This window comes from Leptodactylus fuscus, chromosome 4, assembly GCF_031893055.1.
Source record: "Leptodactylus fuscus isolate aLepFus1 chromosome 4, aLepFus1.hap2, whole genome shotgun sequence".
In the NCBI taxonomy this organism is placed as follows: domain Eukaryota; kingdom Metazoa; phylum Chordata; class Amphibia; order Anura; family Leptodactylidae; genus Leptodactylus; species Leptodactylus fuscus.
Window position 1 is genome coordinate 217213886 of NC_134268.1, and position 144179 is coordinate 217358064.

Genomic DNA, 144179 nt, shown 5'->3' on the forward strand with positions numbered 1-144179 from the left:
TGATGGATGGAGTAGCGATGATGACTTTGAGAAGCCTCATGAATCCCGGCCCCTCCATCATGTGCCCATCAACGTGGACCCCTGATGGATAATGTGTTGAGACCTTCTCTCTATTTCTTACACATTCCAGGCTGGATCTTTGTGGAACGTTCCCTCAACCATATGAAAGAACAGGAAATGTCAATCAGAAGATAATAATAGGGTCTTCAAGGAGGCGCGAGGTGTCTGCGGTAACCTCATATCTCTGATATCTACTCCCACCAGTAATAGTCATATACTACATGATTTATGGCTTGTCCCCAGGAGCTTACAATCTAATCGCATACTGTCCAAATCTATATCAAGCCAATGAGGAGGTTTCCTATCTTTGGGTCGCCCTGGCCTTTGGATTTCCAGAAGTTGGACCTTCTGGTTGGCCCAGCGTAAGGAAATATTTTTAGACCTAGAACTTGTAAATGTTGCTCCTGATTTCAACTCTTGACCCCAAGCTCTGCTCTACTGAAGGAGATTCATCTCACCAGGCTTTGGGTTTCCAGACCTTGGACCTTCATTGACCACACGTTGGCTACCATTCATACAGGAGATATTTTGACCAGCACATGTTATCTTTGAGTTCAATTCATGACCCCCCGGCCTTTTGGGTTTCCAGAGGTTGGACCTTCATTGATCCCATAGTGTTGGCTGTTCATAAGTAAAAAATTTTGACCTCAAACTTGTAAATGTCATTGATTTTAACTCTTGACCTCAAGAATTACTCTAGTGAAGGAGCTTCATCTTACCAGGCTTTGGGTTTTCAGATGTTGGACCTTCATTGACCACACATTGGTCACCATTCATGTGGGATATATTTTGACCAGTATATGTTGACCCTGATTCCAAAATTGGTAAGGGAATATGTCCACAGAGAACATTGAAGGGCTGCTACATGACCCTTGAACAGAGCTTTGGTTGACTCCATCCCCTGGTCTATTGGGTGGCAAGTTTTAGCACCCAACGTCCAAGGAGAGGGTAAACAGGGTAGTAAACACCAGACCCATCTGTACTTGGGGCAAAGCCTTGTACCATTGTGAGTGACCCAGTTTGAGCTGTTGGGTTACCTGTCTTCTTCATATGCTATAGAGCGGTGGTTTCGGTACCAGTGTCCTCCTCCCCATTGCTCAGAGGTGGCCTCCCATACATTAGAGGGGTCTTCAGGTGCCAAGGATAAAGGTCTAGCTGGTGGTGACCCATCTTACTCTAGAATTTTTTGAATCTGTTCACCAAGCACAGATCTTGTAGGGCTTCCTAAAGCCCAGAGTCCCTCTTGATCATTTTTCCTTTGCCTTGTTCCTACTTCTTGCAGTAGCATAGTCTATGGTGGGAACATTGCAGCCTTCATCTATTCCCAAAATCTGATGCAGAGACTGCAGGCCAGGTGTTGTGGGGCCTCCAGTCCATTTATGATAGTCTGTGGAGACCTATAATTAGTCTGGAGTCACTGCGGGGAGGTTTATAGCCTGGTGTCTGCAGGTATGTAGTCAGAGGAGGAGGGGTCCGGCTTCATGGGATCAATCACCTTGGGTTTTCCATAAAGTTGTCTCGTGTCCTTCTCTATTACAAAAAAAATCCCATGAGCGGATAAAGGATTGTGTGTAAGATAAGAGACCAGTGATGGTAATGGGGCAGTCCAGGGTCACCATGTCCCTTCTTCAGGCCCAGGATAAAGGGAAACCAGATGTCTCCAGGAAAGTAACATCCCAAACGAGCGGCCGTGACAGTCAATGAGACGCCTGAAGAAGGGTCAGAGAGACCGTGAGACGTGCAGGGCACAAGGTGGAGGATAAGTCTTATTGTACGGAGTCCAGAGGTTACATCTGCACCTGGTTCTGAGGTCTCCAGAGATCTGACCCCTGGGCCATGTTAGAAGATGGCAGGATCTTAAAGGGGTGGTCTGGGATTAAAAAATTACCTGCAGTTGATGTTTGGTGGCCTTGGTCCACAGGATGGAGGAGGAGGGTGGAGGTGATGAGTGAATATTTATTTTATAGCCCCCCTCCCCATTTTTTAATCCTGGACAACCCCTTTAAATGTCACATGTAGGATCGGCCCCCATTACACATTTTATTTTTGGGGTCCTGGAGCGTCACCTTTGCACCCTTCATTGCACTAGTTATTCCTTACACTGCATCTTATGTAAGGGGCAGGGGCTGCACCAAAGACCTCAGAGCATCGGACCTGGACTTTATCAGGCTGTTCCCTGCTCATTCTGATGGATTTCTCTCTGCACAGCACATTCAACTCTGCTACATCACTACTACCAATCCTGGGGGTCCTTGACTCTACTCTTCTGACCACTGCTTCTGTACTGCATAGTCAGCTCGGCTACATTGTCTGCATCATACAGGACTGCTTAGCTGCACATATATCACATATCCCACTCTGCTATATTACTAATACTACACCCAGCATTATCACACTGCCTCGTCTCTGCTGTGCGCTCAGCTCTGCTACATCTATATTAGGACCTCTTTCCCACACACCCGGCTCTGCTTCTTCCCCATGACTTCCTGACCATACGAATCTCTCTCCTCTGTGGTTCCTGCATCGTCCTGAGGCCTCCATGTGAGTCAGGTCATGTGACAGGGGGCGCTATAGGTGAAATTGTGTCCACTAGTTGGCCCTGTCTGGGACCAGATCAATAGACTGTGACCCCCCCCCAACCTCCAGCTACAACCCCTACCATGCCATGAAAGGCAGGACCCCGACACCCTGACATTGGGGGTTGTTCTACAGATTTTTGTCTTCCCCCGATTTCCTTGTTGTCCACTTGGGAGTTCCGGGAGTCGATGAATTTCCGATAAACCGCAGGATATTTCCTCCATGTCTCCACTTCTTAAAAAAAAAGGAGTGAAATGAATATTGTGCGGGGTCCCCGGAGACCCCCAGAGACCCCCATGTCACAGACTCAGGAGCTGCAGTCAATTAAAGGGGTTTCCAGCTCTATCCAAACAAAGCTTAAAGGGAACATCGTGCTTTATAAAATCTAGATGGAAAATGTAAATTTATATAAATGAAATTCTAAAAATTTGTTTAACATAAAAACTTGATTTAAAAAAAAATTGTTATTTTTATTCTATGATAAAATTCTGGACACCTGCAATGACCACTAGAGGGAGTAATCTGTGGATGGAATTTAATGAGAGCTGTAAAACTCTGTATGCTGTGAGCGCCCCCTAGTGGCACGGCAGGGAAAGGACCTGACACTATCTCTGGGGGGGTCTCCCTCTATGACATGTATGTGATTGTTCCCGGAGCCCCCCGAATTATTCGACTAGTTACAGAGCAGTCCCATACGATGTCTGCACCCCCTGCCTGCTCGGCCTCATCTGCACCCCAGTAATCCCCCATAGGGACCCCAATAGATGAGGTGCAGCGGATTAGCACATCTATAAGGCGGGAGGAGATCAGAAGACGCCTCAGATCTGACGGATATCTCTGACCAGAGACAGATGTGACTTCAAAGAGCGAACCGCACCGGCCCCGAAATAACAGGAGGGGGAACATAAGGAGGAGAATGACAGCTGGAGGTATCACACAGGATAGGATTAGATACCGCTCAGTATACAGTATCACACAGGATAGGATTAGATACAGCTCAGTATACAGTATCACACAGGATAGGATTAGATACAGCTCAGTATACAGTATCACACAGGATAGGATTAGATACAGCTCAGTATACAGTATCACACAGGATAGGATTAGATACAGCTCAGTATACAGTATCACACGGGATAGGATTAGATACACAGCTCAGTATACAGTATCACACGGGATAGGATTAGATACACAGCTCAGTATACAGTATCACACAGGATAGGATTAGATACACAGCTCAGTATACAGTATCACACGGGATAGGATTAGATACACAGCTCAGTATACAGTATCACACGGGATAGGATTAGATACACAGCTCAGTATACAGTATCACACAGGATAGGATTAGATACAGCTCAGTATACAGTATCACACAGGATAGGATTAGATACAGCTCAGTATACAGTATCACACAGGATAGGATTAGATACAGCTCAGTATACAGTATCACACAGGATAGGATTAGATACACAGCTCAGTATACAGTATCACACGGGATAGGATTAGATACACAGCTCAGTATACAGTATCACACAGGATAGGATTAGATACAGCTCAGTATACAGTATCACACAGGGTAGGATTAGATACACAGCTCAGTATACAGTATCACACAGGATAGGATTAGATACACAGCTCAGTATACAGTATCACAGGATAGGATTAGATACACAGCTCAGTATACAGTATCACACAGGATAGGATTAGATACACAGCTCAGTATACAGTATCACACAGGATAGGATTAGATACACAGCTCGGTATACAGTATCACACAGGATAGGATTAGATACACAGCTCAGTATACAGTATCACACAGGATAGGATTAGATACACAGCTCAGTATACAGTATCACACAGGATAGGATTAGATACAGCTCAGTATACAGTATCACACAGGATAGGATTAGATACACAGCTCAGTATACAGTATCACACAGGATAGGATTAGATACAGCTCAGTATACAGTATCACACAGGATAGGATTAGATACACAGCTCAGTATACAGTATCACACAGGATAGGATTAGATACAGCTCAGTATACAGTATCACACAGGATAGGATGAGATACACAGCTCAGTATACAGTATCACACAGGATAGGATTAGATACACAGCTCAGTATACAGTATCACACAGGATAGGATTAGATACACAGCTCGGTATACAGTATCACACAGGATAGGATTAGATACACAGCTCGGTATACAGTATCACACAGGATAGGATTAGATACACAGCTCGGTATACAGTATCACACAGGATAGGATTAGATACACAGCTCGGTATACAGTATCACACAGGATAGGATTAGATACACAGCTCGGTATACAGTATCACACAGGATAGGATTAGATACACAGCTCAGTATACAGTATCACACAGGATAGGATTAGATACACAGCTCAGTATACAGTATCACAGGATAGGATTAGATACACAGCTGATTATACAGTATCACACAGGATAGGATTAGATACACAGCTCAGTATACAGTATCACACAGGATAGGATTAGATACACAGCTCAGTATACAGTATCACACAGGATAGGATTAGATACACAGCTCAGTATACAGTATCACACAGGATAGGATTAGATACACAGCTGATTATACAGTATCACACAGGATAGGATTAGATACACAGCTCAGTATACAGTATCACACAGGATAGGATTAGATACAGCTCAGTATACAGTATCACACAGGATAGGATTAGATACAGCTCAGTATACAGTATCACACAGGATAGGATTAGATACACAGCTCAGTATACAGTATCACACAGGATAGGATTAGATACACAGCTCGGTATACAGTATCACACAGGATAGGATTAGATACACAGCTCAGTATACAGTATCACACAGGATAGGATTAGATACACAGCTGATTATACAGTATCACACAGGATAGGATTAGATACACAGCTCGGTATACAGTATCACACAGGATAGGATTAGATACACAGCTCAGTATACAGTATCACACAGGATAGGATTAGATACACAGCTCAGTATACAGTATCACACAGGATAGGATTAGATACACAGCTCGGTATACAGTATCACACAGGATAGGATTAGATACACAGCTCAGTATACAGTATCACACGGGATAGGATTAGATACACAGCTCAGTATGCAGTATCACACAGGGTAGGATTAGATACACAGCTCAGCAGACTGTATCACACAGGATAGGATTAGATACAGCTCAGTATACAGTATCACACAGGATAGGATTAGATACACAGCTCAGTATACAGTATCACACAGGATAGGATTAGATACACAGCTCAGTATACAGTATCACACAGGATAGGATTAGATACACAGCTCAGTATACAGTATCACACAGGATAGGATTAGATACAGCTCAGTATACAGTATCACACAGGATAGGATTAGATACAGCTCAGTATACAATATCACACAGGATAGGATTAGATACACAGCTCAGTATACAGTATCACACATGATAGGATTAGATACACAGCTCAGTATACAGTATCACACAGGATAGGATTAGATACAGCTCAGTATACAGTATCACACAGGATAGGATTAGATACACAGCTCAGTATACAGTATCACACATGATAGGATTAGATACACAGCTCAGTATACAGTATCACACAGGATAGGATTAGATACAGCTCAGTATACAGTATCACACAGGATAGGATTAGATACACAGCTCAGTATACAGTATCACACATGATAGGATTAGATACACAGCTCAGTATACAGTATCACACAGGATAGGATTAGATACACAGCTCAGTATACAGTATCACACAAGATAGGATTAGATACACAGCTCAGTGTACAGTATCACACAGGATAGGATTAGATACACAGCTCAGTATACAGTATCACACAGGATAGGATTAGATACACAGCTCAGTATACAGTATCACACAGGATAGGATTAGATACACAGCTCAGTATACAGTATCACACGGGATAGGATTAGATACACAGCTCAGTATACAGTATCACACGGGATAGGATTAGATACACAGCTCAGTATACAGTATCACACAGGATAGGATTAGATACACAGCTCAGTATACAGTATCACACAGGATAGGATTAGATACACAGCTGATTATACAGTATCACACAGGATAGGATTAGATACACAGCTCAGTATACAGTATCACACAGGATAGGATTAGATACACAGCTCAGTATACAGTATCACACAGGATAGGATTAGATACACAGCTCAGTGTACAGTATCACACAGGATAGGATTAGATACACAGCTCAGTATACAGTATCACACAGGATAGGATTAGATACACAGCTCAGTATACAGTATCACACAGGATAGGATTAGATACACAGCTCAGTATACAGTATCACACAGGATAGGATTAGATACACAGCTCGGTATACAGTATCACACAGGATAGGATTAGATACACAGCTCAGTATACAGTATCACACGGGATAGGATTAGATACACAGCTCAGTATGCAGTATCACACAGGGTAGGATTAGATACACAGCTCAGCAGACTGTATCACACAGGATAGGATTAGATACACAGCTCAGTATACAGTATTACACAGGATAGGATTAGATACACAGCTCAGTATACAGTATCACACAGGATAGGATTAGATACACAGCTGATTATACAGTATCACACAGGATAGGATTAGATACACAGCTCAGTATACTGTATCACACAGGATAGGATTAGATACACAGCTCAGTATACAGTATCACACAGGATAGGGTTAGATACACAGCTCAGTATACAGTATCACACAGGATAGTATTAGATACACAGCTCAGTATACTGTATCACACAGGATAGGATTAGATACACAGCTCAGTATACAGTATCACACAGGATAGGATTAGATACAGCTCGGTATACAGTATCACACAGGATAGGATTAGATACACAGCTCAGTATACAGTATCACACAGGATAGGATTAGATACACAGCTCAGTATACAGTATCACACAGGATAGGATTAGATACACAGCTCAGTATACTGTATCACACAGGATAGGATTAGATACACAGCTCAGTATACTGTATCACACAGGATAGGATTAGATACACAGCTCAGTATACAGTATCACACAGGATAGGATTAGATACACAGCTCAGTATACAGTATCACACAGTATAGGATTAGATACAGCACAGTATACAGTATCACACAGGATAGGATTAGATACACAGCTCAGTATACAGTATCACACAGGATAGGATTAGATACATGGCTCAGTATACAGTATCACACAGGATAGGATTAGATACACAGCTCAGTATACAGTATCACACAGGATAGGATTAGATACATGGCTCAGTATACAGTATCACACAGGATATGATTAGATACACAGCTGATTATACAGTATCACACAGGATAGGATTAGATACACGGCTCAGTATACAGTATCACACAGGATAGGATTAGATACACGGCTCAGTATACAGTATCACACAGGATAGGATTAGATATATGGCTCAGTATACAGTATCACACAGGATAGGATTAGATACACAGCTCAGTATACTGTATCACACAGGATAGGATTAGATACACAGCTCAGTATACTGTATCACACAGGATAGGATTAGATACACAGCTCAGTATACAGTATCACACAGGATAGGATTAGATACACAGCTCAGTATACAGTATCACACAGGATAGGATTAGATACAGCTCAGTATACAGTATCACACAGGATAGGATTAGATACAGCTCAGTATACGGTATCACACAGGGTAGGATTAGATACAGCTCAGTATACAGTATCACACAGGATAGGATTAGATACACAGCTCAGTATACGGTATCACACAGGGTAGGATTAGATACATAGCTCAGTATACAGTATCACACAGGATAGGATTAGATACACAGCTCAGTATACAGTATCACACAGGATAGGATTAGATACAGCTCAGTATACAGTATCACACATGATAGGATTAGATACACAGCTCAGTATACAGTATCACACAGGATAGGATTAGATACACAGCTCAGCAGACTGTATCACACAGGATAGGATTAGATACACAGCTCAGCAGACTGTATCACACATTGAGATTAGATACTCTGGCTCATGCTGTAGTTGGTTCCACCATGACTCCTCTCATCAGATCTCTCCTCACTCCCCTCACTCCCCTTACTACACTTATTATTCCATTCTGGTAGCGCCATCTCGTGGTCATCCCAGTAAGTGCACCTCTCTAGTCTAGTGCTGTACAGGGGTCATTGTCACCAGGGGGCGCTGATGGTGGACAGGACAATGACACTTCACAACACCTGAGCCCCTAGAGACAGATACCATGGGTATCCCGGTTATTATTACATATCAGATACTGCGGCCCCATTACATACATTTCACATGGATTCTGTAACATCCGTGTCTTATACTACAGTGTAGGAAATAAGTATGTGACCCCTCTGGCAAACAGGACTTAATACTTGGTGGTAAATCCCTTGTTGGCCGCGCAGCAGTCAGAGCTTTGTAGCTGATGATGAGGTCTCGCACATGTCAGGAAGGATTTCGGTCGGCTCCTCTCTGCAGATCATCTCTAAACCATTAAGATTTTGGGGCTGTCGCAACTCGGAGCTTCAGCTCCCTCCATACGTTTTCTATGGGATTAAGGTCTGGACACCGGCTGGGCCCTCCAATACCGTAAGGGGCCTCTTTGGCAAAATACAAATACATTTATACAATGTGATTTTCTGGATTTTACTTTTGATATTCTCTCTCACAGATAAAATTAACCGACAATTAAAATTATAGACGAGTCATGTCTTTGTCAGTGGGCAAACTACAAAATCAGCGAGGGGTCACATACTTATTTCCTTCATTGTATATGGTGACATATCCGGGTGTCAGAGCGGGGTCATGCGGAGCTGCAGACTGTACCTAAAAATCTTCTAAATTTTTAACTTTTAATGGGAAAAACTGGTGTATTGTGGGAGGAAAACTTCAATATTATACTAGTGGAAATCTAGAAGATCTGGATGATCAGATTCAAATTGTACCAGAAATAACCACAAGGAGGAGCTGCAGCCAACAGCTATATCAGTATGAGAGCAGAGCACTGTGGGAAGTCTGTGCAACTACTGCAGTATACAGTGTTGGCCAAAAGTATTGGCACCCCTGTAATTCTGTCAGATAATACTCATGTTCTTCCAGAAAATGATTGCAATCACAAATTCTTTGGTATTATTATCTTCATTTATTTTGTCTTCAATGGAAAACCACAAAAAGAATTGTCAAAAAGCCAAATTGGATATAATTCCACAGCAAACATAAAAAGGGGGTGGACAAAAGTATTGGCACTGTTTGAAAAATCATGTGATGCTTCTCTAATTTGTGTAATTACCAGCACCTGTTACTTACCTGAGGCACCTAACAGGTGGTGGCAATAACTAAATCACACTTGCAGCCAGATGAAATGGATTAAAGTTGACTCCACCTCTGTCCTGTGTCCTTGTGTGACCACATTGAGCATGGAGAAAAGAAAGAAGACCAAAGAACTGTCTGAGGACTTGAGAAGCAAAATTGTGAGGAAGCCTGAGCAATCTCAAGGCTACAAGTCCATCTCCAAAGACCTGAATGTTCCTGTGTCTACCGTGCGCAGTGTCATCCAGAAGTGTAAAGCCCATGGCACTGTGGCTAACCTCCCGAGATGTGGACGCAAAAGAAACATTGATGAGAGATTTCACCGCAAGATTGTGCGGATGGCGGATAAAGAACCTCGACTAACATCCAAACAAGTCCAAGCTGCCCTGCAGTCCGAGGGGACAACAGTGTCACCCCGTACTATCCAGCGTCAGCGTCTGAATGAGAAGGGACTGTATGGTAGGAGACCCAGGAAGACCCCACTTCTTACCCACAGACAGAAGCCAGGCTGGAGTTTGCCAAAACTTACCTGAGAAAGCCAAAACCGTTCTGGAAGAATGTTCTCTGGTCAGAGGAGACAAAAGTAGGAGAAGGCCTCAACATAGAGATTACAGGAAAAAATAGAAGAAGACGCCCCCTACAGTCAGACATGGCGGAGGGCCCTGATGGTTTGGGGTTGCTTTGCTGCCTCTGGCACTGGACTGCTTGACCGTGTGCATGGCATTATGAAGTCTGAAGACGACCAACACATTGTGCAGCATCATGTAGGGCCCAGTGTGAGAAAGCGGGGTCTCCCTCAGAGGTCAGGGCTCTTCCAGCAGGACAAGGACCCAAAACACACTTCAGGTCAGCACTAGAAAATGGTGGTGAGAGAAAGCCCTGGAGACTTGTAAAGTGGCAGCAATGAGTCCAGCCCTGAATCCCATAGAACACCTGTGGGGGAGGGGGAGGAGAGATCTCTTGGTGGCAGTTTGGAGAAGGCCCCCTTCACATCAAAGAGTTTGTGCTTGCAATTATTTTCTGGAAGAAACTGAGTATTATCTGACAGAACTGCAGGGGTGCCAATACTTTTGGCCAACACTGTATACTGCAATGTCAGCTCAGTTGTACTCTGTGTAGGTAGAGATAGATAGATAGATAGATAGATAGATAGATAGATAGATAGATAGATAGATAGATAGATAGGAGATAGATAGATAGATAGGAGATAGATAGATAGATAGATAGATAGATAGATAGATAGATAGATAGATAGGAGATAGATAGATAGATAGATAGATAGATAGATAGATAGGAGATAGATAGATAGGAGATAGATAGATAGATAGATAGATAGATAGGAGATAGATAGATAGGAGATAGATAGATAGATAGATAGATAGATAGATAGATAGATAGATAGATAGGAGATAGATAGATAGATAGATAGATAGGAGATAGATAGATAGGAGATAGATAGATAGATAGATAGATAGATAGATAGATAGATGATAGATAGATAGATAGATAGATAGATAGATAGATAGATAGGAGATAGATAGATAGGAGATAGATAGATAGATAGATAGATAGATAGATAGATAGGAGATAGATAGATAGGAGATAGATAGATAGATAGATAGATAGGAGATAGATAGATAGATAGATAGATAGATAGATAGGAGATAGATAGATAGATAGATAGATAGATAGATAGATAGGAGATAGATAGATAGATAGATAGATAGATAGATAGAAGATAGATAGATAGATAGATAGATAGATAGGAGATAGATTATATATGTTAATGGTATAATACACAAGTATTAATGAATTCCCCATTGATTCCACTATACAGACTAGCGCCCCCTGTGACTGTCCCTGGGTCATGGCCTCGCCCGGCTCTTTGTGTCCCGGGTATATTCAGGACCTGTCACTTCCCTGGGCTCCTGCTCAGACTTGTCCTCCCCCTTGCTGAGCACTTACAGGCAGGACAATAGGCCGCACGGTGTTGCTAAGTTCCCCTGAATGTTCCTTTACAGACAAGAGATTTCCTCTGGTATTGTCAATGGCCAATAACTTAGTAACCAGGCAACTCCGAGTCCTGTACAGATAGACAGGTCCGAGACTTCTACAAGGTGTCGCCATCTCCCCGACCACCATCACTGTGTACCCGACTACACAACCCCACAACCTACAGACAGCCCAAGACATCACCTGGAGTCTTCCAGGTAAGAGACATCACCGAGCCCTCATATCAGACATTACAGATCATCAGATGGTCACAGAAGGTACAGACAGCAGAGAAACTTCTAGATGGTGGACAGAGATACAACACTGCAACATTCTCTAAGAACAATTGTTAGTGTTCACTGCTGGATTATACGATTTTCTGGAGTGTTGGATGGATACAAGAAAGGAAATACATTGTATTCAGTCTTCATATAAGCTATATAGATACAAGAGATAAGAGATAGATAGATAGATAGATAGATAGATAGATAGATAGATAGGAGATAGATAGATAGGAGAAAGATAGATAGATAGATAGATAGATAGATAGATAGATAGATAGATAGATAGGAGATAGATAGGAGATAGATAGATAGATAGGAGATAGATAGATAGATAGATAGATAGATAGATAGATAGATAGGAGATAGATAGATAGGAGAAAGATAGATAGATAGATAGATAGATAGATAGATAGATAGATAGATAGATAGGAGATAGATAGATAGATAGATAGATAGGAGATAGATAGGAGATAGATAGATAGATAGGAGATAGATAGATAGATAGATAGATAGATAGATAGATAGATAGGAGATAGATAGATAGATAGATAGGAGATAGATAGATAGATAGATAGATAGATAGATAGATAGATAGGAGATAGATAGATAGATAGATAGATAGATGGGAGATAGATAGATAGATAGATAATAGATAGGAGATAGATAGATAGATAGATAGATAGATAGATAGGTGATAGATAGGAGATAGATAGATAGATAGATAGATAGGAGATAGATAGATAGATAGATAGATAGATAGATAGATAGATAGGTGATAGATAGGAGATAGATAGATAGATAGATAGATAGATAGGTGATAGATAGGAGATAGATAGATAGATAGATAGATAGGAGATAGATAGATAGATAGGAGATAGATAGATAGATAGATAGATAGATAGATAGATAGATAGATAGATAGATAGGAGATGGATAGATAGTAGATAGATAGATAGATAGATAGATAGATAGATAGATTCAGTTGTCTTTAGCGGCAGCTTCTTGGCATTGAGTCTTTGTATTAATGGTTGTGTCTTATTAGATAATGTCGCTCCCTCTCAGACCTCCGGAGGATTCCTCGCACTGTTACTTGTTTACCAGACAAATGAAATTCAGCGCGAATGAGAATCTGGCCGTGGAAAGAAGCGACAATTTTATCCTCCCAAAGCCATTCCCAGAACGTAACATCTGGAAGAAGAAGCCTCCAGACTTCAGCCTCAGACTGTACACATCTCTGACATCTCTGACTCTACCAAGGAGGGAAGAAGGTAAAAATTTAAAGAAGCTGAAGAACATGAATCAGACTCAAAGAAAAAACGTACTGGAGGTGATAACACAGGCCCCGCCCCCCGCGCCACGGACATCAAAGGAACCCCAGAGATTTATTACACGGTTTAAGCCAATGGGGCCATTTGAGGCCGACCTATTGTATGTTAAAAATGGCGTCTACCCAAAGGATAAATACAAGGATCTGAAGCCGCACGACTTCAGGCAGGTAAGAAAATACTAACACCAACATACTCAAATACTCTGTGCTGCAGGGAACCCTGCCCTCAGTCCCTGACCTCTCTTTTATTTTCATTTTTCTCCTCACATCATGGCACTGATTTGACTCAGGTCGTGGTCGCTGCCCCCTACCAGGCAAACACACTCATGTACTGAAACACTCTGTGCTGCTGGTGCCCTGGTCTTTGCACATTATAGTTCTCTGTGACTTTACATCGGTCACCCGCAGTATTGTCCTCACTATCACATAAGTGGACAGGTCACTGTTCCCCACACAGTCATCACAGTCATCCCCTTGTGCTGCTGTAGGACCCGTCTCCTTCCATGATCTCATGAGCTGTAACCATTTGTATCCATTCACATTCTCTCTTGGATTGGACTCTTAGCATAATGAAATGAATGGACCAATCGCTGAGTCCTACAAAGTCAACACAGTCATTCCCTTGTGCTGCTGTAGGACCCGTCTCCTTCCATGATCTCACAGGTTGTCCTCATTTACTGTACCTACATTCCCTTTCTCTTACCATTTGTCTGGTCTCTTAACATAAATAAATGCAGTGGTCACTGCTAGAGATGAGCGAACAGTGTTCTATCGAACTCATGTTCGATCGGATATTAGGCTGTTCGGCATGTTCGAATCGAATCGAACACCGCGTGGTAAAGTGCGCCATTACTCGATTCCCCTCCCACCTTCCCTGGCGCCTTTTTTGCTCCAATAACAGCGCAGGGTAGGTGGGACAGGAACTACGACACCGGTGACGTTGAAAAAAGTAGGCAAAACCCATTGGCTGCCGAAAACATGTGACCTCTAATTTAAAAGAACAGCGCCGCCCAGGTTCGCGTCATTCTGAGCTTGCAATTCACCGAGGACGGAGGTTTCCGTCCAGCTAGCTAGGGCTTAGATTCTGGGTAGGCAGGGACAGGCTAGGATAGGAAGGAGAAGACAACCACAACAGCTCTTATAAGAGCTAAATTCCAGGGAGAAGCTTGTCAGTGTAACGTGGCACTGACGGGCTCAATCGCCGCAACCCAGCTTTCCCAGGATCCTGAATGGAATACACTGTCAGTGTATTCCCGTATACCCGATATATACCCCCGATACCCGTTCCAACGGTGTGCCCCCCCACCTTCACCCCAGAAATACCCTGCAAGTCCCCTAGCAATAGAATTGGGGCTATATACACCCACTATTTTTACTACTGGTATACAGTGCCATTGTCTGACTGGGAATTCAAAGAATATATTGGGGTTATAAATACCCTCATTTCTTGCTACTGCCATATAGTGCCAGTTTCTGACTGGTAATTCAAAGAATATATTGGGGTTACGTGCACCCACAATTTTTACTACTGGTATACAGTGCCATTGTCTGACTGGGAATTCAAAGAGTATATTGGGAATACAAATACCCTCATTTCTTGCTACTGCCATATAGTGCCAGTGTCTGACTGGGAATTCAAAGAATATATTGGGGTTACGTGCACCCACAATTTTTACTACTGGTATACAGTGCCATTGTCTGACTGGGAATTCAAAGAATATATTGGGAATACAAATACCCTCATTTCTTGCTACTGCCATATAGTGCCAGTGTCTGACTGGGAATTCAAAGAATATATTGGGGTTACGTGCACCCACAATTTTTACTACTGGTATACAGTGCCATTGTCTGACTGGGAATTCAAAGAATATATTGGGGTTATAAATACCCTCATTTCTTGCTACTGCCATATAGTGCCAGTTTCTGACTGGTAATTCAAAGAATATATTGGGGTTACGTGCACCCACAATTTTTACTACTGGTATACAGTGCCAATTTCTAACTAGGAATTCAAAATGCGCAAGGCTCCCGGAAAGGGACGTGGACGAGGCCGTGGGCGAGGTCGGGGGAATGGTTCTGGGGAGCAAGGTAGCAGTGAAGCCACAGGGCGTCCCGTGCCTACTCCTGTGGGGCAGCAAGCATTGCGCCACTCCACAGTGCCAGGGTTGCTTGCCACATTAACTAAACTGCAGGGTACAAACCTTAGTAGGCCCGAGAACCAGGAACAGGTCTTGCAATGGCTGTCAGAGAACGCTTACAGCACATTGTCCAGCAGCCAGTCAGACTCTGCCTCCTCTCCTCCTATTACCCAACAGTCTTGTCTTCCTTCCTCCCAAAATTCCGAAGCTTTACAGAACAATAACCCAAACTGTCCCTGCTCCCCAGAGCTGTTCTCCGCTCCTTTCATTGTCCCTCAACCTGCCTCTCCACGTCACGATTCCACGAACCTAACAGAGGAGCATCTGTGTCCAGATGCTCAAACACTAGAGTCTCCTCCATCTCCGTTCGATTTGGTGGTGGATGACCAGCAACCCACCCTCATCGACGATGATGTGACGCAGTTGCCGTCAGGGCATCCAGTTGACCGGCGCATTGTGCGGGAGGAGGAGATGAGACAGGAGTTGGAAGAGGAAGTGGTGGATGATGAGGACACTGACCCGACCTGGACAGGGGGGATGTCAAGCGGGGAAAGTAGTGTGGATGTTGAGGCAGGTGCAGCACCAAAAAGGGTAGCTAGAGGCAGAGGCAGAGGTCAGCAGCTTAGGCGAAGCCAGGCCACACCCGGAATCTCCCAAGATGTTCCAGTTCGTACCCAGCCCCGAAAAACTCCCACCTCGAGGGCACGTTTCTCGAAGGTGTGGAGTTTTTTCAAGGAATGCGCCGAGGACAGATATAGTGTTGTCTGCACAATTTGCCTCTCGAAATTGATTAGGGGCTCTGAGAAGAGCAACCTGTCCACCACTTCAATGCGCCGTCATTTGGAATCCAAGCACTGGAATCAGTGGCAGGCAGCAACGGCAGGACAAAGGCCGCCTGCCGTTCACGCCACTGCCACTGCCTCTGCCACTGCCTCTGCCTCTGCCACTGCCACTGCTGACTGTGCTGGCGATGCACTCCAGAGGACGAGCCAGGACACCACTTCATCTGCCTCCGCCACTTTGTTGACTTCTACCTCATCCTCCCCTGGTCCTGTCTTATCTCCTTCTCCTGCACCATCAAAGGCACCATCAGGCGTTTCTTTACAACAACCCACCATCTCTCAGACATTGGAGCGGCGGCAGAAATACACTGCTAACCACCCACACGCGCAAGCCTTGAACGCCAACATCGCTAAACTGCTGGCCCAGGAGATGTTGGCGTTCCGGCTTGTTGAAACTCCCGCCTTCCTGGACCTGATGGCAACTGCGGCACCTCGCTATGCCGTCCCTAGCCGTCACTACTTCTCCCGGTGTGCCGTCCCCGCCTTGCACCAGCACGTGTCACTCAACATCAGGCGGGCCCTTAGTTCCGCGCTTTGCACAAAGGTCCACTTGACCACCGACGCGTGGACAAGTGCATGCGGACAGGGACGCTACATTTCACTGACGGCACACTGGGTGAATGTAGTTGAGGCTGGGACTGCTTCCCAAACTGGCCCGGTGTACCTCGTCTCCCCGCCTAACATTCCTGGCAGGGACACGAGAAGAACACCCCCCTCCTCCTCCTCCTCTACCGCCTCCTCCTCCGCCACCGCCTCCTCCTCTGCCACCGCCTCCTCCTCCGCTGTTAGATTGACCCCAGCTACGAGTTGGAAACGTTGCAGCACTGGCGTTGGTAGACGTCAGCAGGCTGTGCTGAAGCTGATCAGCTTGGGGGACAGACAGCACACTGCCTCCGAGGTGAGGGATGCCCTCCTCGATGAGACGGCAATATGGTTTGAGCCGCTGCACCTGGGCCCAGGCATGGTCGTTTGTGATAACGGCCGGAACCTGGTAGCAGCTCTGGAGCTTGCCGGACTCCAACATGTTCCATGCCTGGCCCACGTCTTCAACCTAGTGGTGCAACGTTTCCTAAAGAGCTACCCCAATGTTCCAGAGCTACTGGTGAAAGTGCGGCGCATGTGCGCCCACTTTCGCAAGTCGACAGTAGCCGCTGCTAGCTTAAAATCTCTCCAGCAACGCCTGCATGTGCCACAACACCGGCTTTTGTGCGACGTCCCCACACGCTGGAACTCAACGTTTCAGATGTTGAATAGAGTGGTTGAGCAGCAGAGACCTTTGATGGAATACCAGCTACAAAACCCTAGGGTGCCACAAAGTCAGCTGCCTCAGTTTCACATCCATGAGTGGCCATGGATGAGAGACCTTTGTGACATCCTACGGGTCTTTGAGGAGTCCACAAGGAGGGTGAGCTCTGAGGATGCGATGGTGAGCCTTACAATCCCGCTCTTGTGTGTTCTGAGAGAATCCCTGATTGACATCAGGGATAACTCAGATCACACAGAGGAGTTAGGGATAGCATCCGATCCGTCACAGCTGGAGAGTAGGTCCACACATCTGTCCGCTTCACTGCGTTTAATGGAGGAGGAGGAGGAGGAGGAGGAGGAAGAAGAGTTGTCCGATGATGACAGGGCTGTGGACAGGAAATACAGGAGGCTTCCGGGCAACTTCGAATCGTCCCATTGTTGCAGCGCGGATGGGTAGACATGGACGATGAGGAGGAAATGGAGATTGAACTTTCCGGTGGGGCCAGAGGAGTCATGCCAACTAACACTGTGGCAGACATGGCTGAGTTCATGTTGGGGTGCTTTACAACCGACAAGCGTATTGTCAAAATCATGGAGGACAACCAGTACTGGATCTTTGCTATCCTTGACCCCCGGTATAAAAACAACATCTCGTCTTTTATTCCGGTAGAGGGGAGGGCCAATCGCATCAATGCTTGCCACAGGCAATTGGTGCAGAATATGATGGAGATGTTTCCAGCATGTGACGTTGGCGGCAGGGAGGGCAGTTCCTCCAGTAGGCAACCAAGTTCTCACCGGTCCACACAAACGAGGAGCACACTGTCTAAGGTCTGGGACACCTTGATGGCACCCCCTCGCCAAAGTGCCGCCACGGAGGGTCCTAGTGTCACCAGGCGTGAGAAGTATAGGCGCATGTTGCGGGAATACCTTTCCGACCACAGCCCTGTCCTCTCCGACCCCTCTGCGCCCTACACGTATTGGGTGTCGAAGTTGGACCTGTGGCTTGAACTTGCCCTATATGCCTTGGAGGTGCTGTCCTGTCCTGCCGCCAGCGTCCTATCTGAGAGGGTGTTCAGTGCAGCCGGTGGCATCATCACTGACAAGCGCACCCGTCTGTCAGCTGAGAGTGCCGACCGGCTCACTTTGATAAAAATGAACCACCACTGGATAGAGCCTTCATTTTTGTGCCCACCTGTGTAAAGCACCCCAACATGAAACTCCATGTCTGTACTCAACCTCTCCAATTCCTCCGCATCCTCATACTCATCCACCATAAGCGTTGCACAATTCTGCTAATACTAGGCTCCCTCCAACATGATTTCCCCCAACTCTGCTGGTTAGAGGCTCCCTCCACCCTGATTTCCACCAACTCTGCTGGTTAGAGGCTCCCTCCACCCTGCTTTCCCACAACTCTGCTGGTTAGAGGCTCCCTCCACCATGAATTTGCCCAAACTGGGCTGGTTAGAGGCTCCCTCCACCATGAATTGGTCCAAACTGGGTTTTTTAGAGGCTCCCTCCACCATGAATTGGTCCAAACTGGGGTTTTTAGAGGCTCCCTCCACCATGAATTGGTCCAAACTGGGCTGTTTAGCGGCTCCCTCCACCATTAATTGGTCCAAACTGGGCTGGTTAGAGGCTCCCTCCACCATGAATTTGCCCAAACTGGGCTGTTTAGAGGCTCCCTCCACCATGAATTTGCCCAAACTGGGCTGGTTAGAGGCTCCCTCCACCATGAATTGGTCCAAACTGGGCTGTTTAGAGGCTCCCTCCACCATTAATTGGTCCAAACTGGGCTGGCTAGAGGCTCCCTCCACCATGAATTTCCCAAAACTTGGCTGTTTAGAGGCTCCCTCCACCATTAATTGGTCCAAACTGGGCTGGTTAGAGGCTCCCTCCACCATGAATTTGCCCAAACTGGGCTGTTTAGAGGCTCAATCCACCATGAATTGGTCCAAACTGGGTTTTTTAGAGGCTCCCTCCACCATGAATTTGCCCAAACTGGGCTGTTTAGCGGCTCCCTCCACCATTAATTGGTCCAAACTGGGCTGGTTAGAGGCTCCCTCCACCATGAATTTGCCCAAACTGGGCTGTTTAGAGGCTCCCTCCACCATGAATTTGCCCAAACTGGGCTGGTTAGAGGCTCCCTCCACCATGAATTGGTCCAAACTGGGTTTTTTAGAGGCTCCCTCCACCATGAATTTGCCCAAACTGGGCTGTTTAGAGGCTCCCTCCACCATGAATTTGCCCAAACTGGGCTGGTTAGAGGCTCCCTCCACCATGAATTGGTCCAAACTGGGGTTTTTAGAGGCTCCCTCCACCATGAATTGGTCCAAACTTGGCTGTTTAGAGGCTCCCTCCACCATGAATTGGTCCAAACTGGGGTGGTTAGAGGCTCCCTCCACCATTAATTTGCCCAAACTGGGCTGTTTAGAGGCTCCCTCCACCATGAATTTGCCCAAACTGGGCTGGTTAGAGGCTCCCTCCACCATGAATTGGTCCAAACTGGGGTTTTTAGAGGCTCCCTCCACCATGAATTGGTCCAAACTTGGCTGTTTAGAGGCTCCCTCCACCATGAATTGGTCCAAACTGGGGTGGTTAGAGGCTCCCTCCACCATTAATTGGTCCAAACTGGGCTGGTTAGAGGCTCCCTCCACCATTAATTGGTCCAAACTGGGCTGGTTAGAGGCTCCCTCCACCATTAATTGGTCCAAACTGGGCTGGTTAGAGGCTCCCTCCACCATGAATTTGCCCAAACTGGGCTGTTTAGAGGCTCCCTCCACCATGAATTGGTCCAAACTGGGTTTTTTAGAGGCTCCCTCCACCATGAATTGGTCCAAACTGGGCTGTTTAGAGGCTCCCTCCACCATGAATTTGCCCAAACTGGGCTGTTTAGCGGCTCCCTCCACCATTAATTGGTCCAAACTGGGCTGGTTAGAGGCTCCCTCCACCATGAATTTGCCCAAACTGGGCTGTTTAGAGGCTCCCTCCACCATGAATTTGCCCAAACTGGGCTGGTTAGAGGCTCCCTCCACCATGAATTGGTCCAAACTGGGGTTTTTAGAGGCTCCCTCCACCATGAATTGGTCCAAACTTGGCTGTTTAGAGGCTCCCTCCACCATGAATTGGTCCAAACTGGGGTGGTTAGAGGCTCCCTCCACCATTAATTGGTCCAAACTGGGCTGGTTAGAGGCTCCCTCCACCATTAATTGGTCCAAACTGGGCTGGTTAGAGGCTCCCTCCACCATTAATTGGTCCAAACTGGGCTGGTTAGAGGCTCCCTACACCATTAATTGGTCCAAACTGGGCTGGTTAGAGGCTCCCTCCACCATGAATTTGCCCAAACTGGGCTGTTTAGAGGCTCCCTCCACCATGAATTGGTCCAAACTGGGTTTTTTAGAGGCTCCCTCCACCATGAATTGGTCCAAACTGGGCTGTTTAGAGGCTCCCTCCACCATGAATTTGCCCAAACTGGGCTGTTTAGCGGCTCCCTCCACCATTAATTGGTCCAAACTGGGGTGGTTAGAGGCTCCCTCCACCATGAATTTGCCCAAACTGGGCTGTTTAGAGGCTCCCTCCACCATGAATTTGCCCAAACTGGGCTGGTTAGAGGCTCCCTCCACCATGAATTGGTCCAAACTGGGGTTTTTAGAGGCTCCCTCCACCATGAATTGGTCCAAACTTGGCTGTTTAGAGGCTCCCTCCACCATGAATTGGTCCAAACTGGGGTGGTTAGAGGCTCCCTCCACCATTAATTGGTCCAAACTGGGCTGGTTAGAGGCTCCCTCCACCATTAATTGGTCCAAACTGGGCTGGTTAGAGGCTCCCTCCACCATTAATTGGTCCAAACTGGGCTGGTTAGAGGCTCCCTCCACCATGAATTTGCCCAAACTGGGCTGTTTAGAGGCTCCCTCCACCATGAATTGGTCCAAACTGGGTTTTTTAGAGGCTCCCTCCACCATGAATTGGTCCAAACTGGGCTGTTTAGAGGCTCCCTCCACCATGAATTTGCCCAAACTGGGCTGTTTAGCGGCTCCCTCCACCATTAATTGGTCCAAACTGGGCTGGTTAGAGGCTCCCTCCACCATGAATTTGCCCAAACTGGGCTGTTTAGAGGCTCCCTCCAACATGAATTTGCCCAAACTGGGCTGGTTAGAGGCTCCCTCCACCATGAATTGGTCCAAACTGGGGTTTTTAGAGGCTCCCTCCACCATGAATTGGTCCAAACTTGGCTGTTTAGAGGCTCCCTCCACCATGAATTGGTCCAAACTGGGGTGGTTAGAGGCTCCCTCCACCATTAATTGGTCCAAACTGGGCTGGTTAGAGGCTCCCTCCACCATTAATTGGTCCAAACTGGGCTGGTTAGAGGCTCCCTCCACCATGAATTTGCCCAAACTGGGCTGGTTAGAGGCTCCCTCCACCATGAATTTGCCCAAACTGGGCTGGTTAGAGGCTCCCTCCACCATGAATTGGTCCAAACTGGGCTGGTTAGAGGCTCCCTCCACCATGAATTGGTCCAAACTGGGGTTTTTAGAGGCTCCCTCCACCATGAATTTGCCGAAACTGGGGTGTTTAGAGGCTCCCTCCACCATGAATTTGCCCAAACTCTGCTGGTTAGAGGCTCAATCCACCCTGATTTTCAAAACAAATGTTGGTGCCAACCTCAACTTACTACAAGGGCCAAATTCACTGCTGGTGACAAGCTCTCCTCACTGCAAGTGCCAAATACACATGTTTCAAGGTGTTTTCCTACTGTCAGAGAGGTGGTATTGAGTGTGTAAAGTGTGTAGTTGTTAGGCTGTGATGTTGGGGTAATAGAGGGTCTTTGGTGTGTTAGATGCCCCCAGACATGCTTCCCCTGCTGTCCCAGTGTCATTCCAGGGTGTTGGCATCATTTCCTGGGGTGTCATAGTGGACTTGGTGACCCTCCAGACACGGATTTGGGTTTCCCCCTTAACGAGTATCTGTTCCCCATAGACTATAATGGGGTTCGAAACCCATTCGAACACACGAACATTGAGCGGCTGTTCGAATCGAATTTCGAACCTCGAACATTTTAGTGTTCGCTCATCTCTAGTCACTGCCTCCTACAAAGTCAGCATAGTCATCCCCTTGTGCTGCTTTAGGACCCGTTCCCTTCCATTATGTCACAGGTTTTCATCATTTGCCTCCATTCCCTTTCTCTTACCATTTATCTGGTCACTGCCTCCTACAAAGCCAACACAGTCACAAACTAAGACACTACCGAAACCAGTAAGAACAGAAGTGGTCGCCCTTCTAGCCCCTCCCCAACCCATTATTTAAGGGTAGATGCACTACATAGGGTTAAAGCTTCTCAGATGAACAGTAAGTGATGGTGTGATCTTCTAGTCTATATGATCTGACCCTTGAAGCTGCCAGGGTTTCCTCCTTGTAGTTCCTTATTGCTGTTTACGCCTCAAGGTCAGATCTTCGGTTTCGCCCCCAGATTTCCTGCCACTTTCCCCTGTATAGTACCGCCCTCTGTTGTGACATGGCTGACATTACAATGTGTCTCATAATCAGCACAGTGTTACATGTTAGCTAGTTTCGGTCGTGAAACCTTTTTCTTAACCACTTCAGTACCGGGACAATTTGTGGTCCAGGACCAGACACATTTTCAGGTTGTGGGGGGCGGGGCTAGATCCTGTAATATCCTTGTTATATTGACATATTTTTTAAATAATTCTATTACTTTTTTTTTTTTTTTTTTTTAATTTAAAATTTTTATTTATTTATTTATATTATTCCTCACCTCTCCCCGTTCCCGCTCACTCCTCTCTGGTCCCAGAGTCTCTAAGGAGTAACAGGCGCTATGTAAGTGACGTCACTACATCGCACCTCCTGCTCCCAGGACACCGGATACAAAGATGGCTCCAGAGGAGTAGAAGTAGCTCGAACCCACTGCCCTGATATAGGGGTACTATAGCTGTCACTAACATGGGGGTACTATAGCTGTCACTTATATATGGGGGTACTATAGCTGTCACTAACATGGGGGTACTATAGCTGTCACTCATATATGGGGGTACTATAGCTGTCACTTATATATGGGGGTACTATAGCTGTCACTCATATATGGGGGTACTATAGCTGTCACTAACATGGGGGTACTATAGCTGTCACTTATATATGGGGGTACTATAGCTGTCACTCACATATGGGGGTACTATAGCTGTCACTCATATATGGGGGGTACTATAGCTGTCACTAACATGGGGGTACTATAGCTGTCACTTATATATGGGGGTACTATAGCTGTCACTAACATGGGGGTACTATAGCTGTCACTTATATATGGGGGTACTATAGCTGTCACTCACATATGGGGGTACTATAGCTGTCACTCATATATGGGGGGTACAATAGCTGTCACTAACATGGGGGTACTATAGCTGTCACTTATATATGGGGGTACTATAGCTGTCACTCACATATGGGGGTACTATAGCTGTCACTCATATATGGGGGTACTATAGCTGTCACTTATATATGGGGGTACTATAGCTGTCACTCATATATGGGGGGTACTATAGCTGTCACTCATATATGGGGGGTACTATAGCTGTCACATATGGGGGTACTATAGCTGTCACTCATACATGGGGGTATTATAGCTGTCACTGATATGGGGGTACTATAGCTGTCACATATGGGGGTACTATAGCTGTCACTCATACATGGGGGTATTATAGCTGTCACTGATATGGGGGTACTATAGCTGTCACATATGGGGGTACTATAGCTGTCACTGATATGGGGGGTACTATAGCTGTCACTCATACATGGGGGTACTATAGCTGTCACTGATATATTGGGGGTACTATAGCTGTCACATATGGGGGTACTATAGCTGTCACTGATATGGGGGGTACTATAGCTGTCACTCATACATGGAGGTACTATAGCTGTCACTCATATATAGGGGTACTATAGCTGTCACTAACATGGGGGTACTATAGCTGTCACTTATATATGGGGGTACTATAGCTGTCATTAATATGGGGGTACTATAGCTGTCACTATCATGGGCGTATTATAGCTGTCACTAATATGGGGGCACTGGGTTGTTTTCTTATGTTACTGAGGCCTTGTGGTTGTCACTGATATCGGGGACCTACGATGAGGGAACTCCTTTTATTCTTTGTGCTCTTGGACAATCCGCTCCCTATACTGACAGCCGCCATTTTCCCCTATAGTATGAGGCTGACATACCGGATTTTATTACAAGTTACCCCCGGGATCCGTTCAACCTTAAGTTTAAAGCTCAAGGCCTGAGTTCCTGTAAGTATTAACACTTATACCTTATATATACATGCACATATTCTATATATATGTATACTATAGATACTCATATATACCGCACATATACTATAGTTACTCATATATACCGCACATATACTATAGATACTCATATATACCGCACATATACTATAGATACTCATATATACCGCACATACACTATATATATATATATATATATATATATATATATATATATACCGCACATATACTATAGATACTCATATATACCGCACATATACTATAGTTACTCATATATACCGCACATATACTATAGTTACTCATATATACCGCACATATACTATAGTTACTCATATATACCGCACATATACTATAGATACTCATATATACCGCACATACACTATATATATATATATATATACCGCACATATACTATAGATACTCATATATACCGCACATATACTATAGATACTCATATATACCGCACATATACTATAGATACTCATATATACCGCACATATACTATAGTTACTCATATATACCGCACATATACTATAGATACTCATATATACCGCACATATACTATAGATACTCATATATACCGCACATATACTATAGATACTCATATATACCGCACATATACTATAGTTACTCATATATACCGCACATATACTATAGATACTCATATATACCGCACATATACTATAGATACTCATATATACCGCACATACACTATATATATATATATATATATATATATACCGCACATATACTATAGATACTCATATATACCGCACATATACTATAGTTACTCATATATACCGCACATATACTATAGATACTCATATATACCGCACATATACTATAGATGCTCATATATACCATACATATACTATATATATACACACCGTTATATACATAACTCCACCATTAAACTGAAACTCTATCTCCAAACCAGCTTTGCCTCTGACATAAGAAAATTTTAAAAAAATCTACAATCTTTGCAAACTTTCACCAATTCTTCATCTTAATCGGAGCAATATGAAAACAATTCCTGTTGTAACATGGAATCCATCAACAAGCAGGTTGTGTACCAGCAGAATAGTGAGCGCAGCTCTGGGGTATAATACAGGATAAGTTATGTAATGTATGTATACAGTGACTGTACCAGCAGAATAGTGAGCGCAGCTCTGGAGTATAATACAGGATAAGTAATGTAATGTATGTACACAGTGACTGTACCAGCAGAATAGTGAGCGCAGCTCTGGAGTATAATACAGGATAAGTAATGTAATGTATGTACACAGTGATTGCACCAGCAGAATAGTGAGTGCAGCTCTGGAGTATAATACAGGATAAGTAATGTAATGTATGTACACAGTGACTGCACCAGCAGAATAGTGAGCGCAGCTCTGGAGTATAATACAGGATAAGTAATGTAATGTATGTACACAGTGACTGTACCAGCAGAATAGTGAGTGCAGCTCTGGAGTATAATACAAGATAAGTAATGTAATGTATGTACACAGTGACTGTACCAGCAGAATAGTGAGCGCAGCTCTGGAGTATAATACAGGATAAGTAATGTAATGTATGTACACAGTGACTGCACCAGCAGAATAGTGAGTGCAGCTCTGGAGTATAATACAGGATAAGTAATGTAATGTATGTACACAGTGACTGTACCAGCAGAATAGTGAGTGCAGCTCTGGAGTATAATACAGGATAAGTAATGTATGTACACAGTGACTGTACCAGCAGAATAGTGAGCGCAGCTCTGGAGTATAATACAGGATAAGTAATGTAATGTATGTACACAGTGACTGTACCAGCAGAATAGTGAGTGCAGCTCTGGAGTATAATACAGGATAAGTAATGTAATGTATGTACACAGTGACTGTACCAGCAGAATAGTGAGTGCAGCTCTGGAGTATAATACAGGATAAGTAATGTATGTACACAGTGACTGTACCAGCAGAATAGTGAGCGCAGCTCTGGAGTATAATACAGGATAAGTAATGTAATGTATGTACACAGTGACTGTACCAGCAGAATAGTGAGCGCAGCTCTGGAGTATAATACAGGATAAGTAATGTAATGTATGTACACAGTGACTGTACCAGCAGAATAGTGAGTGCAGCTCTGGAGTATAATAAAAGTAATGTAATGTATGTACACAGTGACTGCACCAGCAGAATAGTGAGTGCAGCTCTGGAGTATAATACAGGATAAGTAATGTAATGTATGTACACAGTGACTGTACCAGCAGAATAGTGAGTGCAGCTCTGGAGTATAATACAGGATAAGTAATGTATGTACACAGTGACTGTACCAGCAGAATAGTGAGCGCAGCTCTGGAGTATAATACAGGATAAGTAATGTAATGTATGTACACAGTGACTGTACCAGCAGAATAGTGAGCGCAGCTCTGGAGTATAATACAGAATAAGTAATGTAATGTATATACACAGTGACTGTACCAGCAGAATAGTGAGCGCAGCTCTGGAGTATAATACAGGATAAGTAATGTAATGTATGTACACAGTGACTGCACCAGCAGAATAGTGAGTGCAGCTCTGGAGTATAATACAGGATAAGTAATGTATGTACACAGTGACTGTACCAGCAGAATAGTGAGCGCAGCTCTGGAGTATAATACAGGATAAGTAATGTATGTACACAGTGACTGTACCAGCAGAATAGTGAGTGCAGCTCTGGAGTATAATACAGGATAAGTAATGTAATGTATGTACACAGTGACTGCACCAGCAGAATAGTGAGTGCAGCTCTGGAGTATAATACAGGATAAGTAATGTAATGTATGTACACAGTGACTGTACCAGCAGAATAGTGAGCGCAGCTCTGGAGTATAATACAGGATAAGTAATGTAATGTATGTACACAGTGACTGTACCAGCAGAATAGTGAGCGCAGCTCTGGAGTATAATACAGGATAAGTAATGTAATGTATGTACACAGTGACTGTACCAGCAGCAGTGGCGTAACTACCACCATAGCAGCGGTAGCAGCTGCCACAGGGCCCGGGACATTAGGGGCCCGGTGACAGCTGCTACCGCTGCTATCATTATTCTCGGAGGTCTTTTCGGACCCCCGAGTATAATGATCGGGGCCCCCTGTTGGTGGAATACTTTCCACCAACAGGGGGCCCCGAAGCTGCAGCAACGGCTGAGACACAGGAGCTGCAGGTCTGGCTCCTCTCAGCGCTTCAGGACGCTCCCCCTCTCTCCCCCCTCCCTTTCTCTGCTGTCCTCTGCCCACCAATGAGAGGAGGAGGCGGGGCTTATCCCTGCCGAGCTCCTGCCGTCCGTCCTGCACTGAAGAGGAAGAAAGGAAGAAGGAAAGTGAAACTAAAGCTACACAGGTACGTACTGGGGTTACTTATTAATGTCAGGCATATGGGGGGATTACTTGTGTTTTAGTAACTCCATGTGCCTCATAGTAATAGCAGTTAACCCCATCATCTCCCTCACATTAACCCCTGTATGCCTCACCATAAGAGTTACTGATATGTGAGACATATGGGGGTAATAGTAATGAAGATACTTTATTATTACCTCCATGTCTCTCACATATCAGTAACTCTTATGGTGAGGCACACAGGGTTAATGTGAGGGAGATGATGGGGTTAACTGCTATTAATATGAGGCACATGGAGTTACTAAATTGTAATGCACAGGGCCAGATTTTTTATCCACAATTTGTCCTGGTATACATGAGTCCCCCTTTGACAACAATAACAAAGGATTAAGTCCCGCCCTTCCTATTTCCGGTCGAAGATCTCTTTCCGGTTTTGAGAGTTTGCCATGTCTAGCAGGGGTATAGGCATACTGTTTCGTGGTTACGACGAGCCTGCTGCAGAACCTCATTTGCTAAATGCTATACAGTATATATATTCATTTGCCGAATGCTATATATATGTATAGCATTCGGCAAATGAACACTGATTCTGCAGCAGGCACGTCCTTGCTACAGGCAGGCAAGAGTTTTTCTCATTGGAATGAATAGTCCGATGTTAGACTCCGCCTCCTCAGACGAGCCTCTGGCAGAACCAGCGTTGATTGGCCAAATCACTGGCAACTGGCCAATCAACACTGGTCTATTCATTTCAATGAGAAAAAGTCAACTGGTAACAGCATACTTACCTGCTTGTAGCAAGGACGAGCCTGCTACACAATCAGCCTTCATTTGCCGAATGCTATACACTGTATAGCATTCAGAAAATGAGGTTCTGCAGCAGGCTCGTCGTAACCCAAGGACCATACCCTGAAGTACATACCCAGCCCTAGTTAATTCACTAAGGAACAGGAAGTCTTCTTGCCGCCCTTTCCATTGCGCATGTGCCAACCGGAAGTTCGCAGGGGGACTCATGTATAGCGGTCAGCGGGTGACGTGACAGTATTTAGTCCTGTAGGGGCCACTATTGGGTATAATACTGTGTGCAGGGGCCACTATTGGGTATAATACTGTGTGCAGGGGCCACTATGGGACATAATACTGTGTGCAGGGGCCACTATGGGACATAATACTGTGTGCAGGGGGCCACTATTGGGTATAATACTGTGTGCAGGGGCCACTATTGGGTATAATACTGTGTGCAGGGGCCACTATTGGGTATAATACTGTGTGCAGGGGCCACTATTGGGTATAATACTGTGTGCAGGGGCCACTATGGGACATAATAGAGCGCGCAGGAATGCGTAGGAGGGACTCGGTCGAGATCTTCGGTGTCCGGGGGGGGCCCCATGTCAAAAGTTCGCCACGGGGGCCCCGCCATTCCTAGTTACGCCACTGACCAGCAGAATAGTGAGCGCAGCTCTGGAGTATAATACAGGATAAGTAATGTAATGTATGTACACAGTGACTGCACCAGCAGAATAGTGAGCGCAGCTCTGGAGTATAATACAGGATAAGTAATGTATGTACACAGTGACTGCACCAGCAGAATAGTGAGTGCAGCTCTGGAGTATAATACAGGATAAGTAATGTAATGTATGTACACAGTGACTGTACCAGCAGAATAGTGAGCGCAGCTCTGGAGTATAATACAGGATAAGTAATGTAATGTATGTACACAGTGACTGTACCAGCAGAATAGTGAGCGCAGCTTTGGAGTATAATACAGGATAAGTAATGTCATGTATGTACACAGTGACTCCACCAGCAGAATAGTGAGCACAGCTCTGGAGTATAATACAGGATAAGTAATGTAATGTATGTACACAGTGACTGTACCAGCAGAATAGTGAGCGCAGCTCTGGAGTATAATACAGGATAAGTAATGTCATGTATGTACACAGTGACTGCACCAGCAGAATAGTGAGCGCAGCTCTGGAGTATAATACAGGATAAGTAATGTAATGTATGTACACAGTGACTGCACCAGCAGAATAGTGAGTGCGGCTCTGGAGTATAATACAGGATAAGTAATGTAATGTATGTACACAGTGACTGCACCAGCAGAATAGTGAGCGCAGCTCTGGAGTATAATACAGGATAAGTAATGTAATGTATGTACACAGTGACTGTACCAGCAGAATAGTGAGTGCAGCTCTGGAGTATAATACAGGATAAGTAATGTAATGTATGTACACAGTGACTGCACCAGCAGAATAGTGAGTGCAGCTCTGGAGTATAATACAGGATAAGTAATGTAATGTATGTACACAGTGACTGCACCAGCAGAATAGTGAGCGCAGCTATGGAGTATAATACAGGATAAGTAATGTAATGTATGTACACAGTGACTGCACCAGCAGAATAGTGAGCGCAGCTCTGGAGTATAATACAGGATAAGTAATGTAATGTATGTACACAGTGACTGCACCAGCAGAATAGTGAGCGCAGCTCTGGAGTATAATACAGGATAAGTAATGTAATGTATGTACACAGTGACTGCACCAGCAGAATAGTGAGCGCAGCTCTGGAGTATAATACAGGATAAGTAATGTAATGTATGTACACAGTGACTGCACCAGCAGAATAGTGAGTGCAGCTCTGGAGTATAATACAGGATAAGTAATGTAATGTATGTACACAGTGACTGCACCAGCAGAATAGTGAGTGCAGCTCTGGAGTATAATACAGGATAAGTAATGTAATGTATGTACACAGTGACTGCACCAGCAGAATAGTGAGCGCAGCTCTGGAGTATAATACAGGATAAGTAATGTAATGTATGTACACAGTGACTGTACCAGCAGAATAGTGAGCGCAGCTCTGGAGTATAATACAGGATAAGTAATGTAATGTATGTACACAGTGACTGCACTGCTGCCGCTTCTGGCTTTATGCAGGGCAGGAGCATAGCGATGTTGCAGGCATCTGGGCATCTGTGCCGGCGTCTACACTCCCCGGCATCCGCCTCTCTATTACAGCGGATGCCGGGTCTGTATTCACATATGCAAGTATTCACATGTGCCCTGCGTGCACGCTCATAGATGGTGAGACCAGTCTAGCCTTCACAATGCCAATACAGACCCGGCATCCGCTGTAGTAGAAAGAGGCAGATGCCGGTCTGTATTCGCATTGTGAAGGCTAGACTGGTCTATGAGCGTGCACGCAGGGCCAGCGGCATCTCGCCGCTGGCTTTGCATATGTAGACCCCGCCCACTAATGACACAACAAAGCCGGAAGAAAGAAGATTTTACAGCAACGAAGACTGGTATGCGACGTGGGAATACCCATTAAAGAGTAACAAGTGTATAAAGTCCACTTTGGTACTTGTGAATATAAAACATTAATGTAATAAATTCTTGTAATTCTTGACATGAACCAGTTTTATTACCAGTTATTCATTTTCACGCTCCCTTTCTGACCCCTGTGTGCTGTATATACAGTATCATCCTGTGACATAGTATCACTGCTGTATATGTTCTGTATTACCTTTAGCTTATTATTAGATTATGATCATTAGATTAATAAATGGTTGTTATTTTTGCTTTCATATACCACGTGTTTGCTATGGGGCTCTTTTTGCCACCAAAACCAGAGTAAAATACGGTAGGCAGTGACATGAATCAATATGAAAGAGAAAAGACGTCAGTTCGGCTATACTGCCCCCTACTGCACCTTCTCTGCTCCTTCCTTGCAATCCGGTCACAAAGCTATTTCTATTGGCAGCCCTGCAGTGAGCAGAGGATCCATCTATAGGAAGACCAACTGAGCATGTGTGTCCACATTCAGCTCATTAGATGGACATGCACATTGCTATACACTCTGAACACCAGATGGCGCCATACTGTACAACCTCTGACACACTTTTGTGTGGTATTACCGTAAGTCTCCCGTCTTCTCCATATTCCAGCTTGTGAACTTCCACCGATAGAAGCCAAGAAGAACAGGGTGAAGGTAAAACGCTTCATCTTACATAAGCCCACCGATCCTCAGTGGGATTCCAGACTTATCCTACCCAAGAGCCCGTGGCCCCCCAAGTCTGCGTCCTATACTGTGAGTGCACCTCGTGTTGTATTACATGCACCATTTGATTGTATAGCGGAATGTTCTGTAACTTTCTGCTACACTTTATGTATCAATTTTACTCCTGGTTGTCATATAATATCTGTCCCTGCTCTCACACCGTCTACTACTACCCTCATCATTGTCTTTATTCCAGAGGCACAGACGGCGGCGCGGTGTATACAGCGCATTCATGGACCGGGTGGAAGAAAAATTCACTGCCAGAAATCAAGTGAGTGTTACTTAAAGGAACACTCCAGCTAAACTGATATCCAACGCAGGAGCTGGGAGGGGGAAGGGCGGAGTATAATGCAGGGAACCTTTCCTGCGATGCATTGTGGGAAAATTATTTAGATTGATTAATATACAGGTTTTGATTAATTTACTAATTAATATCATCCCAGAATTCTGTTCTTCCGATCTAAAATAGACACCAGTAGGATTTTGGATGCAGCTCTGAAGGTGACTAGAGTACAGGACACAATATAATCAAGTTCTGTGCATGTAATTCTACTCTATGCAGAGGATCCGCCCTGTCCTGTTTTATACAGACAACCTATTGATTCAGATAGACAATGTGTAATACTTCAATTCCCCTGTGGGGGAGCTGCAGGAATCGTCAACACTTACTGCTTGTTCTGCCAAAGGTTCCCGGTGATTACTGAAAGTCTGTTTAGCTTATATTCAGGGGCTCCTAAAGGTATATATCAAAATGGACAATCCCTTTAAATGGGACCTTTCACAACTTCATTTCTTTGAACTGTCCAATAGATGCCGCTCCACTGACTCTGGCACAGTTGGAATTTTTTCTCTAGCCCCTTGCCATTTCCGAGCAATCATTTCTGATATTTTCAGCACATTGATGCTTTCTACCATCAGGTGGGCGGTCCCCAGACTACCTGCTCCTGCCCAGGGTCCGCCCACCTGATAGTAGAGAGCATAATTATGATGAAACTAACAGGACGGATATCTCGGGAATGGTAAGGCCTAGAGAAAAAATTCCAACGGCCCTGGAATCAGTAAAACGGCCCCTATTGAAGAGTCTGAGTTGTTAGAGGGGGTGAAAGTTTCTCTTTAAGCGGAGGATGCTTCAGTTCTCCCAGGGGTCTGCCTAATCTTATTAGAATGATAACTTCCGAGCCTTAAAGGAGAATACGTTAAAGGACCTGTCAATTATCTTGCCTCTATTGTAAGACGAGTCTCCTTGCATGGGACAGATGGACCCTTCTCAGTCACTAGGGTCTGATGTGTCTGTAAATTTTGCCTTATTGAAAACAAATATATGATATTATTGTATATCTTTTTTTAGGAATTTAACTAAAATACTGAGTAAAGGGTTAAAGTCTGAAGAAAGGGTTAAAATGCCATTGAAGAAAAACATACACCAGACCCGGTGGATATCTCCAGGACGGCAATATTCCTCTGCTTATTTCCGAAATAATATGAAACATTATTGTACTTAGAACAATTTACAATTTGCCAAAATTTGCGTTTCCTCCTCTTGTCCTGATCCCATCTGAAATCATAGTCTCTTCTCTATTACCTAGCATTGTATTGGTTTCCTCAGTGAGAAGTGCATTGTGGAAGCTCAAATACAGGATAAGTAATGTAATGTATGTACACAGTGACTGTACCAGCAGAATAGTGAGCGCAGCTCTGGAGTATAATACAGGATAAGTAATGTAATGTATGTACACAGTGACTGCACCAGCAGAAGAGTGAGTGCAGCTCTGGAGTATAATACAGGATAAGTAATGTAATGTATGTACACAGTGACTGCACCAGCAGAATAGTGAGTGCAGCTCTGGAGTATAATACAAGATAAGTAATGTAATGTATGTACACAGTGACTGCACCAGCAGAAGAGTGAGTGCAGCTCTGGAGTATAATACAGGATAAGTAATGTAATGTATGTACACAGTGACTGCACCAGCAGAATAGTGAGGGCAGCTCTGGGGTATAATACAGGATAAGTAATGTAATGTATGTACACAGTGACTGCACCAGCAGAATAGTGAGCGCAGCTCTGGAGTATAATACAGGATAAGTAATGTAATGTATGTACACAGTGACTGCACCAGCAGAATAGTGAGCGCAGCTCTGGAGTATAATACAGGATAAGTAATGTAATGTATGTACACAGTGACTGCACCAGCAGAATAGTGAGCGCAGCTCTGGAGTATAATGCAGGATAAGTAATGTATTGTATGTACACAGTGACTCCACCAGCAGAATAGTGAGCGCAGCTCTGGAGTATAATACAGGATAAGTAATGTAATGTATGTACACAGTGACTGCACCAGCAGAATAGTGAGCGCAGCTCTGGAGTATAATACAGGATAAGTAATGTAATGTATGTACACAGTGACTGCACCAGCAGAATAGTGAGCACAGCTCTGGAGTATAATACAGGATAAGTAATGTAATGTATGTGCACAGTGACTGTACCAGCAGAATAGTGAGTGCAGCTCTGGGGTATAATACAGGATAAGTAATGTAATGTATGTACACAGTGACTGCACCAGCAGAATAGTGAGCGCAGCTCTGGAGTATAATACAGGATAAGTAATGTAATGTATGTACACAGTGACTGCACCAGCAGAATAGTGAGCGCAGCTCTGGAGTATAATACAGGATAAGTAATGTAATGTATGTACACAGTGACTGTACCAGCAGAATAGTGAGCGCAGCTCTGGAGTATAATACAGGATAAGTAATGTAATGTATGTACACAGTGACTGTACCAGCAGAATAGTGAGCGCAGCTCTGGAGTATAATACAGGATAAGTAATGTAATGTATGTACACAGTGACTGCACCAGCAGAATAGTGAGCGCAGCTCTGGAGTATAATACAGGATAAGTAATGTGATGTATGTACACAGTGACTGTACCAGCAGAATAGTGAGCGCAGCTCTGGAGTATAATACAGGATAAGTAATGTAATGTATCTACACAGTGACTGTACCAGCAGAATAGTGAGTGCAGCTCTGGAGTATAATACAGGATAAGTAATGTAATGTATGTACACAGTGACTGCACCAGCAGAATAGTGAGCGCAGCTCTGGAGTATAATACAGGATAAGTAATGTAATGTATGTACACAGTGACTGCACCAGCAGAATAGTGAGCGCAGCTCTGGAGTATAATACAGGATAAGTAATGTAATGTATGTACACAGTGACTGTACCAGCAGAATAGTGAGCGCAGCTCTGGAGTATAATACAGGATAAGTCATGTAATGTATGTACACAGTGACTGCACCAGCAGAATAGTGAGCGCAGCTCTGGAGTATAATAGAGGATGAGTAATGTAATGTATGTACACAGTGACTGCACCAGCAGAATAGTGAGCGCAGCTCTGGAGTATAATACAGGATAAGTAATGTAATGTATGTACACAGTGACTGCACCAGCAGAGTAGTGAGCGCAGCTCTGGAGTATAATACAGGATAAGTAATGTAATGTATGTACACAGTGACTGTACCAGCAGAATAGTGAGCGCAGCTCTGGAGTATAATACAGGATAAGTAATGTAATGTATGTACACAGTGACTGTACCAGCAGAATAGTGAGTGCAGCTCTGGAGTATATTTCAGGTTTTATATCCATTGTATCGTATTTATTAAAGAGTAACAAGTGTATAAAGTCCAGTTTGGTACTTGTGAATGTAAAAAATTTATGTAATAAATTCTTGTAATAATTGACATGAATCAGTTTTATTACCAGTTATTCATTTTCGTGCTCCCTTTCTGACCTCTGTGTGTGCTGTATATACAGTATTATGCTTTGACATAATATCACTGCTGTATATATTATGTATTACCTTTAGCTTGGGTAGTAGATTATGATTAGAGATGAGCGAACAGTAAAATACTCAATGCTCGTTATTCGTTCCGAATAGCATCTCAATATTGGACTGTTCGATCGAATATGGAACCCCATTATAGTCTATGGGAGAAAATGCTTCGTTTCAGGGGATCCCACCATTCACCTCAGGAGGGTCACCAAGTCCACTATGACACCCCAGGAAATGATGCCAACACCCTGGAATGACACTGGGACAGCAGGGGAAGCATGTCTGGGGGCATCTAACACACCAAAGACCCTCTATTACCCCAACATCACAGCCTAACAACTACACACTTTACACATTCCAGAAAACCTCTATCAAAGTGGGAAAATACCTGGAAACCTTCTTTACTCCCCAAATGGATGGACACAAACCCCAATTTAAGCTCAACAAACAGTAACAACCACCCCTTTAAACCACGTTCCTCATGACAACCACAGATGGAATAGACAATGGGAAATCCAACAGTCCTCACCCTTAACTGTCATTGTGTATGTGTGTGTGTGTGTGTGTATGTGTGTGTGTGTGTGTGTATGTGTGTGTGTGTATGTGTGTGATGTGGTAAGACCTTCCAAAATTCACTTTTCTAGCCCTTAACATGAGCCCTTCCAAACAAAGTTCCAGGCCCTTAAGCTGAGCTCCCAGCAGAGATTGAGGCCCTTTAACTTAGTTCAGCCTTCACCAGCAGAGATTTGTTGGTTCTTTGGGTGAGTTGAGCCTTTAGAAAGCAGTGTTTTATTTTTTGGCCCTTGGGGGGAGGGAGGGGATACGAATTTTTACTGCGTTTGCGGCCTGGTATTCGATTGGAATCAAATACCTCGAACGGCCTGATGTTCGATCGAATAGCTACTCAATCGAACGGTGTTCGCTCATCTCTAGTCTGTAAATTTTGCCTTATTGAAAACAAATATTTGATTTTTTTTTTTGTTTGTTTTAGGAATTTAACTTAAATACTGAGTAAAGGGTTAAAGTCTGAAGAAAGGGTTAAAATGCCATTGAAGAAAAACATACACCAGACCCGGTGGATATCTCCAGGACGGCAATATTCCTCTGCTTAGTTCCGAAATAATATGAAACATTATTGTACTTAGAACAATTTACAATTTGCCAAAAATTGAGTTTCCTCCTCTTGTCCTGATCCCGTCTCACATCATAGTCTCTTCTCTATTACCTAGCATTGTATTGGTTTCTTCAGTGAGAAGTGCATTGTGGGAGCTCAGATGACCTGTGCATGGTTAGAGCGAGGCTGTGAGGTCAGTTGTCTGACAACTGGGTGGAGCTAAGCCGCTGTCTGTTTCCAAGGACAACTGGAAGAATTTTGCTAAAAGTCAATTGATTTATACATTTAAAGAGCCAAAGTCTTTGTAGATTGTAGTAATGTGGATTGATACAATAAATATGTGTTGTATTATATGGGATTATCTTTACTTCTCAATTATAATGAATATTTATTAGGAAGCCCCGCCCCTGCTTAACCTAAGCTGAAATAGGATTGAACAAATACAGCAGCACTGCTGGCTGTTCCTGGTACTGCAGCCTATCCCAGATCCTGTATAGTGTTGATCAGTGAGAATCTAGGGGTTAGAACTCATATACTTATATATACAAATACATATAAACATGCATATCTATGGCGTACATGTCATGTAAGCAGACCACCAAGCTGCTATGGGCCCGTGAGTGGAGGGGGGCCCAGTACTAATCTTTTCTCTGCATGTTCTTGCAGCAACCACTAGTGGGAGCACAGTGTAAGGAGATTATTACAACCTCCATTGAGTTTGAGGTTAGCTGTACTCTTTCCTGTACACTGAGCTCCACCTAGTGGTGAGCGGAGTCTCCACATTTTATCACTCAGATCTGTATAGAGGATATTCATCAATGTATTTATACCATTTGTCTGAACATCACCAATACTTACCCACCCACCTCAACCCCATCATACTTACCTATCCCCTACCTATCTTCTGATACGGATGTTTTGGGAATGAAACATAACTTATTCTGGGCAAAGGACGGTACTCCGTACAACAACAGAACAGGTGAAGTCCCTTCCCGAGAAGATCCTACCCAGAAGACAGGGAAGTATGATGGGGGGGTGAGTTAGTGGGTGGGTTAGCTAGAGAAACAGGGGGAGGGGGTGTGAATGCGAAAGGGAGAGAGAGAGGGAAGGGGTGGGAGTGAAAGAAGGAGTGCAAGGGAGTCAGTTCTGGGTGAAGTTCAAGGCATCATGGTAGTTGTAGGAAAACAGACAGGAAGCTACACCAAGTAAACCAATGCAGAGGATACCAGGAGCTCCCAGGGATCCCCAGAAATCAATTAAAACACTGCTAAAGGTATATGAGTGCACTTATTAACCCATTAATAGCACTAGCAGACCGATTTGAAAAATACATTTTTCCCCAGAAAACCCCTTTAAGGAAATCTAGAAAAGATCCAACAACAGCAGCCGGCCTCCACACTGACGGTTTCCAGTGAAAACAACCCAATATTATGTCACCAATAACTCCAACAAACGTCTCATGTGAGGTTTTACAATGTTTTATTAATGTAATATAAGTCACATCAGATCAAGCGGTTTACATAGAGATATACAGATATAGAAATAGCGGCAACCTATTCAGCAGCGCTGTACAGAGATGATCACATTGTACATTGGGGTTTATAATCTAATTCTATATAGTAGAGACAAACTTCATGTGAGAAGAAAGTGACGCGGAGGAAGGGAAGTGACAACTGTTCTAGGCACATTTCTGGATCACTCGTGGTTGTCAAGGCAAAATACGTATATAAATATACTTTACCGTCTTGACGGACCATGGAGAAGATCTCTTGTCTGGATCAATGGTGAAGAAGCATTGGGATAAGATGTCCATACAGTGCAGATAGCCCTTGTGAGAGCAGCTCCATGACAGGTCACTGAAAGGTCTCAGTCAGAGAATTGCTCCCTCAAGTCCCATCAGCTTGGTCATTACCTGGTCATCCACCCCGGTCATACTGAGCTCCAGAGGTTCTCCTTCCACCTTATATGTTCTCCTTATAGACTGTTAGCGTTCCTGGTTGCCATTAGTGCTGTTACCAGGACGTGCTCCATATACGCTACATGATGCTGCGCGGACAATACCTGTCATTGCTCCGTGTCATCAATCATGGAGGTTGTGTGGTGGACACATCAAGACTGGTGGCTACTTCATTGTCCTCTTTGACTTTGCATTCTGTTTCTGTTTCTACCTCTATTGTCTCTTCTATGTTTGCAGAAATCTCAGGTCTGATGTGACTTCAGGGCAGGTAGTGGATCGGTTACCTTGGGGTTAGATGGAAAGTATTCCCACCATTGTCTACCTTGACAGTTCTCCATATTGTCCTTACACTATGAATACAAAGGGGGTTTACCCTTCAGTAATTCTCATTCCTTATGTACAGCATAGGTAATAAGCGCCTGATATCTGGGGGTGAGATGTGTAAGAAACCCAGAAATCATAAGAACAGGTCTACAGGTGCCCCATGTGAATAGACCAGTAGTGGGCATGCTCAGCAACCCCTCAGGTTACTACTACAGTGATCCACGGCAGTTCAATAGACGTACATAGGGTGGAGGCCGACCATATGCTCCATTGGCTTGGGGTACTTATGGATCCCTGTTTTCATGCCCATTACTGGACATATCCCAATCATCAGTTATCCCATAGCCTATGGATGATAGAGGACCGATTTTGCACAAAACTGCTAGAGAAAACATAGGCCTCTGTGTCTCCTGGCTCTGACTGTCTCTGTGTCTCATGGCTCTGACTGTCTCTGTGTCTCCTGGCTCTGACTGTCTCTGTGTCTCATGGCTCTGACTGTCTCTGTGTCTCCTGGCTCTGACTGTCTCTGTGTCTCATGGCTCTGACTGTCTCTGTGTCTCATGGCTCTGACTGTCTCTGTGTCTCCTGGCTCTGACTGTCTCTGTGTCTCCTGGCTCTGACTGTCTCTGTGTCTCCTGGCTCTGACTGTCTCTGTGTCTCCTGGCTCTGACTGTCTCTATGTCTCCTGGCTCTGACTGTCTCTGTGTCTCCTGGCTCTGACTGTCTCTGTGTCTCATGGCTCTGACTGTCTCTGTGTCTCATGGCTCTGACTGTCTCTATGTCTCATAGCTCTGACTGCCTCTATGTCTCATGGCTCTGACTGTCTCTGTGTCTCCTGGCTCTGACTGTCTCTGTGTCTCATGGCTCTGACTGTCTCTGTGTCTCATGGCTCTGACTGTCTCTATGTCTCATAGCTCTGACTGCCTCTATGTCTCATGGCTCTGACTGTCTCTATGTCTCATAGCTCTGACTGTCTCTGTGTCTCCTAGCTCTGACTGTCTCTGTGTCTCATGGCTCTGACTGTCTCTGTGTCTCCTGGCTCTGACTGTCTCTATGTCTCATAGCTCTGACTGTCTCTGTGTCTCCTGGCTCTGACTGTCTCTGTGTCTCCTGGCTCTGACTGCCTCTATGTCTCATGGCTCTGACTGCCTCTATGTCTCATGGCTCTGACTGTCTCTATGTCTCATGGCTCTGACTGCCTCTATGTCTCATGGCTCTGACTGTCTCTGGGTCTCATGGCTCTGACTGTCTCTGGGTCTCATGGCTCTGACTGCCTCTATGTCTCATGGCTCTGACTGTCTCTATGTCTCCTGGCTCTGACTGTCTCTATGTCTCATGGCTCTGACTGTCTCTATGTCTCATGGCTCTGACTGCCTCTATGTCTCATAGCTCTGACTGTCTCTGTGTCTCATAGCTCTGACTGCCTCTATGTCTCATGGCTCTGACTGCCTCTATGTCTCATGGCTCTGACTGTCTCTATGTCTCCTGGCTCTGACTGTCTCTATGTTTCATGGCTCTGACTGTCTCTATGTCTCATGGCTCTGACTGCCTCTATGTCTCATAGCTCTGACTGTCTCTGTGTCTCATAGCTCTGACTGCCTCTATGTCTCATAGCTCTGACTGTCTCTGGGTCTCATGGCTCTGACTGTCTCTATGTCTCATGGCTCTGACTGTCTCTATGTCTCATAGCTCTGACTGCCTCTGTGTCTCATGGCTCTGACTGTCTCTATGTCTCATGGCTCTGACTGTCTCTATGTCTCATGGCTCTGACTGTCTCTATGTCTCATGGCTCTGACTGTCTCTGGGTCTCATGGCTCTGACTGTCTCTATGTCTCATGGCTCTGACTGCCTCTATGTCTCATGGCTCTGACTGCCTCTATGTCTCATAGCTCTGACTGTCTCTATGTCTCCTGGCTCTGACTGTCTCTATGTCTCATGGCTCTGACTGTCTCTATGTCTCATGGCTCTGACTGCCTCTATGTCTCATAGCTCTGACTGTCTCTGTGTCTCATGGCTCTGACTGTCTCTGTGTCTCATGGCTCTGACTGCCTCTATGTCTCCTGGCTCTGACTGCCTCTGTGTCTCATGGCTCTGACTGTCTCTGTGTCTCATAGCTCTGACTGTCTCTGTGTCTCATGGCTCTGACTGTCTCTGTGTCTCATTACTCTGACTGTCTCTATGTCTCATAGCTCTGACTGTCTCTGTGTCTCATAGCTCTGACTGCCTCTATGTCTCATGGCTCTGACTGCCTCTATGTCTCATAGCTCTGACTGCCTCTATGTCTCATGGCTCTGACTGCCTCTATGTCTCATGGCTCTGACTGCCTCTATGTCTCATGGCTCTGACTGTCTCTATGTCTCCTGGCTCTGACTGTCTCTATGTCTCATGGCTCTGACTGTCTCTATGTCTCATGGCTCTGACTGCCTCTATGTCTCATAGCTCTGACTGTCTCTGTGTCTCATAGCTCTGACTGCCTCTATGTCTCATGGCTCTGACTGCCTCTATGTCTCATGGCTCTGACTGTCTCTATGTCTCCTGGCTCTGACTGTCTCTATGTTTCATGGCTCTGACTGCCTCTATGTCTCATAGCTCTGACTGTCTCTGGGTCTCATGGCTCTGACTGTCTCTATGTCTCATGGCTCTGACTGCCTCTATGTCTCATAGCTCTGACTGTCTCTGGGTCTCATGGCTCTGACTGTCTCTATGTCTCATGGCTCTGACTGTCTCTATGTCTCATAGCTCTGACTGCCTCTATGTCTCATGGCTCTGACTGCCTCTATGTCTCATAGCTCTGACTGTCTCTATGTCTCCTGGCTCTGACTGTCTCTATGTCTCATGGCTCTGACTGCCTCTATGTCTCATAGCTCTGACTGTCTCTATGTCTCATGGCTCTGACTGTCTCTATGTCTCATGGCTCTGACTGCCTCTATGTCTCATAGCTCTGACTGTCTCTGTGTCTCATGGCTCTGACTGCCTCTATGTCTCATGGCTCTGACTGCCTCTGTGTCTCATGGCTCTGACTGCCTCTATGTCTCCTGGCTCTGACTGCCTCTGTGTCTCATGGCTCTGACTGTCTCTGTGTCTCATAGCTCTGACTGTCTCTGTGTCTCATGGCTCTGACTGTCTCTATGTCTCATGGCTCTGACTGCCTCTATGTCTCATGGCTCTGACTGTCTCTGTGTCTCATGGCTCTGACTGTCTCTGTGTCTCATGGCTCTGACTGCCTCTATGTCTCCTGGCTCTGACTGCCTCTGTGTCTCATGGCTCTGACTGTCTCTGTGTCTCATAGCTCTGACTGTCTCTGTGTCTCATGGCTCTGACTGTCTCTGTGTCTCATTACTCTGACTGTCTCTATGTCTCATAGCTCTGACTGTCTCTGTGTCTCATAGCTCTGACTGCCTCTATGTCTCATGGCTCTGACTGCCTCTATGTCTCATAACTCTGACTGTCTCTATGTCTCCTGGCTCTGACTGTCTCTATGTCTCATGGCTCTGACTGTCTCTATGTCTCATGGCTCTGACTGCCTCTATGTCTCATAGCTCTGACTGTCTCTGTGTCTCATGGCTCTGACTGTCTCTGTGTCTCATGGCTCTGACTGCCTCTATGTCTCCTGGCTCTGACTGTCTCTGTGTCTCCTGGCTCTGACTGCCTCTATGTCTCATAGCTCTGACTGTCTCTGTGTCTCATGGCTCTGACTGTCTCTATGTCTCATGGCTCTGACTGCCTCTATGTCTCATGGCTCTGACTGCCTCTATGTCTCATAGCTCTGACTGTCTCTATGTCTCATGGCTCTGACTGTCTCTATGTCTCATGGCTCTGACTGTCTCTGGGTCTCATGGCTCTGACTGTCTCTGGGTCTCATGGCTCTGACTGCCTCTATGTCTCATGGCTCTGACTGTCTCTATGTCTCATAGCTCTGACTGTCTCTATGTCTCATGGCTCTGACTGTCTCTGGGTCTCATGGCTCTGACTGTCTCTGGGTCTCCTGGCTCTGACTGCCTCTATGTCTCATGGCTCTGACTGCCTCTATGTCTCATGGCTCTGACTGTCTCTGTGTCTCATGGCTCTGACTGTCTCTGTGTCTCATGGCTCTGACTGCCTCTATGTCTCATGGCTCTGACTGCCTCTATGTCTCATGGCTCTGACTGTCTCTATGTCTCCTGGCTCTGACTGTCTCTATGTTTCATGGCTCTGACTGTCTCTATGTCTCATGGCTCTGACTGCCTCTATGTCTCATAGCTCTGACTGTCTCTGGGTCTCATGGCTCTGACTGTCTCTATGTCTCATGGCTCTGACTGTCTCTATGTCTCATAGCTCTGACTGCCTCTATGTCTCATGGCTCTGACTGCCTCTATGTCTCATAGCTCTGACTGTCTCTATGTCTCCTGGCTCTGACTGTCTCTATGTCTCATGGCTCTGACTGTCTCTATGTCTCATGGCTCTGACTGCCTCTATGTCTCATAGCTCTGACTGTCTCTGTGTCTCATGGCTCTGACTGCCTCTATGTCTCATGGCTCTGACTGCCTCTGTGTCTCATGGCTCTGACTGCCTCTATGTCTCCTGGCTCTGACTGCCTCTGTGTCTCATGGCTCTGACTGTCTCTGTGTCTCATAGCTCTGACTGTCTCTGTGTCTCATGGCTCTGACTGTCTCTATGTCTCATGGCTCTGACTGCCTCTATGTCTCATGGCTCTGACTGTCTCTGTGTCTCATGGCTCTGACTGTCTCTGTGTCTCATGGCTCTGACTGCCTCTATGTCTCCTGGCTCTGACTGCCTCTGTGTCTCATGGCTCTGACTGTCTCTGTGTCTCATAGCTCTGACTGTCTCTGTGTCTCATGGCTCTGACTGTCTCTGTGTCTCATTACTCTGACTGTCTCTATGTCTCATAGCTCTGACTGTCTCTGTGTCTCATAGCTCTGACTGCCTCTATGTCTCATGGCTCTGACTGCCTCTATGTCTCATAGCTCTGACTGTCTCTATGTCTCCTGGCTCTGACTGTCTCTATGTCTCATGGCTCTGACTGTCTCTATGTCTCATGGCTCTGACTGCCTCTATGTCTCATAGCTCTGACTGTCTCTGTGTCTCATGGCTCTGACTGTCTCTGTGTCTCATGGCTCTGACTGCCTCTATGTCTCCTGGCTCTGACTGTCTCTGTGTCTCCTGGCTCTGACTGCCTCTATGTCTCATAGCTCTGACTGTCTCTGTGTCTCATGGCTCTGACTGTCTCTATGTCTCATGGCTCTGACTGCCTCTATGTCTCATGGCTCTGACTGCCTCTATGTCTCATAGCTCTGACTGTCTCTATGTCTCATGGCTCTGACTGTCTCTATGTCTCATGGCTCTGACTGTCTCTGGGTCTCATGGCTCTGACTGTCTCTGGGTCTCATGGCTCTGACTGCCTCTATGTCTCATGGCTCTGACTGTCTCTATGTCTCATAGCTCTGACTGTCTCTATGTCTCATGGCTCTGACTGTCTCTGGGTCTCATGGCTCTGACTGTCTCTGGGTCTCCTGGCTCTGACTGCCTCTATGTCTCATGGCTCTGACTGCCTCTATGTCTCATGGCTCTGACTGTCTCTGTGTCTCATGGCTCTGACTGTCTCTGTGTCTCATGGCTCTGACTGCCTCTATGTCTCATGGCTCTGACTGTCTCTGTGTCTCCTGGCTCTGACTGTCTCTGGGTCTCATGGCTCTGACTGTCTCTATGTCTCATGGCTCTGACTGTCTCTATGTCTCATAGCTCTGACTGCCTCTATGTCTCATGGCTCTGACTGTCTCTATGTCTCATGGCTCTGACTGTCTCTGGGTCTCATGGCTCTGACTGTCTCTGGGTCTCATGGCTCTGACTGCCTCTATGTCTCATGGCTCTGACTGCCTCTATGTCTCCTGGCTCTGACTGTCTCTATGTCTCCTGGCTCTGACTGTCTCTATGTCTCATAGCTCTGACTGTCTCTATGTCTCATGGCTCTGACTGTCTCTGGGTCTCATAGCTCTGACTGCCTCTATGTCTCATGGCTCTGACTGTCTCTGTGTCTCCTGGCTCTGACTGTCTCTATGTCTCATAGCTCTGACTGTCTCTGTGTCTCATTACTCTGACTGTCTCTGTGTCTCATTACTCTGACTGTCTCTGTGTCTCATAGCTCTGACTGCCTCTATGTCTCCTGGCTCTGACTGTCTCTGTGTCTCATAGCTCTGACTGCCTCTATGTCTCCTGGCTCTGACTGTCTCTATGTCTCATGGCTGTGACTGTCTCTGTGTCTCATGGCTCTGACTGCCTCTATGTCTCATAGCTCTGACTGTCTCTGTGTCTCATGGCTCTGACTGTCTCTATGTCTCATAGCTCTGACTGTCTCTATGTCTCCTGGCTCTGACTGCCTCTATGTCTCATGGCTCTGACTGCCTCTATGTCTCATGGCTCTGACTGCCTCTATGTCTCATGGCTCTGACTGTCTCTGTGTCTCATGGCTCTGACTGTCTCTGTGTCTCATGGCTCTGACTGTCTCTGTGTCTCATGGCTCTGACTCCCTCTGGATCTCATGGCTCTGACTGTCTCTGTGTCTCATGGCTCTGACTGCCTCTGTGTCTCCTGGCTCTGACTGTCTCTGTGTCTCCTGGCTCTGACTGTCTCTGTGTCTCCTGGCTCTGACTGTCTCTATGTCTCATAGCTCTGACTGTCTCTATGTCTCATGGCTCTGACTGTCTCTGTGTCTCCTGGCTCTGACTGTCTCTGGGTCTCATAGCTCTGACTGCCTCTATGTCTCATAGCTCTGACTGTCTCTGGGTCTCATAGCTCTGACTGTCTCTATGTCTCATAGCTCTGACTGTCTCTATGTCTCATAGCTCTGACTGCCTCTATGTCTCATGGCTCTGACTGCCTCTATGTCTCATGGCTCTGACTGTCTCTGTGTCTCATGGCTCTGACTGTCTCTGTGTCTCATGGCTCTGACTGCCTCTATGTCTCATGGCTCTGACTGCCTCTGGATCTCATGGCTCTGACTGTCTCTGTGTCTCCTTGCTCTGACTGCCTCTATGTCTCATAGCTCTGATTGCCTCTTTGTCTCATAGCTCTGACTGTCTCTGTGTCTCATGGCTGTGACTGTCTCTGTGTCTCATGGCTGTAACTGTCTCTGTGTCTCATGGCTGTGACTGTCTCTATGTCTCATGGCTCTGACTGTCTCTGTGTCTCATGGCTCTGACTGTCTCTGTGTCTCATGGCTCTGACTGCCTCTGTGTCTCATAGCTCTGACTGCCTCTGTGTCTCATAGCTCTGACTGTCTCTGTGTCTCCTGGCTCTGACTGTCTCTATGTCTCATAGCTCTGACTGCCTCTATGTCTCATGGCTCTGACTGTCTCTGTGTCTCATGGCTGTGACTGTCTCTGTGTCTCATGGCTCTGACTGCCTCTGTGTCTCATGGCTCTGACTGCCTCTATGTCTCATAGCTCTGACTGCCTCTATGTCTCATGGCTCTGACTGTCTCTGTGTCTCATGGCTGTGACTGTCTCTGTGTCTCATGGCTCTGACTGCCTCTATGTCTCATGGCTCTGACTGTCTCTGTGTCTCATGGCTGTGACTGTCTCTGTGTCTCATGGCTCTGACTGCCTCTATGTCTCATGGCTCTGACTGTCTCTGTGTCTCATGGCTGTGACTGTCTCTGTGTCTCATGGCTCTGACTGCCTCTGTGTCTCATAGCTCTGACTGCCTCTATGTCTCATAGCTCTGACTGCCTCTATGTCTCATAGCTGTGACTGCCTCTATGTCTCATGGCTCTGACTGTCTCTCAGTCTCAAAGGTTAGACTGTCTGAGCAGACCCAGCCATAGTTTGACTGGTAGACATGGCATTGATGGAGGAAGCCCTGAGGCCAGTAGCAGAGGCCGGAGCGCCGATATGAGATTCCTAACAGTAACTCTGCCCTCATACTACAAAGCTTCCTAAATACAGACATGTCTGACCCTTGCACTATATGGAGGCCAGTATGGGGACACCCATATATTACACTACACGAGACAGTGACTTCGATTACAGGACCAGGCTGGGATTCGGTGACCTCAGAGAACCGGCCATTATGTCACTAATGTGTGTCTATAGGTGAGTGCAGAGTGATGGGCTAGAGATTATAGACGGGGGGCAATAGGGCTGAAAGAAACCCCAGAACTCAATGGTGAAGAGCTGGGGAACACGACTGAACTCCATATAGTGCAGACAGATAAGTGATGGCGGTATTGTCTGCCCTCTGCTTGCACTTATTGTTTGCCATGTTGTTACATACTGTTACATATTGTTACTTTGTGTATAATATTATCTTTTGTGTTTATCTAATGGGAACTCAGGACAATGACTTGTAACATGGAGTGACACAGAGGACGTGTAGCAGAGCTGGCTTGGTGAGTAGACGTGTTGTCTGCAGGTAGGTCATAAAAAGTATTATGTAATAATGAGATTTACTAGACTCTGTCCGCGACTTCGTCTGCGTGTTGTTGGCATCGATGATTCGCCTATAATCAGCAAATTGCTGCTCTCGATGATCCACCTACTCCAACGTTTCAGCAGCTCTCAAGCTGTCCTGCTGTTGAACTTGTTCCTCGCGCAGTGCCTGTGAATGTTCCGACATCTCAGCAGCTGGCTAGGACGCCATATAATAAGAATGTTGTTGGTGTCGATGATCCACCTGCTCCGGCGTTTCTGCAGCTTTCAAACTGGCCTGCCACTGATCTTATTCCTTGCACCGTGCCTGTGATTGTTCTGGTATCTCAGCAGCTCGCTGGGATGACATATAATGGGTGTGTTGTTGGCGTCGATGATCCACCTACTCCAGCGTTTCATCTACTCTAAGAGCCGCTTGATGCCTAGTTTGCTCAATCCTCCTCAGCTCCACTTGAGGAGAACTCTGTGACTTCTCACTCCTTCATAGCTCTCGTTGTTTGAGACAAATTAGAGTTTCTTTTTCCCAGCATGTTTAAAATTGGAAACTGCCAATTTAGATTAAAGTGGTTTTCCCATGTCAGATAAGATAATATGCAAATGCTCGTACACAATTGACTCAATGTTATCTGTGTGTTTACATAGAGAGATAACAGACCAGGCTTTATCAGTAAGCTGCAGATTAGCTGATTCTCCTGGCAGCAAGAGCAGTGTAATATAGTATGTGAACATAAATTCATAACAGTCGTGAAGCCATGTCATTTACCGGGATAAAAAGTAGCCTATGTTTTAATTGAGGTTACACTCTATGGGATGAGAGAGAAAATACATGGAAAGTGTCACAATGTAACAATCGGTAATGAAGGAATACACTGAGGTCTACTTGTAATGATTCCGATAATGCAGATTGAGAGAGAAGAGAAAGAAGATAACAGAAAATATGAAGGGAAAAAAAGGAGACATAAAGAGAAGACACATGGGGAGGCACAGGGAAGGAGAGAGCACTGAAAGAAGAAAGAGAGGTGGAGGAGAGAAGACAGATAGAACGGTAAAGGAATCAAAAATCTGGAATCACTTCAAATTTTTGGTCAGGGGTCTTATTAAATGTATGGCCTGTCCCGGATCTGAGTAGAACCTGGTATTGGGTCTGATTTATTTTAGGGGTCTTGTCCTAGATCAGATTCATTTTAGGGGTCTGGTCAAGGGTCTCATTAACTTTAGGCACTCTGTTATGTTTCCTGCCTCCCCCCCCCCCACGTCATAGCTTTTTCACTCCCTCCTCTCCTCTTTGATATCCTCCTCCTCATTCACCGCCTCCAGCCCGGCAGTTTCGATTGAAATCTCGCGCATGCGCAGTAGCACACTCCAGCGCCATTTTCTTGTAGAGAACATCAGTGATCGTACTGCGCATGCGCAGCACGCTCACGTAGTTCTCAGGGGAACTGAGCAGTTCTCTACACAAAAATTGTGTGGGAGCGTGCAAAGTAGCGATTCGGAAAGAGCCCTACTGCGCATGCACAAGATTTCGATCGAAACAGCCAGACTGGAGGAGGTGAGTCGCAAGGAGGAGGACTAGATTTCACTTGTAGTCCCCCTATTGCTTACTGGTTGATTGTTAGAGAACCATAAAGAGGGCACTCTTTGCAGAGATGTTGGAAAACAGGGGGCCCAAATCTGTTGGAAAACAGGGGTCCTCAGCTGTCTGTGTCCATCTGGACCATCTTTTATCCACATGATAGGGAATAAGAGTCCAAACGCTGGAGGTCTAATGTCCCCATACATGTGACAGATGTTATAGTCACTTCTATGGGGGGTTTTGGGACCACAATCTTTGGAAGCCCCATAGAAGTGAATGGAGCAAGTGAACTGGAAAACTCATGGGGAACTTTCAGACCCCCTGCAGTCGAAGCCACAGCGATCTGATACTTATTCCCTGTCATATAGAAGTGTCTTTAATGGAACAACCCCTTTAATGTCTACTATTTTCTCATTAAATGTAATGTATGAAGTGTATGCGGTAAGCTCCTGAGCGCCCCCTAATGGTGACTGCAGTCAGATTTATTGTGCAGCTCAATACCTATGCACGGGATCTGGAGATCTCTATCACAGAATATAGAGTGAAATCTCCTTTATACATTGTCACTCGATGGCCGTTCTTGTATTTGTGAATTATTTCTGGGTCATCACATTTTATTAAGTGTGAAGGTAACAGCTCTCACTTTATGGTTTTATGATGCTCTGGTTAGGCTGGAGCGTCACCAGGCTCAATGATGATCTCCTCCCTCTACAGTCAGGTTATTACTGTGCACCCTGAGTCCAGGTGTCATTGCAGTAGTAGTGAGACAATCCTCAGAGCAGTAGATATAACCGCGATCGACCCAACATGGATCTAAAACACAAGGAATTCGAAGGGGCTGGTGAAAAAGCTGGACTTCAGATCTGGAGGATTGAGCAGCTGAAGCTGGCGGAGATCCCTAAGGAGCAGTATGGAAACTTCTATATAGGAGACGCCTATATAATACTCAACACAGTAGAGATGCCCTTCTATAAGATTTACAATCTCCATTTCTGGCTCGGTAAGTGCCAATGTGTTTGTGATTTGCTGAGACTTTACAATTGGTTAGTCTGTCACTAGTAGAGCTAAGAGAGAGGTAGAATTGTCTTAAAGCGACTGTCGCCAGACCCAGTATATCACCCCAGCCCTGCAGATAGATAGGTTAGTGTCACCAGACCCCAATATATCACCCCAGCCCTACAGATAGATAGGTTACTGTCACCAGAACCAGCATATCACCCCAGCCCTGCAGATAGATAGGTTACTGTCACCAGTACCAGCATATCACCCCAGCCCTGCAGATAGATAGGTTACTGTCACTAGAACCAGCATATCACCCCAGCCCTGCAGATAGATAGGTTACTGTCACCAGTACCAGCATATCACCCCAGCCCTGCAGATAGATAGGTTACTGTCACCAGAACCAGCATATCACCCCAGCCCTGCAGATAGATAGGTTACTGTCACCAGACCCCAGCATATCACCCCAGCCCTGCAGATAGGTTAGTATCACCAGAACCAGCATATCACCCCAGCCCTGCAGATAGATAGGTTACTGTCACCAGAACCAGTATATCAGCCCAGCCCTGCAGATAGATAGGTTACTGTCACCAGAACCAGCATATCACCCCAGCCCTGCAGATAGATAGGTTAGTATCACCAGACCCAGCATATCACCCCAGCCCTGCAGATAGGTTAGTATCACCAGAACCAGCATATCACCCCAGCCCTGCAGATAGATAGGTTAGTGTCACCAGATCCAGCATATCACCCCAGTCCTGCAGATAGATAGGTTAGTGTCACCAGACCCAGTATATCACCCCAGCCCTGCAGATAGATAGGTTACTGTCACCAGAACCAGTATATCACCCCAGCCCTGCAGATAGATAGGTTAGTGTCACCGGAACCAGCATATCACCCCAGCCCTGCAGATAGATAGGTTACTGTCACCAGACCCAGCATATCACCCCAGCCCTGCAGATAGATAGGTTACTGTCACCAGAACCAGCATATCACCCCAGCCCTGCAGATAGATAGGTTACTGTCACCAGAACCAGCATATCACCCCAGCCCTGCAGATAGATGGGTTACTGTCACCAGAACCAGCATATCACCCCAGCCCTGCAGATAGATAGGTTACTGTCACTAGACCCAGCATATCACCCCAGCCCTGCAGATAGATAGGTTAGTGTCACCAGACCCAGCATATCACCGTAACCCTGCAGATAGATAGGTTAGTGTCACCAGAACCAGTATATCACCCCAGCCCTGCAGATAGATAGGTTAGTGTCACCGGAACCAGCATATCACCCCAGCCCTGCAGATAGATAGGTTAGTGTCACCGGAACCAGCATATCACCCCAGCTCTGCAGATAGATAGGTTACTGTCACCAGACCCAGCATATCACCCCAGTCCTGCAGATAGATAGTTTAGTGTCACCAGAACCAGCATATCACTCCAGCCCTGCAGATAGATAGGTTAGTGTCACCAGAACCAGCATATCACCCCAGCCCTGCAGATAGATAGGTTACTGTCACCAGAACCAGTATATCACCCCAGCCCTGCAGATAGATAGGTTAGTGTCACCGGAACCAGCATATCACCCCAGCCCTGCAGATAGATAGGTTAGTGTCACCGGAACCAGCATATCACCCCAGCTCTGCAGATAGATAGGTTACTGTCACCAGAACCAGCATATCACTCCAGCCCTGCAGATAGATAGGTTAGTGTCACCAGAACCAGCATATCACCCCAGCCCTGCAGATAGATAGGTTACTGTCACCAGAACCAGTATATCACCCCAGCCCTGCAGATAGATAGGTTAGTGTCACCGGAACCAGCATATCACCCCAGCCCTGCAGATAGATAGGTTACTGTCACCAGACCCAGCATATCACCCCAGTCCTGCAGATAGGTTAGTGTCACCAGACCCAGTATATCACCCCAGTCCTGCAGATAGATAGGTTACTGTCACCAGAACCAGCATATCACCCCAGTCCTGCAGATAGATAGGTTAGGATCAGCTAAATAAAATTCTGCTGTAGAATATATTGCACAAAAGGTCCGCAGCACCTTGATCCAGTTAAAATATAACCTTTATTTCATGCTTAAAAGTCCATAGTAGGAACGTGCTGACAGACAACAGAAAACATAGAAAAAACGCATAAAAAACGCGTTTTTTATGCGTTTTTTCTATGTTTTCTGTTGTCTGTCAGCACGTTCCTACTATGGACTTTTAAGCATGAAATAAAGGTTATATTTTAACTGGATCAAGGTGCTGCGGACCTTTTGTGCAATATATTCTCCATGAAATTTGTCCTTTGAAGTCCGGGAATCTACAGGTCGTGCACCCTTTTTGGTTCGGTCTTATGGTGAGTGGCAGTGTGCACATACTTTATATCTTTTGTTGAAAATTCTGCTGTCCCTTTTTGATTTGCTGCCTCTGTTGCTGATATATCACCATTTTTGTCAATATGGAAATGGGCGTCCAAGTCCTTGTTGCTCCAGAGAGCTCATTTGCATTTTGACAACAATAGTGGGACTTAGCTTTGGCTGGTGGGCACCACCTCTGACACCCAATGCCCAGGATACATGCCTTGTCAGTCTCCCAAGTTATGCCCGTGTAATAATCTTACTTGCGAGGTGTATGTATGGGTAGGGGACTGGCAGGGAAATCCCCCACGTCAGACTCTTCCTCATGATATCTGCTCATGGCTATTCCTGGAAATTTGCAGATAACATAAAGGAATAAGAAATAATATGAATCACTTTATGAAGCCTTAGAAACCTTCTAATAACTAAGAATATTAGTATTGTATTAGTAAATGAATAATTTTTATATGTCATCTCAGGTTACTTTGCAAACAGAATGATAGAATTGTCACCAAACTTACCAAGTATCTCACAGGTGACAGAAATTCATTCTTAACTGTTATATGGAGAACCATTAACTACTAATAAAACCCCAATAATATCTGTGTATAGACTGCTAATTCTAGAATAGAAATGATAAAGCATGGGTCCACGCCAGAGAGGACATCAATAACACAACAACCCTACAGTCTATATACAGTATAAGGAGGGGTCTGACTGTAACTCAGTATGTATGTAAGAAAAACATATCCTTGTAAGAAAAGTCAAGAACTTGCTGTGAAAGTAGTAACAAAAAATAACTCTCTTAGGAAGTGAATGCACACAAGATGAGAGCACAGCCGCCGCCATATTTACCGTACAGATGGATGACTACCTTGATGGAAGAGCAGTACAATACCGGGAACTCCAAGGGTTTGAGAGCAACATATTCCTAGGTTACTTTAAAGCTGGCATCAAGTATCAGGTACAAACAGAAAAAGCAATAGCAATAGCATATCTGCCAAACCAGTCTCTAATATTGTTACAGAATTAGAAAATGTATGTAAAAAAAATAACTACTATAATACTGCCCCCTATGTACAAGAATATAACTACTATAATACTACTCCTATGTACAAGAATATAACTACTATAATACTACTCCTATGTACAAGAATATAACTACTATAATACTACTCCTATGTACAAGAATATAACTACTATAATACTACTCCTATGTACAAGCATATAACTACTATAATACTGCCCCCTATGTACAAGAATATAACTACTATAATACTACCTCCTATGTACAAGAATATAACTACTATAATACTACTCCTACGTACAAGAATATAACTACTATAATACTGCCCCCTATGTACAAGAATATAACTACTATAATACTACCTCCTATGTACAAGAATATAACTACTATAATACTACCTCCTATGTACAAGAATATAACTACTATAATACTACTCCTATATACAAGAATATAACTACTATAATACTGCCCCTATGTACAAGAATATAACTACTATAATACTACTCCTATATACAAGAATATAACTACTATAATACTACTCCTATGTACAAGAATATAACTACTATAATACTACTCCTATATACAAGAATATAACTACTATAATACTGCTCCTATGTACAAGAATATAACTACTATAATACTACTCCTATGTACAAGAATATAACTACTATAATACTACCTCCTATGTACAAGAATATAACTACTATAATACTACTCCTATATACAAGAATATAACTACTATAATACTACTACTATGTACAAGAATATAACTACTATAATACCACTCCTATGTACAAGAATATAACTACTATAATACTACCTCCTATGTACAAGAATATAACTACTATAATACTACCTCCTATGTACAAGAATATTACTACTATAATACTTCTCCTATGTACAAGAATATAACTACTATAATACTGCCCCTAAGTACAAGAATATAACTACTATAATACTACCTCCTATGTACAAGAATATAACTACTATAATACTACCTCCTATGTACAAGAATATAACTACTATAATACTGCTCCTATGTACAAGAATATAACTACTATAATACTACTCCTATGTACAAGAATATAACTACTATAATACTACCTCCTATGTACAAGAATATAACTACTATAATACTACCTCCTATGTACAAGAATATAACTACTATAATACTGCTCCTATGTACAAGAATATAACTACTATAATACTTCTCCTATGTACAAGAATATAACTACTATAATACTGCCCCTAAGTACAAGAATATAACTACTATAATACTACTCCTATGTACAAGAATATAACTACTATAATACTACTCCTATGTACAAGAATATAACTACTATAATACTGCTCCTATGTACAAGAATATAACTACTATAATACTGCTCCTATGTACAAGAATATAACTACTATAATACTACTCCTATGTACAAGAATATAACTACTATAATACTACTCCTATGTACAAGAATATAACTACTATAATACCACTCCTATGTACAAGAATATAACTACTATAATACTGCTCCTATGTACAAGAATATAACTACTATAATACTACTCCTATGTACAAGAATATAACTACTATAATACTGCCCCCTATGTACAAGAATATAACTACTATAATACTGCCCCCTATGTACAAGAATATAACTACTATAATACTTCTCCTATGTACAAGAATATAACTATTATAATACTGCCCCCTATGTACAAGAATATAACTACTATAATACTAATCCTATGTACAAGAATATAACTACTATAATACTGCCCCCTATGTACAAGAATATAACTACTATAATACTACTCCTATGTACAAGAGTATAACTACTATAATACTGCTCCTATGTACAAGAATATAACTACTATAATACTTCTCCTATGTACAAGAATATAACTACTATAATACTAATCCTATGTACAAGAATATAACTACTATAATACTGCCCCCTATGTACAAGAATATAACTACTATAATACTACTCCTATGTACAAGAGTATAACTACTATAATACTGCTCCTATGTACAAGAATATAACTACTATAATATTGCTCCTATGTACAAAAATATAACTACTATAATACTGCTCCTATGTACAAGAATATAACTACTATAATACTGCTCCTATGTACAAGAATATAACTACTATAATACTGCTCCTATGTACAAGAATATAACTACTATAATACTGCTCCTATGTACAAGAATATAACTACTATAATACTGCTCCTATGTACAAGAATATAACTACTATAATACTGCTCCTATGTACAAGAATATAACTACTATAATACTGCTCCTATGTACAAGAATATAACTACTATAATACTGCTCCTATGTACAAGAATATAACTACTATAATACTGCTCCTATGTACAAGAATATAACTACTATAATACTGCTCCTATGTACAAGAATATAACTACTATAATACTACTCCTATGTACAAGAATATAACTACTATAATACTACTCCTATGTACAAGAATATAACTACTATAATACTGCTCCTATGTACAAGAATATAACTACTATAATATTGCTCCTATGTACAAAAATATAACTACTATAATACTGCTCCTATGTACAAGAATATAACTACTATAATACTGCTCCTATGTACAAGAATATAACTACTATAATACTGCTGCTATGTACAAGAATATAACTACTATAATACTGCTCCTATGTACAAGGATATAACTACTATAATACTACTCCTATGTACAAGAATATAACTACTATAATACTACCTCCTATATACAAGAATATAACTACTATAATACCGTCCTCTCTGTATGAGGGTACATTTGTGCATCTAGCTATAATATATAACATGTCTTCCTCAGGCTGGTGGAGTGGCCTCCGGTTTCGTACATGCGGTGACCAATGACCTCACTGCGCGACAGATTCTACACATAAAGGGCAGGCGAGTGGTCAGGGCTATGGAGGTCCCATTCAGCTGGTCGAGCTTTAACACTGGAGATTGCTTTATCATTGATGTTGGAGCGGTGAGTTTGCAGTGACGCTTTCCAGTCTATCTGATGTGCACCCTGATATCTCGGCATCTCTCGGCGGCTGCACATTAACTCCAAATTAGACTTTCAGTTCACACATCTGTAGAATTTATTCCTTGTCTTGTTTTATTGGGGACAAGGGTGTTAAATTGCAGATTAATTATGTTAGGAATTGTACTTTGACATAACTGACTTTCAGGAAGTTCAGATTCTTGTAGTAACCTTGTAAATATCACAGGAATTTCCTTATTACTCGAGGATATCATAAGGAGGTTTTTCTATCACTTAAAGAAATGCTTTACATAGGAAATACAAATTACAGTAATGGAAAGGGAATTGTGTAAGAATTACAATATCAGAAGTTGGTCATGGCAGAAATTCATGTTGCAATACCAGACACAGCCACATGGATAAGATTCTGCTGCACCAGTAAAAACTGAGAACTTTATTTATAATCCTACAAAACCCCTCTAACAAATAAATAAATTAATGAATTAATAAATAAACTTACTTGGCTTAAATGTCTTCCATAGGAAATTTATCAATGGTGCGGAGAGAAATGCAACAAGTATGAGCGAACAAAAGCCTCACAGCTCGCCAATGGCATTCGTAGCAATGAACGAAAAGGAAGAGCGAAACTGATTGTGGTGGAAGATGGAAGTGAGCCCGGAGATCTCATAAAGGTAATACTAGAACAATCTGCAATAACTGGAGCTGAGAATATTGAGCACACGCCCTACTTATTGTATTATCTGATGATGATGTATCCTGGATTATTCTCCAGAGCTGCGCTCACTATTCTGCTGGTGCAGTCACTGTGTACATACATTACATTACTTATCCTGTATTATACTCCAGAGCTGCGCTCACTATTCTGCTGGTGCAGTCACTGTGTACATACATTACATTACTTATCCTGTATTATACTCCAGAGCTGCGCTCACTATTCTGCTGGTACAGTCACTGTGTACATACATTACATTACTTATCCTGTATTATACTCCAGAGCTGCGCTCACTATTCTGCTGGTACAGTCACTGTGTACATACATTACATTACTTATCCTGTATTATACTCCAGAGCTGCGCTCACTATTCTGCTGGTACAGTCACTGTGTACATTACATTACATTACTTATCCTGTATTATACTCCAGAGCTGTGCTCACTATTCTGCTGGTGCAGTCACTGTGTACATACATTACATTACTTATCCTGTATTATACTCCAGAGCTGCGCTCACTATTCTGCTGGTGCAGTCACTGTGTACATACATTACATTACTTATCCTTTATTATACTCCAGAGCTGCGCTCACTATTCTGCTGGTGCAGTCACTGTGTACATACATTACATTACTTATCCTGTATTATACTCCAGAGCTGCGCTCACTATTCTGCTGGTGCAGTCACTGTGTACATACATTACATTACTTATCCTGTATTATACTCCAGAGCTGCGCTCACTATTCTGCTGGTACAGTCACTGTGTACATACATTACATTACTTATTCTGTATTATACTCCAGAGATGCGCTCACTATTTTGCTGGTACAGTCACTGTGTACATACATTACATTACTTATCCCGTATTATACTCCAGAGCTGCGCTCACTATTCTGCTGGTGCAGTCACTGTGTACATACATTACATTACTTATCCTGTATTATACTCCAGAGCTGCGCTCACTATTCTGCTGGTACAGTCACTGTGTACATACATTACATTACTTATCCTGTATTATACTCCAGAGCTGTGCTCACTATTCTGCTGGTGGAGTCACTGTGTACATACATGACATTACTTATCCTGTATTATACTCCAGAGCTGCACTCACTATTCTGCTGGTACAGTCACTGTGTACATACATTACATTACTTATCCTGTATTATACTCCAGAGCTGCGCTCACTATTCTGCTGGTGCAGTCACTGTGTACATACATTACATTACTTATCTTGTATTATACTCCAGAGCTGCGTTCACTATTCTGCTGGTACAGTCACTGTGTACATACATTACATTACTTATCCTGTATTATACTCCAGAGCTGCACTCACTATTCTGCTGGTACAGTCACTGTGCACATACATTACATTACTTATCCTGTATTATACTCCAGAGCTGTGCTCACTATTCTGCTGGTACAGTCACTGTGTACATTACATTACATTACTTATCCTGTATTATACTCCAGAGCTGTGCTCACTATTCTGCTGGTGCAGTCACTGTGTACATACATTACATTACTTATCCTGTATTATACTCCAGAGCTGCGCTCACTATTCTGCTGGTGTAGTCACTGTGTACATACATTACATTACTTATCCTGTATTATGCTCCAGAGCTGCGCTCACTATTCTGCTGGTACAGTCACTATGTACATACATTACATTACTTATCCTGTATTATACTCCAGATCTGCGCTCACTATTCTGCTGGTACAGTCACTGTGTACATACATTACATTACTTATCCTGTATTATACTCCAGAGCTGCGCTCACTATTCTGCTGGTGCAGTCACTGTGTACATACATTACATTACTTATCCTGTATTATACTCCAGAGCTGCGCTCACTATTCTGCTGGTACAGTCACTATGTACATACATTACATTACTTATCCTGTATTATACTCCAGATCTGCGCTCACTATTCTGCTGGTACAGTCACTGTGTACATACATTACAGTACTTATCCTGTATTATACTCCAGAGCTGTGCTCACTATTCTGCTGGTGCAGTCACTGTGTACATACATTACATTACTTATCCTGTATTATACTCCAGAGCTGCGCTCACTATTCTGCTGGTGCAGTCACTGTGTACATACATTACATTACTTATCCTGTATTATACTCCAGAGCTGCGCTCACTATTCTGCTGGTACAGTCACTGTGTACATACATTACATTACATATCCTGTATTATGCTCCAGAGCTGCGCTCACTATTCTGCTGGTGCAGTCACTGTGTACATACATTACATTACTTATCCTGTATTATGCTCCAGAGCTGCACTCACTATTCTGCTGGTGCAGTCACTGTGTACATACATTATATTACTTATCCTGTATTATACTCCAGAGCTGCGCTCACTATTCTGCTGGTACAGTCACTGTGTACATACATTACATTACTTATCCTGTATTATACTCCAGAGCTGCGCTCACTATTCTGCTGGTACAGTCACTGTGTACATACATTACATTACTTATCCTGTATTATACTCCAGAGCTGCGCTCACTATTCTGCTGGTACAGTCACTGTGTACATACATTACATTACTTATCCTGTATTAAGCTCCAGAGCTGCGCTCACTATTCTGCTGGTACAGTCACTGTGTACATACATTACATTACTTATCCTGTATTATACTCCAGAGCTGCGCTCACTATTCTGATGGTGGAGTCACTGTGTACATACATTACATTACTTATCCTGTATTATACTCCAGAGCTGCACTCACTATTCTGCTGGTGCAGTCACTGTGTACATACATGACATTACTTATCCTGTATTATACTCCAGAGCTGCACTCACTATTCTGCTGGTACAGTCACTGTGTACATACATTACATTACTTATCCTGTATTATACTCCAGAGCTGCGCTCACTATTCTGCTGGTGGAGTCACTGTGTACATACATTACATTACTTATCCTGTATTATACTCCAGAGCTTCGCTCACTATTCTGCTGGTACAGTCACTGTGTACATACATTACATTACTTATCCTGTATTATACTCCAGCGCTGCGCTCACTATTCTGCTGGTACAGTCACTGTGTACATACATTACATTACTTATCCTGTATTATACTCCAGAGCTGTGCTCACTATTCTGCTGGTACAGTCACTGTGTACATACATTATATTACTTATCCTGTATTATACTCCAGAGCTGCGCTCACTATTCTGCTGGTGGAGTCACTGTGTACATACATTACATTACTTATCCTGTATTATACTCCAGAGCTGCGCTCACTATTCTGCTGGTGTAGTCACTGTGTACATACATTACATTACTTATCCTGTATTATACTCCAGAGCTGCGCTCACTATTCTGCTGGTACAGTCACTGTGTACATACATTACATTACTTATTCTGTATTATACTCCAGAGATGCGTTCACTATTTTGCTGGTGCAGTCACTGTGCACATACATGACATTACTTATCCTGTATTATACTCCAGAGCTGCGCTCACTATTCTGCTGGTGGAGTCACTGTGTACATACATGACATTACTTATCCTGTATTATACTCCAGAGCTGCGCTCACTATTCTGCTGGTACAGTCACTGTGTACATACATTACATTACTTATTCTGTATTATACTCCAGAGATGCGCTCACTATTTTGCTGGTGCAGTCACTGTGCACATACATGACATTACTTATCCTGTATTATACTCCAGAGCTGCGCTCACTATTCTGCTGGTGCAGTCACTGTGTACATACATTACATTACTTATCCTGTATTATACTCCAGAGCTGCGCTCACTATTCTGCTGGTACAGTCACTGTGTACATACATTACATTACTTATCCTGTATTATACTCCAGAGCTGTGCTCACTATTCTGCTGGTGGAGTCACTGTGTACATACATGACATTACTTATCCTGTATTATACTCCAGAGCTGCACTCACTATTCTGCTGGTACAGTCACTGTGTACATACATTACATTACTTATCCTGTATTATACTCCAGAGCTGCGCTCACTATTCTGCTCGTGCAGTCACTGTGTACATACATTACATTACTTATCCTGTATTATACTCCAGAGCTGTGCTCACTATTCTGCTGGTACAGTCACTGTGTACATACATTACATTACTTATCCTGTATTATACTCCAGAGCTGCACTCACTATTCTGCTGGTACAGTCACTGTGCACATACATTACATTACTTATCCTGTATTATACTCCATAGCTGCGCTCACTATTCTGCTGGTGCAGTCACTGTGTACATACATTACATTACTTATCCTGTATTATACTCCAGAGCTGCGCTCACTATTCTGCTGGTACAGTCACTGTGTACATACATTACATTACTTATCCTGTATTATACTCCAGAGCTGCACTCACTATTCTGCTGGTACAGTCACTGTGCACATACATTACATTACTTATCCTGTATTATACTCCAGAGCTGCGCTCACTATTCTGCTGGTGCAGTCACTGTGTACATACATTACATTACTTATCCTGTATTATACTCCAGAGCTGCGCTCACTATTCTGCTGGTACAGTCACTGTGTACATACATTACATTACTTATCCTGTATTATACTCCAGAGCTGCGCTCACTATTCTGCTGGTACAGTCACTGTGTACATACATTACATTACTTATCCTGTATTATACTCCAGAGATGCGCTCACTATTTTGCTGGTGCAGTCACTGTGTACATACATTACATTACTTATCCTGTATTATACTCCAGAGCTGCGTTCACTATTCTGCTGGTACAGTCACTGTGTACATACATTACATTACTTATCCTGTATTATACTCCAGAGCTGCGCTCACTATTCTGCTGGTACAGTCACTGTGTACATACATTACATTACTTATCCTGTATTATACTCCAGAGCTGCGCTCACTATTTTGCTGGTGCAGTCACTGTGTACATACATTACATTACTTATCCTGTATTATACTCCAGAGCTGCGCTCACTATTCTGCTGGTGCAGTCACTGTGTACATACATTACATTACTTATCCTGTATTATACTCCAGAGCTGCACTCACTATTCTGCTGGTACAGTCACTGTGTACATACATTACATTACTTATCCTGTATTATACCCCAGAGCTGCGCTCACTATTCTGCTGGTGCAGTCACTGTGTACATACATTACATTACTTATCCTGTATTATACTCCAGAGCTGCGCTCACTATTCTGCTGGTGCAGTCACTGTGTACATACATTACATTACTTATCCTGTATTATACCCCAGAGCTGCGCTCACTATTCTGCTGGTACAGTCACTGTGTACATACATTACATTACTTATCCTGTATTATACTCCAGAGCTGCGCTCACTATTCTGCTGGTGCAGTCACTGTGTACATACATTACATTACTTATCCTGTATTATACTCCAGAGCTGTGCTCACTATTCTGCTGGTACAGTCACTGTATACATACATTACATTACTTATCCTGTATTATACTCCAGAGCTGCGCTCACTATTCTGCTTTTACAGTCACTGGATCAGATATATTAGGACTGGCATTTTGTACAGATTGATAGAAGTATTTAGCAGAATGTTGAGTCCAGCTCTGGGTGTGACTGTAGGAGATGACACATAATGGAAGGTGCTGCTATTATTGTGTTGGCAGCATTGTGCGGGTTGTATATATACTGTATTCTTTGTGCTCTGTAGTGATTTACAGTTGTGATTTCCAGTCTGTGCATAACTACAACTTCTATAAAGTGTATTGGGGATCTCCAGGAAAGGGGACGACTAACCTACAAATTATATTCCTTAAAGATTTTAGGCCCAAAGCCCAAGTTGCCAGAAGGAGATGAAGACACCGACCAAGTTGCTGATGTTACAAACAGAGCGAAGGCAAAACTGCACATGGTGAGATTGAAGGAAACCATCTGTATATAGAAGTCTTGTGCGGTCTGTATTATATAGGTTCAGGATCACTCCCAATAGTTGTATACATCCCTCCCAGCATCCTCTCTGCCGCAGACACTCAGGTGGTGTTGGGGATACTTCAGGAGCTCCAATTCATCTAACACAAGTAGTGTTGAATACCGTCTTGTGTTTGCAGCTCCTCTGCAGAGCTATGTGTCTCCATGATTACAGACTACATATCCTGTGCTGTTGGCTCCTGCTGTCATGTGCTGCTCTCTCCTCTGCTACCATCTGCAGTGTGAAGATCAGAGGATTCCGAGGACAGACGTGACTGCAGGGTCAGACTACACTGCAGGACTGTTTGTAGTCTGTAACACATAGGAGTTCAGGTGAGCCTATAGAAAGTTATTATATAGTCATAGATATGAAGTATATGTCACTTATAACACAGGTCTCAGACGAGAGCGGGTCCATGGAGATAACGACAGTGTCGGAGGAGAGCCCATTCTCCATGTCCATGCTGCTGACCGAGGAGTGTTTTATCCTGTACGGCGGGGACAAGATCTTTGTCTGGAAAGGTAAAATAATAATAATAATAATAATATTATATCAACATATAATGCAGATACAGGGATAGAGACTGAAGATAGATAGACATGTGGCTATAAAGTATCAGTCTAGACCAGCGATCCCCAACCAGAGCGCAACAAAACCACAGAGGAAAGATCAGCACTGGGTTTAGTACAACTCTGGGGGCCACTGGGGGCATTACAAAGTATCTCGGGGGCCACTGGGGAGACATTATAAATAGAGATAAGCGAACACTGTTCAATCGAATATCAGGCCGTTTGAGGTATTCAATTGGAATCAAACACCACGAGGTAAACACAGTAAAAATTTGTATCCCCTCCCAACATCCCTGGCGCTTTTTTGGCACCAATATCTGTGCAGGGGAGGTGGGACAGGAACTACAACAACGGAGGCATCGGAAAAAAAATCGGAAAAAGTAATTGGCTGGCTAAATCAGGTGACCTCCAATTTAGACGAATGGTGGATTTAACATTCGATTAATTTGGGACTGTGAACTATGTGACTGTGAGACAGGGACAGATGTACAGGCAGGGATAGCTAGGGGTTACCTTTATTTAGGGGGGAATGTCACTCACCCAGCTCTTTGGGGCTCTATCTGGTCGGGATCCCTGTCAGCTTGCGATATGCGGGAGCTGACTTTTTCCCATAGGAATACATTGACCAGCGTTGATTGGCCGAATGCCATATAGAGTACAGCATTTGGCCATTCAACGCTGGTTCTGCTGGAGGAGGCGGAGTTTAAGATCGATCAACAGCAGTTTCCATTGTGGTCCAATCTCAGATGTAGCAGTGCTGAGTTTGCGTTGAACCCTGCTGCGCACTCAGCCTGCTGCATCTCGGGTGTAGCAGAGCTCAGTGCACACTCAGCACTGCTACATCTCCGGTGTAGCAGTGCTGGCCATGCGCTCAGCTCGCCTGCATCTTCAGAGTAGCCGAGCTGAACACACGGTCAACACTGCTACATCTCGGCATAGGAATGCATTGACTGGCGTTGATTGGCTGAATGCCATACAGAGTACTGCATTCAGCTAATCAACGCTGGTTCTGCCAGAGGAGGCGGAGTCTAAAATCGGTCCACAGCAGTCTCCATTCTGGTCCGATATTAGACTCCGCCTCCTCACAGACGAGCCTCCGGCAGAACCAGCGTTGATTGGCCAAATGCTGTACTCTGTGTGGCATTCGGCCAATCAACACTGGTCAATGCATTCCTATGGGAAAAAGTCAGCTCCCGCATATCGCAAGATGACAGGGATGCCGAAGTAATACAGTGACTTGGGCTTGTTAGATGCCCCCAGACATGCTTCCCCTGCTGTCCCAGTTGCATTTTAGAGGTGTTGGCATCATTTCCTGGGGTGTCATAGTGGACTTGGTGACTCTTCTGAGTCGAATGGTGGGATCCCCTGAAACATGCATTTATTCCCCATAGACTATAATGGGTTTCAATATTCGTTCGAATAGTCAAATATTGAGCGGCTATTCGAAATGAATATCGAATATTGAATATTTTACTGTTCGCTCATCTCTAATTATAAAGTATCTTGGGGGCCACTGAGGGGCATTATAAAGTATCTGGGGGCCACTGGGGGTATTATAAAGTGTTTGTGGGACCACTGGGGGGCATTACAGTAATGATAACTATTGGGAAGCTTTATAGTGTTTGTCGGGCCAGTATTAAACATTATAAAGGGTGTGGGGCCTCGTGGGAGCATTATACTGTGTGTGGGGGTGGAGAACTAAGGGAGCAGTATACCGTGCTGACCCACACTGAGGAGCTGTATACTGTGTATTGGGTTATTGACAAGGATTATAGTATGTAGTGATGGTAGTGATATGTGCTGGTTTAATGGGCTGTTTAGGATGGTGTATCTTTTAGGGTGCATTCACATGGTGCAGTTTTGGTGCAATAAAAAATTCAACAAAACTGCACCAGAAAAAATTGCATGTAGCTTTTTCTGAGGTTTTCTCATTTTACAAGTGAAACAAATTTATTTAACATTCTCAGCTGTACATTCAAAATCTGCACCAAAAAGACATAAACACATCGATTTTGTGGGTAAAAATAATTTTTTCAAGCAAAATATATTTTTCAAAGTCTGAGGGGTTGAGAAGCATTGCTGAGGCTGAGGAACTCACAGAGCATTGTCTAGACTGGATACAAAGTATCAGCTGAGAGCAGGACTGGCTATGTGCAGGGTCACTGACTAGGAATGGAATCCAGATTATAGAAAATGGCAAAAGGATCGAAACACAAAGTATCTAAAATTGAGTTCATACATAAAACTTTATTAAATCTATATATTTAGGCAAAAAATCAAATAAAGAAGAGAAAAAGACGGCTCTGAAGACGGCAGAAGATTATCTGAAGAAGATGAATTACGCTGCCAACACTCAGGTACAAACCTCGAAGCGGCCAGGTACATAAAGCAATCAGAATCCAAATATAGGAGCCGACCATAGAAGAACCTATAGCCCCATCACTGGCACAGGGTGCACCTCATATATAATGAGGTAAGCGTATATAGGGCCAGTGTATATAGGGCGATAATTCTCTATAGACCCCACATCGCTAGCAGTAGTAAAAAGCACCTGATAGATCGATGTCCCTTTCCTAGTGTGGATATTGTTACTGTTCTCTTTAACCCTATTATGACCTCTAAATTCTTTTCTTATAGATTGTAGTCCTGCCAGAGGGGGGCGAGACCCCAACATTCAAACAGTATTTCAATGACTGGAAGGATAAAGAGGAAAGTCAAGGTTTTGGGAAAGTGGTCACCAAAGGAAAAATAGCAAATATCAAGCAAAGTGCATTCGATGCGAAATTACTTCACGACTCTCCAAAAATGGCAGCGCAGTATAACATGATGGACGATGGATCAGGAAAAGTAGAGGTGGAGTGGAAATTCCTTTTGTTTTGTTTTTGTAAGATTATACAACAAAAATATTGCACTTTATATAAAATAACTATAATACTACTCCTATGTACAAGAATATAACTACTATACTACTACTCCTATGTACAAGAATATAACTACTATAATACTACTCCTAAGTACAAGAATATAACTACTATAATGCTGCTCCTATGTACAAGAATATAACTACTATAATACTACTCCTATGTACAAGAATACAACTACTATAATACTACCTCCTATGTACAAGAATATAACTACTATAATACTGCTCCTATGTACAAGAATATAACTACTATAATACTACCTCCTATGCACAAGAATATAACTACTATAATACTACTCCTATGTACAAGAATATAACTACTATAATACTACCTCCTATGTACAAGAATATAACTACTATAATACTACTCCTATGTACAAGAATATAACTACTATAATACTACCTCCTATGTACAAGAATATAACTACTATAATACTACTCCTATGTACAAGAATATAACTACTATAATACTGCTCCTACGTACAAGAATATAACTACTATAATACTGCTCCTATGTACAAGAATATAACTACTATAATACTGCTCCTATGTACAAGAATATAACTACTATAATACTGCTCCTATGTACAAGAATATAACTACTATAATACTGCTCCTATGTACAAGAATATAACTACTATAATACTACCTCCTATGCACAAGAATATAACTACTATAATACTACTCCTATGTACAAGAATATAACTACTATAATACTATTCCTATGTACAAGAATATAACTACTATAATACTACCTCCTATGTACAAGAATATAACTACTATAATACTACCTCCTATGTACAAGAATATAACTACTATAATACTACTCCTATGTACAAGAATATAACTACTATAATACTACCTCCTATGTACAAGAATATAACTACTATAATACTACTCCTATGTACAAGAATATAACTACTATAATACTACCTCCTATGTACAAGAATATAACTACTATAATACTACTCCTATGTACAAGAATATAACTACTATAATCAGTGGCGTAACTAGGAATGGCGGGGCCCCGTGGCGAACTTTTGACATGGGGGCCCCCCCCGACACCGAAGATCTCGAACGAGTCCCTCCTATGCATTCCTGCGCGCTCTATTATGTTCCATAGTGGCCCCTGCACACAGTATTATACCCAATAGTGGCCCCTACAGGACTAAATACTGTCACGTCACCCGCTGACCGCTATACCAGGACAAATTGTGGATAAAAAATCTGGCCCTGTGCATTACAATTTAGTAACTCCATGTGCCTCATATTAATAGCAGTTAACCCCATCATCTCCCTCACATTAACCCTGTGTGCCTCACCATAAGAGTTACTGATATGTGAGAGACATGGAGGTAATAATAAAGTATCTTCATTATTATTACCCCCATATGTCTCACATATCAGTAACTCTTATGGTGAGGCACGCAGGGGTAATGTGAGGGAGATGATGGGGTTAACTGCTATTAATATGAGGCACATGGAGTTACTAAAACACAAGTAATCCCCCCATATGCCTGATATTAATAAGTAACCCCAGTACGTACCTGTGTAGCTTTAGTTTCACTTTCCTTCTTCCTTTCTTCCTCTTCAGTGCAGGACGGACGGCAGGAGCTCGGCAGGGATAAGCCCCGCCTCCTCCTCTCATTGGTGGGCAGAGGACAGCAGAGAAAGGGAGGGGGGAGAGAGGGGGAGCGTCCTGAAGCGCTGAGAGGAGCCAGACCTGCAGCTCCTGTGTCTCAGCCGTTGCTGCAGCTTCGGGGCCCCCTGTTGGTGGAAAGTATTCCACCAACAGGGGGCCCCGATCATTATACTCGGGGGTCCGAAAAGACCTCCGAGAATAATGATAGCAGCGGTAGCAGCTGTCACCGGGCACCTGATGTCCCGGGCCCTGTGGCAGCTGCTACCGCTGCTATGGTGGTAGTTACGCCACTGACTATAATACTACCTCCTATGTACAAGAATATAACTAACTACTATAATACTACTCCTATGTACAAGAATATAACTACTATAATACTGCCTCCCTATGTACAAGAATATAACTACTATAATACTACTCCTATGTACAAGAATATAACTACTATAATACTGCTCCTATGTACAAGAATATAACTACTATAATACTGCCTCCTATGTACAAGAATATAACTACTATAATACCACTCCTATGTACAAGAATATAACTACTATAATACTACTACTATGTACAAGAATATAACTACTATAATACTACTACTATGTACAAGAATATAACTACTATAATACTGCTCCTATGTACAAGAATATAACTACTATAATACTACTCCTATGTACAAGAATATAACTACTATAATACTGCTCCTATGTACAAGAATATAACTACTATAATACTGCTCCTATGTACAAGAATATAACTACTATACTACTACTCCTATGTACAAGAATATAACTACTATAATACTACTCCTATGTACAAGAATATAACTACTATAATGCTACTCCTATGTACAAGAATATAACTACTATAATACTACCTCCTATGTACAAGAATATAACTACTATAATACTACTCCTATGTACAAGAATATAACTACTATAATACTACCTCCTATGTACAAGAATATAACTACTATAATACTACTCCTATGTACAAGAATATAACTACTATAATACTACTCCTATGTACAAGAATATAACTACTATAATACTACTCCTATGTACAAGAATATAACTACTATAATACTACTCCTATATACAAGAATATAACTACTATAATACTGCTCCTATGTACAAGAATATAACTACTATAGTACTACTCCTATGTACAAGAATATAACTACTATAATACTACTCCTATGTACAAGAATATAACTACTATAATGCTACTCCTATGTACAAGAATATAACTACTATAATACTACCCCCTATGTACAAGAATATAACTACTATAATACTACCTCCTATGTACAAGAATATAACTACTATAATACTGCTCCTATGTACAAGAATATAACTACTATAATACCACTCCTATGTACAAGAATATAACTACTATAATACTACCTCTTATGTACAAGAATAAAACTACTATAATACTGCTCCTATGTACAAGAATATAACTACTATAATATTACCTCCTATGTACAAGAATATAACTACTATAATACTACTCCTATGTACAAGAATATAACTACTATAATACTGCTCCTATGTACAAGAATATAACTACTATAATACTACTCCTATGTACAGGAATATAACTACTATAATACTGCTCCTATGTACAAGAATATAACTACTATAATACTACTCCTATATACAAGAATATAACTACTATAATACTACCTCCTATGTACAAGAATATAACTACTATAATACTGCTCCTATGTACAAGAATATAACTACTATAATACTGCTCCTATGTACAAGAATATAACTACTATAATACTACCTCCTATGTACAAGAATATAACTACTATAATACTACCTCCTATGTACAAGAATATAACTACTATAATACTGCTCCTATGTACAAGAATATAACTACTATAATACTGCTCCTATGTACAGGAATATAACTACTATATTACTACTCCCATGTACAAGAATATAACTACTATAATACTGCTCCTATGTACAAGAATATAACTACTATAATACTACTCCTATGTACAGGAATATAACTACTATAATACTGCTCCTATGTACAAGAATATAACTACTATAATACTACTCCTATGTACAAGAATATAACTACTATAATACTGCTCCTATGTACAAGAATATAACTACTATAATACTGCTCCTATGTACAAGAATATAACTACTATAATACTACTCCTATGTACAAGAATATAACTACTATAATACTGCTCCTATGTACAAGAATATAACTACTATAATACTGCTCCTATGTACAAGAATATAACTACTATACTACTACTCCTATGTACAAGAATATAACTGCTATAATACTACTCCTATGTACAAGAATATAACTACTATAATGCTACTCCTATGTACAAGAATATAACTACTATAATACTACCTCCTATGTACAAGAATATAACTACTATAATACTACTCCTATGTACAAGAATATAACTACTATAATACTACTCCTATGTACAAGAATATAACTACTATAATACTACTCCTATGTACAAGAATATAACTACTATAATACTACTCCTATGTACAAGAATATAACTACTATAATACTACTCCTATATACAAGAATATAACTACTATAATACTGCTCCTATGTACAAGAATATAACTACTATAGTACTACTCCTATGTACAAGAATATAACTACTATAATACTACTCCTATGTACAAGAATATAACTACTATAATGCTACTCCTATGTACAAGAATATAACTACTATAATACTACCCCCTATGTACAAGAATATAACTACTATAATACTACCTCCTATGTACAAGAATATAACTACTATAATACTGCTCCTATGTACAAGAATATAACTACTATAATACCACTCCTATGTACAAGAATATAACTACTATAATACTACCTCTTATGTACAAGAATAAAACTACTATAATACTGCTCCTATGTACAAGAATATAACTACTATAATATTACCTCCTATGTACAAGAATATAACTACTATAGTACTACTCCTATGTACAAGAATATAACTACTATAATACTGCTCCTATGTACAAGAATATAACTACTATAATACTACTCCTATATACAAGAATATAACTACTATAATACTACCTCCTATGTACAAGAATATAACTACTATAATACTGCTCCTATGTACAAGAATATAACTACTATAATACTGCTCCTATGTACAAGAATATAACTACTATAATACTACCTCCTATGTACAAGAATATAACTACTATAATACTACCTCCTATGTACAATAATATAACTACTATAATACTACCTCCTATGTACAAGAATATAACTACTATAATACTGCTCCTATGTACAAGAATATAACTACTATAATACTACCTCCTATGTACAAGAATATAACTACTATAATACTACCTCCTATGTACAAGAATATAACTACTATAATACTGCTCCTATGTACAAGAATATAACTACTATAATACTACCTCCTATGTACAAGAATATAACTACTATAATACTGCTCCTATGTACAAGAATATAACTACTATAATACTGCTCCTATGTACAAGAATATAACTACTATAATACTGCTCCTATGTACAAGAATATAACTACTATAATACTACCTCCTATGTACAAGAATATAACTACTATAATACTACCTCCTATGTACAATAATATAACTACTATATTACTACCTCCTATGTACAAGAATATAACTACTATAATACTGCTCCTATGTACAAGAATATAACTACTATAATACTGCTCCTATGTACAAGAATATAACTACTATAATGCTACTCCTATGTACAAGAATATAACTACTATAATACTACTCCTATGTACAAGAATATAACTACTATAATACTACCTCCTATGTACAAGAATATAACTACTATAATACTGCTCCTATGTACAAGAATATAACTACTATAATACTACCTCCTATGTACAAGAATATAACTACTATAATACTACTCCTATGTACAAGAATATAACTACTATAATACTACCTCCTATGTACAAGAATATAACTACTATAATACTGCTCCTATGTACAAGAATATAACTACTATAATACTGCTCCTATGTACAGGAATATAACTACTATATTACTACTCCCATGTACAAGAATATAACTACTATAATACTGCTCCTATGTACAAGAATATAACTACTATAATACTACTCCTATGTACAGGAATATAACTACTATAATACTGCTCCTATGTACAAGAATATAACTACTATAATACTACTCCTATATACAAGAATATAACTACTATAATACTGCTCCTATGTACAAGAATATAACTACTATAATACTGCTCCTATGTACAAGAATATAACTACTATAATACTGCTCCTATGTACAAGAATATAACTACTATAATACTACCTCCTATGTACAAAAATATAACTACTATAATACTACCTCCTATGTACAATAATATAACTACTATAATACTACCTCCTATGTACAAGAATATGACTACTATAATACTGCTCCTATGTACAAGAATATAACTACTATAATACTACTCCTATGTACAAGAATATAACTACTATAGTACTACTCCTATGTACAAGAATATAACTACTATAATACTACTCCTATGTACAAGAATATAACTACTATAATGCTACTCCTATGTACAAGAATATAACTACTATAATACTACCCCCTATGTACAAGAATATAACTACTATAATACTACCTCCTATGTACAAGAATATAACTACTATAATACTACTCCTATGTACAAGAATATAACTACTATACTACTACTCCTATGTACAAGAATATAACTACTATAATACTACTCCTATGTACAAGAATATAACTACTATAATGCTACTCCTATGTACAAGAATATAACTACTATAATACTACCCCCTATGTACAAGAATATAACTACTATAATACTACCTCCTATGTACAAGAATATAACTACTATAATACTGCTCCTATGTACAAGAATATAACTACTATAATACTACTCCTATGTACAGGAATATAACTACTATAATACTACCTCCTATGTACAAGAATATAACTACTATAATACTACTCCCATGTACAAGAATATAACTACTATAATACTGCTCCTATGTACAAGAATATAACTACTATAATACTGCTCCTATGTACAAGAATATAACTACTATAATACCACTCCTATGTACAAGAATATAACTACTATAATACTACCTCTTATGTACAAGAATAAAACTACTATAATACTGCTCCTATGTACAAGAATAAAACTACTATAATATTACCTCCTATGTACAAGAATATAACTACTATAATACTACTCCTATGTACAAGAATATAACTACTATAATACTGCTCCTATGTACAAGAATATAACTACTATAATACTACTCCTATGTACAGGAATATAACTACTATAATACTGCTCCTATGTACAAGAATATAACTACTATAATACTACTCCTATATACAAGAATATAACTACTATAATACTACCTCCTATGTACAAGAATATAACTACTATAATACTGCTCCTATGTACAAGAATATAACTACTATAATACTGCTCCTATGTACAAGAATATAACTACTATAATACTACCTCCTATGTACAAGAATATAACTACTATAATACTACCTCCTATGTACAATAATATAACTACTATAATACTACCTCCTATGTACAAGAATATAACTACTATAATACTGCTCCTATGTACAAGAATATAACTACTATAATACTACCTCCTATGTACAAGAATATAACTACTATAATACTACCTCCTATGTACAATAATATAACTACTATAATACTACCTCCTATGTACAAGAATATAACTACTATAATACTGCTCCTATGTACAAGAATATAACTACTATAATACTGCTCCTATGTACAAGAATATAACTACTATAATACTGCTCCTATGTACAAGAATATAACTACTATAATACTACCTCCTATGTACAAGAATATAACTACTATAATACTACCTCCTATGTACAATAATATAACTACTATAATACTACCTCCTATGTACAAGAATATAACTACTATAATACTGCTCCTATGTACAAGAATATAACTACTATAATACTGCTCCTATGTACAAGAATATAACTACTATAATGCTACTCCTATGTACAAGAATATAACTACTATAATACTACTCCTATGTACAAGAATATAACTACTATAATACTACCTCCTATGTACAAGAATATAACTACTATAATACTGCTCCTATGTACAAGAATATAACTACTATAATACTACCTCCTATGTACAAGAATATAACTACTATAATACTACTCCTATGTACAAGAATATAACTACTATAATACTACCTCCTATGTACAAGAATATAACTACTATAATACTGCTCCTATGTACAAGAATATAACTACTATAATACTGCTCCTATGTACAGGAATATAACTACTATATTACTACTCCCATGTACAAGAATATAACTACTATAATACTGCTCCTATGTACAAGAATATAACTACTATAATACTACTCCTATGTACAGGAATATAACTACTATAATACTGCTCCTATGTACAAAAATATAACTACTATAATACTACTCCTATATACAAGAATATAACTACTATAATACTGCTCCTATGTACAAGAATATAACTACTATAATACTGCTCCTATGTACAAGAATATAACTACTATAATACTGCTCCTATGTACAAGAATATAACTACTATAATACTACCTCCTATGTACAAGAATATAACTACTATAATACTACCTCCTATGTACAATAATATAACTACTATAATACTACCTCCTATGTACAAGAATATAACTACTATAATACTGCTCCTATGTACAAGAATATAACTACTATAATACTACTCCTATGTACAAGAATATAACTACTATAGTACTACTCCTATGTACAAGAATATAACTACTATAATACTACTCCTATGTACAAGAATATAACTACTATAATGCTACTCCTATGTACAAGAATATAACTACTATAATACTACCCCCTATGTACAAGAATATAACTACTATAATACTACCTCCTATGTACAAGAATATAACTACTATAATACTACTCCTATGTACAAGAATATAACTACTATACTACTACTCCTATGTACAAGAATATAACTACTATAATACTACTCCTATGTACAAGAATATAACTACTATAATGCTACTCCTATGTACAAGAATATAACTACTATAATACTACCCCCTATGTACAAGAATATAACTACTATAATACTACCTCCTATGTACAAGAATATAACTACTATAATACTGCTCCTATGTACAAGAATATAACTACTATAATACTACCCCTATGTACAGGAATATAACTACTATAATACTACCTCCTATGTACAAGAATATAACTACTATAATACTACTCCCATGTACAAGAATATAACTACTATAATACTGCTCCTATGTACAAGAATATAACTACTATAATACTGCTCCTATGTACAAGAATATAACTACTATAATACCACTCCTATGTACAAGAATATAACTACTATAATACTACCTCTTATGTACAAGAATATAACTACTATAATACTGCTCCTATGTACAAGAATATAACTACTATAATATTACCTCCTATGTACAAGAATATAACTACTATAATACTACTCCTATGTACAAGAATATAACTACTATAATACTGCTCCTATGTACAAGAATATAACTACTATAATACTACTCCTACGTACAGGAATATAACTACTATAATACTGCTCCTATGTAAAAGAATATAACTACTATAATACTACTCCTATATACAAGAATATAACTACTATAATACTACCTCCTATGTACAAGAATATAACTACTATAATACTGCTCCTATGTACAAGAATATAACTACTATAATGCTACTCCTATGTACAAGAATATAACTACTATAATACTACTCCTATGTACAAGAATATAACTACTATAATACTACCTCCTATGTACAAGAATATAACTACTATAATACTGCTCCTATGTACAAGAATATAACTACTATAATACTACCTCCTATGTACAAGAATATAACTACTATAATACTACTCCTATGTACAAGAATATAACTACTATAATACTACCTCCTATGTACAAGAATATAACTACTATAATACTGCTCCTATGTACAAGAATATAACTACTATAATACTGCTCCTATGTACAGGAATATAACTACTATAATACTACTCCCATGTACAAGAATATAACTACTATAATACTGCTCCTATGTACAAGAATATAACTACTATAATACTACTCCTATGTACAGGAATATAACTACTATAATACTGCTCCTATGTACAAGAATATAACTACTATAATACTACTCCTATATACAAGAATATAACTACTATAATACTGCTCCTATGTACAAGAATATAACTACTATAATACTGCTCCTATGTACAAGAATATAACTACTATAATACTACCTCCTATGTACAATAATATAACTACTATAATACTACCTCCTATGTACAAGAATATAACTACTATAATACTGCTCCTATGTACAAGAATATAACTACTATAATACTACCTCCTATGTACAAGAATATAACTACTATAATACTGCTCCTATGTACAAGAATATAACTACTATAATACTGCTCCTATGTACAAGAATATAACTACTATAATACTACTCCTATGTACAAGAATATAACTACTATAATACTACTCCTATGTACAAGAATATAACTACTATAATACTACCTCCTATGTATAAGAATATAACTACTATAATACTGCTCCTATGTACAAGAATATAACTACTATAATACTACCTCCTATGTACAAGAATATAACTACTATAATACTACTCCTATGTACAAGAATATAACTACTATAATACTGCTCCTATGTACAAGAATATAACTACTATAATACTACTCCCATGTACAAGAAAATAACTACTATAATACTGCTCCTATGTACAAGAATATAACTACTATAATACTACCTCCTATGTACAAGAATATAACTACTATAATACTACTCCTATGTACAATAATATAACTACTATAATACTACTCCTATGTACAAGAATATAACTACTATAATACTACCTCCTATGTACAAGACTATAACTACTATAATACTGCTCCTATGTATAAGAATATAACTACTATAATACTACCTCCTATGTACAAGAATATAACTACTATAATACTACCTCCTATGTACAAGAATATAACTACTATAATACTACCTCATATGTACAAGACTATAACTACTATAATACTGCTCCTATGTATAAGAATATAACTACTATAATACTACCTCCTATGTACAAGAATATAACTACTATAATACTACTCCTATGTACAGGAATATAACTACTATAATACTACCTCCTATGTACAAGAATATAACTACTATAATACTACTCCTATGTACAGGAATATAACTACTATAATACTACTCCTATGTACAAGAATATAACTACTATAATACTACCTCCTATGTACAAGAATATAACTACTATAATACTGCTCCTATGTACAAGAATATAACTACTATAATACTGCTCCTATGTACAAGAATATAACTACTATAATACTGCTCCTATGTACAAGAATATAACTACTATAATACTACCTCCTATGTACAAGAATATAACTACTATAATACTACCTCCTATGTACAATAATATAACTACTATAATACTACCTCCTATGTACAAGAATATAACTACTATAATACTGCTCCTATGTACAAGAATATAACTACTATAATACTACCTCCTATGTACAAGAATATAACTACTATAATACTACCTCCTATGTACAATAATATAACTACTATAATACTACCTCCTATGTACAAGAATATAACTACTATAATACTGCTCCTATGTACAAGAATATAACTACTATAATACTACTCCTATATACAAGAATATAACTACTATAATACTACCTCCTATGTACAAGAATATAACTACTATAATACTGCTCCTATGTACAAGAATATAACTACTATAATACTGCTCCTATGTACAAGAATATAACTACTATAATACTACCTCCTATGTACAAGAATATAACTACTATAATACTACCTCCTATGTACAATAATATAACTACTATAATACTACCTCCTATGTACAAGAATATAACTACTATAATACTGCTCCTATGTACAAGAATATAACTACTATAATACTACCTCCTATGTACAAGAATATAACTACTATAATACTACCTCCTATGTACAATAATATAACTACTATAATACTACCTCCTATGTACAAGAATATAACTACTATAATGCTACTCCTATGTACAAGAATATAACTACTATAATACTACTCCTATGTACAAGAATATAACTACTATAATACTACCTCCTATGTACAAGAATATAACTACTATAATACTAGCTCCTATGTACAAGAATATAACTACTATAATACTACCTCCTATGTACAAGAATATAACTACTATAATACTACTCCTATGTACAAGAATATAACTACTATAATACTACCTCCTATGTACAAGAATATAACTACTATAATACTGCTCCTATGTACAAGAATATAACTACTATAATACTGCTCCTATGTACAGGAATATAACTACTATATTACTACTCCCATGTACAAGAATATAACTACTATAATACTGCTCCTATGTACAAGAATATAACTACTATAATACTACTCCTATGTACAGGAATATAACTACTATAATACTGCTCCTATGTACAAAAATATAACTACTATAATACTACTCCTATATACAAGAATATAACTACTATAATACTGCTCCTATGTACAAGAATATAACTACTATAATACTGCTCCTATGTACAAGAATATAACTACTATAATACTGCTCCTATGTACAAGAATATAACTACTATAATACTACCTCCTATGTACAAGAATATAACTACTATAATACTACCTCCTATGTACAATAATATAACTACTATAATACTACCTCCTATGTACAAGAATATAACTACTATAATACTGCTCCTATGTACAAGAATATAACTACTATAATACTACTCCTATGTACAAGAATATAACTACTATAGTACTACTCCTATGTACAAGAATATAACTACTATAATACTACTCCTATGTACAAGAATATAACTACTATAATGCTACCTCCTATGTACAAGAATATAACTACTATAATACTACCCCCTATGTACAAGAATATAACTACTATAATACTACCTCCTATGTACAAGAATATAACTACTATAATACTACTCCTATGTACAAGAATATAACTACTATACTACTACTCCTATGTACAAGAATATAACTACTATAATACTACTCCTATGTACAAGAATATAACTACTATAATGCTACTCCTATGTACAAGAATATAACTACTATAATACTACCCCTATGTACAAGAATATAACTACTATAATACTACCTCCTATGTACAAGAATATAACTACTATAATACTGCTCCTATGTACAAGAATATAACTACTATAATACTACCCCTATGTACAGGAATATAACTACTATAATACTACCTCCTATGTACAAGAATATAACTACTATAATACTACTCCCATGTACAAGAATATAACTACTATAATACTGCTCCTATGTACAAGAATATAACTACTATAATACTGCTCCTATGTACAAGAATATAACTACTATAATACCACTCCTATGTACAAGAATATAACTACTATAATACTACCTCTTATGTACAAGAATATAACTACTATAATACTGCTCCTATGTACAAGAATATAACTACTATAATATTACCTCCTATGTACAAGAATATAACTACTATAATACTACTCCTATGTACAAGAATATAACTACTATAATACTGCTCCTATGTACAAGAATATAACTACTATAATACTACTCCTACGTACAGGAATATAACTACTATAATACTGCTCCTATGTAAAAGAATATAACTACTATAATACTACTCCTATATACAAGAATATAACTACTATAATACTACTCCTCCTATGTACAAGAATATAACTACTATAATACTGCTCCTATGTACAAGAATATAACTACTATAATGCTACTCCTATGTACAAGAATATAACTACTATAATACTACTCCTATGTACAAGAATATAACTACTATAATACTACCTCCTATGTACAAGAATATAACTACTATAATACTGCTCCTATGTACAAGAATATAACTACTATAATACTACCTCCTATGTACAAGAATATAACTACTATAATACTACTCCTATGTACAAGAATATAACTACTATAATACTACCTCCTATGTACAAGAATATAACTACTATAATACTGCTCCTATGTACAAGAATATAACTACTATAATACTGCTCCTATGTACAGGAATATAACTACTATAATACTACTCCCATGTACAAGAATATAACTACTATAATACTGCTCCTATGTACAAGAATATAACTACTATAATACTACTCCTATGTACAGGAATATAACTACTATAATACTGCTCCTATGTACAAGAATATAACTACTATAATACTACTCCTATATACAAGAATATAACTACTATAATACTGCTCCTATGTACAAGAATATAACTACTATAATACTGCTCCTATGTACAAGAATATAACTACTATAATACTACCTCCTATGTACAATAATATAACTACTATAATACTACCTCCTATGTACAAGAATATAACTACTATAATACTGCTCCTATGTACAAGAATATAACTACTATAATACTACCTCCTATGTACAAGAATATAACTACTATAATACTGCTCCTATGTACAAGAATATAACTACTATAATACTGCTCCTATGTACAAGAATATAACTACTATAATACTACTCCTATGTACAAGAATATAACTACTATAATACTACTCCTATGTACAAGAATATAACTACTATAATACTACCTCCTATGTATAAGAATATAACTACTATAATACTGCTCCTATGTACAAGAATATAACTACTATAATACTACCTCCTATGTACAAGAATATAACTACTATAATACTACTCCTATGTACAAGAATATAACTACTATAATACTACCTCCTATGTACAAGAATATAACTACTATAATACTGCTCCTATGTACAAGAATATAACTACTATAATACTGCTCCTATGTACAGGAATATAACTACTATAATACTACTCCCATGTACAAGAAAATAACTACTATAATACTGCTCCTATGTACAAGAATATAACTACTATAATACTACCTCCTATGTACAAGAATATAACTACTATAATACTACTCCTATGTACAATAATATAACTACTATAATACTACTCCTATGTACAAGAATATAACTACTATAATACTACCTCCTATGTACAAGACTATAACTACTATAATACTGCTCCTATGTATAAGAATATAACTACTATAATACTACCTCCTATGTACAAGAATATAACTACTATAATACTACCTCCTATGTACAAGAATATAACTACTATAATACTACCTCATATGTACAAGACTATAACTACTATAATACTGCTCCTATGTATAAGAATATAACTACTATAATACTACCTCCTATGTACAAGAATATAACTACTATAATACTACTCCTATGTACAGGAATATAACTACTATAATACTACCTCCTATGTACAAGAATATAACTACTATAATACTACTCCTATGTACAGGAATATAACTACTATAATACTACTCCTATGTACAAGAATATAACTACTATAATACTACCTCCTATGTACAAGAATATAACTACTATAATACTGCTCCTATGTACAAGAATATAACTACTATAATACTGCTCCTATGTACAAGAATATAACTACTATAATACTGCTCCTATGTACAAGAATATAACTACTATAATACTACCTCCTATGTACAAGAATATAACTACTATAATACTACCTCCTATGTACAATAATATAACTACTATAATACTACCTCCTATGTACAAGAATATAACTACTATAATACTGCTCCTATGTACAAGAATATAACTACTATAATACTGCTCCTATGTACAAGAATATAACTACTATAATGCTACTCCTATGTACAAGAATATAACTACTATAATACTACTCCTATGTACAAGAATATAACTACTATAATACTACCTCCTATGTACAAGAATATAACTACTATAATACTGCTCCTATGTACAAGAATATAACTACTATAATACTACCTCCTATGTACAAGAATATAACTACTATAATACTACTCCTATGTACAAGAATATAACTACTATAATACTACCTCCTATGTACAAGAATATAACTACTATAATACTGCTCCTATGTACAAGAATATAACTACTATAATACTGCTCCTATGTACAGGAATATAACTACTATAATACTACTCCCATGTACAAGAATATAACTACTATAATACTGCTCCTATGTACAAGAATATAACTACTATAATACTACTCCTATGTACAGGAATATAACTACTATAATACTGCTCCTATGTACAAGAATATAACTACTATAATACTACTCCTATATACAAGAATATAACTACTATAATACTGCTCCTATGTACAAGAATATAACTACTATAATACTGCTCCTATGTACAAGAATATAACTACTATAATACTACCTCCTATGTACAATAATATAACTACTATAATACTACCTCCTATGTACAAGAATATAACTACTATAATACTGCTCCTATGTACAAGAATATAACTACTATAATACTACCTCCTATGTACAAGAATATAACTACTATAATACTGCTCCTATGTACAAGAATATAACTACTATAATACTGCTCCTATGTACAAGAATATAACTACTATAATACTACTCCTATGTACAAGAATATAACTACTATAATACTACTCCTATGTACAAGAATATAACTACTATAATACTACCTCCTATGTACAAGAATATAACTACTATAATACTGCTCCTATGTACAAGAATATAACTACTATAATACTACCTCCTATGTACAAGAATATAACTACTATAATACTACTCCTATGTACAAGAATATAACTACTATAATACTACCTCCTATGTACAAGAATATAACTACTATAATACTGCTCCTATGTACAAGAATATAACTACTATAATACTGCTCCTATGTACAGGAATATAACTACTATAATACTACTCCCATGTACAAGAAAATAACTACTATAATACTGCTCCTATGTACAAGAATATAACTACTATAATACTACCTCCTATGTACAAGAATATAACTACTATAATACTACTCCTATGTACAATAATATAACTACTATAATACTACTCCTATGTACAAGAATATAACTACTATAATACTACCTCCTATGTACAAGACTATAACTACTATAATACTGCTCCTATGTATAAGAATATAACTACTATAATACTACCTCCTATGTACAAGAATATAACTACTATAATACTACTCCTATGTACAGGAATATAACTACTATAATACTACCTCCTATGTACAAGAATATAACTACTATAATACTACTCCTATGTACAGGAATATAACTACTATAATACTACTCCTATGTACAAGAATATAACTACTATAATACTACCTCCTATGTACAGGAATATAACTACTATAATACTACCTCCTATGTACAAGAATATAACTACTATAATACTACTCCTATATACAGGAATATAACTACTACAATACTACCTCCTATGTACAAGACTATAACTACTATAATACTACCTCTTATATACAAGAATACATTAGCAGCCTAGTATATTGTTGTTTCTTTCTCTTCTATAAGATTTGGCGGGTTGAATCCACGGGTCGTGTTCCTGTAGATCCGGAGACTTATGGTCAGTTCTATGGAGGGGATTCTTACATTATTTTATATTCTTCAGCTAAAGGCACTGTGATCTATAACTGGTGAGTAGTGGCGGTGTTATTTCTATCCGCCCTCCTTTTATATTGTAAGGTTCTTGCTGTTTCTTCTCATTTGCAGCTTTGGTCTTAGTCTATAATCTGTATTCTGACATGTTACCAGTAGAGGTCACTGTATACTCGGGCTGTGCCGCTGCTTGGCCAGGGCTATGGATATTATTAGTTACATAACTGGAGATGATTTTGTTGCGAAATCAATTTTTTTTTTTTTTAATTCTATTGATTTGTAAAACAAATTATAAACCCATATTGCACAAACATCTCTGTCTGTCAGCCAGTAGGGGACACCAATATTCCGGCTTACTTTGGAGCACACATTGTACCACATTCATTATTTGTGTTAGACTCTTCCTCTGCCTTTCTGCTAAGGGGTGTGGTTTAGCAGTAAGTGGGCGTGGTATGGCAGGTTTGGCGCACTCCATGCTTGAATAGCGCCAGTCACTGCACCACCAGAAATAACCAGCCAGACTGCCCCCTAAGAAGATGAGCTGTCCGATCGGATCAGTGAGGAGTGACATCACGCACTCCTATATTAATCCACTGTTTTCAGTAGTCATACACAGAGAATGGAGCCGGAAGCAGACAGCGCTGTTCTTTGCGTAGTGGCCACCAGGTAATGCAGATGAGCTCCCATTCACTTTAATAGGACCTGCAGCAATTGAGTTCAGCCACTACATAGAGACCGGCGCTGACTGCTTCCAGCTCCATTGTCCGTGTCTCATCGGCTCGGTGTCAGGACCCCAAACATCTGATGGACTAGAATTCTCAGATTACATTATATAATGTAATGTTATTCTTCCTGTCAGGCAGGGAAATCATTCTACCAAAGATGAGATTACCATGTCCGCCTTCCTCACAGTGCAGCTGGACCGTTCCATCAAGGCTGGGGCCACTCACGTGAGTATAATACTATATAATACTACTAGCCTCTGCCCGCGACTTTATCTGCGTGTTGTTGGCGTCGATGTTCCACCAATATTCAGCAAATTACTGCCATTGATGGTTTGCCTGCTCCGGCGTTTCTGCAGCTCTCAAGCTGTCCTGCTGCTGAACTTGTTCCTCACACCGTGCCTGTGATTGTTCCGGTATCTCAGCAACTCGCTGGTCCACCATATAATGAGCATGTTGTTGGCGCCGAAGATCCCCTTCAGCTCTGCTTGAGGAGAACTCTGTGACTTCTGGCTCCTTCATAGCTCTCGTTGTTTTAGAATTTTGCAACAAATTAGATTTTCTTTTTCCCTGGTTTGTTTAAAAGTAGCAAACTGCCAATATGGATTAAATGTGTTTTCCTATCCAGTGTGTCAGCACTGCCTGGAGCAGATCAGATAATATGCAAATGCATGTACACAATGGACTCAGTGTTATCTGTGTGTTTACATAGAGAGATAACAGACCTGGGACCTGAGATAAGCTGCTGCAGGAGCAGTGTAATATAGTATGTGACCATAAATTCATAACAGTCGTGAAGTCGTGTCATTTACCGGGATAAAAAGTAGCCGATGTGTTACTCCAGGTTACAATCTATCTATGTGCCAAAATTTCATTCAAACCCGTTCTGCTGTTTTTATGTGATTGAGAAAAATTCTTCAAATATAGTTTTAATATAAAAATTGGGTTTAGAAAGTAGGTAATTCCTGGTTACACCTTCCCTTTAAGTGTCTGCAGTTTGCTATATAAACACTATACATACACTGACACATACACATATATGCACTCATATACATATATACACTCATATACTTCTATATATACATACAGTGACACACACACATGTATACAGTATGTGTCATGTGATTGTTTGCATTGCTGGTGGGGGAGGGGTGATAGTCACTAGTACTATACAGTAATGGGTCCCTGTGAGAGCTATTCCCAGCCTGTGTGATGTGCAGGGATCCCATATACACAGGACGCCGCTTATCAGCAGTCACACAATACAGCACTGACTACTATAAATATATACAGCACAGCAACAAGACCCCACAAACTGCAGCCGTGACGTCTCCCCCACTTTATAGGTGACGGTCACTAGGAGCCTCCTGCCTGTGCTGACCATTGATAACATTGTGTATATTGAGGTCTATGGGCTGAGTCATTACTGGGACCCCTGACAAAGAGCGCAGAGTGGGGGGGGGCAGAACTAGAGGAAGGGCTGCAAAAGTCACCATCTATAGCCATAGCAGTATAGGGAAGACTCGAAAGCCCTGCAAATGTGTATAGTGTAATAATAATAATAATAATAATGTAATTTATTACAAAAAATAATGATAGAACTTATTATTATTATTATTATTATTAATAATAATAATAATAGAACATAATAATAATATAGTAATTCAGAATTATTAATTATTATTATTAAATAATAATAATAATGTAATGTATTTGAAAAATATAATAATATTTATATGTATATAATAATAATAAAACTTAATAATAATAATAATAATAATAATAATGTACTATAATAATAATAGAACATAATAATAATATAATAATTCATAATTATTAATTATTATTATTAAATAATGATAATAATAATAATGTAATTTATTTGAAAAAATATAATAATATTAATATTTATAATATAATAATAATAATAATAATAATAACAACAAATGATAATAGTAATGGTAATAATAATAAACACCCAATATAGTAATAATAATACTAAGAATAGAGCATAATAATAATACTGTAAAATAATATTAATAATGACATGATAAAATATAATAGTAATGGTAATATTAATAAACCACCAATATAGTAATAATAATCAAACTCTGTAATAATTATCCAGTAATTATAGTAGCAATATGGTAAATCCATTGTTGCAGTAAGCCTAACTCTAGGTTCACACCTGCACTTGGGTCACCATTAGATCCCATAGACTATAATGGGGTCCATCAGGTTTCAGTGGAATCGCTGAACACAAACCAAGCACTGGTGTGAACTTTGCCTTAGGCCCATCTTGCACCCAAGGGGCATCGGCCTTAGTTACAGAGGAAGTTAGGGAAAAAACTGTCATGTTAAGATGCCGCACAAAGGTCCATCATGACTTTATGAGGGATGATGTGTTAAAAGAAAAAATAAGACAAAAGTATAGAGTATAAAATAATGTATGCCGCCCCCCGCGTCCGAATGAGATGGATAAATGGAGACTCAATCCAAGGAAGGCGATTGTTGTAACAAAGTGTCATGTTGAGCTCTGCTACATCTGTACACGCAGTGTTCACTCTGTGCTTCGTATCTTTTTGTTTTTCTAGACCCGAGTCACCCAAGGGAAGGAGCCGCCGCATCTTCTCGCCATATTCAAGGACAAGCCGCTGATTGTCTTCAAAGACGGCACCTCCAGGAAGGGCGGCCAGACCCCTCCTCGCCCCGTACGCCTCTTCCAAGTGAGAAAGAACTTAGGATCCATCACAAGGATAAATGAGGTACAAACACATGACATATACTTTAGAAATTGAATATATATTGTTGAAAGGAAAATGTTTGTTTTGGTACCGTGTTAGCCAGTGGTTATAAAATATAAAAAACAAAAAAAAACTTTGCAAGTCTTCAGTAGGTGATACCTTTTTTAATGGCTAACTCATAGTGATGACAGAATATGACGTTTCGAAGCTTCCTCTGAGCTTCTTCTTCAGATATAACTAAAAAAAACACTTTCTGCAGGCTGCATATTTATGTACAACAGGACACATAGGGATAGGATTACAGGAGGGGGGAAGAGGCTTATTACTATATACTTATAACAACAAACAATCAATTGCCAGATCCCCCAGTTCTTATCTTAACGGCTGTCTTAATGATGTGTATAAAAAGACATAAACCCACGTGAGATGTTCATCCCATTGTCCAACGTCTGGAATAGGGTCATGGCCTTGTACTCATAAATCAGTCGCTGTTTCCTTGATTTAAAGTTCCCTTTTAAGATCAAGATTTTCATGTCATTGATGATGCTGTGGTGTTCCTGGCAAAAATGATTTGGCACGGGAAGATCAGTTCTCTGTTGTTTGATTGTATGGCGATGTGAATTAATTCTCATTCTGAGTTTCTGACCAGTCTCTCCAACATACAGATTTTCAGTGGAACATTTGGTGCACATTATTACATACACTACATTAGGTGTGTTACAGGTGAACGTACCTGGGAGTTTATATTCCCTGTTAGAGTTTGGTATCTCTATCTTGTCAGTGGTCAGTATGTGCGGGCAGGTTTTGCACCTTTTCTGTCCACATGGGAATGTTCCTTTGTTAGTTGGAGGTGACAGTGAGCTGCTAATAATCATATTCCTGAAGTTTGGTGGCTGTCTGTAGCACAGGAGAGGGGGGTCAGAAAATATGGATTTTAGACGGTTGTCTTTTTGCAGTAGTGGATGTAATTTGCGTGTGATTCCTCTCAGCGTCTCCAGGTGGGGGTTATATGTGACAACCAGGGGTACCCGAGTGTTCTCCTGTTTGGTATTGTATTTTAATAACTCTGATCTTGGTATTCTGGTGGCTCTGGTGATTTGGTTATCAATTGTTCTTGGATGGTAACCCTGCCTCAAGAATGTGTTTTTGAGGCCCCCAAGGTGTTCGTCCCTATCTGCAGGGTTTGAACATATGCGATGGTATCTGATGGCCTGGCTGTATACAATGGAGTTCTTTATGTGTTTAGGATGAAAACTATCCCATCTTAGGTACGTAGGGCGGTCAATTGGTTTCCGATACAGCGATGTCTCAATTTTGTTGTCCTGTATCTTGATGACTGCATCCAGGAAGTTTATTTCGGAGAAGGAGTGATTGAGCGTCAGGTTGATGGTGGGATGGAACTGGTTGAACTGTTCATGGAAGGTTTTCAGCTGTTCCTCAGACCCGGTCCAAATGATTAGGATATCATCAATGAAGCGATAGTAGGCCCGAGGCCTAATGGTGCAGGTGGAGAGGAAGTCCCTCTCCAGCTTGGCCATGAAGAGATTAGCGTACTGTGGCGCCATTTTGCTCCCCATTGCGGTGCTGGTCCGTTGTAAATAGATGCAGTCACCAAAGGAGAAGTAATTGTGGGTGAGGATGAATTTTGTCAGTTTCACCACCAATTCAGCGTTCATACCTCGCTTTTCCATGAAAAACTGGCAGGCATTTATACCGTCCTGGTGTGGGATGTTGGAGTACAGGGATTCTACATCCATGGTGGCTAGGATGGTTGTACATTGTACCGTGTCAATTGAAGGTTTATGGCAACAATGTATGTAACTTGTAAAGTGTCAGGTTATGGTGGTGGAGGGGGGGGGGGGGGTAGAGGAGTTACTGGATTGCCAACACTAACTGATGACTTGTGGTCCTGGCACATGATGAGGAGCTTACATGTCAGCAGCAGATGGCGCCACATGGCAGGTCACATCCTAGTACCGCTGGCAGCAGATGGGTGTAGGGTGGTTGGCACTGTAAGGGGCACTGAGACTGGAACTTATAAGGACACTGTGATGACATTGTTATGTACTGTGACAATACTAGGTAGTCCTATGGGGTTACCGTGGTGTACCCTAGTGGTGGCATTAATAATATCTGCTGGGCATTTGGTACTTGTTTGTATATGTTACTGTTACAAGAGCAATGTTGGACTGGCCCAGCTGAGTGTCAGTGGATCCTCCAATAGTCCAGACTCTAATACAATAATGGTCAAGCAGGGCACACCCAAATTTTAAGGATACTATGGTCTTCTCCCTAGGGGTTTTTTGGAGGATGGGCCCCCAGAATGATTTGATCTGGTGGTCCTCAGGAACCTTGTTGCAATATGGTTGCATCATTGATACTATTGTGGGAGCCCTGAATTACTTTCATGGGTAAATTGAGGCGGGTACTGTGATGGGCGCACTATGGCGGGCTCAGGCATGATTTCACTATACTATGGGCATTGTTGCATCATTCTTCTTGAGGTTTTGAGGATGGTATTGCCATGTTGATCCTGTGGTTGGCACTTATCAGGGCGCTGTGGTTGGCTTGTTGGAGGGGTACAAGGCTTTTTCCTGCTCATTCACAGGTTCTGGTTTGTTACTTTAGGAGGAGGCCAATATTAAGAGAGTCCGATGGGTAGAGCTTTACATAGGCACAGTGGCTGGCATTTTTTTGCACAGTACTGTATGAGGAATGGCTGTATAGACTTTATACTAGTTCAGTAGAATCATCTGAAGAACTTCCCAGCCATGGTTTCCCATAATAGTGAGTCCATTCTCGTGTGCAGGTGGACGTCGATGCTCGCTCACTCAACGCCAATGATGCTTTTGTACTGAAATTCCAAAATAATTCGGCCATCATGTGGCTCGGGAAAGGTGCGAATGAGGAGGAAATCAAAGGCGCAGAATATCTGGTGACCACCATGAAGTGGAAAGGAACCAAAGTGGCAGAAGGCAAAGAACCAGGTAGGAGATGTCCAGGTGCCTGTTACATTGGGGGGATACAGGAGAACCCCCATCATCATCATAGAGGGAGGCGAACTAAGGAGTGTCCATTGGTGTAGTCATGGAAGGTAGATCAACCATCAAGAAAGCAACATGGCACATTACATTGCCTGCCATAGATCCCCCCTTACATTGTCTGCTATTGATGTCCTCATACTAATGCAGCCATGTCTAGGGGAGGTGCCCACTAAGTGCCAACCACCCAGCTGATATCCATATCTTATAATCCACCCGACAGATGTGTTCTGGACAACCCTGGGAGGTAAAAAGGAATATCAGACGTCTCCTCTACTAGAAAGCCAATTGGAAGATCACCCACCGAAACTGTTCGGATGTTCCAATAAAACCGGGAGCTTTCTGGTAATAATCTCACTCTATATACTGCGGGTTGTATATAATTAAAGTCCAAACATCCTAAAGAGGGGTCAACACTCAGCGCCCCCTGTCTCCTCACCAGGACCCCGGCTATCCCTGTATTGTATTCCTTCACTCCGGTGGATACATTTTATCTGCACTGATACATAGTGACAACCTGGAGCGCAGAATAGATACATTTGTAGCAAAATCTCAGTTCAGTTACAACCAGACCTTGAGAAGGTGGAGACAAAGTATAATAGGAAGTTACAGAAATTTTTGCTATAAAGTTATTTAGTGTTATATAAGAAGTTAACGTGTAAGTAAACTTTTATTCGTTTTTCGAGAAATTCAAAGTACAGGTGCAGGGAACAAACTTTGTAATATATTTCACTAAAGAAGTCTGCACGTCTTTAACTATTACTCCTGTCTTTACTTCTTCTTCTTATTATTGTTTATTTATATAGCCCCATTAATTCCATGCTGCTTTACATCTTATCTGAGTGATTTCAGCTCATATACAGGCAGTGTTTGTCAGTTTACAATGAAGTCTATGGAGAGGGGAAGGGGGAGGAGGAGAGACAAAGATATGAAACCGTCTTCAGCATTAAATGAGCCATTTCTGGATAGTATTTCCTGGTAACCGAACTGCCTATAGTGCAGATATCTCTCTGCTTTGAGGAGCTCTCCACTTCCTCTCCCTCCCCCCTCCATAGACTTCTGCAGTCATAGAGCTTTAGGTCAGTAATATATGTGGCTTAATGCACAGAATATTTCAGGAACGGCTTTGCTCTCTGACCACTTTCTTGCAAGGTCTGTAATAACCATGTGATCATCGTCCTGTAGGTTGAAGAAGTTCCGGGGGAGTTCACACAAGAAGACCTCGCTGAGGATGATGTCATGATGCTGGATACCTGGGAGCAAGTAAGTGCTGCCATCTGTTGGAATCTCTCCTTAAGCTCAGAACTTACCTAGTACCTGGATACAATCCCTCCCCCCACCAAGTCCTGATTATCTAATATACAGTATGTTACGTAATTTCTTCTAGATATTTCTGTGGGTTGGAATCGAATCCAATGACATAGAGAAGAAGGAGTCTTTGGTGGCAGGTAAGTCTTTGCTTTTGGCCAGTAGCCACTGCATCTCTTCTCACTCCCCCATGGGTAGTATTATAGTTTGGGGTTCATGTTCTGTCTATGGTGGAGGTGAGATAAGTGGCTTCCAGATAAATCAGACTTCTGTTGTCTTGGGTGAAGATGCCATCAACGTAAGACTATCTGAAGATCTAGTTCAAATCTTCTTCTAGACCTGTAACCAGGACAAGGGAAGGTCCAAAATGGAGAATCCTTCTTGGCCCGTTCACCACTCCCCGCATGGTTCTTGCTCTCTTGATCCTAAGACAATTATATTTTTGTTACAGCCAAGCGATATCTTGAGAGCGATCCCTCTGGAAGAGACAAAAACATCCCCATCACCGTTGTCAAGCAGGGACATGAGCCGCCCACGTTCACCGGATGGTTTTTGGCTTGGGATTCCAAGAAGTGGCAACAATGAAGGACAAATGACGTGGACAATTTACGTGGACAAACTCTATACCTCATCGATGATCTGGACCTTGTAGTAGAAGAACACGCGATCATTCATGATCCTACTGGTGGAAGCTTTAAATTGTAACATTATTGCCAGTTAATCACTTATTGGAGAATTCTGTCACCAGTGTGTATCACTAGGTAGGTGATCGTTGTCATATGGGTGACGGCCGACTGTTTGGGCCCCGACTACTTAGATCTGATACTGTTAGTAGTCTCTATGTTCTTTCTATGGCAGGAGTAAGATAAGTGGTTCATACACCTCAGTGGCCGAGCGTCTTGGGTGAAGAGGCCATAGTGCCATAGTCTTAGGATACGTTCACGTACAGTTTTCTGCAGGAGGAGTTTGAGGTAGAATCCTTTCACCTCGAAAAACCCACTAAAATCAATGGGGTGCGGGTGCTGTGTGTGAACATCCTCTTAGCATAGTTGCTCAGGTTCCTTGTTCTAGCAAGTGGTTGGGGCTCCAGCAGTCAGACCCCAGTGATAAATGCTTTTAGGTGGAATATCCCGTTAAGAAGACAACTTAAGAACCTTGTAGTAGATCTCAGATGGTGTCGTCTATAAAAAAAAGTGCTCATTTGTAAGAAATGTATCGATGTGCTTTCTATGAAACTAATGCATTTCAATATCTATAAGTTATCTCCATACGATGGGATTAGGGCGCGTACATTGTATCCTGCGATATTATTGGATGACTTTGTTTCCTTTCCATTATTATCTTCTATTACAAGTATTAAAATTATGTTTTCATTACTTATTACATTGGGATTATTTTTTGCCTAAACTTTTGTACAACCGGCGAGGACGTCATATAGTGGTGTCATCTAACCTGGGTATATACTGTATATAATTCTATATGTACAGCCGGTATAACCTGGGTATATAGTGTATATAATTCTATATGTACAGCTGGTATAACCTGGGTATATACTGTATATAATTCTATATGTACAGCCGGTATAACCTGGGTATATACTGTATATAATTCTATATGTACAGCTGGTATAACCTGGGTATATACTGTATATAATATATATGTACAGCTGGTATAACCTGGGTATCTCCTGTATATAATTCTATATGTACACAGGCTCGGACTGGCCCACCGGTGTACCGGGGAATCCCCCGGTGGGCCCCCGAGCCCTGACTTAAAGTTTTGATTTTTACCAATGCAGATGCATTGGTCGGGGCCCGATCGGGATGGCCAGGGGCCCCAACCGGGCACCTGGCCAATGCATCTGCCTCCACACACAGGGGCCCCCATTAGCTGATGCTGAAGAAGTACACATCGGAGGACAACGTGTCTTTCTTCAGCATCAGCTAACGGTCGCTCCCTTCACTTACCTGCAGCTGCTTTGCTGCTCTCCTGTGAGATCTTCCCTGCTGCCCGCACGCACGCACTTCCTCTCTCCCCCTCCCCCCTCCTCCTCACACTGAGTCCTGTTACATCGCAGCGTGTGGGGAGGACAGGGAGCCGACTGCTGCTGGAATAGGTGAGTAAACTCTTTTTGTAAAATCTGTATGTTTAATATGTATATATGTACATTTGTGTAAAGTATGTGTCTTGTATACTGTGTGAGTACTGTATGTTTGTATACAGATATGTGTGAGTATGTACAGTATGCTATAATAATGTGTATGTATATATGTGTGTGTGTGTGTATATATGTGTGTATAGTATTCATACAAGTATATATATGACTTATATGGTATATGAATGTATATAAATGCATATGTGCTATAGTATTGTATATGTATATTGTATATTGTATTGTATATGTGTGAGTATATATGGTATATGTATAAGGCCTGGTTCACATCTGCGTTCGGTGATCTGTTTGGGGAGTCTGCATGGGAACCCCCTCCCCCTTCCCCCCGAACGGATTACCAAACGCATTAGCAAGCGGTGTGCAGTGAAAGTACGTGGACCGCATAGACTATAATGGGGTCCGTGTGTTTTCCACGCAGTGTCCGCCTGAGTCATGTGGACAGGAAAGTAGATTGTAAAGTACTTTTCTGTCCGCATGTTCTATGCGGACACCACACGGAAAGCACATGGACCCCATTATAGTCTATGTGTGCTTTCACTGCATACCACTTGCTAATGCGTCTGGTAGTCTGTTTGGGAGGGTCCCCATGCAGACTCCCCGAATGCATTACTGAACGCAGATGTGAACCAGGCCTGAGTGTGTAGGTATATAGTGAGTGCAATCCCATCCACACATTGCAGAAAAGCACACGGCGGACACACTGCAATTTCCAAAACTGTTGCGGTTTTGGAAATCGCAGCATGTCACTTATATCTACAGAAACACCTGCAGTTTCCCTATAGGTATAAGGCTAAGTTCACACGGGGGGTTTTGGTCCGGAACCTGAGGCGGAGGCCGCCTCAGGTTCCGGACCAAAAATCGGGTAGCCGCGACTGAATGCCGGTGCACTGCACCAGTATCCAGTCACGCACTCCGCTCCAGATTAGGCCCAATAAATGGGCCTAGATGGGTGGAGGGAGTGTCTTCAGGCTGAATCGTGAGGCGAAACGACCTGAAGAATGAGTACAACGCTTCTTTTTCTGGGAGTTGGAACAAACCGGCTCCCGGAAAAAAAAGAACTGACCGGCTCCCATTGATTTCAATGGGAGCCGTCTTTTTGGTCAGGATTTTGAGGCAGATACGGCCTCCTGACCAAAAATCCCTGTGTGAACTTACCCTAAAGGAAACAAAGTCCTCAGAGGAAACCTCTGCAGAGTTTCTGCAATAAGCACTGCAGGAAAAACTGATGTGTTGCCGCCGGGGTTTTTCCCGCAGCGCTTTTTGCTTTGTCTTGCTACATGGGGCTTTAGGCTGACGCGAGGTTCACACTAGCGTTCGGCAGTCCGTTCTCAGCTTTCCGTCTTCTGCATGTAGAAGACAGAAAGCTGTCAGACCGGGTGCGGCGGTGTGCGTTTTATGCTCTCTGCCGCAAAACCGTTTTTTTCTTAAATCGGACACAGAGTACTGCGTGTTCGACTCTGTGTCCGATTTTAAAAAAATCGGTTTAATGGCGGAGAGCATAAAACGCTCACCGGCGCCCACGGCCGGACATCTTTCTCACCCATTCAAATGAAAGAGTCCTGGAGGTTTCCGTCTCCTGCCTCTGTTTTGTGCAGGAAATGGAAACCTGCAGAACGGAGACCAGGCACAGATGTGAACGAGCCCTAAGACTGAGTTCACACGGAGTTGTTTGGTCAGGAATCCACCTCAAAATCATCCTCCAAAAAAGCCTCCCAATAGAACTCTAACCCAATAGAACCAAATTCCTGACCAGAAAACTCTGTGTGAACTCAGCCTTATAGTATAATGCTCAGTCTATTGAGATAATAAGGATGAGGCCCAACAGTGAGACGCGGCTAAAAAAAATAGCTGTGGAAAAAAATAGCGGCAAATCTCAATGTATTTTTTCCACAGTGTTTTTTTCCCCGCACTTTCTCCCAATTGCTCAGCTGAAAGTAACCGGCCATGTTTTTAGAAGCGCTCACATTTTAGAGTTTGTGGCTGTTCCACATTTTTTTTCCTGCAGTGTGCGGATGAGGTAAATTTGATTATATTTCATTCACTTTGCTGGTTTTTTGTGTAGTAGCCAAAGAGGTATTTATGGCCTATCCTGAGTATAGGCCATAAAAAAAGTTTAACCCTGGAAACCCCTTTAATATGGCCCACACAGTGTAACATCCCCCTTCTGCACAATATGTTACCCCATCACTGCTCCCACACAGTATAATGGCCCCATCTCTGTATCCCATACATTATGGTGGACCAGTTAAGTGGCCATAAAATATTTGGCCCAGACAACCCCTTAAAACAGGTTGTTTTAAAACTGGAGTGATCACTGTGGTGGCCGCCAGGGAGGTGTAAAAATATATATACAGTCCTATGAAAAAGTTTGGGCACCCCTATTAATCTTAATCATTTTTAGTTCTAAATATTTTGGTGTTTGCAACAGCCATTTCAGTTTGATATATCTAATAACTGATGGACACAGTAATATTTCAGGATTGAAATGAGGTTTATTGTACTAAGAGAAAATGTGCAATATGCATTAAACCAAAATTTGACCGGTGCAAAAGTATGGGCACCTCAACAGAAAAGTGACATTAATATTTAGTAGATCCTCCTTTTGCAAAGATAACAGCCTCTAGTCGCTTCCTGTAGCTTTTAATCAGTTCCTGGATCCTGGATAAAGGTATTTTGGACAAAGAATTCAAGTTCAGTTAAGTTTGATGGTCGCCGAGCATGGACAGCCCGCTCTCAAATGATCTGAAAACAAAGATTGTTCAACATAGTTGTTCAGGGGAAGGATACAAAAAGTTGTCTCAGAGATTTAACCTGTCAGTTTCCACTGTGAGGAACATAGTAAGGAAATGGAAGAGCACAGGGACAGTTCTTGTTAAGCCCAGAAGTGGCAGGCCAAGAAAAATATCAGAAAGGCAGAGAAGAAGAATGGTGAGAACAGTCAAGGACAATCCACAGACACCTCCAAAGAGCTGCAGCATCATCTTGCTGCAGATGGTGTCACTGTGCATCGGTCAACTATACAGCGCACTTTGCACAAATAGAAGCTGTATGGGAGAGTGATGAGAAAGAAGCCGTTTCTGCACGTACGCCACAAATAGAGTTGCCTGAGGTATGCAAAAGCACATTTGGAGAAGCCAACTTCATTTTGGAAACAAAGATTGAGTTGTTTGGTTATAAAAAAAAGGCGTTATGCATGGCGTCCAAAAAGAAACAGCATTCCAAGAAAAACACTTGCTACCCACTGTAAAATTTGGTGGAGGTTCCATCATGCTTTGGGGCTGTGTGGCCAATGCCGGCATCGGGAATCTTGTTAAAGTTGAGAGTCGCATGGATTCCACTCAGTATCAGCAGATTCTTGAGAATAATGTTCAAGAATCAGTGACGAAGTTGAAGTTACGCCGGGGATGGATATTTCAGCAAGACAATGATCCAAAACACTGCTCCAAATCCTCAGGCATTCATGCAGAGGAACAATTACAATGTTCTGGAATGGCCATCCCAGTCCCCAGACCTGAATATCATTGAACATCTGTGGGATGATTTGAAGCGGGCTGTCCATGCTCGGCGACCATCTAACTTAACTGAACTTGAATTGTTTGTCCAAAATACCTTTATCCAGGAACTGATTAAAAGCTACAGGAAGCGACTAGAGGCTGTTATCTTTGCAAAAGGAGGATCTACTAAATATTAATGTCATTTTTCTGTTGAGGTGCCCATACTGTTGCACCGGTCAAATTTTGGTTTAATGGAAGATTATGAATATAATCTGTTTTCCCTTAGCCCAAACAGCAGCACAAGATGGGGTATTCCTGCCCCTGTGTGCTGTTAGGACAGGTGGAACTTTTAATTAGCTAACAGTTTTTCCCCCTATAAGAGGCCAGAGCGACCTCCTCCCCCCTGTGTTAGTCAAAAAGTATAAAAGGCAATATAACAATACAAACATTACCATAAACAATGGGAGGGAGCCTTGTGCTGCTGTTTGGGCTAAGGGAAAACAGATTATCTTCATAATCTTCCATTCCCCCTATGCCAAACAGCAGCACAAGATGGGGATCTAGCAAGTAAAATCCCAACTAGGGTGGGAGATCTTGGCAAGCAGATGCCAAGACAGAATGTCCGAAGGCTGTGGCCTCTGCGCTGCGCCAGTCCAATCTGCAGTGTCTGGCGAACATCAGATGAAAACTCCAGGAAGCAGCGGAACATATCTGCTCTAAGGAGAGCGAGCGTCTCTCTGACCGGGAAGTTGGTCCAATTCCGGTACTGGTAGGTCTTGAGCGCGAAGAGAGCAAGCGATGGCCTCCCTGATCAATCTTGACAGGGTGGCTTTAACACCTTTGTTACGGCCGTAGGTATTGATGAGCAGGTTCTTCGAAAGGAAGCTGTACAATCCAAATATATGCGCAGATATATGCAACCCTAGGACAAAATCCCTGGATGAACCCAAGTTGAACCCTATCAGGGAAAAAGGTAATGAATGGCTCCGAGGCAGCCAAAGCTTGTAATTCTCCAATCCTTTTGGCAGAGGTAATTGCCAACAAGAAGGTTACCTTGTAGGAGAGATATCTCCAGTCCACTTCTGTTAAGAGTTCAAACGGGGGAGAACAAAGCCCCTGAAGAACCGCAGCCAAGTCCCATTGCGGGACAGGGGGCTGCATCTGAGGGCGGAGCCTAGAGGCCCCTTTAAGGAATTACTTTAATAGAGGATCTTGTTATAACCAGGTCCCTAGAAGAGTGGAAAGTGCTGAAACATGAACCTTCAGGGTAGCTGGAGTTAGCCCCTTATCCAGGTCACTCTGTAGGAACTCCAAGACCGATTCGATAGCAGAGTTATTAAGCTGCCTATCCGAGATCCTTTGGTAACTCCTGTTAGTTGAATCCGCTCTTGAATGGGCCAACGTTCTTAGAACGGCCTGGGATAATCGTCTATCTCCGTATACGATGCGGTCAACCTCCAGGCCATGAGGTTGAACCTGTCCAGGTCCTGGCAGAGCTGTCCGTTCAGAATTACCAGGTTTTGGACTTGTGGAAGCCTCCAGTAGGTCCCTTGACTCATTAGGATGAGGTGGGTAAACCATGCCCTTTTTTTGGCCAGAACGGCATGATCACTATTGCCGAAGTCTGGTCCTGCCTGAGTTTCGCCAATACCTTCGGAATCATCAGAATAGGAGGAAAAACGTATGCCAGTTTGAACCTCCAAGGTATTGACAGGGCATCTACCGCCAAAGGATTGTCTTCCCGGTAGAGGGAGCAAAACCTCGTCACTTTGGCGTTGTACTGGGTGGCCATCAGGTCCACCTCGGGGAGACCCCACATCTCAGTGAGATGATGAAAGATGTCCGGATTTTAGGGACCATTCGCCTGTCGTCACCAGGCCTCTGCTTAGCTGATCCGCAAGGATGTTCAGCCCACCTCGAATATGAACCGCTGATAGTTGTGAAAGATTCCTCTCCACCAGGAGAATATTAGATTTGTCACCTGCAGAAGCGAGGGGGATCTGGTTCCCTCCTTGTTTGCTGATATATCGGACTGCTGTTAAGTTATCTGTTCTCACTTTCACAGCTTTCCTTTGCAGGTGGGGTGCAAACATTAGAAGCACACGGTGCACCGCAGTGAGCTCTCGCCAGTTGGACAAATGAGCCTTCTCTAAGCTGGTTCCAGGTCCCACGTACCGGGGTCTCCCCCAGAAGCACTCCCCATCTTGTGAGGGAGGCATCTGTGGTCAACAGGGTCCAGGATGTCTGGACCGTGGATTTCCCGTCTCTGAGCTGGGACCACCAAGCCAGTGATCGACGGGTTCTGATGGATAACTGGATAGGCCTCTGTAGCCCCGAAGGACTGTGGTTCCCGACTCTCAGGATCTCGCACTGTAAGGGGCGCATGTGCCATAGGGCCCACAGAACTGCCTTGATGGCTGCGAACATGAGACCTAGGACCTTCATGGCGGTCCTGATAGTAACCTTCCGGGTTGTGGATAGGTGATGAGCCGCTTGACCAATCTTCTCCTTCCAAGGAGGAGGCAGGGAGATCATCATGCTGAGGAATCAAAGATAAACCCCAGAAATTGAATCGGGGTAGATGGAACCACTACCGACTTCTGCCAGTTTATTAGCCAGCCCAGCTCATTTAGGAAAGCCACAGTGGATTCCAACTGTGTGGCAAGCACCTCCTTTGACCGGGCTTTTAGGAGCCATTCGTCTAGTTATGGGACAATAAGATCCCTTGGAGGCGCAGGGCGGCTACGACCGTGGCCACTACCTTTGTGAAGGTGTGGGGGGCCAAGGATTTGCCGAATGGGAGAGCTGTCTAGATAAAGTTGCTTGATGCCCTGAAGAGGGAGGGTCCTTACGTATTTGTTTGGCTTGAACAAGTTGAAGGACCGATGGATCTTGGATAAGCCGTGATCAGGCGGACATATGATAAGACCAAATAGCCTACCCAGCCGATCTAGATGTGCTCTCCTCAGAGAGGGAGGCATAGGTAGTCAACAGGGTCTGGCGTTAGCTGGACCATGGCCACTCTCCACCAGAGAGGGATGCCTCAGTGGTCAACAGGGTCCAGGTAAACTGGACCATGGATTCTACATTTAATTTCATGTTCCTCCTATGGAATGCTTCTCTAGATGTGCTCTCCACCAGAGAGGGAGACATAGGTAGTCAACAGGTTCCGGCCTTAGCTGGATCGTGGACACTCTCCACCAGAGAGGGATGCGTCAGTGGTCAACAGGGTCCAGATAAATTGGACCATGGACTCTACATTCAATTTCATGTTCCTCCTATGGAACGCTTATCTGGATGTGCTCTCCACCAGAGAGGGAGACATAGGTAGTCAACAGGGTCCGGCCTTAGCTGGACCGTGGACACTCTCCACCAGAGAGGGATGCATCAGTGGTCAACAGGGTCCAGATAAATTGGACCATGAACTCTTCATCCAATTCCACTTTATTCCTATGGAACTTTTCTCTAGATTCGCCCCACTAGTGAGAGAGAGGCGTTTATAGTCAACAGGGTCCAGCGCTAGCTGGACCATGGACATCCCGTCCTTAAGATGGAACACCACCTGGATGAAAGACAAATTTTGAGGAATAACTAAATTGGCTTGACCCAGACTGCTGAGTTTTTTGTCAGCTGGATGACACAGCCTCCTCCATCCAATTCCTCATTGCCCGTATGGGAATCTCCTGTAGATGCGCTCTCTACCGGAGAGGGCTGTCTCTGTGGTCAACAGGGTCCAGACTATCTGGACATGGACATCCAGCCCTTAAAATGAAGCCCCTCCAGGCCCCACGGGTTGTGATTCCAGGCCTCAGACTTACCTTCTGCAGGCCGCATGCGCTATATGGCCCAAGGGACTGCAACTGCAGACCCTGACATAAGATCCAGTAACCTTTGGCAGTTAGGATGGAAACCCGCTGTATTACCTATAAATAATGCACTGCTGATATGATCTTTTCCCACCTAGAGGAGGGAGATTTTCAAGCAGACAGAGTCCAGCATGAAGTTTAGAGACTTTCTCCATGTGAATGGACCATGAGAACCACAAGTACCTTATTAACTTTTTTTTTTTTTAATATATATATCATGAATGCAAAGTGCAACTGGGATTGAACCCAGGATACTGTGGATTCAGGCATACAAGTCTGTAACCCTACAGCTTGAGCCACTAGGGCTTCTATTTCTAAGTAAGACCTCTTATGAAAACTGGGAGAGGGAACCTTACCAGAAATATCATGTACTCCTTCACCCAGGAGATGACAACAATAAATGAAGGGCTCCTAGCTGGAGGACCCCGTACTGACAGCAGTGCAGACATGCATAACCTTACAACAAAATGCCTTAGAGCATCCACCATCATGTGAGCAATAAGCAAATATGCACCTAATAAGTAATGATAGTACATAGGTATCTGAACCCTTCTTTTAGGTTCACAGCATATAGTCCCCGCTTAGGAATTAAATGCACATTGAAAAACCGCAAGAAATAAAAAAAATATTTGGTTGGATCTTACCATAATGGCGGTGAATCGACTTCGATATTGTGAAGTTGACAGAGTGCCCATAGCAAATAGAAATTAGTGCTTTTAGTCTCTGCAGTGAACACAGAGGGAAAGCTGAAAGAGGACACGACTTACCTTACTGCAGGGCAGTAAATGAACTGCAGCTGAAAAAGTCAGTAACCTGCACAAGGCAGGTAAGACAAAAGACTGCAGTATAAACCTAGATCTTTCACTCAGAAAGAAGGGAAAGAGAAGAAAGGATCTAAGACACCTTATTCTAAACCCTAGAGGAGGCCACAGCCTCCTCCACCTGTCCAGTCGCACAGGACAGAAAAAAACACAGGGGGGAGGAGGTCGCTCTGGCCTCTTATAGGGGGAAAAACTGTTAGCTAATTAAAAGTTCCACCTGTCCTAACAGCACACAGGGGCAGGAATACCCCATCTTGTGCTGCTGTTTGGCGTAGGGGGAATGCATATTGCACATTTTCTGTTAGTACAATAAACCTCATTTCAATCCTGAAATATTACTGTGTCCATCAGTTATTAGATATATCAAACTGAAATGGCTGCTGCAAACACCAAAATATTTAGAACTAAAAATGATTAAGATTAATAGGGGTGCCCAAACTTTTTCATAGGACTGTATATATTTTTTTTTTTTTAAAAAAAAGAGCCTTCTCCCCTGTCCCCAGCCCCCGTTGTCCCCGCCTGTGTTTGGTCTCATGGCCTCATTTCTGGAGTTCCTGTACCTAATTGGTCTCAGCGATCACATGAGGTGCAGGACTCCCAGCAAGTAGTGCCAGTACGAGACCGAATGGACATTGGCAGCAGACAATGGAGCGCCAAGGACAGATGAGTATTCTTTTTTTATTTATTTGTTTTTTATTTTACACCTCCCGCCCACCACATGAGTTGCTCCAATTCCTGGACTTTAAAGGATTTATCCATCTTTCTAATATTGATGGTCTGTCCTTAGGATAGGCCATCAATATTACATCTGCGATGATACAACAGCCAGGACCTCTGCAGATCAGCTTTTCCAGGACACTTCAGCTACGGGTAATGGTAACATTTCTAGGAGCCATGCTGTTCACTTGCCATACAGGCTGTAGCAGTAGGTATATGTAGTGCGTATAGTGTGTGAGTAGCATGGCTCCCAACATGTTATTACCTTTAACCGCCCTGTCTCGGTACCGCTGATCTGCAGGGTCCTGGTGGTGGGCCCCTAGAAACAATTCCACTGGTGGGCCCTAGACATCCCAGTCCGACCCTGTATGTACAGCTGGTATAACCTGGGTATATACTGTATATAATTATATATGTACAGCCGGTATAACCTGGGTATATACTGTATATAATTCTATATGTACAGCTGGTATAACCTGGGTATATACTGTATATAATTATATATGTACAGCCGGTATAACCTGGGTATATACTGTATATAATTCTATATGTACAGCTGGTATAACCTGGGTATATACTGTATATAATTATATATGTACAGCCGGTATAACCTGGGTATATACAGTATATAATTATATATGTACAGCCGGTATAACCTGGGTATATACTGTATATATTATATATGTACAGCTGGTATAACCTGGGTATATCCTGTATATAATATATATGTACAGCTGGTATAACCTGGGTATATCTTGTATATAATTATATATGTACAGCTGGTATAACCTGGGTATATACTGTATATAATATATATATGTACAGCCGGTATAACCTGGATATACTGTATATAATATATATATGTACAGCCGGTATAACCTGGGTATATACTGTATATATTATATATGTAAAGCTGGTATAACCTGGGTATATCCTGTATATAAAATATATATGTACACCCGGATAACCTGGGTATATCCTGTATATAATATATATGTACAGCTGGTATAACCTGGGTATATCCTGTATATAAAATATATATGTACACCCGGATAACCTGGGTATATCTTGTATATAATTATATATGTACAGCTGGTATAACCTGGGTATATACTGTATATAATATATATATGTACAGCCGGTATAACCTGGGTATATACTGTATATATTATATATGTAAAGCTGGTATAACCTGGGTATATCCTGTATATAATATATATGTACAGCTGGTATAACCTGGGTATGTCTTATATATAATTATATATGTACAGCCGGTATAACCTCGGTATATACTTTATATATTATATATGTACAGCTGGTATAACCTGGGTATATCCTGTATATAATATATATGTACAGCTGGTATAACCTGGGTATATCCTGTATATAATATATATGTACACCCGGATAACCTGGGTATATCTTGTATATAATTATATATGTACAGCTGGTATAACCTGGTTATATACTGTACATATTATATATGTACAGCTGGTATAACCTGGGTATATACTGTATATAATATATATGTACACCCGGATAACCTGGGTATATCTTGTATATAATTATATATGTACAGCTGGTATAACCTGGTTATATACTGTATATAATTATATATGTACAGCTGGTATAACCTGGGTATATACTTTATATATTATATATGTACAGCTGGTATAACCTGGGTATATACTGTATATAATTATATATGTACAGCTGGAATAACCTGGGTATATACTGTATATAATATATATATGTACAGCTGGTATAACCTGGGTATATACTGTATATAATATATATATGTACAGCTGGTATAACCTGGGTATATACTGTATATAATTATATATGTACAGCTGGTATAACCTGGGTATATACTGTATATAATTATATATGTACAGCCGGTATAACCTGGGTATATCCTGTATATAATGATATATGTACATCCGGTATAACCTGGGTATATACTGTATATAATTCTATATGTACAGCCGGTATATACTTGGGTATATACTGTATATAATTATATATGTACAGCCGGTATAACCTGGGTATATACTGTATATAATTATATATGTACAGCTGGTATAACCTGGGTATATACTGTATATAATTATATATGTACAGCTGATATAACTTCCATCCTGCATAATTTATAGCTGTGTCAGAAATCTAATGTAAAGGGTTTTTATGATATCTGTACATTATGATGCTGATAACCATATAAACATAATGAAGATAGACACCCTACAAGATACGGTGACAGCGGGTGGGTGTATACAGGAGGTCAGTCTGTGCTCACAGTATTGTGTCCTGCCCCACAGTCATTATGTCATAAATGTTCCTACATCTTCTATGAATTATTTACTTATTTTAGTACCCCTTCCCCATCCCCCGCCCTCGCTGCCTGTACTTTATCCAGAGTGAATGAGTTCCATCTAGAAAAAGAAGTTAGGCCTGGGGATCTGGCGTTATTTAATATTCATTGCCGACATCTTTCCTCCCTTAGTCAACACTTGCAGTCAATAATTAACCATTACATTACATAATACGGTGCATAAAACGGAGCTGAAGTGTAACATAACCTACAAAACATTGGAGGTGACAGACTATAATGCAGACACTACAGGACTATGTATCATGTGCCATTAGCTATTCACTCATATGACGGCGTGTCAGTCTTTACTGCAATTTGGTTGTTCTGTTCTTTAACATTGAATACAGTGTGACCTGTATATGAAAGATTTGTCCTGTTTTGGGCCTTAGGCACCAAGCTTTTTTTCCCCCCTCATCCTATTTGAAGGGTTATATTAACTTGGTACCTTTTTTTTCTATGTATGTCGCTGTATGGGGGCTTGTTTTTTGCGGGACAAGTTGTATTTCGCAATGGCACCATTATACGTACATGTAATTTATTATTAAGGTTTTATTTATTTTTTGGGGGTGATAATGCAAAAATATTCATTAGTTTACCAATAATTATTACATTACTTCAGCCGTTTACTCGCAGAATAAAAGTAGTGTCATTTTTCACAGTGAACACTATAAAAACAAAATCTGTAAAAAAAAATAAAAAAAATTGGTACTGTATTTTTTTTCTTAAATCCACCCCATTAACCAATTATATCCACTTTTCCAATGCATGATATAAAATATTAAATGGTTCCATGGAAAGTGCAACTTATCCTGCAAAAAACAAGTCCTCAAATCACTATGGGAATGAAAAAATAACAAATAATAATAAAATAATAAATCTTGGAATATGGAGTGTAAAAAAAAAAGCAACCCCACCCACCCACCAGAAAATGGCTACACTGGTGGCAGGTAATGGGTTTACTTGATTTGGGGGGGGGGGGGGGGTTCCTTTACATTTTTTTTTTCTAAAAGACTTTACAAGTTGAGATCATATGATTTAATCTGATTTAAGCGCCATATCTACACTCAGAGATTCCATTCCCCATTCTGATTTTTTTAGGGCAGACCCCTGACGGACCCCATTGTAGTCTATACCAGTTATGGTGAACCTTTTAGAGACTGAGTGTCGAAACTGCAACCCAAAACCCACTAATTTATCACAAAGTGCCAACACGGCAATTTAACCTTAATAATGTGCGGATCCACAATGGCACACAATTACACACCTGCAAAATATGGTCATACGAAAGGGGCTTTATAGAGATTTCTGCTCCACAGTGGCCCCCACACAGTCCAATCTGCTTCACAGTGGCCCCCACACAGTATAATCTGCTGTATAGTGGTCCCCACACAGTCCAATCTGCTTCACAGTGGCCCCCACACAGTACAATCAGCTCCACAGAGGCCCCCACACAGTATAATCTGCTGCACAGTGACCAGCACACAGTATATTCTGCTGCACAGTGGTTCCCACACAGTATAATCTGCTGTATAGTGGTCCCCACACAGTCCAATCTGCTTCACAGTGGCCCCCACACAGTACAATCAGCTCCACAGAGGTCCCCACACAGTATAATCTGCTGCACAGTGGCCCCCACACAGTACTATCTACTGCACAGTGGTCCCCACACAGTATAATCTGCTGCACAGTGGTCCCCACACAGTATAATCTGCTGTACAGTGGTCCCCACACAGTATAATCTGCTGCACAGTGGCCCCCACACAATATAATCTGCTGCACAGTGGTCCACACACAGTACAATCTGCTGCACAGTGGCCCCCACACAGTATAATCTGCTGCACAGTGACCAGCACACAGTATAATCTGCTGCACAGTGGTCCCCACACAGTATAATCTGCTGCACAGTGGCCCCCACACAGTATAATCTGCTGCACAGTGGTCCCCACACACTATAATATGCTGCACAGTGGCCCACACACAGTATAATCTGCTGCACAGTGACCAGCACACAGTATAATCTGCTGCACAGTGCTCCCCACACAGTATAATCTGCTGTATAGTGGTCCCCACACAGTCCAATCTGCTTCACAGTGGCCCCCACACAGTACTATCAGCTCCACGAGGTCCCCACACAGTACTATCTACTGCACAGTGGTCCCCACACAGTATAATCTGCTGCACAGTGGTCCCCACACAGTATAATCTGCTGCACAGTGGCCCCCACACAGTATAATCTGCTGCACAGTGGTCCACACACAGTACAATCTGCTGCACAGTGGCCCCCACACAGTATAATCTGCTGCACAGTGGTCCCCACACAGTATAATCTGCTGCACAGTGGCCCCCACACAGTATAATCAGCTGCACAGTGGTTCCCACACACTATAATCTGCTGCACAGTGGCCCACACACAGTATAATCTGCTGCACAGTGACCAGCACACAGTAAAATCTGCTGCACAGTGGTTCCCACACAGTATAATCTGCTTCACAGTGGTCCCCACACAGTATAATCTGCTGCATAGTGGTCCCCACACAGTCCAATCTGCTTCACAGTGGCCCCCACACAGTACAATCAGCTCCACAGAGGTCCCCACACAGTATAATCTGCTGCACAGTGGCCCCCACACAGTACTATCTGCTGCACAGTGGTCCCCACACAGTATAATCTGCTGCACAGTGGTCCCCACACAGTATAATCTGCTGCACAGTGGCCCCCACACAGTATAATCTGCTGCACAGTGACCAGCACACAGTATAATCTGCTGCACAGTGGTCCCCACACAGTATAATCTGCTGCACAGTGGCCCCCACACAGTATAATCTGCTGCGCAGTGGTCCCCACACAGTATAATCTGCTGCACAGTGGCCCCCACACAGTATAATCTGCTGCACAGTGACCAGCACACAGTATAATCTGCTGCACAGTGACCAGCACACAGTATAATCTGCTGCACAGTGGTTCCAACACAGTATAATCTGCTGCACAGTGGCCCCCACACAGTATAATCTGCTGCACAGTGGTCCCCACACAGTATAATCTGCTGCACAGTGGCCCCCACACAGTATAATCAGCTGCACAGTGGTCCCCACACACTATAATCTGCTGCACAGTGGCCCACACACAGTATAATCTGCTGCACAGTGACCAGCACACAGTAAAATCTGCTGCACAGTGGTTCCCACACAGTATAATCTGCTTCACAGTGGTCCCCACACAGTATAATCTGCTGCATAGTGGTCCCCACACAGTCCAATCTGCTTCACAGTGGCCCCCACACAGTACAATCAGCTCCACAGAGGTCCCCACACAGTACTATCTGCTGCACAGTGGTCCCCACACAGTATAATCTGCTGCACAGTGGTCCCCACACAGTATAATCTGCTGCACAGTGGCCCCCACACAGTATAATCTGCTGCACAGTGGTCCCCACACAGTATAATCTGCTGCACAGTGGCCCCCACACAGTATAATCTGCTGCACAGTGGTCCCCACACACTATAATATGCTGCACAGTGGCCCACACACAGTATAATCTGCTGCACAGTGACCAGCACACAGTATAATCTGCTGCACAGTGCTCCCCACACAGTATAATCTGCTGTATAGTGGTCCCCACACAGTCCAATCTGCTTCACAGTGGCCCCCACACAGTACTATCAGCTCCACGAGGTCCCCACACAGTACTATCTGCTGCACAGTGGTCCCCACACAGTATAATCTGCTGCACAGTGGTCCCCACACAGTATAATCTGCTGCACAGTGGCCCCCACACAGTATAATCTGCTGCACAGTGGTCCCCACACAGTATAATCTGCTGCACAGTGGCCCCCACACAGTATAATCTGCTGCACAGTGACCAGCACACAGTATAATCTGCTGCACAGTGGTTCCAACACAGTATAATCTGCTTCACAGTGGTCCCCACACAGTATAATCTGCTGCATAGTGGTCCCCACACAGTCCAATCTGCTTCACAGTGGCCCCCACACAGTACAATCAGCTCCACAGAGGTCCCCACACAGTATAATCTGCTGCACAGTGACCCCCACACAGTATAATCTGCTGCACAGTGACCCCCACACAGTATAATCTGCTCCACAGTGACCCCACACAGTATAATCTGCTGCACAGTGACCCCCACACAGTACAATTTACTCCACGGTGGCCCCCACACAGTATAATCTGCTGCACAGTGACCCCCACACAGTATAATCTGCTCCACAGTGACCCCACACAGTATAATCTGCTGCACAGTGACCCCCACACAGTACAATTTACTCCACGGTGGCCCCCACACAGTATAATCTGTTCCACAGATGGGTGCCCAAAGAGAGAGCTCTGAGTGCCACCTCTGACACCCGTGCCATAGGTTCGCTATCATATATATACTGTCTGCAGGTTTCCAAATACGTAAAAAAGTCATAAACTCTTCAGAATGTTTATTGTAACTTTGTTATTATTTATAATATTTACAGGTTTTTCTTTACATTTAATGTTATTTTTTTCTTCCTGTTTTACCCTGCACATGTGTAATATCTGCTGTAGATGTGACTTCTGTGAGGCCAAACAGAACACACAGATAAGTGTGATATGGACAACAATAGAGTTATTCAGATAAGTGTGACATAAGTGTGATATAAGACTATTCTATATACAGCTGCTATAACCACAGAATACAGACACGCCGTACACTACAGCCAATAGCTATATGGTTAGTGAAGTGTCATAGTGAGACCTTACCTCAACCTGGGGCTAAGATACTGCCCTAGTGTGTATCTAAATACCCCGCTCAAGATCATGTGGATTTATTCCACCCACTAAGGTACATCAGCAACCCCTTCTATAGGGGGCGCCACAGATGACCCGATACCCGTTATAGATCTTAATATTATTTGTACAGCAGTGTTCTTAGATTATTTTACGTATGATGTGGTCACCGTATGCCGGAAGACATGGCTGAGGAGAGTCTTATCATAAGATGTAATGTAATGTATGTACACAGTGACTGCACCAGCAGAATAGTGAGCGCAGCTCTGGAGTATAATACAGGATAAGTAATGTAATGTATGTACACAGTGACTGTACCAGCAGAATAGTGAGCGCAGCTCTGGAGTATAATACAGGATAAGTAATGTAATGTATGTACACAGTGACTGTACCAGCAGAATAGTGAGCGCAGCTCTGGAGTATAATACAGGATAAGTAATGTAATGTATGTACACAGTGACTGTACCAGCAGAATAGTGAGCGCAGCTCTGGAGTATAATACAGGATAAGTAATGTAATGTATGTACACAGTGACTGTACCAGCAGAATAGTGAGCGCAGCTCTGGAGTATAATACAGGATAAGTAATGTAATGTATCTACACAGTGACTGTACCAGCAGAATAGTGAGCGCAGCTCTGGAGTATAATACAGGATAAGTAATGTAATGTATGTACACAGTGATTGTACCTGCAGAATAGTGAGCGCAGCTCTGGAGTATAATACAGGATAAGTAATGTAATGTATCTACACAGTGACTGTACCAGCAAAATAGTGAGCGCAGCTCTGGAGTATAATACAGGATAAGTAATGTAATGTATGTGCACAGTGACTGCACCAGCAGAATAGTGAGCGCAGCTCTGTAGTATAATACAGGATAAGTAATGTAATGTATGTACACAGTGACTGCACCAGCAGAATAGTGAGTGCAGCTCTGGGGTATAATACAGGATAAGTAATGTAATGTATGTACACAGTGACTGTACCAGCAGAATAGTGAGCGCAGCTCTGGAGTATAATACAGGATAAGTAATGTAATGTATGTACACAGTGACTGTACCAGCAGAATAGTGAGTGCAGCTCTGGAGTATAATACAGGATAAGTAATGTAATGTATGTACACAGTGACTGTACCAGCAGAATAGTGAGCGCAGCTCTGGAGTATAATACAGGATAAGTAATGTAATGTATCTACACAGTGACTGTACCAGCAGAATAGTGAGCGCAGCTCTGGAGTATAATACAGGATAAGTAATGTAATGTATGTACACAGTGATTGTACCTGCAGAATAGTGAGCGCAGCTCTGGAGTATAATACAGGATAAGTAATGTAATGTAAGTACACAGTGACTGCACCAGCAGAATAGTGAGCGCAGCTCTGGAGTATAATACAGGATAAGTAATGTAATGTATGTACACAGTGACTGTACCAGCAGAATAGTGAGTGCAGCTCTGGAGTATAATACAGGATAAGTAATGTAATGTATGTACACAGTGACTGTACCAGCAGAATAGTGAGCGCAGCTCTGGAGTATAATACAGGATAAGTAATGTAATGTATGTACACAGTGACTGTACCAGCAGAATAGTGAGCGCAGCTCTGGAGTATAATACAGGATAAGTAATGTAATGTATGTGCACAGTGACTGCACCAGCAGAATAGTGAGCGCAGCTCTGTAGTATAATACAGGATAAGTAATGTAATGTATGTACACAGTGACTGCACCAGCAGAATAGTGAGCGCAGCTCTGGGGTATAATACAGGATAAGTAATGTAATGTATGTACACAGTGACTGTACCAGCAGAATAGTGAGTGCAGCTCTGGGGTATAATACAGGATAAGTAATGTAATGTATGTACACAGTGACTGTACCAGCAGAATAGTGAGCGCAGCTCTGGAGTATAATACAGGATAAGTAATGTAATGTATGTACAGTGACTGCACCAGCAGAATAGTGAGCGCAGCTCTGGAGTATAATACAGGATAAGTAATGTAATGTATGTACACAGTGACTGCACCAGCAGAATAGTGAGCGCAGCTCTGGAGTATAATACAGGATAAGTAATGTAATGTATATACACAGTGACTGCACCAGCAGAATAGTGAGCGCAGCTCTGGAGTATAATACAGGATAAGTAATGTAATGTATGTACACGGTGACTGTACCAGCAGAATAGTGAGCGCAGCTCTGGAGTATAATACAGGATAAGTAATGTAATGTTTGTACACAGTGACTGCACCAGCAGAATAGTGAGCGCAGCTCTGGAGTATAATACAGGATAAGTAATGTAATGTATATACACAGTGACTGCACCAGCAGAATAGTGAGCGCAGCTCTGGAGTATAATACAGGATAAGTAATGTAATGTATGTACAGTGACTGCACCAGCAGAATAGTGAGCGCAGCTCTGGAGTATAATACAGGATAAGTAATGTAATGTATGTACACAGTTACTGTACCAGCAGAATAGTGAGCGCAGCTCTGGAGTATAATACAGGATAAGTAATGTAATGTATGTACACAGTGACTGCACCAGCAGAATAGTGAGCGCAGCTCTGGAGTATAATACAGGATAAGTAATGTAATGTATGTGCACAGTGACTGCACCAGCAGAATAGTGAGCGCAGCTCTGGAGTATAATACAGGATAAGTAATGTAATGTATGTACACAGTGACTGTACCAGCAGAATAGTGAGGGCAGCTCTGGAGTATAATACAGGATAAGTAATGTAATGTATGTACACAGTGACTGCACCAGCAGAATAGTGAGCGCAGCTCTGGAGTATAATACAGGATAAGTAATGTAATGTATGTACAGTGACTGCACCAGCAGAATAGTGAGCGCAGCTCTGGAGTATAATACAGGATAAGTAATGTAATGTATATACACAGTGACTGCACCAGCAGAATAGTGAGCGCAGCTCTGGAGTATAATACAGGATAAGTAATGTAATGTATGTACACAGTGACTGCACCAGCAGAATAGTGAGCGCAGCTCTGTAGTATAATACAGGATAAGTAATGTAATGTATGTACACAGTGACTGCACCAGCAGAATAGTGAGCGCAGCTCTGGGGTATAATACAGGATAAGTAATGTAATGTATGTACACAGTGACTGTACCAGCAGAATAGTGAGTGCAGCTCTGGGGTATAATACAGGATAAGTAATGTAATGTATGTACACAGTGACTGTACCAGCAGAATAGTGAGCGCAGCTCTGGAGTATAATACAGGATAAGTAATGTAATGTATGTACAGTGACTGCACCAGCAGAATAGTGAGCGCAGCTCTGGAGTATAATACAGGATAAGTAATGTAATGTATGTACACAGTGACTGCACCAGCAGAATAGTGAGCACAGCTCTGGAGTATAATACAGGATAAGTAATGTAATGTATATACACAGTGACTGCACCAGCAGAATAGTGAGCGCAGCTCTGGAGTATAATACAGGATAAGTAATGTAATGTATGTACACGGTGACTGTACCAGCAGAATAGTGAGCGCAGCTCTGGAGTATAATACAGGATAAGTAATGTAATGTATATACACAGTGACTGCACCAGCAGAATAGTGAGCGCAGCTCTGGAGTATAATACAGGATAAGTAATGTAATGTATGTACAGTGACTGCACCAGCAGAATAGTGAGCGCAGCTCTGGAGTATAATACAGGATAAGTAATGTAATGTATGTGCACAGTGACTGCACCAGCAGAATAGTGAGCGCAGCTCTGGAGTATAATACAGGATAAGTAATGTAATGTATGTACACAGTGACTGTACCAGCAGAATAGTGAGGGCAGCTCTGGAGTATAATACAGGATAAGTAATGTAATGTATGTACACAGTGACTGCACCAGCAGAATAGTGAGCGCAGCTCTGGAGTATAATACAGGATAAGTAATGTAATGTATGTACAGTGACTGCACCAGCAGAATAGTGAGCGCAGCTCTGGAGTATAATACAGGATAAGTAATGTAATGTATGTACACAGTGACTGAACCAGCAGAATAGTGAGCGCAGCTCTGGAGTATAATACAGGATAAGTAATGTAATGTATATACACAGTGACTGTACCAGCAGAATAGTGAGCGCAGCTCTGGAGTATAATACAGGATAAGTAATGTAATGTATATACACAGTGACTGTACCAGCAGAATAGTGAGCGCAGCTCTGGAGTATAATACAGGATAAGTAATGTAATGTATGTGCACAGTGACTGTACCAGCAGAATAGTGAGCGCAGCTCTGGAGTATAATACAGGATAAGTAATGTAATGTTTGTACACAGTGACTGCACCAGCAGAATAGTGAGCGCAGCTCTGGAGTATAATACAGGATAAGTAATGTAATGTATGTACACAGTGACTGTACCAGCAGAATAGTGAGCGCAGCTCTGGGGTATAATACAGGATAAGTAATGTAATGTATGTACAGTGACTGCACCAGCAGAATAGTGAGCGCAGCTCTGGAGTATAATACAGGATAAGTAATGTAATCTATGTGCACAGTGACTGCACCAGCAGAATAGTGAGCGCAGCTCTGGAGTATAATACAGGATAAGTAATGTAATGTATGTGCACAGTGACTGCACCAGCAGAATAGTGAGTGCAGCTCTGTAGTATAATACAGGATAAGTAATGTAATGTATGTACACAGTGACTGTACCAGCAGAATAGTGAGTGCAGCTCTGGGGTATAATACAGGATAAGTAATGTAATGTATGTACACAGTGACTGTACCAGCAGAATAGTGAGTGCAGCTCTGGGGTATAATACAGGATAAGTAATGTAATGTATGTACACAGTGACTGCACCAGCAGAATAGTGAGCGCAGCTCTGGAGTATAATACAGGATAAGTAATGTAATGTATGTACACAGTGACTGCACCAGCAGAATAGTGAGCGCAGCTCTGGAGTATAATACAGGATAAGTAATGTAATGTATGTACACAGTGACTGTACCAGCAGAATAGTGAGCGCAGCTCTGGAGTATAATACAGGATAAGTAATGTAATGTATGTACACAGTGACTGTACCAGCAGAATAGTGAGTGCAGCTCTGGAGTATAATACAGGATAAGTAATGTAATGTATGTACACAGTGACTGTACCAGCAGAATAGTGAGCGCAGCTCTGGAGTATAATACAGGATAAGTAATGTAATGTATGTACACAGTGACTGTACCAGCAGAATAGTGAGTGCAGCTCTGGAGTATAATACAGGATAAGTAATGTAATGTATGTAAACAGTGACTGTACCAGCAGAATAGTGAGCGCAGCTCTGGATTATAATACAGGATAAGTAATGTAATGTATGTACACAGTGACTGCACCAGCAGAATAGTGAGCGCAGCTCTGGAGTATAATACAGGATAAGTAATGTAATGTATGTACACAGTGACTGTACCAGCAGAATAGTGAGCGCAGCTCTGGAGTATAATACAGGATAAGTAATGTAATGTATGTACACAGTGACTGTACCAGCAGAATAGTGAGCGCGGCTCTGGAGTATAATACAGGATAAGTAATGTAATGTATGTGCACAGTGACTGCACCAGCAGAATAGTGAGCGCAGCTCTGGAGTATAATACAGGATAAGTAATGTAATGTATGTACACAGTGACTGTACCAGCAGAATAGTGAGCGCAGCTCTGGAGTATAATACAGGATAAGTAATGTAATGTATGTACACAGTGACTGCACCAGCAGAATAGTGGACGCAGCTCTGGTGTATAATACAGGATAAGTAATGTAATGTATGTACACAGTGACTGTACCAGCAGAATAGTGAGCGCAGCTCTGGGGTATAATACAGGGTAAGTAATGTAATGTATGTACACAGTGACTGTACCAGCAGAATAGTGAGCGCAGCTCTGGAGTATAATACAGGATAAGTAATGTAATGTATGTACACAGTGACTGTACCAGCAGAATAGTGAGCGCGGCTCTGGAGTATAATACAGGATAAGTAATGTAATGTATGTGCACAGTGACTGCACCAGCAGAATAGTGAGCGCAGCTCTGGAGTATAATACAGGATAAGTAATGTAATGTATGTACACAGTGACTGTACCAGCAGAATAGTGAGCGCAGCTCTGGAGTATAATACAGGATAAGTAATGTAATGTATGTACACAGTGACTGTACCAGCAGAATAGTGAGCGCAGCTCTGGAGTATAATACAGGATAAGTAATGTAATGTATGTACACAGTGACTGTACCAGCAGAATAGTGAGCGCAGCTCTGGAGTATAATACAGGATAAGTAATGTAATGTATGTACACAGTGACTGCACCAGCAGAATAGTGAGCGCAGCTCTGCAGTATAATACAGGATAAGTAATGTATGTATGTACACAGTGACTGCACCAGCAGAATAGTGAGCGCAGCTCTGCAGTATAATACAGGATAAGTAATGTAATGTATGTACACAGTGACTGCACCAGCAGAATAGTGAGCGCAGCTCTGGAGTATAATACAGTATAAGTAATGTAATGTATGTACACAGTGACTGCACCAGCAGAATAGTGAGCGCAGCTCTGGAGTATAATACAGGATAAGTAATGTAATGTATGTACACAGTGACTGTACCAGCAGAATAGTGAGCGCAGCTCTGGAGTATAATACAGGATAAGTAATGTAATGTATGTACACAGTGACTGTACCAGCAGAATAGTGAGCGCAGCTCTGGAGTATAATACAGGATAAGTAATGTAATGTATGTACACAGTGACTGTACCAGCAGAATAGTGAGCGCAGCTCTGGAGTATAATACAGGATAAGTAATGTAATGTGTGTACACAGTGACTGCACCAGCAGAATAGTGAGCGCAGCTCTGGAGTATAATACAGGATAAGTAATGTAATGTATGTACACAGTGACTGTACCAGCAGAATAGTGAGCGCAGCTCTGGAGTATAATACAGGATAAGTAATGTAATGTATGTATACAGTGACTGTACCAGCAGAATAGTGAGCGCAGCTCTGGAGTATAATACAGGATAAGTAATGTAATGTATGTACACAGTGACTGTACCAGCAGAATAGTGAGCGCAGCTCTGGAGTATAATACAGGATAAGTAATGTAATGTATGTACACAGTGACTGTACCAGCAGAATAGTGAGCGCAGCTCTGGAGTATAATACAGGATAAGTAATGTAATGTATGTACACAGTGACTGCACCAGCAGAATAGTGAGCGCAGCTCTGGAGTATAATACAGGATAAGTAATGTAATGTGTCTGTGTCTAGAATGCTGTGGGCGATGCATCCTGTTTTGTTCACATAGGGATTAATAGATGAGCTGTATTTTATAATATCCACCACTTAAGTTGTATTGATGTATTTATCTGCAGTTACAATGAAGGACTTGTCGTGCTTAGGGGATATGAATAATTAAATGCTCTTTCGAAGGACATAATCATTAGTCAGTGATGTTAATCCAGATGTCTCCCTCGCTTTACAGTAAATAATAGGTAGGACTGACATTACCGTGGTAACAGAGCTCCATTGTCCTTCCATCTATTATAACATTTGTATTAAATGGAAACATTGTTGCTAATTCATTCTTACCTGACCGGTATATCCCACTAAGCTCCGCCCTAAGCTCCACCCACCCAGTGCTTCAGCATGTTTGCTATAAGCCCCTGTGTATAATGTACAATGTGTATCAGAGTATATGACACGGCCATGTGTGTGTTATTGTGCGGTGCTGAAATAGCTGTGGTGACATTGTGGTCACTTGTAGATTAGGATTTCATGAGCTTTTCACACTCCCCATAGCAGGAAATGAATTGACAAACAATTTCCTGTAATATTTGTTCATTTCAATGTCCATATCTATATGGTAAATACAAGATACTGTATGTAAGAGAAAATATGAGATGGATGGATGGATGGATGGATAGATAGATAGATAGATAGATAGATAGATAGATAGATAGATAGATAGGAGATAGATAGATAGATAGATAGATAGATAGATAGGAGATAGATAGATAGATAGATAGATAGATAGATAGATAGATAGATAGATAGGTAGATAGATAGATAGATAGATAGATAGATAGGAGATAGATAGATAGATAGATAGATAAATAGGAGATAGATAGATAGATAGATAGATAGATAGATAGATAGGATATAGATAGATAGATAGATAGATAGATAGATAGATAGATAGATAGATACAGGGCCGCCACCAGGAATTTTGGGGCCCCATACACCCTAAGCGCTCTGTGCGCCGCAACAAATTTAGCTCCGCCCACTTTTCTGTTGACTCCACCCATTCTCATTCATTTTCATGTGCTCCCACACAGTATAATATTCCTACAGTCACCCGTAAATTATATGCCTCCCCACCATCTCTCCCCCAGTTTCATATACACCCTTCCTCTGCCCCCAGTTTCATGTCCCCCCCTCCATCTCTGTCCCAGTGTCATGCTGTTCTCCCCTCCCTTCATCTGCCCCAGTGTCATGTCATTCCCCCCTTCATCTGCCCCAGTGTCCATGCCATTCTCTCCCCACCCCCTTCATCTGCCCCAGTGTCATGCCATTCTCCCACTTCATCTGCCCCAGTGTAATGTCATCCCCCCTTTCATCTGCCCCAGTGTCATGCCATTCTCTCCCCACCCCCTTCATCTTCCACAGTGTCATGCCATTCCCCCCCTCCCCTTCATTTGCCCCCCAGTTTCATGGGCCCCCTTCATTATGTTAAACACAAAACAAACACTTATTTACACTCACCCCCTTCCTTCATCGCTCCCTCGCCGCTCCTCTCTCTGACGCTCCTCTCACTCCACTGACAGGTGTAAGCGCGATGTGACGTCATCACATCGCGCCTACACACGCCAAAGCCGGGCGCAGCATTAAAGCAGGAGCTGAGCTCCTGCTTTAATCGCCTGTGTATTCAGCTCATCAGCGTCCGACGGACGCTGATGAGCTGAAATCGGGACAGGCAAGTGCCGGGAGGCCCCAAGAGGCTCTGTGGGCCCCGGCACTTGCCCGACTATACTATAGTAACGCCGTCCCAGGGCACAATTGCTGCTGCGGGCGCCAGGGGGCCGGCCAAAACTGCCCCCCCCCCCCATTTTTCAATTTGGCCGGGCCCCTGTCACCAGTAGCGGTAATACTGCCCTATCGGCGGCCCTGGATAGATAGATAGATAGATAGATAGATAGGAGATAGATAGATAGATGGATAGATAGATAGATAGATAGATAGATAGGCGATAGATAGATAGATAGATAGATAGATAGATAGATAGATAGATAGATAGGAGATAGATAGATAGATAGATAAGATGGTCCCCATTGAAGTCAATGGGGTTCTATTTCACAGCGCTCACTCTGACACGTGTTTACGTATCAGAATGAGTGTTGCGTTACTCCGTGGGAACGGAGCCTAATGTAGAAACTCTGTAGACAACCAGTTTCCCGTGTGAATGCTTCTATCTCCTGTTATAAGCTCACGTCCTGTCTGCTAACCTGCTCAATTCACTGACAGATCTGTCTCCACTAGGATTAAGCGATCGGGATCGGGAAAGATAGGATCCCGATCTGCGATGTAGCAAATTTCACGATCACAATCGGCTGGAAAGTGATTGGAAATCGGAGTTTAAAATCGATCCTGAAATTCAAGATTGTCTCAACCCTAGTCTACACTGAAGAGAGGCAGCAGGCATAGAAATCTAGGGAGAGGGTAGGGGAAAGAGGAGTGAATGAGGAGCAAGAAACAGACATCCCGGATTACAGTAAGATATCTCTCCTACCAGAGTTTTCTTCGCATCTACTGTTATGGTCTGGGGATCTCTGACCATGGACTGGCCCCTGACTGATAATCCATGCAAGATTGCCACCGACGAGACCGCATGCCCAGTGTGAATATTCCCCTACACGATTCACGTGCAGAATGCCGTTCCGACAGCGACGACCGGGTCATAACATCTACACTGCTGAAAAACTGCTATAAAAACATACTATACAAGAAATATTTTACTGCTTCCTCTGGCTCCTCCTCTTTCCCCCTCCCTTCTCCATAGACTTCTGTGTAACCTGATCTGACTGTGAGCTCAAAGCATTATCAGACTGAAGACAGATCTGTCAGTGAAGTGAGCAGTTTGGCAGGCAGGAGAGGATAACAGGAGATAGAAGTATTCTCCTCTGATAGGATCCATGACATAGTTTCTTACAACAAATACTCTAAGTAGAGGAAAGGTGGAGGTTGTACGGGGGGACAGCGAGACACTGATGTGTTAAGGGGGAGGTTGTACGGGGGACAGCGAGACACTGATGTGTTAAGGGGGAGGTTGTACGGGGGACAGCGAGACACTGATGTGTTAAGGGGGAGGTTGGTGTCATCCTACACATTCCTCCATTATCAGCCTAGAGAAGACACAGACAAAAAAACCCAATAAATTGGACAGAGGCCATAAATAGAGCAGAAGACGTCCGTCCATCATGTGAAAAATGAGACACCGCAATTGAGAAATAGTCTGAAGAGGAAGCGAGAGACATAAAGCAGATTATTTATAGTAATACATAATCCAACATACCCATAACTTGTGGAAAATCCTAAATATCACCTCTAGAAATAGATCACAGCTGAACTTTGTAAGATATCTCTAGGCAATGAGTAAGACTAAGATGGCGCCCATCATGGGATGGAGGAAGCAGCGGGAAGACTAAGAACTATTTCCTGCTCTTATAGACGGTGTTCCCTACCATGAGCCCCTGAATCACAGGCAATACGTCATGTCATGAGGCCTTCTCCATATGGAACCCTTTATTGCTTGGCCACACCTACTTTTAATACCCAAACCAGGGCTTGAGGACTATTGGGTTAAATCTCTTATCCCAGCCCTCTGTCTCCTCCTTTCCCTTGGTCTTACAGTTATTTTTTCTCATATTTCAATTAAATCTGAGAGATGTTGAGTTATCTCTCCTTTACGTGTCCCAGGAGATCGGCCATTCATCCCCTCTTCTCTTGTAACAGGCTGCAAGACGACTGGCTGCAGCAGGAGCCTCTCCCCTTTTTCAGTAGATCGAAAGATTTTTAATCCCTGCCCCATTTCCCAAGCCCTTCCTCCTCCAGCCAGTGACCTGTTGGTGATGGAGCAGATCAGTGGAAATTTCTACAATACTATACTTTAAAAGGCAACAACGTGTTGCAAAATTACTCCAAAAAATTATGCAAAGAATGATATGTACCAATAATGGTGCGGGGGAGAAATGTTATGTAACGTTTTGTGGTGTATTTTCCCTAAAAATGACAAGTTTATTCTCCTACCAATAGAAACAATTCCAAAAAGGAGCAAAATGGGGAAAGAAAAAATATCTAAAACATAACCTTTAATAAAGTCATTTAAAATATCAAACACAGGTATAAAAGGTGTAGCATTTAGCCAAAATAGCTGATAAACATCTCCACAATGTGGTAAATAGCCACAAAAAGACAAGTCACTACAATATAATTAATTAATGGACACGGCGGTCCCACGTCAGGAAAAGAAACCAGTAATAACTTACCCACTGGGTGTGGTTGACATGGAGACGTGGAGACGTGTATCAAATCCAGGGGGTCAGCATAAAACGTGCTAATAACTAGCAAAGTTGTAAAGAGGCAAGGTATACTATCCCTGAACTGTTACATATCAACAGGGAGGGGACTAATAAGCCCTAATACCTAAACACGGGGTCGCCTCCCTAACTGGCCGGCGCCCCGTCAGGAACCTCACCCTATTACTGGGATCTGTCCCTAATGCGACCCTCCTAGAGTAATATGTGAATAAGAAAAAAGAAGTGTGCGTAGAAATGAAATTACACAATTAGGCATACAATCTCAGCATGCCCAGATAGACATAAATTACTTTAACAAACCCGACATGCATGTTTCGTGGTGCCCAAAGCACCCACTCATCAGGGGTAGTAGTCAATGCCAATAGAAACACGTGAGAATACAAGTACAGATTCACACACACATGCTCACCATGGGGGAACAATCTACTTTAGTATGTCTAAAAAGTAGCATGCAAACCAACCCTGGTGTAGAGTGGCTAAATAAAGGACAAACTATGTAGCAGAGAATGCACTAATTGAAAAACATTCCCTTCCCACACTCCGGAGTGCCGGACAGTGCGCGTCCTATGTTCCCCTCACGAGAGACGCGCCAAATGCGCACCTTTTAAAAAGACAGCCACAGTGCGCATGCGCGAGTGACCGAACACCCGCGCATGCGTAAATTACACTGAGATCGGAGCTATAGCGGGCGCATGCGCGATATACCCTATACGCGCTCGCGTCCCCGATAAGCAACAGAGGAAATAAAAAGTAAGTATCCTCTAAAACAGGCAGCATCTAATCAATCTCTGCTAACCATAGGATTAAACAGGAACATACTCTCGCCCCAATAGCAGGAGCAGAGAGCAAGCCTGAAGGCATAGTGGGATAGTACCCATATGCTGTATGTTTTATACTGTCCACTAGATCTGTATTACAGTAAACCAGACAAGGTAGACAAAAAAAGGGGGTATTCAAACTGGTCAGATATCCCAGGTACAGGAAAAATACTCAAAACATGCCCAGTGGTCAAAAAAGAAACAAAATGCCAGAATACACATCAAATAAATGGGGCAAAACTAAGTTGTTCATTAAGGCCCCCCGGGTGGACCGTTTGTAGCCTAAAAATCCACTTGGTCTCTGTTTGTGTGACCAATCTATCCCAATCACCCTTGCGTGCTGGGAATTTAACCAAATCGATACCCATAAACCTCAATTGCGTGAAATCTCCTGCATGCACATCGCGAATGTGTCGTGCAATTGGAGTATCACGTGCATGCCGGATGTCGCCCAAATGCTCGCCCACCCGTCTCCGAAACTCCCTAACTGTCTTACCGACATATTCAATGCCACATTGGCAAATGGCACGATAGATCACGCCTTTAGAACGACAATTGATAAAGTGTCGGATAGTGTAGCTTACACCTGTCACCTGACTTACAAAGGATTTGCCACAAGCGATGAATGGACAGGCCACACATCCACTACATCTATAACAGCCCTTTGTCTGGACTGATAACCAATTCAAAGTGGCAACCGGACCTACAAAATGACTATTAACAACTCGATCCCTGATATTTCGCCCTCTCCGGTATGTAATTTGAGGCCGTGGTCCTACCACCGGCGCGATATCAGGGTCCATTAAGAGGATCCTCCAATGTTTGTTAATAATATCTTATCCGATTGCGTCGGAATTGCACCACTCTTCAGGAGTTTAAGGTTCAAGCGGATGACCTTAGAACTAGATTTCAGGCCAGGGGGTATCCCGATTCTGTCATACGAAAAGCTTACCAATTTGCCCTTAGAAGTGATCGGACACAACTTTTGATACCCAAGACCAAGAGCCCGGATGAGAGTCTAATTAGGCTCATAGCTACTTATGATGGGGCTTTTGCACCCGTGAGAGATATTATTAACAAACATTGGAGGATCCTCTTAATGGACCCTGATATCGCGCCGGTGGTAGGACCACGGCCTCAAATTACATACCGGAGAGGGCGAAATATCAGGGATCGAGTTGTTAATAGTCATTTTGTAGGTCCGGTTGCCACTTTGAATTGGTTATCAGTCCAGACAAAGGGCTGTTATAGATGTAGTGGATGTGTGGCCTGTCCATTCATCGCTTGTGGCAAATCCTTTGTAAGTCAGGTGACAGGTGTAAGCTACACTATCCGACACTTTATCAATTGTCGTTCTAAAGGCGTGATCTATCGTGCCATTTGCCAATGTGGCATTGAATATGTCGGTAAGACAGTTAGGGAGTTTCGGAGACGGGTGGGCGAGCATTTGGGCGACATCCGGCATGCACGTGATACTCCAATTGCACGACACATTCGCGATGTGCATGCAGGAGATTTCACGCAATTGAGGTTTATGGGTATCGATTTGGTTAAATTCCCAGCACGCAAGGGTGATTGGGATAGATTGGTCACACAAACAGAGACCAAGTGGATTTTTAGGCTACAAACGGTCCACCCGGGGGGCCTTAATGAACAACTTAGTTTTGCCCCATTTATTTGATGTGTATTCTGGCATTTTGTTTCTTTTTTGACCACTGGGCATGTTTTGAGTATTTTTCCTGTACCTGGGATATCTGACCAGTTTGAATACCCCCTTTTTTTGTCTACCTTGTCTGGTTTACTGTAATACAGATCTAGTGGACAGTATAAAACATACAGCATATGGGTACTATCCCACTATGCCTTCAGGCTTGCTCTCTGCTCCTGCTATTGGGGCGAGAGTATGTTCCTGTTTAATCCTATGGTTAGCAGAGATTGATTAGATGCTGCCTGTTTTAGAGGATACTTACTTTTTATTTCCTCTGTTGCTTATCGGGGACGCGAGCGCGTATAGGGTATATCGCGCATGCGCCCGCTATAGCTCCGATCTCAGTGTAATTTACTCATGCGCGGGTGTTCGGTCACTCGCGCATGCGCACTGTGGCTGTCTTTTTAAAAGGTGCGCATTTGGCGCGTCTCTCGTGAGGGGAACATAGGACGCGCACTGTCCGGCACTCCGGAGTGTGGGAAGGGAATGTTTTTCAATTAGTGCATTCTCTGCTACATAGTTTGTCCTTTATTTAGCCACTCTACACCAGGGTTGGTTTGCATGCTACTTTTTAGACATACTAAAGTAGATTGTTCCCCCATGGTGAGCATGTGTGTGTGAATCTGTACTTGTATTCTCACGTGTTTCTATTGGCATTGACTACTACCCCTGATGAGTGGGTGCTTTGGGCACCACGAAACATGCATGTCGGGTTTGTTAAAGTAATTTATGTCTATCTGGGCATGCTGAGATTGTATGCCTAATTGTGTAATTTCATTTCTACGCACACTTCTTTTTTCTTATTCACATATTACTCTAGGAGGGTCGCATTAGGGACAGATCCCAGTAATAGGGTGAGGTTCCTGACGGGGCGCCGGCCAGTTAGGGAGGCGACCCCGTGTTTAGGTATTAGGGCTTATTAGTCCCCTCCCTGTTGATATGTAACAGTTCAGGGATAGTATACCTTGCCTCTTTACAACTTTGCTAGTTATTAGCACGTTTTATGCTGACCCCCTGGATTTGATACACGTCTCCACGTCTCCATGTCAACCACACCCAGTGGGTAAGTTATTACTGGTTTCTTTTCCTGACGTGGGACCGCCGTGTCCATTAATTAATTATATTGTAGTGACTTGTCTTTTTGTGGCTATTTACCACATTGTGGAGATGTTTATCAGCTATTTTGGCTAAATGCTACACCTTTTATACCTGTGTTTGATATTTTAAATGACTTTATTAAAGGTTATGTTTTAGATATTTTTTCTTTCCCCATTTTGCTCCTTTTTGGAATTGTTTATATAGTATTGAGCAATTTTTCTTATATTACTGGATTTGTTTATATAGTATTGAGCAATTTTTCTTATATTACTGGATTTTCTTGGAATCCTACCAATAGAAAACCCAAACAACCAGTTTAACAATCAGCATAAATAACCCGGCTTTCCATTCTACAGATTGATCCGATTCCGAGGATACCAGATACCAAATATGTTTATGTTATTTACTGTAAATGCTAATTATTAAAATTGTGTTTATTGTAATAATTGTTGCGCTTTCATTTCTTTTTAAATACCAAATAAAATTCTTACTTTTCGTTTTCATCTTTTGCTTCTACTGACAATATAATACACAATCTACCCGTATATATAAGTTACATTGTAGCTGTAAAGAACAATACAGTCTGAGAAAATCCTCCCATAGACAACAGTTAATCCTGTAGCTCACTGCTTGTGTTCTTCCCTCCCAAGGATTAGGTTGTGGGTTTGAGTCTAAGGCCCGGTTCACACTTCTGTTCAGATATCCACTTGGGGACCCCCTGAACGAAAACCTCTCCGTATAAAAAAGCGGTTACCTAAGGAAACCTGCAAACCCCCTAGACTGTAATGGGGTCCGTGTGGTTTCTGCAGAAAGGAGCTGCTTGCAGGACTTTTCTCGCCACTTATTTCATGCGGATGGGCAAACGGAATGGCCCGAACGCAGATGTGAACCAGGCCTGAGTCGCAGCAGGGACCAAATACAGGAACAGTCTCCGGATTATTCCTATATCTTCTGAACATGTTCAGAGTACACGAGAGGACCCTTCCCCCATTGCCCCATATTAGACAAGAATCTACACGGACGCAAGTACATCATCTGTTTAGATTTTCCTGCTCGATATACAGTACAGAGCAGGAAGCAACACTGCGCCCCCCACTCCTATTGTGGGCCCTGACACTTGCCCAATGTTGGCGGGTGGCCGCACACTCACACATGTGGGCTCATGTCCGTCAGCCACGTTACATCACGTCACCATTACACGGCACCTATAGTGCACACATATCAAAGCAACATTATAGCAAAAGTAGTACTTTCTGTAAGAGGGTCTTGTACTCAGACTTTAACCCTCTTCCAGGCCCCTACTCTTTCTGCAAGACATTTTGTACCAGGAGATTGCGATAGGGAAGAGAGAACAAGAAGTGTTTGCCTTTTATAGGTTTTCTAGGTTTAGTTCTCCTTTACAGTTCACCTTTGACCCTCACTGTATAGTTTATATACTGAAAACTATGTAACTAGCCGAGTTATTGCGTAGAATAGCCCTATAGGGGATATCCCTGCCCTCAGCCCTCCGCACCCATCCAATAAATGCTGGGCCCGGGGTTTTGTTGCTTCTATATAGTTCACCTTTGATCATTATTATACATATTACATAAAGGTAAAATCTACTGAAAATGATGTAAATGCCTGACATATTGTGCACACGGTGATATCCCTGCCCTGAAGCCTTCACACCTCTCCATGGCTGACAATGGCACGCAGGTTTCTAGGTTTAGTGCCGTGTCCTATATAGTTCACCTTTGTACAGTCTATACACAAATATAATCTCCGGAAAAATATCAGTCACTATGGAAAGCCATGACTTGTTTTACAGCGTTCTCCCCATGTGTTGAAGTCTGAGGAGTAATTCAGGCTTCCCTACCCATAGTGCAGGTAATACATGCCGGGTCATGGGCTGGTATGGAAAGGTGGTGGACATACAAGGAGAATAGAAATAGCCAAACACATACACTGTTGGCCAAAAGTATTGGCACCCCTGCAATTCTGTCAGATAATACTCGTGTTCTTCCAGATAATGATTACAATCACAAATTCTTTGGTATTTTCTTCATTTAATTTGTCTTCAATGGTAAACCACAAAAAGAATTGTCAAAAAGCCAAACTGGATATAATTCCACAGCAAACATAAAAAAGGGGGTGGACAAAAGTATTGGCACTGTTTGAAAAATCATGTGATGCTTCTGTAATTTGTGTAATTAACAGCACCTGTTACTTACCTGAGGCACCTAACAGGTGGTGGCAATAACTAAATCACACTTGCAGCCAGATGAAATGGATTAAAGTTGACTCCACCTCTGTCCTGTGTCCCTGTGTGACCACATTGAGCATGGAGAAAAGAAAGAAGACCAAAGAACTGTCTGAGGACTTGAGAAGCAAAATTGTGAGGAAGCCTGAGCAATCTCAAGGCTACAAGTCCATCTCCAAAGACCTGAATGTTCCTGTGTCTACCGTGCGCAGTGTCATCCAGAAGTGTAAAGCCCATGGCCCTGTGGCTAACCTCCCGAGATGTGGATGGAGAAGAAACATTGACGAGAGATTTCAACGCAAGATTGTGCGGATGGCGGATAAAGAACCTCGACTAACATCCAAACAAGTCCAAGCTGCCCTGCAGTCCGAGGGTACAACAGTGTCACCCCGTACTATCCAGCGTCAGCGTCTGAATGAGAAGGGACTGTATGGTAGGAGACCCAGGAAGACCCCACTTCTTACCCACAGACAGAAGCCAGGCTGGAGTTTGCCAAAACTTACCTGAGAAAGCCAAAACCGTTCTGGAAGAATGTTCTCTGGTCAGAGGAGACAAAAGTAGGAAAAGGCCTCAACATAGAGATTACAGGGAAAAAGAGAAGAAGACGCCCCCTACAGTCAGACATGGCGGAGGTTCCCTGATGTTTTGGGGTTGCTTTGCTGCCTCTGGCACTGGACTGCTTGACCGTGTGCATGGCATTATGAAGTCTGAAGACGACCAACACATTGTGCAGCATCATGTAGGGCCCAGTGTGAGAAAGCGGGGTCTCCCTCAGAGGTCAGGGCTCTTCCAGCAGGACAAGGACCCAAAACACACTTCAGGTCAGCACTAGAAAATGGTGGTGAGAGAAAGCCCTGGAGACTTGTAAAGTGGCAGCAATGAGTCCAGCCCTGAATCCCATAGAACACCTGTGGGGGAGGGGGAGAGATCTCTTGGTGGCAGTTTGGAGAAGGCCCCCTTCACATCTCAGGGGGGACCGCGAGCAGGAGCCAAAGAAGAAGGGTCTAAGATTCCAGCAGAGCCTTGTAAGAAACTCATTGCTGGTTAGTGGAAGCGGTTGTGCGCAGTTATTGTGTCTAAAGGTTGTGCTACCAAGTATTAGGCTGAGGGCGCCAATACTTCTGTCCGCACCAGATCTGGAGTTTTGTGTAAAATGATCAATGATGTGACTTTTTTTTCATTCTCTTTTGTGTTTTTTCATTGCAAGCAAAATAACTGAAGATATTACCAAAGAGTTTGTGCTTGTAATCATTATCTGGGGGACAGCGAGGATTATCTGACAGAACTGCAGGGGGGGCGTTACTTTTGGCCAACACTGTACATGGAGGTCTGGGGTGCACCAGGGTAGTGGGTTCTGGCTCCAAGGTAGCAGGAACAATCCTTTAAGTAGCCATGAAACTTATAAAGTAAAAGAAAAGTCAGTAATCTATACATTAATTATATAGGCACGCGGACAATGCTCATTCCTCACAACCTGACTCTAAAGGATTTAGCAGCGTCACTTATAATACTTTGCAGATATCCACACTGAGCAGTCTCAGGATCTCCTTGTAAGAATTACACATTTTTTCTCTATTGCATACAACTACATAACCTAGGAACAAAGCCTGGAAATTCATTAAGTGGCGCGGCCAAATCAAAACCAGATCTCAACAAGCAAAACAATCCCGACTGTCTACAGAGCTATAAACTAAGAGAAATAGTGCTGGGAAGTGTGTGATATAGCAGAGGAGGAAACCTGATGGCGGTCATAGCAAGTGTGAGGATTATACTACTGCTAAAGATACCCAGGGGAGAAGCTACTAGTCACAGATCTGCCAAGTCATAGAGGTAACATAATGTGTATATCCTAAAAATTATACCTAAAAATATCTAAGTAAATTAATCATTATTATGTGGCCACTAATACAAGAATATAACTACTATAATACTACTCCTATGTACAAGAATATAACTACTATAATACTACACCTATGTACAAGAATATAACTACTATAATACTACCTCCTATGTACAAGAATATAACTACTATAATACTACTCCTATTTACAAGAATATAACTACTATAATACTACCTCCTATGTACAAGAATATAACTACTATAATACTACCTCCTATGTACAAGAATATAACTACTATAATACTACTCCTATGTACAAGAATATAACTACTATAATACTACTCCTATGTACAAGAATATAACTACTATAATACTACTCCTATGTACAAGAATATAACTACTATAATACTGCTCCTATGTACAAGAATATAACTACTATAATACTACCTCCTATGTACAAGAATATAACTACTATAATACTACTCCTATGTACAGGAATATAACTACTATAATACTACTCCTAAGTACAAGAATATAACTACTATAATACTGCTCCTATGTACAAGAATATAACTACTATAATACTACCTCCTATGTACAAGAATATAACTACTATAATACTACTCCTATGTACAAGAATATAACTACTATAATACTACTCCTATGTACAAGAATATAACTACTATAATACTACCTCCTATGTACAAGAATATAACTACTATAATACTACTCCTATGTACAAGAATATAACTACTATAATACTACTCCTATGTACAAGAATATAACTACTATAATACTACCTCCTATGTACAAGAATATATCTACTATAATACTACTCCTATGTACAAGAATATAACTACTATAATACTGCTCCTATGTACAAAAATATAACTACTATAATACTACTCCTATGTACAAGAATATAACTACTATAATACTACTCCTATGTACAAGAATATAACTACTATAATACTGCCCCTATGTACAAGAATATAACTACTATAATACTACCTCCTATGTACAAGAATATAACTACTATAATACTGCCCCTATGTACAAGAATATAACTACTATAATACTACCTCCTATGTACAAGAATATAACTACTATAATACTGCCCCTATGTACAAGAATATAACTACTATAATACTACTTCTATGTACAAGAATATAACTACTATAATACTGCTCCTATGTACAAGAATATAACTACTATAATACTACTTCTATGTACAAGAATATAACTACTATAATACTGCTCCTATGTACAAGAATATAACTACTATAATACTGCTCCTATGTACAAGAATATAACTACTATAATACTGCTCCTATGTACAAGAATATAACTACTATAATACTACTTCTATGTACAAGAATATAACTACTATAATACTGCTCCTATGTACAAGAATATAACTACTATAATACTGCTCCTATGTACAAGAATATAACTACTATAATATATATTCTGTTCTTGCGGTAGGGCCCTCTGTCTTCTCCCCTGAGTACTGCAGGTAATAACAGTACAGTTTGGTAGGTTAGTAGTGCACAGTAGTAATAGTCCTATAATAGTAACACCAGTCTGTACATTACAAGCCACATAACAGAACCGAGGTCTCCACCTTGAAGAATAACTTGTGTCAGGCTCTGTATACTGCTGTGTATGAATGGCGTCTCTGTCAGTGCTGTTTCCCCTGGCTGGGCTCTGTACACACCTACTACACCGCTGTGCACTCCCTCTTCCTGACTCTCCTCTATATCTGGGCTGCTCACTCTCTCGGCTCTGCAGGATCCTTGCACATCTGCTGCAGAAGTTCCTTCCCTTTGTTCTCCTCTCGCTGCTGCCTCCACTATGGTCCTCTATCACAAGGAGTTTGCAGATGCTGGACAGAAGTCCGGGCTTCAGATATGGAGAATCGAGAAGATGGACTTGGTCCCGGTCCCTGAAAATCTGTACGGAAACTTCTATGTGGGAGACGCTTATATCATCCTGCACACCATAGTGAAGAATAACAACAAGTATTACGACCTGCACTACTGGCTCGGTACGTTCCGTCTGTCTCCATTGCTCAGTATTATGGATGTAGCAGAGCTGAGTCTGTCATGTAGTTTACACTCTGAGTTGTGATAATTGCACCAAATGACACACTCAGCTCTGCTAGACTGACTACTAATGTGAGAAGGTTTGCACGTGTGGGCGGTGATGATAATAACTATATCATCAGACATGTCCTAACCGGATTGACAATATACAGAAGATATAATGGTGCACTGCAGAGACGTGTTAGTCGTGCACCCGTCTGGTCCCGAGAGAACCTGAATTATAGTTTTCATTATGTCGTGTTTGCTAAATTTCAGCCTATTATTATTTCCCGGGGTGTTATTACCATTAACAGTCATGTATAAATATAGCATCGGGATAATGAGGGCCATCAGGCACTTCGGCGCTGTGATTTAAAGGGATTGTCTAGGAGTAGGAAAGCATGGCTGCTTACTGGCAGAAATAGCGCCCTAAGTATCCATGGGTCGTGTCTGGTATTACAGCTCAATGTCAATGCAGTTTATGAGGTTGAGCTGCAATACCCCCCATGTCCTGTGCATAGGAGTGGCGCTGTTCTTAGGAGTCCTTGTTCTTGATGCTTCCATACATAGTAGAGGGTGATCCAACCCCACAACCCCTTTAATTATAATCTGCTATTTGCAGACTTCTCATATATAGATATAGCACAGGTGCAGTATACTGAGCACCATAGTGTGAGGACCCTGCACAGACCCCCAGATCTCAGCCCCATAGATCTCAGCCCCCCAGATCTCAGCCCCCCAGATCTCAGCCCCCCAGACCTCAGCCCCCCAGATCACAGACCCCACATCTAAGCCTCCCAGATCTCAGCCCCCCAGATCTCAGACCCCCAGATCTCAGACCCCCAGATCTCATCCCCATAGATCTCAGCCCCCCACATCTCAGCCCCTCAGATCACAGCCCCCCAGATTACAGCCCCCCAGATCTCAGCCCCCCACATCTCAGCCCCTCAGATCACAGCCCCCAGACCACAGCTCCCAGACCACAGCCCCCCACATCTCAGCCTCCCAGACCTCAGCCCCTCAGATCTCAGCCCCCCCAGATCACAGCCCCACAGATTACAGCCCCCCAGATCACAGCACCCCAGACCTCAGTCCCCCAGACCTCAGATCCCCAAATCTCACCCCCCCCCAGACCTCAGCCCCCCTGATCTCAGCTTCCCAGACCTCAGTCCCCCAGACCTCAGATCCCCAAATCTCACCCCCCCAGACCTCAGCCCCCCTGATCTCAGCTTCCCAGACCTCAGCCCCCCAGATCTCAGCCCCATAGATCACAGCTCCCCAGACCTCAGACTCCCAGACCTCAGCCCCACAGATCTCAGCCCCCCAGATCTCAGGCCCCCAGATCTCAGACCCCCAGACCTCAGCCCCCCAGATCTCAGGCCCCCAGACCTCAGCCCCCCAGATCTCAGCCCCCCAGACCTCAGCCCCCCAGATCTCAGGCCCCCAGACCTCAGTCCCCCAGATCACAGCCGCCCAGACCTCAGACCCCCAGATCTCAGCCCCCCAGACCTCAGTCCCCCAGATTACAGCCCCTCAGACCTCAGCTCCCCAGATCTCAGACCCCCAGACCTCAGCCCCCCCAGAACTCAGACCTCCAGATCTCAGCCCCCCAGACCTCAGACCCCCAGATCTCAGCCTCACAGATCTCAGACTCCCAGACCTCAGACCCCAGACCTCAGACCCCCAGATCACAGCCCCCCAGATCACAGCCCCCCAGATCTCAGCCCTCCAGGTCTCAGCTCAATGACCTCGGTGATTATGAAGACCCTGTAAAAAATCTGCAAATATAAATCTATCTCCTAGGACGAGTCCTTGCCCTGTAGTGCACAGGCTGTGAGATCGGGGTATTGGGTCGGGCCTGGAGCCAAGTATGTGTCCAAGAGAGACGCTCTTAAAGGGACGGTCCAGAGAAATCTCTGACTCAGCACATATTAAGTAGTGGTTGAATACAGGGATATTGGATGTCGCCTTATGACTGATGGAGTCCTGGTCTAGTCAGCACAATATGGACACAATAATGGCATCAATAATGAGGGATATAGATAGAAGGAGATCCATTATGTATGTATATACTATATATATATGTATCCCATCAGCCTGCAGGGCAAGTCAATTTTCTTTGCTGGTTTTCAATCTGCAGCCTGTCAGTCACTCAGGACAATGTCAGGACTGAAGGCAGCGACCAACCGAGCGCCCAAAGACGTCTGCACAAAATAAGGACCCATTTATTTACGTCTGGCCTGGGGTCAATGTTTGTTTAGGGGTCTGCATTTATCTCATGGTGGGTCTGGGGTCTTTACTTCAGAGGACAGGTCTAGGGTTAGTGTTTGTTTAGGGGGTTCTGATATCTGTATTTATGGGTCTGGTCTGGGGTCTGTATTAGTTTAGACGTCTGGTCTGGGGTCTGTATTAGTTTAGGGGTCTGGTCTGGGGTCTGTATTAGTTTAGACGTCTGGTCTGGGGTCTGTATTAGTTTAGGGGTCTGGTCTGGGGTCTGTATTAGTTTAGGGGTCTGGTCTGGGGTCTGTATTAGTTTAGGGGTCTGGTCTGGGGTCTGTATTAGTTTAGAGGTCTGGTCTGGGGTCTGTATTAGTTTAGAGGTCTGGTCTGGGGTCTGTATTAGTTTAGAGGTCTGGGGTCTGTATTAGTTTAGGGGTCTGGTCTGGGGTCTGTATTAGTTTAGGGGTCTGGTCTGGGGTCTGTATTAGTTTAGGGGTCTGGTCTGGGGTCTGTATTAGTTTAGAGGTCTGGTCTGGGGTCTGTATTAGTTTAGGGATCTGGTCGGGGATCTGTATTAGTTTAGGGGTCTGGTCTGGGGTCTGTATTAGTTTAGAGGTCTGGTCTGGGGTCTGTATTAGTTTAGAGGTCTGGTCTGGGGTCTGTATTAGTTTAGAGGTCTGGTCTGGGGTCTGTCTTAGTTTAGGGGTCTGGTCTGGGGTCTGTATTAGTTTAGGGGTCTGGTCTGGGGTCTGTATTAGTTTAGGGGTCTGGTCTGGGGTCTGTATTAGTTTAGGGGTCTGGTCTGGGGTCTGTATTAGTTTAGGGGTCTGGTCTGGGGTCTGATATCTGTATTTAGGGTCTGGTCTGGGGTCTGTGTTTAGGGGGTCTGATATCTGTATTCAGGGGTCTGGTCTGGGGTCTGATATCTGTATTCAGGGGTCTGGTCTGGGGTCTGCGTTTGCTATGGGGTATGTATTACTGGTCTGAAGTTTTGTCAGACGTATAACGTCAACCTCCTGGGCCTAGGGTGAAAATCTGCAATGGGGCCCCCACTTACCATGTGCAATCTATAATACTGGTGTCTTATTCTGTTGTAGAGAGGCCTCCGGGCCCCTTCTGGCTCCAGGACCCTGTAGCAGTTGCTCCCTCTGCACCCCCTATAGATATGTCCCTGTTTAGGGGTCTGTACATTGAGGCGTGTTGTAGGGGTGATATGCACTTCTTGTAATTCAAATGCTATGATTTGGAGAAGGGGCGTGTCCTATATAACTGGGCGGAGCATGTGGCTTCTGAATATTTTTGAAGCCGCTTCTCTCCAGTGTCCTGTCCTATGTCTGCCATAGAGTTGTCAGGACTGGGGGTTGTGGTGCCGCTACCTCTGCTACTACAGTATACGATCACATGTCATGTGTCATGTGACCTGCGTCTTATCTGCCGTAAAATTACTAATTATTGACAGCGCAAATTGCTTTGTATTTTGACCCCTGGACATTGGAGGTGTCATGAAGCCCTATGTATAACCTGGGAATATGTCACATACTGGGATATCACCAATCACATGGAGACCGTTATTTGGGACATTATTGGGGGGATTAAGGTCTGCTCAGGACTCACCTCCAGTTTGGATTTAAAAAATGTAAAAAATACAAAAAACCTACAATGTAATAAATGAAAAGTCACAACAATTATACTGCCATCCAGTGCTCAGCAATACTACACAGTGCCAATCTGACGCCATAGAGCGCCCACATAACCCTGTGGCGGTCCCACGTTCTATAGTATGGGGTGTGCGGTCATATTGCATAACGGTGACAGAATAAGGGTAACGTGTTGTGTCACCCGCACGTGGGCGTTGTGTAAACCGTGTGTGGAAATAGTTACAAGAATGTGTAACATCCAGAGTAACGGAAGCGAGCACGATAATATATCGTCATTATCAGCTGGCAGCAGGCTGCTTACTACTGTAATACAGGAGTGCACTATTAGGCGGGTGATAGAAGGCATTATATGACACGATCAGCGGGAGGCGATCTCACTGGGTGTTCAGGAATGAGCGGGAATCAACAAAATTTTATTTGATACCTTGTACTATTTGGGTACTATATGGTACTATTATTTAGGCACAGTGTGCAGTATATTATTTGGGTACAATATGGTACTATTATTTAGGCATAGCATGCAGTATATTATTTGGGTAGTATATGATACTATTATTTAGGCACATTATGCTGTTATACTATATGATACTATTATTTAGGCACAGTAGGTGGTATATTATTTGGGTACTATATGGTGCTATTATTTAGGCACAGTGTGCAGTATATTATTTGGGTACTATATGGTGCTATTATTTAGGCACAGTGTGCAGTATATTATTTGGGTACTATATGGTACTATTATTTAGGCACAGCATGCAGTATATTATTTGGGTACTATATGGTACTATTATTTAGGCACAGTATGCTGTTATACTATATGGTACTATTATTTAGGTACAACATGCAGTATATTATTTGGGTACTATATGGTACTATTATTTAGGCACAGTATAGCTGTTATTTGGGGACAGTATAAGGTACAGTACATTATTTGGGTACTATATGGTACTATTATTTAGGCACAGTCGCGGTATATTATTTGGGTACTATATTGCACTATTATTTAGGCACAGTATAGCTGTTATTTGGGGACAGTACAAGGTACAGTACATTATTTGGGTACTATATGGCACTATTATTTAGGCACAGTATGCAGCATATTATTTGGGTACTATATGGTACTATTATTTAGGCACATTATAGCTGTTATTTGGGGACAGTACAAGGTACAGTACATTATTTGGGTACTATATGGTACTATTATTTAGGCACAGTATGCAGCATATTATTTGGCTACTATATGGTACTATTATTTAGGCACAGTATAGCTGTTATTTGGGTACAGTACAGGGTACAGTACATTATTTGGGTACTATATGATACTATTATTTAGCCACAGTATGCAGTATATTATTTGGGTACTATATGGTACTATTATTTAGGCACAGTATAGCAGTTATTTGGGGACTGTATAAGGTACAGTACATTATTTGGGTACTATATGGTACTATTATTTAGGCACAGTCGCGGTATATTATTTGGGTACTATATTGCACTATTATTTAGGCACAGTATAGCTGTTATTTGGGGACAGTACAAGGTACAGTACATTATTTGGGTACTATATGGTACTATTATTTAGGCACAGTATGCAGCACATTATTTGGGTACTATATGGTACTATTATTTAGGCACAGTATGCAGCATATTGTTTGGGTACTATATGGTACTATTATTGAGACACAGTATAGCTGTTATTTGGGGACAGTACAAGGTACAGTACATTATTTGGGTACTATATGATACTATTATTTAAGCACAGTATGAGGTATATTATTTGGGTACTATGTGGCACTATTATTTCGGCACACTATAGCTGTTATAATACCGTACAGTATATTGTGTGAGCACTATGTAATACTTTTCAGCATTGTATAGTTATGATACTTGGTTGTAACATGAAGTGCAAAGCCCCAGCCCACCAGTGACAGCGCTGATCCTATTGTTGAGGCTGAGCCACATAGCGTAGGAGTCTTAGCTATGGGAGACTAATAACCCAGATTTTGTTCGGACCCACTCTCTGGTGCACAGACTGTCTGGAGGTCTTTGTCAGTTTGGGAAAACAAAACCAGGAGAGGCTCCGAGGACTACAGCAGGGAGACTCAGCCTGGAGAAGTGCGTGATGGTGCCATGGCTCCCGATAGATGGCCAAATAAAGACCGCTAAATAAAGACCGCTTCCAAAGGCCGACCACTACACCACTGCACCGGCAAAGTGGCTGATGGCAGTCGCTGCGTTACTTGTTCTCATGTGTTCAGAGTTATAGAATTCTTCTCATGTTACAGTAAATCTCCCATCTGGTTGTGATTTCTGTGTCCGTTCCGGCTGTGTATGATATTTAGCCCCTATGTGATACTATTATTTGGGCACTGTAAGGTTCCTTATATGGTTATTGTATATATTGTATAATATGTAAATCTATTAATCTATACTGCACCATAACTGTCTATAAAACCCTAAACACGCAACATGGTGGGGTATTAGTAGGACAATAGGTGGGGTATTAATAGGACAATAGGTGGGGTATTAGTAGGACAATAGGTGGGATATTAGTAGGACAATAGGTGGGGTATTAGTAGGACAATAGGTGGGGTATTAGTAGGACAATAGGTGGGGTATTAGTAGGACAATAGGTGGAGTATTAGTAGGGCAATAGGTGGGGTATTAATATTGTACATCTTTTCCTCTGTAGGGAAGGAGTGCACCCAAGATGAGAGCACGGCCGCCGCCATCTTCACAGTGCAGCTGGATGACTACCTGGGAGGAAAACCCATTCAGTACAGAGAATTACAAGGCTACGAGTCCAGCACATTTGTTGGATATTTCAAAGGAGGGATAAAGTATAAGGTGAGTGCCAATATTGTATTTTACCTCCCTGGTCTTAGAGTTCGGGGGTCTTACAAAAAAAAGTAAACTGTGATCAAAACAAGCGCAAAAAAACATTGGACTGGCTAATGTAAGGTTAAGCTAGCCATAGCCTTTGCATAGACTTGGCTGAACACTTGCTTGCCAGACAGCTATTCCTCCTGACTCTCACAGGCACATGCACCCTTGGCTTGGCTATAATGGGAACCCAATATAGTGTAGGGTCTCCATCTTGTGAAGGTTCATGCCATCACATTAACCCTATCTCTATGCTCACTTCCCCCCATAGCCATAGAAGTGGTAGCCTTCACCTGATACTTAAAGGGATATTCCCATCTCGACCCCTTATAGCATATATTCAGAATTTACACCAAAATGAATGGAGAGAGCTACATTGGAAACGCCATAAATGCTCAAAATAGGAATACCTCCTCATTGGCTTTAATAGGCCGGACCCCCAGATCACTAAATACTATTAACAGAATAGAGGAGAAGCTCAGGCAAGATGGCCGCCCCCATAATCATGGACAGAAAGTAAAATAAAAAACCTACAATCAGAAAATAAAAAAAACATATTAACAAATAAGTGATAGATTTCACCATCTGGTTTTATTCAATGAAACCAAAAAAATGGCAATACATGCCCTTTAAATATGTTCCGTCTCAAGGGAAAGAGGGCCTGGGACTGACCTTAGCCGAGCCCCCTCCCCACTGATGCCCAAAGAAAACATTACCTAAAATATATCATACGGTTATTTTAAGCGACACAATTACAAGTGACGGGAAGAGACGTCCGCTGGGTATTAAAGGGTTAACACGCACGAGTAAATGGGCGATAGAAAATCTCTAAGTCCGGGGTGAAAGGGATCATTGTTATACAAGAAAAGTGACATTTAACAGTCGTGGAAAAATTCTGACCACATCAGATGTTAGCCGAGCATCGGACGCTCGTGATGAGAAGATAAGACCACAATCCTCCTAATAGTCCTCATAGTATACACACGTGGCTATAGTGTGCACCATAGACTCCCACGGGCCCCTACACTATATTGGTAGACTATCCAAGGCTTGCGTATAACACACGTCTCATCCTTCTACATCCCCCTATTGGTAAATCTGCAAAAGGCTCTAAATAACTTAAAAATATACAAAAAACAATAACCGCCTCCCCCATGTCCTCTTAGTATAAATCTTATGTGTTATCTTATTATATTCTATTATCTCACCTTTCAGGCTGGTGGAGTGGTGTCGGGATTCAACCACGTGGTGACCAATGACCTCACTGCACAACGGTTGTTCCACATCAAAGGAAGGAGAGTGGTGCGAGCCACGGAGGTGCCACTGAACTGGTCCAGCTTCAATAGTGGAGACTGCTTCATCATCGACCTGGGATCTGTAAGTCACAAGAAGTCACAAAATGTTCTTGTTAGGAAAAAATTCAGGTGATGTAATTTTAGGAATTTAATATAAATAAAGAAATGAAGGACTCCAAACCATTCTACTAATAATATGTCATAATTGTGCAGATTGTGCCGTCATTATTACACTTTCTTTTTGGAAAAATAGGGAAATATTTCTAAATAATACTTCCTACTATGTACAATAGAACTACTATAATACTGCCCCCTATGTACAAGAATATAACTACTATAATACTGCTCCAATGTACAAGAATATAACTACTATAATACTACTCCTATGTACAAGAATATAACTACTATAATACTGCTCCTATGTACAAGAATATAACTACTATAATACTACTCCTATGTACAAGAATATAACTACTATAATACTACTCCTATGTACAAGAATATAACTACTATAATACTACTCCTATGTACAAGAATATAACTACTATAATACTACCTCCTATGTACAAGAATATAACTACTATAATACTGCTCCTATGTACAAGAATATAACTACTATAATACTACTCCTATGTACAAGAATATAACTACTATAATACTGCTCCTATGTACAAGAATATAACTACTATAATACTACTCCTATGTACAAGAATATAACTACTATAATACTGCTCCTATATACAAGAATATAACTACTATAATACTGCTCCTATGTACAAGAATATAACTACTATAATACTACTCCTATGTACAAGAATATAACTACTATAAAACTGCTCCTATGTACAATAATATAACTACTATAATACTACTCCTATGTACAAGAATATAACTACTATAATACTGCTCCTATGTACAAGAATATAACTACTATAATACTACTCGTATGTACAATAATATAACTACTATAATACTGCTCCTATGTACAAGAATATAACTACTATAATACTGCTCCTATGTACAAGCATATAACTACTATAAAACTGCCCCTATGTACAAGAATATAACTACTATAATACTACTCGTATGTACAAGAATATAACTACTATAATACTGCTCCTATGTACAAGAATATAACTACTATAATACTGCCCCCTATGTACAAGAATATAACTACTATAATACTACTCGTATGTACAAGAATATAACTACTATAATACTGCCCTCTATGTACAAGAATATAACTACTATAAAACTGCCCCTATGTACAAGAATATAACTACTATAATACTACTCGTATGTACAAGAATATAACTACTATAATACTGCCCTCTATGTACAAGAATATAACTACTATAATACTACTCCTATGTACAAGAATATAACTACTATAATACTACTCGTATGTACAAGAATATGACTACTATAATACAGCTCCTATGTACAATAATATAACTACTATAATACTGCTCCTATGTACAAGAATATAACTACTATAATACTGCTCCTATGTACAAGAATATAACTACTATAAAACTGCCCCTATGTACAAGAATATAACTACTATAATACTACTCGTATGTACAAGAATATAACTACTATAATACTGCTCCTATGTACAAGAATATAACTACTATAATACTACTCCTATGTACAAGAATATAACTACTATAAAACTGCCCCTATGTACAAGAATATAACTACTATAATACTACTCGTATGTACAAGAATATAACTACTATAATACTGCCCTCTATGTACAAGAATATAACTACTATAATACTACTCCTATGTACAAGAATATAACTACTATAATACTACTCCTATGTACAAGAATATAACTACTATAATACTACTTCTATGTACAAGAATATAACTACTATAATACTACTCGTATGTACAAGAATATAACTACTATAATACTGCCCTCTATGTACAAGAATATAACTACTATAATACTACTCCTATGTACAAGAATATAACTACTATAATACAGCTCCTATGTACAATAATATAACTACTATAATACTGCTCCTATGTACAAGAATATAACTACTATAATACTGCTCCTATGTACAAGAATATAACTACTATAATACCACTCCTATGTACAAGAATATAACTACTATAATACTACTCCTATGTACAAGAATATAACTACTATAATACAGCTCCTATGTACAAGAATATAACTACTATAATACTACTTCTATGTACAAGACTATAACTACTATAAAACTGCTCCTATGTACAAGAATATAACTACTATAATACTACTCCTATGTACAAGAATATAACTACTATAATACTACTCCTATGTACAAGAATATAACTAGTATAATACTGCCCTCTGTGTACAAGAATATAACTACTATAATACTACTCGTATGTACAAGAATATAACTACTATAATACTACTCGTATGTACAAGAATATAACTACTATAATACTGCCCTCTATGTACAAGAATATAACTACTATAATACTACTCCTATGTACAAGAATATAACTACTATAATACTACTCGTATGTACAAGAATATAACTACTATAATACAGCTCCTATGTACAATAATATAACTACTATAATACTGCTCCTATGTACAAGAATATAACTACTATAATACTGCTCCTATGTACAAGAATATAACTACTATAAAACTGCCCCTATGTACAAGAATATAACTACTATAATACTACTCGTATGTACAAGAATATAACTACTATAATACTACCTCCTATGTACAAGAATATAACTACTATAATACTACTCCTATGTACAAGAATATAACTACTATAATACTACTCGTATGTACAAGAATATAACTACTATAATACAGCTCCTATGTACAATAATATAACTACTATAATACTGCTCCTATGTACAAGAATATAACTACTATAATACTACTCCTATGTACAAGAATATAACTACTATAATACTACTCCTATGTACAAGAATATAACTACTATAATACTGCTCCTATGTACAAGAATATAACTACTATAATACTGCTCCTATGTACAAGAATATAACTACTATAATACTACTCCTATGTACAAGAATATAACTACTATAATACTACTCCTATGTACAAGAATATAACTAGTATAATACTGCTCCTATGTACAAGAATATAACTACTATAATACTACCTCCTATGTACAAGAATATAACTACTATAATACTACCTCCTATGTACAAGAATATAACTACTATAATACTACTCCTATGTACAAGAATATAACTACTATAATACTGCTCCTATGTACAAGAATATAACTACTATAATACTGCTCCTATGTACAAGAATATAACTACTATAATACTACTCCTATGTACAAGAATATAACTACTATAATACTGCTCCTATGTACAAGAATATAACTACTATAATACTGCTCCTATGTACAAGAATATAACTACTATAATACCACTCCTATGTACAAGAATATAACTACTATAATACAGCTCCTATGTACAATAATATAACTACTATAATACTACTCCTATGTACAAGAATATAACTACTATAATACTACTCCTATGTACAAGAATATAACTACTATAAAACTGCTCCTATGTACAAGAATATAACTACTATAATACTACTCCTATGTACAAGAATATAACTACTATAATACTACTCCTATGTACAAGAATATAACTAGTATAATACTGCTCCTATGTACAAGAATATAACTACTATAATACTACCTCCTATGTACAAGAATATAACTACTATAAAACTGCTCCTATGTACAAGAATATAACTACTATAATACTACTCCTATGTACAAGAATATAACTACTATAATACTATTCCTATGTACAAGAATATAACTACTATAATACTACTCCTATGTACAAGAATATAACTACTATCATACTACTCC

The 144179-nt window shown here is 41.5% G+C and overlaps 3 protein-coding genes across 4 annotated transcripts in view; all 3 read left to right on the forward strand.

Moving 5' to 3' along the window:
* The first annotated feature begins 13371 nt into the window (after positions 1-13371).
* C4H7orf78 (chromosome 4 C7orf78 homolog) lies at positions 13372-49251 on the forward strand. Its single transcript, XM_075272022.1, has 5 exons — positions 13372-13821; positions 25093-25177; positions 32481-32623; positions 32790-32864; positions 49150-49251. The coding sequence occupies exons 1-5, from the start codon at positions 13372-13374 to the stop codon at positions 49249-49251; spliced, it is 855 nt and encodes a 284-aa protein (XP_075128123.1).
* A 1372-nt stretch (positions 49252-50623) lies between these two features.
* LOC142199959 (scinderin-like) lies at positions 50624-93355 on the forward strand. Of its 2 annotated transcripts, none has more exons than XM_075269897.1 (16): positions 50624-50823; positions 53985-54135; positions 57051-57212; positions 57752-57901; positions 63723-63815; positions 64267-64393; positions 66710-66798; positions 67079-67294; positions 84750-84871; positions 85693-85783; positions 88150-88320; positions 91109-91286; positions 91564-91685; positions 92526-92603; positions 92728-92788; positions 93100-93355. In XM_075269897.1, the coding sequence occupies exons 1-16, from the start codon at positions 50627-50629 to the stop codon at positions 93231-93233; spliced, it is 2142 nt and encodes a 713-aa protein (XP_075125998.1). In that variant the 5' UTR covers positions 50624-50626; the 3' UTR covers positions 93234-93355. The 2 variants fall into 2 exon arrangements, with proteins under 2 accessions (XP_075125998.1, XP_075125997.1); XM_075269896.1 differs by having other exon boundaries at positions 50627-50819; positions 53981-54135.
* A 38567-nt stretch (positions 93356-131922) lies between these two features.
* SCIN (scinderin) overlaps positions 131923-144179 on the forward strand; it is a 114196-nt gene continuing 101939 nt past the window's right edge. The window contains exons 1-3 of the mRNA XM_075271808.1: positions 131923-132190; positions 138798-138952; positions 140204-140365. Of these exons, the coding sequence (XP_075127909.1) occupies positions 131998-132190; positions 138798-138952; positions 140204-140365 (510 nt within the window). The 5' untranslated portion in view covers positions 131923-131997. The remainder of the gene's footprint in view (positions 132191-138797; positions 138953-140203; positions 140366-144179) is intronic.

What these genes read in the sequence shown, in the direction of transcription:
- C4H7orf78 (XM_075272022.1), top strand. Translation starts at nt 13,372, where the DNA reads ATGTCGCTCCCTCTCAGACCTCCGGAGGATTCCTCGCACTGTTACTTG. An exon ending in AGCCGCACGACTTCAGGCAG is followed by an intron (nt 13,822 to 25,092) that starts GTAAGAAAATAC and finishes TTTCCCCTATAG; the next exon opens with TATGAGGCTGACATACCGGA. An exon ending in AGCTCAAGGCCTGAGTTCCT is followed by an intron (nt 25,178 to 32,480) that starts GTAAGTATTAAC and finishes TCCATATTCCAG; the next exon opens with CTTGTGAACTTCCACCGATA.
- LOC142199959 (XM_075269897.1), top strand. Translation starts at nt 50,627, where the DNA reads ATGGATCTAAAACACAAGGAATTCGAAGGGGCTGGTGAAAAAGCTGGA. An exon ending in ATTACGCTGCCAACACTCAG is followed by an intron (nt 66,799 to 67,078) that starts GTACAAACCTCG and finishes CTTTTCTTATAG; the next exon opens with ATTGTAGTCCTGCCAGAGGG. An exon ending in GGCAGAAGGCAAAGAACCAG is followed by an intron (nt 91,287 to 91,563) that starts GTAGGAGATGTC and finishes TCCACCCGACAG; the next exon opens with ATGTGTTCTGGACAACCCTG.